This window comes from Dipteris shenzhenensis, chromosome 33, assembly GCF_047967505.1.
Source record: "Dipteris shenzhenensis isolate YYH24624 ecotype China chromosome 33, Dip_SZ_1.0, whole genome shotgun sequence".
Taxonomy (NCBI): Eukaryota; Viridiplantae; Streptophyta; class Polypodiopsida; order Gleicheniales; family Dipteridaceae; genus Dipteris; species Dipteris shenzhenensis.
Genome location: NC_141628.1, coordinates 34,579,483 through 34,723,661, shown reverse-complemented (window position 1 = coordinate 34,723,661; position 144,179 = coordinate 34,579,483). Strand labels below are relative to the sequence as shown.

Here is a 144,179-nt window from a genome sequence, read left to right as displayed (position 1 = left end):
TTGTCACAATACCATGACAAAACATGCATAACTTAGTATCTATCGAGCACCCTAAGGTGGATGGAACCTGTGTGGAAACATGATGAAGAGAATGCTCATGACATGTACCTCAAGTCAATTAGGTTCCAAGATAGATTAGCTTGGACTCATCAACAAAATCTTGAGTGAATGTGCATTTATCTCCTCTATTCAACAATACATGATAGGCCTCTTATATAGAGAGTGCCCTTTGAATAGTCAACATCTGTGGGATCCTCTGATCCTCATCTCTTCTTGTGAATATCCTTGATCCATATCTTCACATCTTGTAGTCCACATCCTAGGGTGGCTACTTTAATACATTCCTTAGCACATACCTTTGCCTCTAATTCATGTGCACATGGCACCATATCTCAACACAACACATCAGAAAGCAGTTGCAGTTGCAAATGCATGCATTCGATCATTGCCCATCAAGGTGAAGAACACGAGCTGTGATCACTGGTGTTATGATTAGTGGGATCATTCAAGGCAGCAACATCAAGCCATTCATGTGAATACCAGTCTTGAGTCTCACAAGCTTTAGACTACATCCTAAAGTTCATAAAGTACAACCCTACCAACATCTCTGGAGATGCATACTTAAGAGGCGATGCTCTCTAACCTGAGAAATGGCCTACATAAAATGAAAGGGGTGCACAGCTTAGATCAACTAGCTGCAAAGAGGGCGACATTAGTTATGTTGGTGTTCCCTGAAAACAAAAAGGAAATGGCTTAGAATGTTGAAGATGTTGTCAATCATAAGGACCAACGTGGCTCCAATACTTAAACGTAGAGCAAAAGCAATGCATGATCATCCCAATTCGAGAAGTCTGTGGGCTTTAACAGAACACAAGGAAAGGAGAGACAATCTAAGTGCGGAAGTCATTGCTACAATGATGACGTTTTGGCACAAAAATACGAGAGTTTCTCCAAATAGAAAGGACATCTGTAAAAAGCAAACGGGATGCAAGATGTTTGAGGAGCACATCATATACATGCTTAATACAATGTAGGTTAGTGGTGCCTAAACCATCCCAGTGGTTGTTTGTGATTGAGCTTTGGGATAGTTTATTTGTTTCATTTCTTAAACCAGGCTTGGACTAAATGTGATTGTCCTAAACCAGCCTAGTGGTTGGAACATCATGCAACCATAGGCTATTTCAGCTCAATCACCAGTTATGTGATTGTCCTAAATTAGTGTGGTTGAACAGACATTAGTTGTTGACCAACCTCGTCACGTGGTTGAGCAAAAATTAAAAGCAATATATTTTGCAACAAAAAAGCAATATATTATTATTTTACTAAACTAGCCCGATGGTTGGAACATCATGCAACCATGGCTGCTTCAGAAGACATGGAAGCAAGTTCAAGTTTTTCCTCTACATTCAGATGGAGTGACAAACAATGGAGAGACAAACAATGACTTGCCATAGTTAGCAGAGAGTTTCGATGACCTCATTGACTGTTTGGAAGAGGAGAATAACTTTGCAATTGCCTCTGGGGAGAACAAGGAAGATGACCCATACTTTCTGTTGCAGAGTGTACAAAACCAAATCACAAGGTTGAGAAAGCATTTAAAGATAATTGGGGAACAACCTATGAGAAGTGGGATGTAGTAGTCGGAGCTTTTTGGTACAAAAAAACATCCAAGAGAGGTTGCAATTACGAACTACTACATAAGAGTTCACAAACATTTGTGTACTCTCATCTAGTAAGAGTTATTAAGTTTCAGATGCAACTTGTGCCACAAGAAAGAAGTGCAAGAGTGTCTTCAAATTGTCTTTAGACATGCATGAGCACATCTTGGGGTGTCTTGGAGCAGGGGACAATGACGACTAAGATAGTACTAAGAAAATGTAGTCTCATTACAAGGAAACAATATTTCACTTATCTTGAAAAATGGAAATTGTATTTGAGACTATGCTTCTTTTAGTAAATCTCAAACTAACGACCGCACTTATTTTTGTAAATCCCAAATGATAAATCCCATGCTTGTTCTTAGTATATCCCAAACAACCTCTACGCTGGTTTTATTAAATCCCATAATGAATTCACAAATCCACAAATCCTAAACGAATGAATTGTATGCCATACATCTTGTAATAATAGAAGCAAACCACTGCACTGGTGGTTGTTAATATCATAGTGCACTGGCGACCACTTATCCTGCACTATCGTCGTGTTATCTTAAACTTCATTGCAAAGTGCTATACTAAAACGTTCCCTTGATTATCTTGAACTGTCAAATTTGAACCACTAGCTACTTAAGACATTTAAGTATTAACATGGAAGTAGGTTAACACAAAATCAGGTATTACGAGCACCATAGATCATGGATGATGGCAGACAATTCCAAGAAACACTTGCAACATTTTTGCTTTTTTTTAAATACGACATTTTGCGGCTTAGGGAAATTCCAAACTCCCAACTATCTTATCAATCTCTCTATAGCATGCATCTCCAAGCTCTTTAGGCTAGTCTAGTGTACTATCATAGACCTCATTACACACTCGGACCACCAATTTCTTTCTTGCCTCTGTCGACTTGTATGCCCATAGTAATTCCTCCTTTTACTCGGGGTCCTCTTTATCCTAGTATTGGTGCTCGATGCAACTTTGTGTGGCCATCATGTCCTGCAAAAAGAAACCTACATCATGAGCTTAACAAGTACCTTAAAGTAGCAGGAAAAACGATAGCCAAGGAAATTAATATTCATCATCTTTATTGATTCCAAGCACCCAATTGCAAAGTATGTTCTCCTTGTAGCTATTATTCTTCCTCTTCTTCGAGTCTAGTTCTATGAGGAGGTCATCCAACATTGTTCTCAAATTGAACATGAGCATTCCAAAGTCTTTTGGGTATGCAAAAGATTTGTAGTAGTGGATCGGTGTATCATAGTTTTAGGCTAGATTTCAAAATGGGCTCGTAGTTGTGTTTGCACTACACTTAAATAGGAAGAGAGTTCCTTGAGCCTAGCCTTCTCATTCTTCTTTCATACAACCTGACATATCGACCTCTCATCATTCTACTGAGGTGGGCAGTCTGTTCTGCTAGCGTGTTGGAACTCTAGCAAAGATATGAAAAGATAATATATAAGCAATGAGTTCCATACATGGAAGTTAAAAAAAGAGTCACAAATACATGGGGTGACGTCACAAGAATCTTTGTGAGGATGTGCAATTACTCACCTACTTAGTTACCACCATCGGGCTTGCATGATCAGTAGAGTGTAGTTAATTACCAATCACCGGGCTTGCATGCTCAGTAGAGTGCAATTAATTACCAGTCATCGGGCTTGCATGCTCAATAGAGTGTAGGTAATTACCACATTTAATTATCAGGACGGTGTCACAATAATCTATGTGAACTCTTAAACGAATGAATTGCAAACGAATCCTAAATCCTAAACAAATGAGTTGTATGGCATTCATGAAGTGCGTAAGAGAGTTCATTGAGCCCGACCTTCTCATTCTTCTTTCATACAACCTGACATGTCTACCTCTCATCATTTGGCTAAGGTGGATAGTCTTCTCTATTAGTGTGTTGAAACTCTAGCAAAGATATGCAAAGATAATGTGCAAGTAGAATAATACTAGTATTTATAGAAGCAAACCATCACGTTGGTGGTAGTTGATATCCTAGTGTGCAACCAATCACCGTGTTGGTGAACACTTATCCTATATTAGAGGAGTGATCAACTCCCAAAAAAGACCCGAGTAATATATCTGTAAGATTTACTCTCATACATTTTCAATTGGTTTTACTCATAATGAAAAAGTGGTTCTATGGTTGAAGTCAAAACAAAAAAAAAGACAGGTGAAAATTAAAAAACAAAGTAGCCAAAGATCTAAGAGATCAAGTGTGCCATCTCTGAAGAACTTATATTCACACAAGGCTTTCAAGACAGTGGCATGACATAGAGCACAGTGGGATCCTTCAACAATGTACTACGCAAATTATGGATCCTTATAATATTGAAGGCCTTTCCACAGTTCCTCCCGCAATCGATCCATCTTTTGAATGACAGTCTCGAGTCAATGTTGTGGAACATTAAATACCTTCTCCAATCGATCAATCTCATGTACGACAATTCTGGGTTGCCGAGGATCCATTGCGAAATGGCCCTCATCTTCTTCAGGACAATAGGCTGAAGAAATGTCGTTGCTACTGTGGCTTTCCATCTATGTTCATTCGTTATTCCTTCACTGGTTTGTATCGAAGAGCATGCGAATTTGAATGATCTTTCTACAATCTATAGACATATAGATGTATATAGGTATTCAAAATCTTTCGTCTGACATTATGGAACTTGTCCTCGCAAAGGATCACTTCAATCACTTTGGAACTTTGTACAACATCACTTCGATCACTTTGGAGCTTTGTACAACATCACTTTGATCACTTCGTCTATAAAATTGGATATATATAAACATATAGATATATGTAGATATTCAGCGTGATATTACGGGTCTTAACACTTTCTAGACTCAGAGTGTTCTCCTACCGTACTAAGTGCTACCATCATCATAGCGACATCTCTTCCTCTCTCATTAGCATTATGCAACCACTTTATTTCAAATCTTCAACTCCATTTAATCGAAATCTTTTTTCTCACATTATGGTGCCAAAGGACACTATCTAGTCATGTAGCTGAGAAACATCACTTCAGTCACTTTGAAAATATTATAATATTGCATATATATACATATACATACATATGTATATATACATATGCATACATATATATATATATATATATATATCCTTAGCATCTCTTTCAGCAATTGGGTTATGCAATAAAGGATTTGATGGTTAGCTTTTGGACTAAGCATACCCGTGTTTCACAAAACAATAAATATATTTATCGAGTTAGTGCAATAGTAGAAAAGAATATATCAAGCATTGATCCATTTTATTGATGACACATAGGCTAAAAATCACATATTCATGTAGTTCTCATCACATATTCATGTGCTTTTCATCTTAAAGGTGCTTCGTGCTCTGTTCAAGATTTCAGTTTGAATAGGATGTACATGTGATAATTGCTCAAAAATTCAACATGGGCCGTTTTCAAGCCTACAGTGGCCTCAGCTTTCTCTTGTGCCTATAAGGGCCACGCTTGTGCCTCCTCTACCTTGGCTTTTGCACCTAAGAATTTTCTCAAGTTGCACTGCCTTTGCATCAATGGCTTTGTCTACTTGTAGAAAAGTCACATTCTGATACATCTTCTTATCATATTGCTCAAAAATCCCCTTGAGGGTAGATGTCATCAGGTGTATTTTTTGCAACTCCAGCAGACTGAGTTAACAATTGAAATCTGCCATCCATGCAATCACACAATTCTTCAGGTTGGTTATCACGCACTTAGAGAACACCCTTGAGAAAGATACATCACGTCCTTTCAGTTGCTCTATTGCTGCTTGAACCTACCAAAACTTCACGGTTCCTCTCGTATCAGGAAAGAAGTGCATTGTCTTCTTCAGCACATCTTGGAGGTCTATTGGCAAGCTAGAAAGCTTGACTCCACCATCTTTACTAATCTGAGCATTGGGGTATGTTGGCAAGCTAGAAAGCTTGACTCCACCATCTTTACTAATCTGAGCATTGGGGTATACATCTATAAGATCATGTTTCTTTCACTCCTTCTCGAAGAAGTGTACTTGCAAATTGCCTCTAGGACTGCCTAGCGCATTTTCAATCATGCTTTTAGTGATGGTAACCTTCTGACCTTGATAGACTATTTGGGTCATTGTTTGCTTGGGTCTTGGGGGATTGACCTAGAAATATGTAAGTATACCATGTGGGTTCAAATGGAGGGATTTCTCAATTAACAAATTTAAGGTAAATTTACATAAATGTATTTACATATGGGGTCTTTTAATTGAATTTTAAAAAAACCCGTAAGTTTGTATTAAAAAAGGGGTCTTTTTATCCAAGGGAAATTTATAGATAAGGGGTTTTTAAAATATCTCCTGAATGCACATTGTATCTAGGGCATCTTAATAATGTACCCCTCGAGTCTTGGGTGTAGCCATTTTTGGTGAGGTTCAGGGAATTTTCTATATATAGGTATCTTGCATGACTATAACTTATGCATTGCTTAACGGAATTTGGAAAACTTTGTTTTCAAGTTGTAGTTACATTCTAGAATTGAACATGAGACCAAAAATTTATGGAATAAGGATTTGGAACGAGACCGTTAAAGCATTACAAGTGCTATGCTGCACGTGAAGCATGCATTCTGAAGACTATACGATATAGCAACTTATTTAAAAACATCAAAATTTTATTCTGTATATACATGCAACCAAGTAATCATTGAAAAGGACACTTTGTGAGCTTCTCCTTAACCCAAGGACATGCCTAAATAAGAACATTAGGCATGGATTAATGGGCCTCCAATGTTGTGATAAAGTGATGCACACCCATTTGATGGCACTTTTCATAGCTATTTTTTGATTTGTCGAAAACCAAAACGGATTGAAAATTTGGAATCCAAACTAATGGGACTACTGCATGGTGGTCTTGAAACATTGATAGTTGCTGGTATTGGTATGTAGATTCACCCTAAAATGGAAGAAGTTGAAAATGTGCAATTTGTGCATGTGCAAAGATCTTTTAATAAATTCAACACTATTTATAAATTTCAATTGTTTATTTTTTCATGCACTTGCTTGCTATATGGCTCATGAGCATGTCAAAGGTCATTGCATTTCATAATACATGGCATCAAACCCGATAGCATGTCCTTTGGCCTATTTGTGCTTTGAAGCATTTTAGGCCTTACTGCACTTGTTTGTAATATCCAATTCTGTTGATGTGTATCAATTAAGGGGAAAAACCGACGGCTAAAAATTTTGCTACTCCTATAAATTTTGAATTTTCACACCTCCCGCCCATCGAATCTTGGAATATTAAGTACTTGCAACCTGCCCATGGCTTGCGAACACCTTGCAACCTGCATACACCTCGACATGACCTTGTATATACTTTGTCTCATGTTTAAGTTTGGAATGTGTACTACAACTTGAAGACAAAGTTTACCGAATTCTGTTGAGCAATGCATAAATTATGGGTCATCCAAAATACCTATATACAAAAAATTTCATGAACCTCACAAAAAATGGCTACACCCAAGCAAACAATGACCCATATACATATATATACATATACATATGTGTGTGTGTGTGTGTGTGATACAATAAAAAATTCCCTTTCATTAACTCGTGTGGTGAGCCTCTCGAGTTGTCACATGATGTAAAGTGTTGTCTCTTTCTTTAAGCTAGCTAGCTTCCCTTATTGTTTCTTTCTTTTAGATAAATTAATGATATAAACATCTTCCACATCTTCCAAGAGCAGTGTGACTCGCAAGCTTATAACTAGATGCTAAAGGTCGCTTGGTCAATAACGTGATATGTTCAATGCATGGCCTTATTTCGAGACTAGATTCATCATTGTTGAGCACCATTGGATATGATCTCTTAGTGATGAGGAAATAGAAAGTTGTTTCAACTCATTTGCTAGTGGATTCCTTGTCAGATTAGCTCATTTTCATGGAGGGCTTCTATCTAAGAACATGAATGGGTCAACATATTAGATTCATTATTGTTGAGCACCATTGGATATGATCTCTTCCGGTGATAAGGAAATAGAGACTTATTTCAACTCATTGGCTAGTGGGTTTGGTCAAGTTAGGTCGTTTTCATGGAGGGCTTCTCTCTAAGAACATGAATGGGTCAACATACTAGATATGATCTCTTCAATGATAAGAAAATAGAAACTTATTTCAACTTATTGGCTAGTGGGTTTGGTCAAGGTAGGTCGTTTTCATGAAGGGCTTCTCTCTAAGAACATGATTGTTTGAGATATGATCTCTTAGGGCTAAGGTAATAGAGACTTGATTCAACTCATTTGCTAGTGGGTTTGTGTGTGAAGTTAGGTCGTTTTCATGGAGGGCTTCTGTCCAACCGTTGTCACTCCATTAAGATACCTTTTACAAGACAAAGGATAGGAGACAAGGATTAGGCGTAAGTAACTGCATGGTGCCAACCCTTGTACGAATTGGGTTGAGTCTTAAAAACTTCGTTAGAAAGTCAACATTAGATGTCAAGAAGACGGTAGGGAAACAGTGGGATCCCGTCTTGGATTGACGATGGATCGAAAACAGGGGTCTTTCTTTCAGATGTATCAGCGCAGCTGAACCGTTGGTATAGCACTTTCCTCGAAACGCGAGGTCTATTCGGGCCTCGGATGGATAAAAAATGTGAATTGAATCTTTCATGTTTATCTGATCGTGGACGGTGGGACTACAGCCAGAAACTCTGTTTTCATAACATCAGAACTCATGGTCTTGAGATTTGGTGTTAGTGCTGTTGATAGTCAGCTATTGTGAGCATGGAAAAGCTTGTAATCCGGAATCATGAGAAGATATTTCAGGGAATGAAGTGGACTGAAGTGTATGCTACCAATGGAGAATCGTGAGACCGTAACATTTCCGGGTGCCCACTGTACGTGTTTTTTGTGTGGATACACAGCCAGATGAACACCGTTGGGTCCATTGAGAGCATGCCAAGAAGTAAAGAGTCTGTATGGCAGATGAGCTACCCGTTTTCCGTATACATTTCCTAAGAACTTGCTTGAGCATTCCAGACCCCAGGGTAAAAAGCGAAAGACAGGTCTCAGACACCGTCGATTATCAAAATACGCGACAGCAACGCATCAAATACGAAAAACAAAGGTCCAGGGCACAGTTGATTAGCAAGATATGCGACAGCAACGCACCAATGACGAAAAACAAAGGTCCAGGGAATAGGGGATTAATAAAATATGCGACAGCAATGCAACAACTGATGCATTTAAGTAGATTGGACGCGCCAAAAGATGGTTTGGAAAGGAGAAAGGTTCAAGCTGAGTAGGAATTTCCTAGGAACATATAGGGTCAAGCTTGCGTGAGAAGTCGGAAGGTCATCTGTACACACGATTCTCATCCCTATTGACTGTGGGTGGTAGTTTGTTCTCGGCTCTTCAAGTCACACGATTCTCATCCCTACGTAACTGCATTACGCATTGGCGATGCACGATGCATACATTATGAGAAGACCTTTTCGAGCTACGCACACGCGCTTGCATTGGCCAAGGATCTCACCTAATAAGCTCCTCCACAAGTGTTAAGCACAGTCCACACTCGATTCAACGCTATACTCAAGCTTTCTTGGCATTAGGCTTTGCTTTCACTGCTTCCTCAGTGAGCAGTTATGTATCAGTTATGTGTATATGCATTCGCGTAACTACAACAATCGTTTTTTAGAGACCATGTAGATCATGTTCAGTTACACGAATGATTTCGCAAAATGTGAGACAGAATTCATTCTCGAATTTCCAAATTAAAGCTTCTAAATATAGCTGGAGGGACATAAATGGCTCTACATTCAAATAACCGCCCAAATTTGTTCTATTTTCTAAGCTAAAATGGACGGACACCTTGGGAATGGCGGCTAAATGTAAGCTCTTAAGTAATCAACTATGGCTAAAGCTTTCCCAACATTGGATTTGCACTAAGCTCTTAAGCAATCAACTATGGGTAAAGCCTTTCCAACATTGGATTTGCACGAGTGGGTTGTATGGTCCTTGGACGATCTATGCAATCAACCATGGGTAAAGTTTTCCCAACATTGGATTTGCACCAGTGGGTTGTATGGTCCTTGGCAGAATCTAGTTCTTTCTATTTTTAGATCAAATTTTCGCAATCTGAAATGCTATCTAGGTTGGTTCACGTACGAAAAACTCAGACTGTCAATTGTTGTTGGGTTGGTTCACAATCTCTATCTTGAGATGGCTCAATGGAAATATCGATTTGGTTATCCAACTTGGCAATTAAGCATGGTCCTCCTCTTGTTAATGCTTGTCATAGATTAGCTAAAAAGCTTTTCAGAAAAGGCATTTGACTATTTAAGGATGTTTGGGATCTTGGAATAGGGAGTTGACTACCTATTGTAGCAATTGCACCCCGTTTCAGCTTTCAGCTAGTGAAAAAAGAGTTATGCACATGCATGTGCATAACTCTTTTAAAGATGATTGGCCAACCAATAAAATTTTAAGAAGTTCGGATGACAATAAAGGATTTATGCTCCTAGATCAGGAAAACTTTTGTAGAGATCTCTTTAAAAGACTTCAAGGATCCCATTTGAGAGTGCTCTCAACGGAAGCAAGAACGGAAGAGGGAGAGAGAGAAACAGAGAGCCACACTAGTTTTTGGTGGGTGCAGAACACCCTAATCTTCTTTTTCATTCATTTATATATGTGTTTGACTATTGTACATAACCAGGGTAAAGGCACAATGACCTTTAACACCCACAACCTCCCACTTAAAGGACAACGTGCCTTTAAGGGAGAACAACCAGTGAGCATACTATCCAATGCCCATCAATACATGACAATACTCAAACCGCTGACTAGGTAGACTCTTCGTGAACATATCTGTAGGGTTATCATCTGTATGAACCTTGACAAGCTCTATGCACTTGTCCTCAAGTACCTCCCTGATGAAATGGTACCTAACCTCAATGTATTTGGTCTTTGCATGAAAGACCAGATTCCGTGCTAGCTGAATAGCACTCATGGAATCACTATGCAATGTCGGTACACCTGTATGAATCCCCAAATCTCCCACTAGCCGATCAAGCCATATAGCCTCCTTGCAACCCTCTGTGGCTGCAACATACTCAGCCTCTGTGGTAGACAAAGCAACGCACTTCTGTGCATGAGACATCCACGACACTGCACCACCTGCAAAGGTGAACACATAACCAGAAGTGGATCTCCTACTATCCACATGCCCTGCGTAGTCTGAATCTGTGTACCCAAGTACACGCATGTCTCCTCTACCAAAGCAGATGCACATCTCCTTGGTACCCTTCATGTACCTCATGATGCACTTAACTGCCTCCCAATGCCTCTTTCCTGGATTAGCCATATATCGGCTAACAACTCCCACTGCAAATGCAATGTCTGGTCTAGTAGCTATCATAGCATACATAAGACTCCCAACTGCTGATGCATAAGGAACCTTGGCCATCATGGCCCTTTCCTCATCTGATTTGGGACTATCTATATGACTCAGTTTCACATATGGAGGCAATGGAGTACTCACTGCCTTCCCCCCCTTCATATTGAAACGCTGCAATACTTTTGTAACATACTCTTTTTATGAAAGCCAAAAGGAGTTTCCTACTCCGATCACGCATGATGCGCATACCAAGAATATGACCTACAAGTCCCAAATCCTTCATATCAAAGGCCTCATGCAAACTTGGCCTTTAATGCATCTAGCTCATAAGTATTCTTGCTAGCCAATAGCATAGCATCCACATATAGTGCCAAGATTATCAGGCTATTATCCTTAGCTCTTTTAGTGTAGAGGCAGTGATCAATTTCACTCCTTCTAAAACCCTGGGACTGAATGAAAGCATCAAACTTCTGATACCATTCTCTAGGCACTTGCTTAAGACCATAGAGACTCTTCTTCAGCTTGCAAACTAAATGCTCTTTGCCCTTTTCTTCAAAGCCTTCTGGCTGCACCATGTAAATTTCCTCATGCAAATCCCCATGCAAGAAAGCTGTCTTGACATCCATCTGCATAAGCTCCATATCCTCTGCTGCCTTAAGTGTGGTCATCGTCACAACCAGAGAGAATATCTCATCAAAGTCCACACCCTTGTCTTGCTTGAACCCTTTAGCGACCAAACGGGCCTTGTACCTAGGGACATCATCACATGTGACCTTCATTTTGTAGACCCATTTACATGGCAATGCTTTCTTTCCATGTGGCAAAGAAACCAAGTCCCAAGTCTTATTCTTCATAAGTGAACTCATCTCTGATTGCGTAGCATAATCCCACTTACGTTGATCCTCGTGCATCATAGCCTCTCTGTAGCAAGAAGGCTCCCCGCAATCAGTAAGCATCACATAGTCTACGCCTGCGGTCTAGACACTCTACATGGTCTTCTCAAGGGCATTTCAGCTTGTTGTCCCACCTGCATATCAGCCACATTTGGCTCATTATTTCCACCAATAGATGATCCATCATTTACCTTTGATTGTATACCTGTGGGAGTACTTGGTGGTACCATTTCTTGCACATTTGGTGCATGGACAACTTGTTGTCTATTAACATATGCAAGTGGATTCACATCTTGGAAAGTGATTCTCCTCATTTCCACATCCCTCATGGGTGCCTTATGCATCTTCTTCTCATTGAAGACTACATCATGGCTGCGTATGATCTTCTTTGCTTCTGGATCCCAGAGACGATAGCCCATCTCTCCACTTTCACCATAACCCAGAAAGATGCATTTCCTAGACTTAGGATCTAGCTTCTTTCGAAGCTCTTTTGGCACATGTGCATATGCCTCACACCCAAATATATGCAAATAAAGGGCTTCTTGCCACTCCATGCCTCTTCAGGAATACCACCATCCAACTCTTACTAGGTGATCTATTGATCACATGCACTGCAATCTTCATTGCCTCAGCCCAAAAACCACCAGAAAGACTTGCATTGGAAAGCATGCATTGCAACTTTTCTTGAATGGTACGGTTCATCTTTTCTGCAACTGGATTTTGCTCTGGAGTACGAGGGGATGTGAGCTCCCTCTTAATCCCACGTGTATCACAGAAATGCTGAAAGTCATGAGAGAGATACTCTCCACCATTGTTAGTCCGTAGGCATTTAAGCGTTCTACCTGACTGATTCTCAACCAAGGCCAGCCATTTCTGAAATACCTAGAACACATCACTCTTCCGAGCTATAGCATAAGCCCACACTTTCCTAGTTGCATCATCAATGAATGTCACATAGTATTCAGCCCCGCCTAATGACCGTGTAGGCATGGGACCACATACATCTGAATGCACCAAATCAAGATTTTCAAACTCTTTCTTTCCCCTTCTTTTATAGGCTAATTTAGTCTGCTTCCCATAGAGATAGTGCTCACAAAATTCAAAATCAGAGAAACTCAAATGTGGTACATAACCCAAACGGCATAAGAGTTTCATTCCATTCTGGCTCATGTGCCCCAACTTGCAATGCCACAAAGAAGTGCTTGGCTGCTCGATTATTGCAACAACATGTTCAAATATCCCTGATACATGTAAGGGATACAAAGTCCCACACTTGTCACCCCTAGCCAAAAGCATAGAGCCCTTCTGAATTTTCCAACTCTGAAAGCCAAAAGAGGTGTGAAAACCAGCATCATCTAGCTGACCCACTGAAATAAGACTCTTGGTTAACTTAGGCACATGTCTCACATGTTTCAAAATAAATGTAGACCCATTTGCAAAAGAAAACTTTATGTCACCTACTCCCACTATGTCACATGCATAGTCATTTCCAAGATGCACACAACCTGTCTTTCCACTATCATAAGTGGAGAACCATTCCCTATGGGGAGTAACATGGAATGAAGCACCATAATCCAAAATCCAATCCTGGGAATATGCATCATTTGAAGTGGTAAGCAACTCTGCAAATAAGCTAGACATGAAGAGAACGTCATTGTCACTATCATGTGTGACTACATTGATCTCCGTCACTTTTCCTTTTTCCTCCCTTGGACTCTCTTCCTTTTGATTTGCACCCCAATTTGCATTCTTTTTCTCATCTGGATTTGCTACGAGACTTCCCTCTTTCTTGGGACTTCCTCCTAAACTGTGATTTGCCCCTTTGCACATTTAAGGCTACATCCTGCTTGTTGCCGTCCATAGACTTCCGTCTAATCTCCTCGGCCAACAAGCTACCCACAACATCATCAAATTTCAGTACTCCACCAGGTGCAGAGTTACTGACAGCTGTACGGAAGGTATCCCATGAGGATGGCAATGAACATAAGAGAAATATTGCCTTAGTCTCCGCATCAAGATTCATCTTCTGAGCCTGAAGCTGGCTGAAAATAATATTGAATTCATTCAAGTGAGAAGCAATCGAGACCCCTTCCTTCATCTGCAGCTCAAACAACCTCTTCATGAGGTAAACTTTATTAGAGGCAGTTTCCTTTTCATAAGTGGCACACAGTTTCTTCCACAAATCTTCCGTAGTCTACTCATTTTACTACTATGAAATAAACTGACTCTACAAGATGAAGTCTAATAGTAGATTTTGCTAATGCATCCAACTCATTCCAATCATCCTCAGACATATTTGCAAGCTTAGCTTCAATCCTTGCCAAGGGTTTAATCTGCTTCTTTTGAATAAGCACATGCCTTATCTGTTCTTTCCACAAAGAAAAGTTTGTCCCATCAAACTTTTTAATGCTTAAAAACTCCTTTTCAAACATGGAAGAGGATGCCATGATGCAAATGAAGCAAAAATCCCAAATGCTAGTGCCTACAAGAGAGAATCACACCAAATACCAGGAGCACCCACATGTGTATGCCACAATAGAGTGAAATATCACCAAAACTCAAAGCTGAAAGCATCAAAAGATGCATCTGACTCATGTGCATATACTATGCATCCATATGAGCAAATCTGGCCCAAAATGCCAATAAGTGCCGAATGACTCAAGCATAAATACCATCCACTGGCATATGCATCAATAATATCTTATCTAAGAGAGCATAGCACTATCAGTGCATCACCTGCAATGTGTCAAAGCTGTCCCTCAGCATAAAATAGCATCCATGTGCAAAGCGTCCATAAAAATAGCATCCCACAAGGCAATTTGGGCCTATCAGCACATCCAATAAGGACCGCAATGCATCCAAATGGCCTATAAATCATCCACTGCAACCCAATGCACACCACGAATGAGCGCACATGGCTTAAACTGCAACCTGTAGAGTGATCTACATAAGGTATGCTCAAGAAATCATAATCCCACGGTTATGACCGCTACTGAAAATAGAACCTCAGATGCCTCAAAACATGGGTGCCATTGCATAATCGGACTCAGCAAGAAAATCTGCAAATATCTCTCTTCTGCCGGAACTCCAAAATCCCAACCGATGAGTGAGAAATGGGAGTTAACACTTATCCACTGCCATGTGGCATAAATCTAAGGTTTCAAAACCTTAGAATGAAAAATGCATAACAGAAAGACGAAATCGAATACATAGAGATCTATAACTCTGAAAATCCTCCACCGAATCATGTAAGTAGTGACAGGTAGGGGTTTTTGGGCGCTTGGAACGCAATGGGACAAACGGTTTTGGAAACTGTGGTCTCAATCACTGGGTCCAACACACAGACTGAAAAGCGCCTTTGAAAACAGAGCTGTTTGTAAACTCCACCGGAGTGTGAATGATGAGCGACATAGAAGTTTTAGGACCTCTTGAGTGCATCGGAACTGAGAGATCTGCAAATGGTTGCTCCAAACTTGAGTTCCAACACCCGGGCAGAAAAACGCAAAAACTGACACAGTGAGTCAGAAATCCAATGAAATGATCCCAGATTCAAGAATGAAGGTGTTTCCAAGCTCCTGAAGTGAAGTGGACACCAAAAGCAAGCAATAGTTGCCTCTACAAGTCAATACGAAGTCTCTGTCATCGAATTGAACAGGGAAAAGCTCAAAAAACGACTTTTTCTTTGAAAACACTTAACAGGCTCTCATCAAAACCACTTTGCAAAACCAAAGTGACTTGTCCAAAGGTTCCTCCAAGGTCTCTACACACTCGGATGCAAGTAAAGTCACCCACAAAGCTTCCCATAGAGCTTCTCCTTCCTCCCACAGAGCTGCTGAGCTTCAAGCATTCACGCACGCTCAGCTAGATCACTCGGGCTCTAATACCAATTGAGAGTGCTCTCAACGGAAGCAAGAACGGAAGAGGGAGAGAGAGAAACAGAGAGCCACACTAGTTTGTGGTGGGTGCAGAACACCCTAATCTTCTTTTTCATTCATTTATATATGTGTTTGAGTATTTATATATGTGTTTGAGTATTGACCATTACCGCAAGGGTTGTATCTATAGCATGTAACCAGTGGCTTGCTTATGCTCCTCATGATAGCTATTCTGTTTGGAGGTGCAGACTATTATGGGTGTGAAAGACCATGCCTTCCTTTAAACTTGATGTCTTGTTGTGGAAAGATGGCTCTACATTCGAATGACCACCCAAATTTGTTCTACTTTCTAATACAGCCCATAGTACAGCTAAAATGGACAAACACCTTGGGAATGGCAGCTAAATGTAAGTCAACCATGGGTAAAGCTTTCCCAACATTGGATTTCCACAAGTGGGTTGTATGGTCCTTGGCATGATCTATGCAATCAACCATGGGTAAAGTTTTCCCAACATTGGATTTGCACCAGTAGGTTGTATGGTCCTTGGCAGAATCTAGTTCTTTCTATTTTTGGATCAAATTTTTGCAATGTGAAGTGCTATCTAGGTTGGTTCAAGTACGAAAAACTGAGACACATTTTCACCTCTTTTGGGATTGTGTGGCTATTTGTACTATGTGGGAAAAAGTATACAAGTGTTTGAGAATGCCTCTATTTGCTTTTGCTCTACATGGAAACAAGCTATCTTTGGAGACAAGGGTAAATTTAATATATCTTGGAAGTTCGGCAGTTGGTCAAAGCATTGATACTTTAGTGCATCTTGAAGCACTGGAATAGTTCAGTTTTTCGAAAATAATGTTATGTTGATTCTCTCTTTGAAGAAGTTCTTGATCTGAGTAGAACTCTCAATTACTTTGGGCGGAAAATATATTATTTCACCAAGTTTAGTTGGCCATTCACCAACTCAAATTTTAGGGGATATGCTTTTTTACAATAGCCTACCTGTCTCAGAGGCTAACTTTTCTCTTTTTGTTGTAATCCTTTTTTGGTTCCTTAATGGAATTTTAACTTCCACTAAAAAAAATTAAAAAATGAATTCCCAAGCCCATAAAAGACTCTTGCTAATGTAGCCTAGCCTAACCTAGTTTATTGTAGCCTAGTTTAACCTAATCTAATGTACCCTAATCTAACCTAGCCTAGCCTAATCTAATCGAGTTTAGCAAGGGAGGAGAGGAGAGGGGGCAGGGTGTAAGGAGTGCAATGGGGTAGGGAGGGTGGGTGCAAAGAGATCAAGGTGGGGAGGGGGAGGGAGAGATGGCAAGAGGGAGCCTCAGGGTGGGGATAGGGCAAGGGGGGTGCAGGAGAGATGGCAAGCAGGAGGGTGGGGATCAGAGGAGAGAGAGATGGCAAGGGAGACGGTGGGGAGTGGAGGGGGAGGAAAAAATGGTGACAAGAGGGTGGGGAGAGGTAGAGGGAGATGACGGGGGGGAGGGTGGGGAGTGAAGGGGAAGGGGGTGGCAAGGGGAATCTGGGGAGTGGAGAGAAGGTGAGGGGGACATGATGAGGGGGAGGGGGAAAGAGTGAGGGATGGATGCATAGGAGGGAGGGACGATGGCGAAAGGGAGGGATGGGGAGATGGCGAGAGGGAGGGGAGGGCACACAAGGAGGGAGGGATAGTGGGGGAGATGGCGAGAGGGAGGAAGGGTAGATATACTAAATTAACCAATTGCTATGTAATTAGCTGAACCAATCCTTGTACAACTTAAAGGTAGCCAAGAGGAGAAAGAATCAGGGCTAGCAATATGTTATAGCTTGGATTGAGAATATGTAAATTGGATAGGGTAACTAACACCTCTACTTATAGCTGCAACAAACTTTCATCGATTCTAAAAAATAAAAACATGGGATTTATTGTGATAAAATAGAACGGGGGATTTCTGGTCATAAAGTAGAACACTAGCTCAAAGAGATTGAAGGGAAGGCTAAGAAACCATCACAACAATGGTACTTGTTCAAGAATGTGATTTGTTCTCAAATTCCCTAAACCTTTCTTGCTCCACCATGGTGAAAATAATTAAAACAAACCTTTTCTTAAAATTAGAATGTCGAATCTATTAAGAAGGGTGGTTAGTCCTAAAAAAATGACCCTTTACGAAAATTGGCCAATCAAATAGGGCCTTTTGCCCTTGGCCAATGTTGCATGCAGTTTAGAAGGGGGACGTTCATCCTACTCAAAAGATAGGGATGCACACACCTCGAGGAGACACTTGCTTACCAGTGGGTCCTTACCACTTATCACCCAACTAAGGTCCCTAAAATTACCTTTGACCCTAGACATGATAGAAGACACCTTGAACCCTACATGAATATTGTGTTGGAAGACACACTTATTCCTACATTCCAAGACATATGCATAACGAAAGCTCAGAGTAATTAGACGGGCCTCCTGAAGTATACCCTGCAAGGGCTATGTGCCATTTATCCCCGAGGTAAAGTTTTGCCGTCAATTTTTCTTTTTTGATGGCTACCTCTATAGATCCATGGGAACCATGCAGCTCCACAACAAGTGGCAAGCAAATTATGTCAATTTCCCACATAATGGACAAACGTACACTACTTCCACCCCGGGTTCTTCTTAATGCCCATTTCCCACTCAGTTTGGGTGATGAAGGTTTGCCCTTTAGTCAAGTAGTGTTAGACTAGCTTGGCAAATAACATATGGAGGGAAGTCTTGCCGAATGCCCATTGGTTCACTCTCCAAGCGGAAGACAACACACAATTTTCTTTTTAGCACCATGTAGAGCAGATTTGCTTCTCCTCACTTATTGAAATCCTATTGCATAACCATTCCATAGACCACCAATCTACACTGCCTTGGTCCCAAATAGCTACCCAATTTCCTCACTCTTTTTCTATAGAGGCTCTAGGCCCTGACTATATCATGCATCGCAAAGGGTTCTCCTTCCTTTCTAAAGGCAAGGCTCCACCAAATGCTCTTTGCAAGACTCGTGTTGCTCATAACTCCGCTTTTTCCTTTCTATGATAATAAAGCCACACAAGTTTCCCATGCCATGACCAAGAAGAGAGCTAGTACGGAATTCAAGAAGATAGGAATTTGTAAGAGCATGTTTCCACCGGTTGTGGATGCACGCATCCAGGTTCAGGATGCACCCCCCCGTTCAGTTCACGTAGCATACAAGTACAAGTGGCATTGCAGGTGTGAGCAAGGTGGGTGTGAGCTTGAGCCCAACAAATTTTGTTGGAGTCCTTTCACCACGTGGTGCTCTTCACATTGCCCATCGAAAATGACAACCTTCCAGCCTCCAAATGGTCACACCTACGATGACATTCTAGAGCTTCCACATTGTTCTCTCGAATAGTGTACCTGAACTATAGTGCAATCTTCCACCACCTCTACCTAGACAGGCACCATGTAAACAGGACCTAAGCTCCCCTCTTGGTCGACATTTTCTCTTCTCGAATCTCTTCCATCGGCTGCATCTTTCTCTTTTCATCCATCAGAATATTTAATATTTGAGCAAGTGTCCTCCTTCAAGAAGCAGTTTGGATGGGGTACGTTCTTATGCTCTCGTCTTGGATTAGAGTGGCAATATAGTGGATAGACGCACTTCCTTGGGTTGCTAATTGATCATCCCCAAAGGAGCGAGTACAGAATAACTTGATTGTCTCAGACACCGACCATAAGATGCACCAACAGATTCTAGAGCAGGAATACGGGCAATTTACAGAGCAACGATGGTAGAAAACCATGTTTCAATGAATGCCATGTAGCAAATAGCTACTGCAAAATGACTCATGTCATGGGAATCGGTTGGGGGGGATGCAGTAGAGCCTCCTCTTGATCAAGCTCCTCTATGAGGGCTAGCTCTATACTGTACTCATAGCAAGCAAGCCGCCTTGCTTGCCTCCACCCTTCTCTTCATCCACCAAAAATTTCAAGAGTCGACGCCTCTTTTCCAACACTTTGTACAAAAGCACAGATGTAGACAACGGGAAGGGCAAGTACCACATTGAAGTAGATATTGTTTTAGTGAGGAGTTGAGCGGAGTGGAGGGGATGAAGATAACAGTGATTGGCACAGTGGAGAAATCATGAGACATCATATCGGCCCTTTGATTTCAAGAATGTAGGCCGAGATACAAATATCACTGGGGGCCACAAGGATTGTTGACAAAGCGAGGATCGATCCACTGCAGGAAAGGTATATTTGTGATGCATTCACTTTTGGTATTTGCATTGCGATCACAGAGGACACGTTATGCCACGGTGATCCGCATAGTCTCAAAATTTTGGGCAAAGTAATGGATGCAATGGTTGGCGATGTCCAAAGAAAACGAAACGACATTTGATTGAAATGTCTTGCATCTGAATGCAACTCCAAAGTCCAAACTTCTCTGTCCAAGCCTTTGCACAACATGTGGCTAGTATCCTCTCCTCGTGTCATACTTTTGTTAGTGGTTAATAAGTAGTAGGGATGAATGAGGGGCGGAGGAGCGATACACTAACTAATTAATTGATTTGGGCAAAGGAGCAATTAGGAGGCATGATAAGTGGTGATTAGGGACCCTGGATTGAAATTGAGGCCCTATCAATTAATTTGTGCTCAAAAGGGGGAGGACAAATGTCCAATTAACGTAAGCCAGTGGCATAGCGCGAATTTTGAAATCCATTAATGTAAGGAATCCAAAGTTGGGTAGCTTTTTGCAAAAGCTTTTGCTCTCTCCAGAAGCTTTTGCGGCCTCTTATAAATACCAAGGCAGGCTGCTCATATAAATACTAGAGCAGGGTAGAGGAGGAGGAAGGCCTGTGAAAAGGAAACAGGAGAAGTGGGAGAGAGGGGAGGGAAAGGGGGAAGGAGGGAGAGGGAGAGGCGAGGGCTAAGTGGAGAGAGAGAGAGAGAGAGAGGGAGAGAGAGAGAGAGAGAGAGAGAGAGAGAGAGAGAGAGAGAATGGAGAGAGGGAGGGAGAGCTAGAGAGAGTGAGCGAGTGTAGGTTGAGGGCGAGATAGAGCGGAGGGAGGGAGGTAGAATTAATAGCACGGATGAATAGGTTAATCAACTCGAATGAATAGGGGTTAATGCGAGTCGAGGAGGGCGAGGGAGCAGAAATTAATTTATAATAGAGATAGCGGAGAAGCGAATAGGGGGGCTATGAGATAAAATTGTATTAGCCCATGGGGAGGGGGTGAAGGGGACTTCGAAGAGGTATAAATTGAGGGAGGTATAAACGCCACGTGTCCCTAGGGGGCTATGAGAGATAAAATTGTATTAGTCGATGGGGAGGGGGTGAAGGGGGACTTTGAAGAGGGATAAATTGAGGGAGGTATAAATGCCACATGAGGTGTAAACGCCACATGTCCCTAGGGCGAGGCTTCTCAAAATTTCTTAACTGCCTTTGAACTAGCATAAAGAGTCTCTCCTTGCTCCATCATCACAACATTTGCACTTGAAGTGATGAGGGATGCATGCTAACTACAGCAGTCGTGTGTAGGATAGTCGTTAGAGATGCAATTCATATAATTCTGCATTAGCTACTAGCTTGACGAAGCTTTGATCGCTGCAGATACAAAAGCCGCTGCCGCCCACTCTGGCTTGCAAAGCATGGCAGAATCATTTGAGGTCGAGGCCAAAGCAACAAGGATACTTCCTTGGACACTTAAGTGGGCGAGATGAAATCAAAACCTACCTTCATAATCGCTCACTCATGGAATACACAGACAAGATGGAGGCCTCTGGAAAAGGCTTACTGGATCTTCTCAATACAAGCCCTTCTATTCTGACCTCACAATACGATATGAAAAGGAGTCACGTTGCTCGGCTCATCGATAAGAGCACTGCTTGCGGCATTGCTTTGCCACCCATTCTAACGTTGCCACAGCAAGGAAAATATTTATTTTGATTGTGCGATTTGTCGATGGCGGCAGTGAAAATGACGCTCCCTCTGCGAAGACAGAAGGCTAGGGTGGAGAGATGCATCGATGAGGCAGAGCGCAATGAGGTGAATGGCGGGTGAGGGGAGGATTAGGTTAATGAAATTAAATAGATTATGTTAGGGTTTAGTTAAATTAATTTAGGCTAAATAGGGACCCCAATTATTGAACTATCACCACTCAATTTTTCCCACTAAATCTTGCAAACTCTTGGAGTTATGCAATTGTTGAATGTAGAAGCAATTGAAACACAAATTTACAAACATGGGGGAACAAATCCTAGGAATATCCGATACTAGAATGCGTTGATAATGAATTTTTGAATTTAGTAGACCCATTATTATTATTAGGCTAGGACTACCTTAAAACAATAATCCCTATGCTAAATATGTGCCCCTGACGAACTGTAACCCATAAGCAAATAGGTTACCACGATTTTGAAAAATAGGCAATTAGTAGAGGAAGTGGGAGAGTTATTGACGGATTAACCTAAGCTTAGTGGCAAATTAATGAAGGGTCGAGATTTGTCTAGAGTGTGTGGATTATGTGGTAGATTAAACATGCTCTCCACATGGGTGACACGTGTAGGGTGGTTGAGTAGCATGGCTGATACATGTAGGGTGTGATGGGATATCTCAAGGTGTATGCCTCAGGCACACCTTATGTTTCTATGTGTGAGTGCTAGAGGCACAATTAGGTGCCCACAAGCACAGTTAGGTGGTGGAAGAGCCACATAGGATGATTGAGAGAATCTAGGAGCAGATTGAGGAGATGATTATGGAGCTCTGAAGTCATCAGTGATGTCAGTGAGCATGTATGAGGTGCCTACTTAAGGACCTCACTCTTCTCCATTCTACAAGCAAGTAATGCAAGTATTCTGAGTTTGTGTCCACTCTTTCCTTTCCTTTCAGTTTACCAACATGGTATCAGAGCCCTTTGATCCCCCTTGAGCCCATTTCTGCCACATCATCTTCTTCTTCTTCATCTTCTTCTTCTCCATTTTTCTCTTTCTTCCCAAAATCTTTGAGAGCTTGGTTCTCCACCTACAAACGACCATTGCCCAAACCCTCTGAGCTAGAAACTCCTCTAGTATAGGCGAACTTCCACCTACAAGCAATTGAAGAAAAAACGTCTGTGGTGGCTGCCATTCCCTAAACAGTGCATTTTTTGCCATTTCTTCTACTGCTCAATACTCCCTGCCTGCTCCGCCATTGCCTGAGCCCTCTTAGGAGTAGATGGGCGACCTTAAGACGAAGATTTTGAGCCATTTTTCAGCTCATTTGGTTTAGTAACGAGGGAGAAATCGTCAAAACTCAGGTTCAGACTGTAGCAACTCTCCTGGGCAAAAGTGCGCACCATTTCGTCCAACCTCTGTGCTGGACCCTCTCTGGTATATGAGCTTTCTTTTGCTTTAGAAAGCCCTCTTTTCCTTGCTTTGAAGAGTGAGCTACAAGCCCTCCAAGTTCAGCCTTTTAGTTTTGACAGTTTTGGACAAGTTTTTGAAGATGATGCTACATAAAATGCTACTCTAGCATTTCTGGTTTTTTGAATCTTTCAATAACTTCAGTACAAGTGTGGCTTCAGTTTTGTTTTCAATTGCTAGACTTGGTTTTGATTGGAAAGTATTCATTTTAGCCACTTCTATGAAGCATGTAAGAAGAAGCATCATTGTTTGAATATTGGTCACTAGTCTTTGCTACATCAAGTGCTCATATTTTGGAAGTCTTTCAGTTATTTTTTGCCTTGTAAGAGAGATAGACACTACCCAATATCTGGGTTAGACCCTCTCATGGCTACCCTATTGAATCTAGAGAAGTTTAATGGAAAGGGCTTCCACACATGGCAGATGAAGGTGAAATTTGCATTGATGAGGGAGAACTTATGGGGACTTGTCAAACCTACTCCTACCGCTTCTTCTATGGCCTCTAATGCTGGAGAATCCTCAACTCCGACACAACCGGCAAGGGATCTAGCTAGAGAAGAAAAAGCATATGGTATCATTGCTCTTGCTTTAGGAGATGATTATATTCACCATATCTCTGACTGGGAGTCTCCTTCAGAAGCTTGGCAGAAGCTTGACATGATTTTTGGTGCTAGCTCTCACATCTCTAAACTATCACTTAAAATCTCTTTCTTTGAATTGAAGATGGCTAGTGGTACTACTTTGGCAGCTCATGTCAACTATATGCCGAGTCTTATGACTCAGCTTGCTTCTATCAACTCTCCTATTACTCCAGATGATGCTATGGCAGTGTTACTTAAGAGTATGCCTGAAGATTATGATCACATAGTTAGCACTTTGAAAAATCTTCCTAATCCTAATCTTGAAGGTATTATCTCTGCTCTCCAAGAAGAAGAAAGGCATATGGAGCTCAGGAAAGGCAATGACACTGTTTATGCTGTAAAAGTCCAGAAGGGCAAGTATACCCCTTGCAATCACTGTGGAAAGACAAATCACCTTTCAAAGGACTGCTTCAAAATTAATCCATGCAAGCACTGTGGCAAGAACAACCATAATGAGAAGTTTTGCAGAGCCAAAGCAAATACAGAAAATGCAAATCTACTTTCAGTTGATAAGCCTCCACAAGATGAGGCATCCTTTGAAGATTATGCATTTTAAAACATCTCTATGTATGCTCCAGATCTCTCTTTTTATGTCAAGGTACTCAGCCTGGATAGTCCTCCAAAATGAATGAAATAAACTATTGTGTTTTGTGTGTTTTGTAAACACCTCTGGTCACCTTATGATGTAGGCCATGTGTATGTTTTGCTTCATGGTACCTCCTGCAGACATTGTGTGCATGTACATGCAGGGGAGATAACCATTGGAAGGTCTTTTTGTATCCCTTTTTGTTTACCTTACACCCATGGGAACCCTTGCTAGCATGAGAACCTAGCCATAGATTTATCCTTGACCACCATGAGATGGCATGAGAAACTATGAGACTAGATGTATCCTTGACATAGCCTGAGGCATTCCCTTGAGGGGGGGTTTGATGGGATATCTCAAGGTGTATGCCTTAGGCACACCTTATGTTTCTATGTGTGAGTGCTAGAGGCACAGTTAGGTGCCCACAAGCACGGTTAGGTGGTGGAAGAGCCACATAGGATGATTGAGAGAATCTAGGAGCAGATTGAGGAGATGATTGTGGAGCTCTGAAGTCATCAGTGATGTCAGTGAGCATGTATGAGGTGCCTACTTTTAAGGACCTCACTCTTCTCCATTCTACAAGCAAGTAATGCAAGTATTCTAAGTTTGTGTCCACTCTTTCCTTTCCTTTCAGTTTACCAATAGGGTGGTAGGAGGAGCGATATGGGGGGTTTTAAGAGGGAGGAATTATTAGATGATGCGCCCACATTCGGAGCGACATGAGAGGTTATTTGAGCAGTTCAGGGAGACGGGAAGATGGTGGCACTCTACGATGAGGCCAAAATGTTTGGCACGTCATGTGCGTGGGTCGAGGGACAATGATGGAGATGATGCAGGCAATGGGAGCCTTGCGTTGGAACCTTGTGGGAATTTGGCGTTGGATCGTGATCTACAAACACATGGGAATGAAGGAGACAATCAGAGGTCTGGGGACAAGGAACGACCAATTGGCAGTGTTATAATGTGTAGGGCACTGAAACAAAAAAAATGCATACATTTCACGGTATGATCGACTACTGCATGAAAATGTAGGATTACCGCACTTCATAACTATGTCCAAGAATGTAACGGAGGAGGATTTGCAATCTGGCATAGAGCTTTATGTCAGATATGGGGCTGATGAAATGAAGAATAGGGTCTGTCTTACTAGTACGAATTTGTTCGATCGGTGTTTTATGTTTTGGAAATATAAATTAGGATGCAGGTTTGGTGTTCCTTTTAACAGATGTGTGCTTAAGATGGTGTAGAGTGGACAATATTATCCATCTGCGTCATGGGTAATCCCCTACCAGGGTCGTGGAATGAATGCTGTTCGAGCTCATACCCTTTGGAAGGCTATGGTTGCACCATTTTCTCTCATTGCAAGTGATGTATCGTCAATCTTTTTCTGCATTGAGTCTACCTCTCCAGAACCGTGAGCTGTTCGTCATATAAAAGGCTTGCTAAAGCCAGCTGCTGAAAGGTACTTTTAGATTACTCCACCTGCGTCTCTTGGCGGTGTGCATACAGTTGGGCCGACCGATGTGGACACGAATGCTTGCCACAGTGCGAACGACGTCCCATCGAGAAGACCTGGCAAGGAGCCGGTCGAAAGTATTTTTGGCAGCGAGTCAACGAGCAACACCATTGGACGTCTCCCACCTCAACTTCCAAATTACATACCCCTCATCACGCCGGGATCCATATCGACTGAAACTATTGCCCTTCAGGATGTGTGCATGTGTTTTCAATGCCTCTAAGTATATATTACCTCACTGTTGCGAGCTTTTGTAATACAAATAGTTGTATATATTACCTCGTTGTCGCTAGCTTTTGAAGTATGTCGAAGCTGTGTGTAACAGCAATATGATGTAACAACGATTCGATGAAATGAATCAATTTTGGACATAGGAATTTTCTTTGTAAAATTAAGAGCATGTTCCAATTTGTCTGACTACGAAATGTTGAGTACATTAGTAGCTACGATATTGAAAAATGGCTATTAGCATTAATCGATGAGAGGTGATGGAGAATGGAAAAAATTAACGTATGCGGATCGCTTATGGTTGTAGCCTCTCGAGTCCTCACTTGCCACCTTGCTCTCTCCTTATATCTCCCTTCTTCTTTCTCACCAAGCTCGCGCGCTCTCTCTCTCTCTCTCTTACAGCCTCCCTTCATCTACCGCACCTCTCTCTCTCTCTCTCTCTCTCACACACACACACACACACACACACACACTCACAACCTCCCTTCATCTACCACCTCTCACTCGGTTGGCCTCCCTTCAGGCTCTCTCTTGTTAAATTACATGGCGCAGTGGAACAAAAACTGAACAAAGAATAGAGAGTACACAGCAAACTAAAGATGAACAAAATTTTCCTTTAATACTGGTGTAGTATAGATGATGGCGCCGTCCACCCGTGCGCTCCCACAGTGGAGCTTAGATGGCGATCTAAACAGATACTAGGTGAAGAGCTACTAGTTGGAAGATCTCTGCTGGAAGATCTGATCTGGTACAATGGACTGGGGAGGTCGCCTCTTTATAGCTATGAGGGCGGTAGTCGGATCAACGTAGTCGGTGGAACCGACCAATCAACCTAGTCGGTGAAGCTGACCAATCAACCTAGTCGATGGAACCGACTAGTCGTCCATGAAATATTCAAGGAATATTTCTTATACCATCGCCTCGAGGGCTCTTGCCCTCGAACCCTTACAAAGGGGGCCGCTGGTCCCCCTGGGACCTCCCAATTGGGGGCCAGCTGGCCCCTAGGCCCCAGCAAGAATAAGGGGCTCCCACACAATCACCTTTCTACCATCAACGGTCTCATTGATAGACCTCATCTGACATGCAAGTCAGGATCCACCATCCAATGTCCCGGGCTCACACATGGCTTCTCCTCATATGGGGGCCTTACAACTTGAGCACCTTGGGTCACTGGTGGTTTCCAGGAGGGTGGGGCATTGAGCATATCTAACATCTCTCTCTCTCCAGACTCCCTCCATCTCGCCTCTCACTCGACCGGTTCTCAACTGCCTCAACTTAGATGATTAATCAAGCACAAACTTAGGTTAATCAAATATACAATGCAAATGCCTAATTGCCATTGGGGGAGCGAGAGAGGCAAGAGTGAGGGAGAGGGAGAAAGGGCAAGAGAGACGTAGGGAGGGGGCCAGAATTTTCTTCCAAAAAATATGATTCCTTTCCAATTGACTCTACTTCGAAAGACTCTGTGGTGAGTGACAGACAAATTTTAGAAGATGAGTGAGCCATTAGGTGAGAATAGCATAACATGACTCGAGTCCGAGTAGGGGTTACTGTTCGTCAGGGGCACATATTCAGCACATTTACGGTGATCAAATCTGGGAGTTGTTGCATTTCTCTACAGAAAACCGCTATCAAAAACTGCCATCGGGAAAACCGCCATTAAAGTTGCTTGGAGCTCTACATTAACACGACGCACTGTGTCTCAAATGTCTCGAGACTCTGGTGAAATGAGAAGCTCGATAGTCGATAGTAGATACCACAAGTTCCTCCTCCGTTTTTAGGTTGGGCGCACGTGAATACCGCCCACAATAACCGCCACCCAGAAACTGCAGTTAATTGGGCCAGCGGTTCCGAAAAATAAGTTCGTAAAACAGCCGAGAAAATCAGCTTGTCAAAGGTAGGACCCAGGTGTGCAAAAGTCCGTCGCTAAGTACGGCGGTGCTTTATAAACGAGATTTAGCAAGCTGTTTTGACGTAGCCAGATGGGGAGTGTAAACCCAAAAGCACTTCAAGTATCCAGATGGGCAGCAAGCGTAAACGCAAAACCACATTTAGCGAGCTGTTTTGACATTGCCAGATGGGCATTGAGCGTAGACCCAAACCTACTCCAGAGTCCACAGTGTGCCAGCGTAGACGGAAAACTACTCCACAGCGCGTGGTACAGTCCAGGGGTGGTGAGAATTGAATGGGGTCTTGAATGAGGGCAGCGTACTCAGCTCCCAATGGCCACGGCGGTTTTCCAATGCTCACCAGATGGCGCCAAATAGTGCCCACAATTTGGCCGGTTTCTGTCTGAAGAACCGCTAAATTTAGTGGCGGTGCCAGGTCACTAAGGTAGTTGGAGCTAGTCAGGGGGGTGTAACTGAGGCCACGTCCACTCCCTGATATATAGGCGTTAAATTAGAGGCTCATTAAAGACTGATTAGAGTGTGAATTAAGCTAATTGAGAAAAATCAAGGCCCAGGGTTTAACAAGCAAAACCTTGGAAAAGCCACACTGCACTGTGCCATCAACCTCCTTGATGCTTCTTTACGGCTCTAAGGAAGTATAGGGCCTTAAAGAGATTCTAGTTGTTCAGTAGCTCTCCCATTGCAGCTTCTCCCTCCTGCTTCTGCTTCTTCTTCGTCTTGCAGCTTCTCTTCGTTGCTGTTGCTGCGTATCCTGCAGCTGGTCACTCCCTTCATCCTTTCCCGTGCGGTTCATCTTTTGGTATATCCATCCCTCTCAAGCTGCAAACCTTCCCCTCTACCTTGGCTGTACCAATTAGCTGTGTGTTCAGCTAGCTCTCTCTCTCGATCCCTTTGTCTCCCCTCCTTCAGTTTCCAGTTGAGCCCATATAGGGTGCTTGGACTCCAATCCATTTCCTTCTCTTTCGCTGTCTCTTGATCTCTCTATCCATCCATCTATCTATTTCATTTCAGACCAACAATTCTCTCTATCTCTCTCGTGCTACATTAGGTGCTCTTGCCTCCCGACGCACCTTACCTGGGCTCTTCTTGCTACCCCCACAGCTGCACTGAGCTCTCCTTCCTATACATACTCCTCTTCAAGCAACGCTTACACCGCCAGCAGGAGTTTTTTGCAACCATGCGTGCTCTTCATGACCTGTGCTAGAGGGCTTCTCCCATGGATATCGTCGTGCAAGCGAGCAGAGCTTGGTCCCTCGACGAAAGGCTCCTCTCCGCCAAGATCCCTGTCGCCCTCGTGCTGCTCATTGTGGTCTTTTGTAGAGTTTTCCAGAGGAAGCGAGCTTCAAGTCTGAGGCTACCACCTGGACCACGTCCATGGCCAGTCGTGGGTAATCTGTTTCAAGTTGGGCCAATTCCACACCATGGCATGGAAAGGTTGACGCAAAAATACGGCTCGCTGGTCTATCTACGGTTGGGTTGGGTGCCTGCTGTTGTGACGGACGAACCCGAGTTGGTTTGCGAGTTCCTTAAGAAGCAGGATCATGTATTTGCTTCACGCCCCAAGAATATTGCTTCGGAGCACTTCACGTATGGTGGACAGGACATTGCCTTCTCGCCATATGGCGCCCATTGGAGGAGTATGCGAAGGCTCTGCTTGTTCGAGTTGCTTACGCCTAAGAGGCTGGAATATTTCCAGCAAGGAAGGATGGAAGAAGTCCAGTGTATGGTGAGGGAGGTCCTCGAGTGTTCTAAGGCTGGGAAAGTTGTTAACTTACGGGATACTTTTGGAGGTCTTTCCAGCAACACACTCACCCGGATGATACTGGGCAAGCGGTATTTTGGTGCAGGCAATGCGGGACCAAAGGAAGCTGCAGAGCATAAGGCTTTAATATATGCTGCCTTCGCTTTGATCAACGCTTTCAACATAGCCGATTACTTACCCTTCCTCAGGCCTTTCGACATACAGGGACATGAGAGAAGAATGAGTGAGATCATGAGAAAGGTTGACGAGATTTACGATGCGATCATTGATGAACACCGGGAAAGGGCCATAGGGAAGGAAGATGAATGCTGCTCCAACTTTGTCGATCAACTGCTGTCTCTTCCAGGAGAGAACGGCGAGAAACAGCTGAAGCAGAGTACCATCAAGGCCATTTTGATTGTAAGTTCTTCTTGCTGAGTCTTCTTTCAATTCACGATTCGCTTAATGCTCTGAAGCGAGGAAGTCGAACGTGACAGGATTGTTTCATGCTTCTGTGTGGGTTTCTCTCCAGGATTTGGTGGCAGCGGGGACAGATACTTCCTCGATAACCAGCGAGTGGACCATGGCAGAGCTGATGCGGCATCCTCACGTCATGCTGAAGGTGAGGGGCGAAATAGACTCCGTTGTAGGAATGGAACGGGTCGTAGAGGAGAGGGATCTACCCAGTCTGCACCACCTTAAAGCCGTAGTCAAGGAGATCTTCCGCCTTCATCCCGTGGGAGCTTTCCTCATACCTCATGTATCCTTGGCAGACGCGGAGGTGGCAGGTTATCATATCCCAAAGAACACCCGAGTGCTGATCAACACATACTCGTTGGGACGCAATCCAAAGGTGTGGGATAGGCCAACGGAGTTCCAACCAGATCGTTTTCTGGGCGAGAACGTGGAATTGAACGATAGTCTATTAAGAATTGTGCCTTTTGGAGCAGGGAGGAGGGGGTGCCCGGGGGCAACTCTGGGATCGAGCGTGGTACTCCTGGGATTAGCAAGGTTGATACAAGGATTCAGCTGGGCACCGCCCCCTCCAACAACAGTGCAGACTATGGATCTGACTGAGGCTCATGGCTTGATGGTCTTATCCCAGCCTCTCCACGCCATAGCCACGCCTCGCTTGAATCCAGATTTCTATATCTGATTTCTTCTGTCTTTCTCTCAATCTGTCACAACAGTAATGGGTTTCTGAGAACCGGACAGTAGGTGATCTACCGAGCAACAGTAGCGGGTTATTGCCTGCAGCGCTGTGTATGCATCTAGGACTACATCGAGCTGGAAGCATTCTCTGTCTCATTAAATTCCTTTAGCATATACGTTGATTATTTCAGGACCTGTGTCTGATTATGTGATGTGATGAAGTGCGGCAGGGGATTATTAATAAGCCCGCAGCTCGAAGTAAAAAGAGGCTGAATAATTATCTCCTTAGATGGAGTCTGGAGCTGCTTCTTTATTCTTTGTAGTACTAGAGTAACACTAATTCTTTATTTGAATGTCGAAGACGTCTCGCTTTGGGACAATCCAAAGTAATGGCAGAACTCAAAGGCAAAGGAGGGTGGTGGAAGGCAAGGATATTAGCTATTTATACCTCCCAACTCTAGCGATCAGTACGTGGAAGGCAAGGATATAAGCTATTTATACCTCCCAACTCTAGCGATCAGTACGCCGATGTCTCACAAATGATCACAGTTACAAAGCTTTTGTATGTTGAGCTCCTCTATATTTAGCATAACTATACACATGTACTGTATCTGTTGGGTTAGTGATTGAGCATGTTCACGTTGGATGTGATGAGTTGGCTGTAGATCATTTGTGGCTAATGCAAATCTTCCAATTTGTGACAGAAGTGAGGGACGAGAAGTGTATGGGCTGATGAAGTGCTCAATATGAAGGCAACAAATCAATAGCACCGTAAAATCTTTCGCTTGGCTGTAGATCATTTGTGGCTAATGCAAATCTTCTAGTTTGCGACAGCAGCGAGGAACTAAAAGTGTTTTGGCTGTTGAAGAGCTCAACTATTTCACTCTGTACGGTTTATAGCGTGCAAGAGCTCCCCCACCCTCGCCCAATTCATTCACCTTCAATGTTTGAAATGGCTCGCTGTAACCACCCACGCCACCCGAATTCATGATCAACTTCAATGTTTGAAATGTCTCACCTCACCCTCTCCCCCCAACAAATTGTCGCGCGAATTCACCATCGTCTTCAAAGTTTGTCGCTTTTACCAAAACCACAAATTGCTACCCAAATTCATGGCCCTTCGACGTTTGAGATGTCTCATTGTCTTGCCTTTTTTCCGTAGCATTGCTTTTTCGGCAATTTGCAAAACTGCTGTATATGTATAGTCAAAATGGCCTTGCACTCATTTTACGGTTTATGGCGCGCAAGAGCTACCCTCTTTGTCGCCCAATTCATTTATACCTTCAATGTTTGAAATGGCTCGCAGTCACCACCCACGCCACCCGAATTCATGACCAACGTCAATGTTTGAAATTTCTCTCACCGCCTCCCAATTCACGATCGTCTTCAAAGTTTGTCGCTTCTACCAAAACCACAAATTGTTACCCAAATTCATGGCCACCTTAGGTGTTTGAAATGTCTCATTGTCTTGACTTGCCTTGTTGTAATAGCATAGTGAACCTTGCTTTTTTGGCAATTTGCAAAACCGCCATATATAGTCAAAATGGCCATATATAGTCAAAATGGACTTGCTCTCACATTTGTAACCTTTTTACAAAGAATTTTCCAAGTCCCATCAATACTTGATTGAGATTATATTAAGTGACCTTATATAGGGGCTCTACGCAGCTAAGGTTACCTTTTTCCTAATTGTCTTATAAATAGAAATCTACATTAATTCACCTTTTTCTAATTGTCCTATAAATAGAAATCTACATGAATTTGCAAACTGGTTCTATGCTTGAAGAACATTGAGGGGAGGATATTTAATTGATTGATTGATTTAACTTAAATTTTTAATGGCAAGGAGACTTGTGGAAGAGACTTAAAAAGTAGAAAATAATCCCAATTAGAATTTGCATGTTTTAACATCATGGGGAAAGTAGACATTAATCAAGTAGAGAATAATAGTAGGGTTTTTTTTGGATCCTCCACCTCTTCATATGACTCTTGTTCAAGAGAGTAGAGAATAATAGGAATTAGAATTTCCATAATTAACATTGTGGGGACGTACAACATAATGGGTATAATCCAATTTTAAAGCACCTTGAGTCCCTAAAGTATTTTCTTTACTTTTTAAAATAGTTAGGCACAAGGTAGTATATTCTATACAACTATGGCAAGTACAAGATATTTGGTCCAATCTTTAGCAGAGTGCTATTAATCCTTACATCTTAGAAAGATATGCAATCCTACTTTTGTAGTATCCTCTCATTCCATGCCACATGCATGAAACATAATTATAGTCATCTCTTAGTCCGAGAGTTTCATGTTTGTACCATGAATGTACAAAGTTGAAGTATATAATACACCTTCCATTTCCTTGAAAAAGGTCTCACTTTTTGATGATAAGGTGAATAATTACTTGAGATTAGGATCATGCCTAAAAGAGTGAACTAGACAAATGATTTTCACAATGGTAAAAGGATGTTATGTCCACTTATAACTAGGGTTAACAAATACGATGGATGTCGATTCATAGAGGGTCATAATGCTTAGAGTATATTAGCACATCTGACAATAGAACTATAATATATGCATACGTCCTAATCCTAAATGGGTTCCTTATATTTAAAAATTCATAACTAGTGAGCCGCACATGATTTTCATGTAGAATCAATTGGAAGTTGTTCGTAATTTGGAAAGAAAATTCCTTATTGCTTCTCAACCCCATCCCCATGTCAACCTGGAGTGAGGGAGGTGAGAGGCCTAGCCAAGGGGAAGACACGTTGGTTGAGTCTGTTGAAGCAAAAGGGAGTGGAGAGATGCTGGCAAAAGCGAGGAGATGAGAAAGGCAAAAGTGAGGAGATGGGAGAGGCAGATGACATCTTAGTAGCTAGTAGAGGGGGGTTTATAGAAGAAGCAAGGCGGTTGGAATCTTCAAGAGGGATTGAGCCGGGTTGCTAGAGATAAGCTTTGAGAAGTCGAAGCTTTTAGTAGAATTAAGGTGTAATTTTTTTGAAAGGGGGTCTTAATACCTTATGTTAATTATTCGGCAGGCGATGGAGCCACGATTACTAATGCCAAGTTGTGAACATCGTGGGGACCTATTTAGCACATGTTACATTCTAGGTAGTCCAAAGAATTAAAGTTTTTTTTTTTGAAGCACTTGAAGTAAAGTCTAAGAGGTATAAAAGGGATTAAGCACCATGTGTAAGCGTCACTTTGATGGCTCATAGATTGGAAATCAAGCTCTGATTTTGTAGTAGATTACAAATTTTCTTGTTTTCCATTATTGTAAAAAAGCCTTTTTAAAAAATGAGTAATGAGCGAATACTTTTCTAGAGGAAGAGTATCTTACTATCATACATCTCATATCAATTAAAAGCAAGCCTTTATAGCATTGTTTAGGAAAATACTCATTTTTAATAGTCACTTATGTAAATATCTAGGAACTTAATAAAGCAAAATCTCGTAACTTGTCCTCTCTTATCTTGTGAAAGGACATCGACCATCGTATCATGTTTCCTACTTGTCACATTGCATTGTCATTCCTGTCGCTATCCATAACTTTGGCAACCTTTCATCTTAGTAAAGAGATGTGACTCCACTAGTTTAAATTGTTTATGATTTTCCTTCTACCACAAATACTTCAACAAAATAAGGTCTTTTTGTGTCTCTCCAACATTACAATTTGTAGCTTAAAAATTTGTACCCATGGCAATACCTATTTGATAAATTTCACCTTGTCCCACACAACATGAGTTTTGTTATGTTGTGTCCATGCTAGTTTTGCATCTTTGATACCTGCAAAGTGATGTATAACTTCATCACCTAACCCTTGGGCTATAATTCCAAGTGCCTTATGATCAGCAACAAATGAGTGAACACTAAGAGATGTTTCTATTGAAAGGAAATGATTGGAAGAAATTCAAATCAGCATCTAGTGTAGCTAGAGTTTGCACAACGAGGTGTTCCATCTCACTTGCAATGCTTGTTATGGAATCCAACTAGAAGAGTGGCAATCTTTGCATGAAAGTCTCAACGCAACGTAGTGCTGAGTGATTGTCCTCTAGAAGCTGAGCCAAACAATCAAAGATAAAATCTATGATTCTGGTGGATCAACATAAGTGGAATATTGTGGATAGAAGTTTGAATAGATGATGGAACGTTTTATTAAACACAAAGTATAGGACTTATTACTAGCAAGGTACTTATAAAATTAAGAAGCTCTTGATACAATAATTCCAAAGCTAGTTTAGGACTTTATGTTAGTTTCTATAAGCAAGATACAATATGAAAGTAAAGAATAACATTGTTGCATTGAAGCAAGATATTTGTTTGTGAGCTGTCCCTTAGTGTAAATTTATCATGCAAGGATTCTGATTGACTTACTATAGCATGCTGTTTACATTCAAAACAATATTTTTTTGACCCTTGCTAACCCACCTTGACACTTTTACAATTGCTGCAAAGAGAACCTTAATACTATTCAACTTTGCTATTTGGAGTCTTCCAAAGACCTAAAAATAGTGAATAAGCAAGTGGTAAGATAAGGATACAACAAAATAAAAAGATATGAAATACCAAGCTCTAGAAAGTTACCTACTTTCCATAACCTAGTTCTAAAACCTGCTTAGAAAATGCTTCCATAAGTTTTTGCTTCAATACAATCTGTTAGGATTGCTCCATCAAATATAGAGAGGGTGCTACTCTTTTCTTTCCATACTCCTATGCAATGAGCCACATAAATTGCTGAGCCTTTTTGCTGGAACTCATTTACCATGCGATGGTACTCATAACATCTCTTTGGGACAAAAGATAGCTGGATGATAACAATAGAAGACCTCAAGCATCCAAAAGAAATATTTCAAGCGAGGTACAACTTCAATAGCAAGGTAGCCAGAGGAAGAAATGTTGCTGCTATTTGTAGAAGAGTGTGGTTGCAGTAGATGAAGATGACGGCCAGTTCCAGCAAACTACAAAAATGTAGCACCAAAAATGATTGCCTCAAAGCTTAAGGAGAGCATAGGCCTCCCCACATTGATGACCTACCTTTCAATCGCTACGTGTCACATAGTATTCTTCTATGAAGCACACTTTGCATGCTGCACATGAACACAGTGTCAAATCACTAAAACTTTGAGATGCTATAGCTCATGATGCATTACAAGTTTGCTTGTGGTTCAAAAGACAAAAGTCCTCAACTTTTTGAGCTCTTTCCATTCTTCATATTTGTAAATGAGGTAGACACTAGCAAGTAGTAACTTGGAAAGACCCCTCATGGAGCACATGGAGGTGACCATAGCAAAATTTAATGGAGATGGATTCTATACATGGCAAATTAAGACCATATTTGCATTGATGAGAAAGGGTTTATGGTACTTAATCGAGCCAAGTGAGGAAAGTGAGAGTGTACCAAGGATTTGATATCAATCTTAGTCTCAAACATAGTTGCAGATATTCATGCTCGAAAGCCATCCACAATATTGGAATTGAAAATGTTTCTTCCGTGGGAATAACGTCACCTTTGATGATGACAATCTAGAGGAAAACATCTCAAAGTTCTTGGAAACAACAATCGATTCCAAAACACTACTGAATTACATTCCTAGCATTGCTGCAAAGACTTTTGATTAGGATTTGGAGATAACGAACTACATAGAGCTTTTAACATGTGAGTGGATATGTCAACATCACCTAAATAGTACTAAGTAGTACCAAATAGTATAAGATAGTGGTACGTAGCATCTGAGAGCATATGGTACTTGAATAGTATCAAATAATACTAAATAGTACTAGCATATGATAGTCATATTTAGCATCTACGAGTGGTACCTAGCAAATGACTCAGCCATGCTATTTCCAAGGATGGCATGAGCTAGGTAAAATTAAAGCTATAGAATAGATGCCTGAGCCATAGAACCTAATTCAAAGATAGGATATGTTGTCGTTGCATGGGTCTATGTGTGATTGCTTATGTAAGGATTGTAGGCCACTAGGAGAAGAAACATGTGTTGCCAACACTAGCACCTACTCTTTTGTGTCTAAAATGTGGAGGTCACTAGTACGTCCAAAGAAAGTGAATGCTGAATGGCATAATCTTGACTTCTTACATTGCAAATACGAGCAATGGCCAAAACCCATCTTTCGCCCACACTAGCTAAATGAGGTAAACAATGCATTGATACGGTGGAAGACCTATAATTATGTCCTTAAGAATCAAAAGAAGAGAATCAAACTTGTATACAAGGAAACAACCCCATCCACCATCATTCCACAATTCTCACACCACGTGCAGGTTTTTATCACCCACAAGTTTTGCAACAGTTAGCAGCACTTTCAATTTAAATGATGCATCAAATTTTTTTCAAAGGATGTGGTGGTGCCATTTGGTTGATTTTGCAGGGGACTATACTTTTAAAGTGTAAAATGAAATCCAATCGATGCATTGGCTAATGAACAATGTACCATCATGGTTCATATTTGCTATTAATGGGAGATGGGAGATGTTGAGATATGGTGCCATGAGCACATAGATGAAAGGCCAAGGTGTGGTATATGAAAGAATTAAAGTAGCCATCCTAGGATGTGGACTACATGATGTGGAGATGTGGATTAAGGATATCCACAAGGAGAGATGTGGATCAGAGGATCCCACAAGTGTTGACTATTCCAAGGGCACTCTCTATATAAGAGGCCTATCATGTATTGTTGAGTAGAGAAATGCACACTCACTCAAGATTCTGTTTATGAGTCCAAGCTAATCTATCTTGGAACCTAATTGACTTGAGGTACATTTCATGAGCATTCTCTTCATCATGTTTATACATAGGTTCCATCCACCTTAGAGCGCTCCATAGATCCCGAGGCACGCATGTTTTGTCATGGTATCAAAGCATGGTTCTACCTTCCACTGAGACACCATCCTTGTGAGAGTGATCGAGAGATTGAGTGTTCATCTTTCATTTTGTTGATGAAAGATTCCCGTTGAGAGAATTTTTGTCCGTATATTGTGAGAGGATTCTTTTGAGAAGGTTTCGTTCATTCCACTTTGAGAGATTGATTGAGAAAGATAGGGAGCGTTTGTGATATTTATGAGAGGAAATCTTGTCTTGAGAGATCCCCAAGAGAGAGAGCAAGCGAACTCTCCAACTACTCTAAGGCCTCGAATTCAACAGTTGCAAAGTGCTCAGCCCAACTACTTTTACAAACTACATCGAAAAGAAACCACTTGCTGCTAAAGCCCAAGAGCTGCCCTGCAACAACCCGATTTGCAAACAGCTCCAATAGTAGCGGCTCCTCCACAAGCAACTCTATAGACTCCAAGATCTCAGCAGCGCCATCTCTCAACGGTTAGCTCCTTCACGGGCAGCAGCAAAGCAAAAAATGAGCTACAGACCCGTAGCTCCAAAGCTCGACTCAACAGCTGTCTTCCATAGCTGTTGTAAGCCTCGCAGCTCTCTTCAACAACGTGACAACCGACTAGCAGCACACGAAGCCTTCTACGACCAGCAACAAACTCTATAGCTCTAGCTATAATGAGCTACAGTCAACCTAGCTCCCGCATGACCTCCACCAATAGCCTCATACGACCTTCAATGCAAGGCGGCTCCCAACGCTACCTTCGCGGCCAGAGGCAGCTTCTCTAATGGGTAGCCATCTCTCTCTTGCAACAAAGCTCACATGCACCTGACCACTGACGAGCCGAGTGGCTCCCAGCCTCCTGCAAGCTTCACAACGCCAAAGCAGCCGCATCAACGTAGCTCCTCAGTCTTCTCTCGAATACTTCAATGCGGCTCCTCCAATAGCCTCCATCAGGGCCTCTCTGCACCAGCCTCTACAATGACCTCGTGCAAGGCGCACCCGCTCTTTGCCAGCGAAATGACCAAAACAATGACTAGCGGCTCCTCCATCTTCCTCTCGGGCATCTCCACCTCTTCACAACACCTCAGCAGCAACACCTGCCTCCACTGCGTTACCGCTTCGACGCCAATCACACAGTTTTCTTCAAAGTCTAAGGTTCTCCACACAAAAAAAAAAGAAGCCATGTGGTAGATAGGGTTAGTCAACTAAACCCTTGGAGGTAAGGTTAGGTAAGATTGACAGATGAGACCAACTCAACCCATAGTTAGGGGTGGTTAAGTTAGTAGGGTTAGGTTCAGTGCTTAGATCATAATTAAGTTTGTTTAACCTCGGGTTAGCTACAATTGGTTAAAAGATTACCATGTGGCATAGTGCCACATAAGCACAATGTGCATGTTAAGCATGGTTTGAAATCTTACATGTGACTCCCTATGCTGCCACATCATCAAAGGCCTCTTCTTCACAAAAACTTCGACGAGGCGTAACTTGCAACCTAGGAAGAATTTGGACACGCTCCAAAAAGAAAAAGTGATTGTCTTTTTGAGCTCTACACATTTGTCAAATCAAAATCATTGTTAGCAATTAGACACTGTCAATATTGAAAGAAATCAATTGGTAAGACCTTTGCAACAAATGATCAAGCAACGCATGAACGCACAAAGCATGCCAAAAGCAGGTGTATGAGATGACCATATCCCAAAACATGGCATTCTCACATAAAGCTGGGATACAAGGAAGAAGATTGCAAATTGAACCAGGAAGTCAACTACGTGGAGTCATCATCAAGCCATGAGCAGAATGACAAGAACATGTATTGAGAAGCAACATCCTTGCCACCTTCGCCCATATGTTTGTAAATCAAACCTGACCACTTGAGAATAGCTATGAAAGCACCTGGGGGAGGATTTGATCTTGTAAAATCCACACTTGACCACCTTATGTAGAAAGGTATGCACTAAGGGGAGGTGATGGAATGTAAACTCACATCTGACCACCTTGTAGTAGCCAAAGGATCATGGCACCAAGGGGAGGTGTTGAGATATGGTGCCATGAGCACATATATTAAAGGCTAAGGTGTGGTATATGAAAGAATTAAAGTAGCCATCCTAGGATGTGGACTACATGATGTGGAGATGCAGATCAAGGATATCCACAGGGAGAGATGTGGATCAGAGGATCCCACAAGTGTTGACTATTCCAAGGGCACTCTCTATATGAGGCCTATCATGTATTGTTGAGTAGAGAAATGCACACTCACTCAAGATTCTATTTATGAGTCCAAGCTAATCTGTCTTGGAACCTAATTGACTTGAGGTACATGTCATGAGCATTCTCTTCATCATGTTTACACATAGGTTCCATTATTACAAAGTTATGTATGAAGTTTACAGAGTTATGTACTAGGTTCCATGTCTGTCCACCTTAGAGCGCTCCATAGATCCCGAGGCACGCATGTTTTGTCAGGAGAGATAAAAAAGCAATCCATATGTTATATTTCAGATGAAAGCAACATGACACACTATTGGTGCAACATTACTTTATGCTCCACAACCAATGGCTATTGTATAAAGATATGAAGTTAAAAAGACAATGGGTTTGGTTAGATGGGGCAACATCTCAGTGCACCCATTTTACTTTGTTACAAGGGCATTCACTACAATTCCTTGTTTTTTCGACATGATTATGAAGGTGATGCATGATTTGAAGTGTTATATAAGAAACTTCTTCCTCTTTTGGCTATGCTAGTTATTGCTCTTTGACTGGCATTCAGATGATGTGGATTATTTGACGTAGTGGTCATGGCAAGGGAGAAGCTAGAGAATGCTCACGAGGTTGTGGACTAGTTAACTTGGAAGATGGGAGATGATGGGAAGTAAATGATAGAGAGAGAGAGAGAGAGAGAGAGAGAGGAGTGCACACAATATAGCTACTTGTACACTATGTTGTATTGAACATAAACATTTCAACCCCTGAGGGTTAGGGTTAGGGTTAGGGTTTGCCCCTAATTCCCTATCTAGATATTGCAATTTACCCTATCCTTAACACCCCTCTTAAATTGCATTGGGTAAGTCTGGGGTGCATGTACAATATCTATTTGGATTTCATTTGGTGCATATGATAGGATCCAAAACTGAAAAAAGAAAACTCGAAAGAATTAGAGTAGTATGTGCATGTGTGAGCACGGTGACTATGTAGTGGAAGCCTACACAATGAGTACAATTTACTAGATCTTGTACATACCGTCAATTTCCCCCTCTTACTTTGTGGGTCATCCGTCACCTTTGGGAATAAAACCCAAAAGATAGGCTGAAGAGAAGAGGAAGGAAATATGCAAAAAGTAAAGTCCACCTGGATCAAAGGCTAGTCGATCGAAAGATGGACTATGTGAATAACGTGTATATGGCTGCATGCCGAACATGTCATAAGTCATCGTGGACTGTGTAGCTGCTCTGAAGAAGAGACATCTAGATGTGAAGCTAGTTGGTGTAGCTGTGAAGATGTGATTTGGTAGGTTGTGACATACAAGGGTGCCACCAACGCAAAAGAACTCCAACAATATCGAAGGTATGTTGTAGTAGAGTAATCTCTGTCGAATGATGCAAGATTGAAGAAGACCGCATAGTCAGTGTGGACAGAGTGATCCAAGGGATAAAATCTAGGGCCGAAGGTGCATGTATGGTACACTGCTTTGTTTATGAAGAGGCCCGTAAAACTGACAAGGCACGGCAACCTGTCAAACCTATACGCTCAACTGTCATGAGCTGAAGGTCGTCGGATATGTCCATTGCTAAACATCCATTGGCATGGAGTGTAGCATCGTCAAGAAGGAGCTGATAGTAAATGCCTAGAAGCCTGAAATACAACTGAGAAAACATAAGATATCCCTAAGGCATATGCAGTGCCACGAATGCTAATGTCGAGGTAGATCTGTAGTCCTAGATCCAACCACTAATCTACATCAAGTATGGACTGTACACGACAACTATCAGTGCATACTGAAATACTAAGTCATGGATTGTACACGACAACTATCAGTGCATACTGAAATACTAAGTCTCCCCAGGTTGCACTATGGATGAACCTGATGATTTCCACTGCACTGGGGCAGGACCGCATTGATGCATAAATATCCTCATGTTAAGGAATGGTTTGCTGATCAAAACAGGTGGTGATCATCATTGGGGATCCAAGGGTGGTGCAATGCGGCATGACTAAGATGATGCTGGAATGTCCTGAGGACTGATTTGTTGATATTCAATTTCTTGTGGAACCCATGTCCAAGGATGTGATATGCTCCATGTAAGAGGTGAAAGCATAAGTGATGGATGCAGGAATGGAATCACCTGAAGAGTTGTATGCACCATGGCATATATCTCTGCATGCTATAGAAGATGTGACTGCCTCCTACTGAGGACTTACCTACTCAAAAATTACATGATCATAACTGCTGAACTCTTGCTCTATGTCTGCATCATTTGTGGTGGCAATAGATGGAGTTAGATCCATGCATGAAAACGATGGCTGTGCATCATAAGAATCAGACTGTGCTACTAAGCCTTTACAAAACCATGATAAACCCCCTTTTTGCATGCTCTTTATTCTATCAAATGGATACCTCTTCAATACAAAGGATGCTTCTTTGTGGTGGAAGCCATGAGAATGAAGACTATGCTAAACCTATATAAACTTCTTTTTGCATGCTCTTTATTCTTTCATGGTAGAATTTCCAAGCCCCTCTAGGAGCTATTTCTAACAAATGGAAACCATGAACTATGTTAAACCTTCATTAGCCCCCTATTTTCCTCCTTTTTGCATGCTTTTCACCTTTCACAATAGAGTTTCCTAGCCCCTCTAGTAGCTATATCTCATGAATGGAAGCCCCATCAATGCAAAGGCTATGACCTTGTGGTAGAAACCATGAGCATTGACCCTATGCTATTTATAAGCTCCCATTTTGCATGCTCTTTATTCTTTCATGAGAATTTAGAAGCCCCTTTAGGAACTATTTTTTATGAATGGAAACCCCTTCACAACATTGCATGAGCTATGAAACCCTTCTACCATAGTACTCACTATGAACCTTTGCAACCTTCTAATGGCATATTGAACCCCTTGTACACCTTACATTCCAACATGAATTCAAGATGCTTTGCCACCATTATGAACAAATTTCTTTCCTCCTCTTAATTTCTTAATCCTTCATAGAGCTTCTTGCCCTTGGTCACTTTATAATGCTTATTCCTTACATGCTCGATCATTGCACTTCATTGTTCAACTAATGTATCTACTTACAACCATAATCTATTAGCAACACTGAATAGAGGACCAAGATATGAACCTAGCTAGGTTACCTACTATGACATAGCATACAGTGATTAGAAGAAAAGTATTATTTAGATTGAATGACTTACATGATGTATATATGCTTGAGGGGATTAGATAAATACTCCCCCACCTTTACCACGACCCTACCTTAGCCCTAGTCTCTTCTTGCACCCTCTCCTACCTCCTCACTCCTCATTAGTTTTGGTATCCAACCTCTCTCTCCTTAACCAAGGTCCCATGTCCACCACCTCAATGTAACTAAGTTTCCATCTCTTCTTAACAAAGGATCCATCTCCAATACCTCAATCACCTTAAGTCAATATTTGTGTGCACTGAGTTGGATGAGAGCCAAACTTATATTTTGTTTTTCATGCCTAATACCCCCTCTCAAACCCCAAAGTACCCCCTAATACCCCCTCTCAAACCCCAAAATTTGGGAGTCTATAACCACTTGAGAGGGAGATTATAGGACAAAAGTACACGTATGTATGGGTGCAAGCAAAAGGGGGTGTTTGTTTGAAGATTTAAGAGAAAAGAATCCCTAACTTCCACCCTTTCAAACTGGCTTAGATGTAAGGCCATTTTTAAAATGCACGGGTTATGTTCAAATACTTAAGAGAAAACAAACCATATTTTTCAATTAGGTTATACTAGAATTCCATTGTATTTTGCTGATTTTGTACATATTACTTAGATGCTTAGTCCCTTAGGAAGTGAGGTCCTTAACACTTAAAGCATGCCACCGATTGGTTGGCTAGTGTCTTGTAGGGACACTCACTAGCTCGATGCGGTCCTTGACATGTGTAACATTGTATCACTAATTTGCATGTTACGGTATTTATGTCTCGGGCTCTTTGTGTGGCAGGAGCCATTTTGGTACACCGGGAGATATTGTTCATCCTGCAAGATGTAATGACTTATCTGGATGGATTGGTATAGGGAACTCTCATATAATGGAGGGTGGTTTGTGGAAGGGGCATAATTTGGATCCTCCCACTCACACTGGGTCTCCTCAGTGATCACTTGGTTCATAGGAGTGATCCGAGGTGGTGGAGGTTTGGGGCCTAAAATTGGTGGTGGCAATGGGAGGTTTTGATCCCTATATTGCCCTTGATTGGCAAAGGGGGCTCCTTGAATGGCCAATTATCCCTGATTGAACTGATTAGGCAGTGGGGGCAAAGTCAGGGGCTGCCTCTATTAGTTCATTGGCTAGGGGATGACCTTAGGATAGCAACACTAAGATGTCTCATGGTTTCCCCATCTAGCACAATGGGCATAGTAGACCGGCCTAGCCCTAAGGCAGGGGCACTCATTGTGGTTGCTTGTACAAGAACACACCATAGGTTATCTCTTCTAGGGAAGAGGTGAGAATTGCTTGGGCCTTCCCTTGTCAATCCCCACTTGAGTTGTTGGGCCACTCAATTCAAGAGATCGGTGCCCACCTCATCTATATTAGTGCCCTTGGCAAGAGGAATTGCCTCCTTGGTTTCATCGCACTAATGGTTTTATTAGTGTGGGATACATTGGATGAAGCCACTTGTGACTTTTTTGTTTGGGCCTTGTCTTTCACATTGTCATCTAAGAGTACAACAGTCTTGTGCACAACTCAAATGATGTGGGGATCAGGTTGAGAAGATGATCATGTAGCTTCACATGCCTTAACCCAATGAGGAAGCATGGCAATAGTCACTCATTGCTCATCCTCTTGTGAGGCTCACACCGGGAGTTCAAATGTTTGATCCTTGCAATAGATTCTTGTAAGGACTCATTGTCCTTTTGCTTTATCTCATACGGTTGGTTAATAGGGCTTCATCTGGGACCGGTGGGCGAACCCCACTATAAATGATTTTCCTGAGCTATTTCCAATTGATTTTCTTTTCACCACTCAGAGCGCAGTTGATTTTCTAAGCGTTTCTTAGTTGATTTTCTCTTTAGCACTCAGAGCCCTATATCATTGGCCTACCTTACCATTGAGGATCAATCCGAATGCATTGACCTTATCCAAGTCACCTATAAAGCTCTCACAAATTTGCTCAAACCTCTCTACATGGGACACTGGATCTCCCTCTCCAAGGAAATCAAACATCTCACATACACACTCATACATCTCCACACCACACACATATATAAACACTTATTATTTGATCGAATAATCATGCAATGGATTTTGTCCCCATAACATGCAATGTGTTGAAAGATTTTGTTATGGGTTGAAAGATTTACATAGAGTGGATTCTGTCCCCATAACATGCAATGTGTTGAAAGATTTTGTTATGGGTTGAAAGATTTCATTATGGTAGTATGCTCTAATAGAGGCACTTGCCGTCAAACATTTGTTAGCACTGCCTTCAGGCAGCGCTTTAGGTATACTTTTGTTAAAAAAGTGTCCCACACACTTTGTTGCCATGTGGCCCCTTCTATTTTGGTTATTTCTCTCTCCCACACACACTCACTCACACCCACTCCCTTTTTTAAAGAACTCACTCTCTCTCTCTCTCTCTCTCTTTCTCTCTCTCACACACACACACACACACTCGGAGTTTGCAAATCATTCGAACTTTCCCATAGAGTGCTTCCATCACATGTATTGCAAATTAATCATTTATTCATCTTCACAATTGTTTTCCTTGGAAAGAACCAACTTGAAGGGAGTGCTCACAAGTACTTGTACTCACTTGTTCTTAAAGTTCTTGTAATCTGCTTCTGCTAAGGATTGGAAGAGCTTCAACATGAGAGAAGCATGGTATGGACCGCTCGTGCAGCTAGGAGATGCTGGTGCTCATGTCGATTGCCATGTACAGCTGGTCGTCTTTATTCTTCAGCGCCACCCACCAGAGGCAAAATCCTTTACTAATTGCTCTTATCGGATTTGAGCTTTTCGATGTATTACGAGCTTTGTACGCAGTAGTACACTACTGCATTGCATCTGGATAAGATATACTTATCTCTCTTTGGAAGACTATTGGTTACCTGCAACATATTCGGACAATGACCCCGGATTGTTAATAAAATATTAGTATCTCTTAATCACTGTTCAAAACGCATAGTACTTTTCTCTTAGTTGACGTAATATCATAGCTGGAAATTGATCTTGTGTTGTATGCAGAAAGTGACAACTTTGAAAGGGACTGAAGTTATGAAGAGCATTCTATATGTGGGTGACAACAGTTGCATGAACCTCAAAGTGTCGCTATGGAAGGATAATGCCTGCCATGAAGTTTCTGCTGGTGACATCATCTTTTTGCAAAGTACAATCTCTTGTTAAGATGCGTGTTCAATTTCCTGAAGAATCACGTCATTCCTTTATTATGGTTATATTCCTCTTAGGTGCTACAACTTTGTTTCAGTCATGCACGTCATTCTCCTACAGAATGCGAGAAAGGGCTGCCAAAATGGAAGTATGTCTAAAAGATTATTGGTTGATTGCCTAAAGTATCAGAGAATGACAACCCTAAGGCTACATTGCTAAATCAAACACTCTCCAGACTCGCAACAAACAACTGAACAGACAAGCTCAGATCTGTCCAAATGCAGCAGAAAGTACAGCAAGCATGATCCTCAGTCACACACCACCAAACGTGGGCTGACGGTACATTTGACTATCATAACTATCACCGAAAGTGGTGATCCAAGGTCTCAGCCAAGGGGCTGGAAAATTTAAGGCAAAACCGTTACTGCTGTTCCCTCTCCTTTTCCTGCATGCCTGTAGAGGTTTGGAAGAGGCAGCAAAAGCATGCTTATGGATCTAGCTTTTGTCCTGTTTCCTGCATGCCTGTAGAGGTTTGGAAGAGGCAGCAAAAGCATGCTTATGGATCTAGCTTTTGTCCTGACACATGCAACTCTATTTCATCCCTATGCTTCTTCAAAGCACTGATTGAAAGGACATTCTTGCAAGGTCTGGAACGTAAATGATGTCGGAGTGTATATTTTTGCACCTTAGTTGGTCGTGTTTGCTTGAAGCTCTCATCTTCACCATCGTAAAGCTTCTTTGCTACTTCTTGAAATAGCATGGGGCCCATCTTCTTTAAAAGGATAGGCCTGAATAACTCTGTTAGAAAACAGAGGTGGAGGTTGCTTGCTACAGCCATCGCTCCCCACAGTCCCACCACAAACTGAATAAGAAGAATTGTTGGCACATGTCACCCTTTTTCCAACGGGTGGTGAATGCAGAGAGGCAAAAAGACACTTCCTGGAAGTGATGTGCTTGGAGGCACCACTATCAAAATACCATGTGTTCAGTGTCTCATTGACATTGGAAGCGGATGCATCCTCTGAAGGGTCATAGCTGCAAGTCAAGAAAGCATAAGAGTCATCCTCAAATGTGCTGTCGTATTCGGAGCAGCCACCTGAAAATCAGAAATGCAAGTTAAAAAGGCGTAGTCTTCTTCCACTAAGTTGATTGAAGCATCACCACCATCATGTGCATTAGGAGCTGAATCTGAGACAGCCATGCTTGAATTTTTTTCCTTTTCCTTTGCAATTCTTTTCTTGCCTTCTCCTATGTAGTGACCCGCTTCTTGCAACAATGACAAATGCCCTTTTTCTTAGGCTTCTCTACATCACTCTTAGCCTTGTGAGAAGGCTGTCCAGAATCAGCTTTATGATGATGTGTAGGCTGATTTGCATGCTGCTTATGCTGCCCCTTTCCTTTGAGCTTGAATTTCGAAAGCATGGCATGCTCACCAGCGTGTGAAGCCATGTTCTTCCTGGTTTGCTCTTCTTGCAACAGAAGTCCTATCAGCTTGTGAAAAGTGAGAGCGTTGCCACCCCCCCTCAATGACAAATTTAGCGAGGGGTGAAATCCGAGATATGACTTAGGAAGAGAATTCAAAGTAGTGGTTATCATCTCTGAATCAGGAATAATCTCATCTATATTCAACAATTTCTCTCTCAAGTCCTGAAGCTTGATTAGGTGATTAGACATTGAGTCACCCCTCATCCATATGAGTATGTGATAACTCTCTTCAAGAAAGAGACCCTGGCATCATTGTGGGCTGCAAACATACTCTCCAAAATATCCCATGTTGCCTTTGAGGTCTTGCATGACCGAATGTGCGGGATAATAAATCTTTTGACAAAAAGAGAGATTACTGAAAGTTGTGCATCACGTGAATCCCACCTTTTCTGTTCCTGTGTGGGAGGCACAACTGCAGTAGCCAGTGTACCTAGCACTTGTCCTGCACCCTGAGCTTGTCCTTTATCTTTTCCTCCTCCTTGTGGGGAGGAGGGGCAGGTGTCACATTTTTTCGGTCGTGTGTCATCCCCATTCACATAGTCCCATAAGTTTTTGGCAACTAATAGATTGTGAACCATAAAACTCCATAAGGAGTAGTTGGTTCCATCCAACTTATCCTCTTGTGTGAGGACGCCAAACACTTCATTGGGATTGTTTGAGCCAAAAATGCCAAAGAAAACATAATGCAGCAAATTTGACAAGAAATATCCCTTCCTAGAATTTCAGATGCACAACCCAATCTACAAAAAATGTCCACAATGACAGCTTGCTTTTACTGCCAATCTGTATTTCCTTCATTTGGTATCAGAGCAAGGTCAGCTCCTGGCTCCCGGACTAGCTCCCGCGCCGTACATCCCGACGCTGTCTCCGTCTATATAACTGTACGGTTTCATACCGTACAACTCCCGTCGCCATCCGTACAGCTTTCATCGTCCGTGCATTTTGCAATCGTCTAACAACACGCTTGTCACCAACAGCATGGACGTTGAATCCGTTCGTCCGTACAAGTGCGCCGAATAGCTTGCGATGTACTTGTCCATACAAGCGTACGGTTCTGTACCATACAGCCGTACAGTCTGTATTGTATGGACTATCTTACCACGTTCAGCTACCGCGTGCCTCGACCTCCGTAACTGCAGCTATCCCGTTCAGTTCCGTGCGTGCACTTAGGTGCTCTCGGTTTTCGTGCCATTTGCAAGTGACCTTTGCAGGTAACATTTATAGGTGACAGTTGCAGATTGCATTTGGGGCTTTTGGTTTTGCTTGCAATTTTTTCATAGAAATTTGGGGCTTTTGCAAACAATTGTAAAATTTCGGACTTTCAGTCAATTTGCCCTCTTTCAGTTGCAATTTCTCTTAAGAATTCGGGGCTTTTGGCATTCGGATGCAATTTTGGTGTGAACAAGCTTTTTGGCATCTTTGCATGAAGTTTTGGACTCAGATTGAGTGACATTGTAGACAATTGCCATTTTTGCAGTGTTATTTTGGCACATTTTGGGCTTTGAGTGAGAGTGTACAACTTACAAAGGAGAGAAGGTTACGCAGCCCCAATTCACTAAGCCTTCGCAAGGCTTTCAAGCATATAACACCATCACATAAGTGCACTTAACCCGTAGGCTCAACCCAAAGGCATTCTCTTTTCCGAGTGCAATTCCATTGGCTGTCCAGATGCAATCACACTGCACCCCGGCTGCACTCTCTTTGAGTGGTTTCCAGATGGCATTCACAAAGCTTTTCAAAGCTCCAAAATAAAATCAGCAAAGTACCCAACCAAAGAATGACTCATGTAGCTCTGCCTGGGCACCTGCGAGCCAAGAAAGAGGCGGCACACGAGGCCAACCAATAGCTTATGGCAAAAAGAAATTGTAGTAGCAAATTCACAACTCACCAAGCCCTGAAAACTCGAACCAAGTCCTCAATCGCCAAGAGGACATAGTAGCCAATGCCCAATTGCATTCTCAGCCAAAGAGGAGTGCAAAGGCATGAAGAAAGAGCATTTACAAGAGCCGACCAGCAAGAATTCCACTGAAAAATGCGAAAAGAAGCACTTCTGTCGCGAAGAAGTGGGAGTTCTTGGGCTCAAAAGAAGCGTGCTTCAGAGAGGAATGCATTGAGAAGGTTTTGGAGAAGTTTCATCGCCGGAAAGTCCTCCAAAACTGAGAAAAACCAGTCAACCAGCGCGTGGGACCACTCGAAATTCAACAGAAAGATGTAGCTTTGCAAGAGGAGAGGCCCAGGAGGCGGTAGAAGAAAAAAGGTCTAGAAAAAGCCACTTTTGCAAATTCGACCAGCAAAAGAAGTGCTCAGCTCTGCCCGTTCTACCAAACGCACGGAGGGAAAAGCATATCACTACGAAGGGGAGGCAGAGGGGAAGCCATCGGGCCAAACGGAAGTCGAGGAATCCAAACGGGTGAGGAGTTATGAAGAAAAACGGAATTCAGCTGAAGGAGGCTGAAAAACCAGTCCAAAATCTCAACAAAGGGAGAAGATGAGAGAGAAAACCACACATGAGAAGTTTAGAAGGCCCAGGAAGGTCCAGGAATGGCAAAGGAGCATGTAGAAGGCACTAGAGCCACCTGGAACTCTAGGGGGGCCACTGAAGGTACATGGCCCTCTAGGGGGCCCATTAAAAATGCCACATCATCATTTCCCAACAACCACTCTTTTAATTCCTTGGAATGCCTTTGGGCCTAGGGATTAATTACGCTTATGTGCTAGGCACCATGCCGCGTTTAATTACACATTATTAAGCCCACGCTTGGACTTTTAAAACCAAAGTTGTCACGGTCTTGTAGTACATTAAAGTACCTAGAATTTCACGCCCCCGTGACATACTCCTCTCTTGAAACAACAAACCACAGTTTGCTGCCCCAAAACACAGGAGCGAGCATGAAATATAACATAAAAGAGTATACAAGAAAGCCGCAGCTATAGTATACAGAGACAGTGAAAATATGGCTAGGAGAGGCATGCATCCATCCATATATACTGCTCAAAATCTATGTGATTCTCGACGATCAATAGTCAAGATGCATCAATATCATGAAGTCTCACAGCAGAAATACTGTCAGCTCAGTATCTCGGATGAAACATACAGTGTCATCAAGCGACCTCATGAAATCACAGTGAGCCCGTCTGTACTGAGGGAGTGGAGGTGCTACCCCCCTCTCGAACATCAGGTAATGCTCCAGACGCTCGCTCTGCTGAACTACCTGTAGGAGCCCGGACCGTAGTCGGCTCTAATTGGAAAGCATCAAGGTAAAGCTGCAATATCCGAGGTGAATCTGCCAGTTCACCTTCCTCCATCCATTTCGCATCAAGTGATGGGTAATTTTGAAATTTTACCAAGTAGCGACGGATAACTTTACCCTTGAGCTTTCTATCTCTGTGTGCCAGAATCTGCTCTGGGACCAGAAGTTCATCCTGTTCTTCCACTTCAGGCTGCACCTCATCAGGTACATCCTCGGGAATATCTCCATGATATTGCTTCAATAAACTCACATGAAAGGCATTATGTATCTTCCAATGCGGAGGCAACTTCAGCCTGTAAGCTACCTCGTTTATCTTTTCAGAAACCTGGAAAGGACCATAGTAACGCATGTTCAGCTTTGTGTACAACCTTTCCTTGCCTTTCTTATTTTTCAGCCTTGCCTTCTGAAAACGCAGCAAAACCCAATCACCTTCTGTGAATACCAATTCCCTGCGGTGCTTATCTGCTGCTCTTTTCTGCTTGTCTTGACTTCTTTGCAAGGCATATTTGATCTTCTTGTAAGCCTCTTCAAGGCTTTCCACAAAACGATCAGCTTCGAAGATTTTCTCTTTTGTATGCAAAATGGGAGGTATCTTCCTGGCACCTTCCACTATTTCAAAAGGTGCTTTACCTGTGGATGTGTGCACCGTATTATTGTAAGCATATTCCAGCAAAGGCAAATAATGCTCCCATTTGCTTTTGTGGTCTGAGACATAGCATTTAAACATATCCAAGATGGTAGAGTTTTCCTGCTCCGATTGTCCATCAGACTGAGGGTGAAAAGATGACGAAAAATTCAGCATAGTGCCCATATTTTCAAACAGTCCTCTCCAAAAGAGGCTGGTCATCCTCGGATCTCTATCACTGATTATGGATTCAGGCATCCCATGATACTTGAAGACATGTTGCAAAAACAATTTGGCCATTTGATCTGCTGTAATTTTCTTTCTTACTGGCACAAAGTGGGCTTGTTTGCTAAACCTGCAAATTATTGTCCACAATCCATCATGTCCAGTAGGAGTACATGGAAGATCAAACACAAAATCCATAGCTATGCTTTGCCATGGTCTATCCGGAATTGGCAAAGGGTGTAACAACCCAGGTGCCTTCTGCCTGCTGTCAAACTTTACTTTCTGACAAACCATGCATGTTCTCACATATTCTTCCACATCTTTCCTCAAAGATGGCCAATAAAAGTATTGCTCCACTGCTGTAATTGTTGCTGTAATTCCCCTATGTCCTGCATATGGAGGAGCATGACTTTCCATTATGACTTTCTGTCGCATTTGATCAGTGACACAGAGTCGTCCATGCATCAAAATGAAACCCTCTTTCAACATATAGTGATCATGCCTTTGACCATCAGAAAGCTGTTCATAAATAGTTGAAAAATCAGCATCATTAACATACTGATCTTTCATCACATCTAACACATTGTTATAAGCAATGCTCACTGCTGAAACACTGGGTTTCTTGGAGACTGCTTCAAGCTGTGGTTTCCTGGAAAGTGCATCAGCCACGACATTTTTGTTACCCGGCACATGTACAATTTGAAAATGAAACATTGAGAGGAAGTTAGCCCATCTCATGTGCTTTTCAGATAATTTTCTCTGCGTGAGAAAATATCTAAGTGACTGATGATCTGTCTGCACATTAAAATTAGCTCCAAGAAGGTAATGTTTCCATGTGGTCAAAGCATGTATCACTGCTAACATTTCCTTCTCGTATATCTGCAAGTACAATTCAGCATCTTTGAGAACTCTACTCTCATATGCAACCACTCTGCCATCCTGCATCAAAGTGCCTCCTATGCTGTTTCCACATGCATCACAAGTTACAGCAAAGGGTTTTGCAAGATCGGGCAAGATAATAACGGGTTCAGAACACAATTTTTGCTTCAGCTCTTCAAAAGCTGCATTTTCCTTTGGTCCCCACCGAAACGGTACAGCTTTCTTTTGTAAAGCATGCAAGGGAGAAGCAATTTCTGCAAAGTACTTTATAAACCTCCGATAGTATGAACACAACCCAAGAAAGCTTCTGACTTCATGCAGATTTTTCAAAATTGGCCAACTCCTTATGGCCTCAACTTTTGCAGGATCCATCTTGACTCCATCCTTTGACACTATATGACCGAGAAAATGAATCTCATGCATAAAGAACTCACTTTTCTTGGTGTTTATTAATAGCTTGTGTCTTTTCAACTCTTGAAACACAATAGTGAGGTGTTTCCTGTGCTCCTGCTCATTTTTAGAGAACACAATGATGTCATCGAAGAAAGTGCCCACAAACTTTCTGTGTGCTCTAAAAATTCTGTCCATCATTCTATTGAAAGTGGCAGGTGCATTAGTCAAACCAAAAGGCATCACAAGGAACTCATATAAGCCAAATGAAGTGCGGAAGGCAGTCTTGTAGACATCTTCAGGCCGTATCCTTATATCTGATGGTATCCACTTTTAAGGTCAATACGACTGAACATTGAGGAACCTTCCAACCGATCCAATATATCATCAATGCGTGGAATTGGAAAACGGTTCTTAATTGTGACTTTATTCAAAGCCCTATAATCAATACACATTCTCCAACTGCCATCCTTCTTTTGCACAAGCAACACAGGGGAACAGTAAGGAGAATTACTTGGTTGTATTAATTCCTTTTCCAAGAGTTCCTTCACTTGTGACATTATCTCTTCCTGTTGTGCCTTACTGACACGATAGGGAGGTATATTAGGCGGTGAGCTTCCTGGAATTATATCAATTTGATGATCCTCGGGCCTCTTGGGAGGTAATTCTTGAGGAAGTGAATCTGAGAAACAATCCTGAAAATCTGAAATAAAAGCAGCCCTTTCTCTATCTAAAGCAGAAAGAGTAGAGCCTTCCTGAACTGGTTGGCTGTCCTCTTTGACAAAAATCAAGTACGCTGAAATATGACGCTTTATTACATTGGAAATACAAGAAGCTGAAACTATTGGGATGGACTCCCCTTTCAACTTTACATCAAGTAGATGGTATCCCGGCAATGGAACCAATGAAACCGGCCTCTAATCACTCAGAGGGCAGTGGAACTAAACCTTTAATCACTTCAGCACTTATTTACAGCTCACAAAGCATATATCACAACCATTAACCATTGCATGATCACCATTTGGCATTTACCCATTTGTTCACAAACAAAACCACTGAAAAAGGGATGGAGGCTAGAATGCCCCTGCTCAACAGACATAGACAAGTGCACCCGATTGGCCCCAAACACCGTGGCGCCCCTTTCGGTATTTCTTTATATTTCACAGTGAAATGATTACAAGTTGCATCTGGGAGACCTTCCCTGCAACTGAGCACGCAGCCCCAATTCACTAAGCCTTCGCAAGGCTTTCAAGCATATAACACCATCACATAAGTGCACTTAACCCGTAGGCTCAACCCAAAGGCATTCTCTTTTCCGAGTGCAATTCCATTGGCTGTCCAGATGCAATCACACTGCACCCCGGCTGCACTCTCTTTGAGTGGTTTTCAGATGGCATTCACAAAGCTTTTCAAAGCTCCAAAATAAAATCAGCAAAGTACCCAACCAAAGAATGACTCATGTAGCTCTGCCTGGGCACCTGCGAGCCAAGAAAGAGGCGGCACACGAGGCTAACCAATAGCTTATGGCAAAAAGAAATTGCAGTAGCAAATTCACAACTCACCAAGCCCTGAAAACTCGAACCAAGTCCTCAATCGCCAAGAGGACATAGTAGCCAATGCCCAATTGCATTCTCAGCCAAAGAGGAGTGCAAAGGCATGAAGAAAGAGCATTTACAAGAGCCGACCAGCAAGAATTCCACTGAAAAATGCGAAAAGAAGCACTTCTGTCGCGAAGAAGTGGGAGTTCTTGGGCTCAAAAGAAGCGTGCTTCAGAGAGGAATGCATTGAGAAGGTTTTGGAGAAGTTTCATCGCCGGAAAGTCCTCCAAAACTGAGAAAAACCAGTCAACCAGCGCGTGGGACCACTCGAAATTCAACAGAAAGCTGTAGCTTTGCAAGAGGAGAGGCCCAGGAGGCGGTAGAAGAAAAAAGGTCTAGAAAAAGCCACTTTTGCAAATTCGACCAGCAAAAGAAGTGCTCAGCTCTGCCCGTTCTACCAAACGCACGGAGGGAAAAGCATATCACTACGAAGGGGAGGCAGAGGGGAAGCCATCGGGCCAAACGGAAGTCGAGGAATCCAAACGGGTGAGGAGTTATGAAGAAAAACGGAATTCAGTTGAAGGAGGCTGAAAAACCAGTCCAAAATCTCAACAAAGGGAGAAGATGAGAGAGAAAACCACACATGTGAAGTTTAGAAGGCCCAGGAAGGTCCAGGAATGGCAAAGGAGCATGTAGAAGGCACTAGAGCCACCTGGAACTCTAGGGGGGCCACTGAAGGTACATGGCCCTCTAGGGGGCCCATTAAAAATGCCACATCATCATTTCCCAACAACCACTCTTTTAATTCCTTGGAATGCCTTTGGGCCTAGGGATTAATTACGCTTATGTGCTAGGCACCATGCTGCGTTTAATTACACATTATTAAGCCCACGCTTGGACTTTTAAAACCAAAGTTGTCACGGTCTTGTAGTACATTAAAGTACCTAGAATTTCACGCCCCCGTGACATCATCTATCAGTCTTCCGTTGTTGCAGGGTGGGATTTTCAATTTCTAACAATAAGTCTAATGGTACGGATAAGGATGACAAGGCCTTAATCTCAAGACAGGAGCAAAGGCAAGGGCAAGGGTAGGCTGGCAGAGGCAAAGACCAAATTTGATGACGGAGTGAACTCTTCAGATGAAGAAAGTGAAGAAGTGCTTCTACTGCAGTGAGCTAGGACATTTTGTGAAGGATTGCAAAAACAAGACGGCTGATCAGAACAAGACAGAATCATAGGATTGAGCTCAATTGGTGGTGACAGAGGACCTTTTCTTGGTGGCAACTCCGAGTGATGCTGAGATTAGGCATATGGATCATGGTGTTACTGTCAGGATGTAAGACATTGAGGATTACTCAGGAGAGGAGCCTGAGATCTTTGTGAAGGTGATGGATAGTGATGAGTGCCTGGAGTCATCTAGGTGCTTGGCTAGTGTTACTGAAGTAGAGGGGGATTCTTCGACAAGACTTGAGGACTCGGGGTCAGACGGAGGCTGTGACTTAGAGGGGGACAACAGTATAGAACCAGAGTTGGAGCTTCACGGTCCAGGTAATCTAGATTTATGCCTGGGATATGATTTCTCGGGGATGTTGTTTGGTTGCTGACCTAGCTAGACGAAGGACGGATTGGAACAAACCCTGAGAGCTTGGTGCTTGGAGGACTTCCGGCTGTTCACCCATCATGAGGGGTCAGTTTAAGGATGTTGGTACTTGGAGTGCTCGAGTTCGAAGGCGGGTTTGTGACTAAAGGTGGTGGTACCACTAGGTGCTGCCAAGGATGGACCTGTGTACCAGACTGGTGTGCGATAGCGGAACCGGACCTGGCAGAGGAGGAGCCATTGGTTGAAAAGCTAGGAAAAGGCTATGACAACACTAGAGTGTTCCAAAGGGCTACAATACGGGAGCTACTGGAGCATCTTCATCAACGGAGTTGGATCTAGCCAATGTGGGCTGGTGAGAGGGGGGTGTTGGAATAGGGTTGGTCACCTCCCCACTTGTGAGCCCCTATATGAGGAGTGTATCCGGGGGCTGGACCATAGATTGATAAGAGTAGGCATGGGGATGCCACATGGGCTGGGCTGCCATGTGGGCAGTAGAGAGAGAGGAGGTACCTAGCAGATCAGGGCCACCATGGTGGGCAGAAGTGGTGCAAGAGTGCCACAGAACTGTCCATGGATGAAAAGGACAAGCATGTGCAAGGAAACCTGAGTATGGACTGGTTGGAAGCTTTCCAGGGCCAGGATTAGGGTTGAAAAGAGACAAAACAGATGCATCAAGTTTTGGAGGACCTATGGGCCTAGAAATAAGGCTGGATATGGGTCGGCCTGCCTGGGCCAGTGGCAGCCTACCACTTGACTAGGCAGGGCCACCAAAAGACCTGCCAGTGTGCCCACGGGGGGGTTTTATAGGCTGCACAAAAGAGTTGGATGGAGTGTCTGTTTGAGTCGGCTACAGTCTGTTTCAGTTGGCTATTTTGGGGGGGGCAAACAGCCCCTATAAAAGGAGGCATCTGGCCCCCCATTCATCATCACTTGGAGCAGTTAGTTCAGGAGCAAGAAGGAGGAGCAGGAGGGCATCCTTGGCCTACATCCATGAGGTGAAGGAGACCTATACTTGCTGCAGACTTAGCTCAGAGTGGCAGCTCTCCTAGGCTGGCTTTCCAGACAGCAAGGTGAAAGGGATCTTTGGACAAGCTCAGTGGAGCACGTGGGCTCCAAGCATATAGCATGATAATATTTTGGTATTTAATGTCCAAGTTGTGGACAGACGGAAATATATAAGTGTTGCTTCTATATTTGTCTTGATGCACAATCTATTTGTTGGCTTGTACTCACAGTTGGTTGTGAAGGAACACACGTTTATGAAGCTTGATTCCATATTGAAACATTTGCGCGTGTGATTCATGGGCTCATCTGTCAATCTTCCATGCGGGATACCCCTTGGTGGGATTTCCAATTTCCAACAATCTAAACTTCCAAAGAGGCCCTCTTCATCGGAGAGGTCATTCTATACAAGGATGCTAAATGCTCCTAGATGCTTTTGGGGCCACCATGATATGCTTCACATGATTTATCACGTGAGGAGTATAGTTTAGGAAAATAAAAGACTACCCTTGCGTTGACCCTGTCCTAGAGTTGAGACATGTTCTCTACCTCCTGCTGCTACAAGATCCCTAGGTTTAGTGCAAGGAGATCAGGCCTGTCGACTCACTAATATGAAGTCTAACAAATTGTACGATTGCAATAGGGACTCCATCATGGCACGCCAAAGGCCGTAATTGAGTTCATCCAATTGACAGTTGATCGGGAAGGTGGGCAAAACCAAAATTTTTGTCTTGCTCTCCACCATCTCAGTTTTTTTTTGGGCAAAGAAATATTTGATTATATTATCATCGTATGATTTGTACAATGAAGTCCCAACTAAACAAAATGTTCTCCTCTAAAGAGGAATATCAAGTATGAAGACAAAAAATCCCCTGATCAGAGGAGAGAAAGAAAAACTGATCAGTTGTGCTTTGATAACAGCCTCTGCTCCATTTAGTGACAGAAAAGGTTTCTTGCATCCCTTGGATAGAAAGAGACAGGCTCAGTGTACAGCAGTCAGTTTTCAGGTTCATCCTTAACTGGAAAAAGAGAAGGTATGATCTGATTTTGCAGGTCCTGGCTGGAATTGGTACAGCTCCCAACATCTTTGATGTGCTCCTCCAGTTCACATGGCCCATTCTGAGGCCTCCCAAAATGAGAAAATATTATCGAAAATACTTCTGCATGCACAAACCCTATCTGTGTGTCGTGAATCAAATCTGGAAGAAAAACCTGTAGCCGCTGACTGATGGCTTTCACCAGAATCTTGTAAAAAGTGCCCAATAGAGTGATGGGTTTCCATTGTGACACTAGATTCCTATTACCCCCCTTTGGGATAAGATGAATGAGACCATCTATAAGTGAGTCAGGCATCTCACCAGAGTTCCACATGCCCTGCAGGGCTGATGTAATGTGATCACCAATCTGCTCCCAAAAAGCAATAAAAAAAGAAGGGGTAAGTCCATCCGAACCTGGGCACTTGCCCTTGTGAAGGGCAAGTAATCCAGTCTTGAATTCTGCATTGGTGAAAGGTGCATCAAGAGAAACATACATCTCATCCTTTACCAATACAGGGATACACTGCCAAATAACCTCTCTGGCATCATCTATGGCCTGTGTGCCCGGATCTGCAGTAAAAAGGGATGCAAAAAAATCTGAAGCTACATGCATGACGGCATCAGGATCTGACTGTAACACCCGTCCGAGTCAACAAGCTGCGAGACACTATCTCTACTGTCAAAGAAGGCGCGTAATCTTGGAGGGTGTTTTCAGATCTAAAAGGAAGAGTTTTCCAGGGATGGGACAGCGAAGGTGTGAAGGTACATAGGTCCCAAGCCTCTTCATCATCTTCTCCAGCCCTCTCCTCTCTTTCTCCATCAATCCCCTTCTCTACTTTCTTTTCCATTCACTCTCTCTTTCAGTTCCACTCTCTCTTCACTCCGACATGTCTACCCTAACTGAGATGGTGGCCAGAACATCACTTGGAAATCACTTTTACTAGGAGATGCACTCAAGTTACCTTATGCCACATGGGTCAGCATCAGAGCACATGCACTTTGGTTCATTTGGATTGCCAGAAATGCATTCAGTTTAATGATGAGTACATTTGTGCCGAACAGTTATTCATAAATTGGTATGGAAAGAATGCAGTTGTACTTGCTAATTGATTCCCATTTTCTGTGAACCAGACTAAATACTTGTTGGATCAAGACATACATAACTTTAATGAGCAGATTTCTCAGTTACAGGAGAGCCGCCATAGGTTGGCCATTCTACTCTTGGACTTTGAGAAAGCTTACGACAGAGTAGACTCAGATTTTTTAGAGGGTACTCTATCTCGCTTTGGTTTTTCAGATGCATGGATTAGAGGAGTATCCTCTCTCTACAGATCAGCCCATAGCCAAGTGCTTATTGGGGGGGGTAAGAGGGGACAGATTTCAGATCGGTAGATCAATCCGCCGGGGATGTCCTCTTGCCCCTTTTCTTTTTCTGTTTGTGGCGGAAGCTATGAGTATCTACCTTAGATCTCAAGCTGATATTTATGGGTTGAGGCTTCCTCTCCAACGGGAAGAAGAGCTCCTGGATAGTGAGTTAGCAGATGGCACGGCTGTTTTTTTGGATGCCTCCCTAGGACACTCACTTCCTTCCGGACAGCCTTGGATTTATTTTTCACGGCTGCAGGTGCACACATTAATTGGCATAAATCCAATGGTTTTTGGATTTGCGATGATGACACCTTGGATTGGGGTAATGATATTGGTTTCACTTGGGTACAGAGAGGTGTCTCCGTCAGATATTTGGGCTGCTAGGTTGGGGTGGGCATCTCTCCTTCACAACAGTTTGCTCCGGTGTTGGAGAGCATCAGAAGAAAGCTCCTATTCTGGAGCTCAACCAAACTTCACTTGGCATCCAGGGTGGTGGTGGTTAACTGGGTTCTTCTAGCCACAGCATGGTTTGTATGCTCTTGTTGGTGCCACTCCAGGGATTGTATCACTCAGCTCAAGAGGCCCGTACGAGACTTTTTATGGAGTGGTCTAGATGGCACAACTGATGTTACAGCTAGGGTGGCTTGGGAGACCTTGATTCTTCCTACAAGAGAAGGGGGTTTGAATATCATCGACCCGGATCTTTAGTGCAGAGCCTTACTCTGCAAGGTCGTTGTGAGAGGACTTATGCCAGGGCAAGAGCCTTGAAAGGACTTTTTTACCGGATGCATACAGTCTCGCACGCCCACTCCGGGAGATGATTGGATACACAGTACCAGATGGGTTTTCACCACAGCCCACCTCGGATCTCCTTCTTCCCCTCTTATGATTGCTATCCTGAAAGCATAGGCCAGCTTCAAGAGTACTCTTCGCAGGATTCCCCCATCCACCCGTGAAGAGATTGAAAGGTAGCCTATCATGTGGAACGACAATATTTTGGATGAGCATGGCAGACCACTTGGAGCTTCTCTTTACATCCAGTGGCCCAGATGGGAGAGGGGCCCTGCATCTACTGTGGGAGCATGGAAAGTCTTTAGGAGGCTTCCTACAGACCAACAGGCCCAGGTGGTTCATAATCTTAGAGGGAGTGCAGGGAGAGTTCAACAGATTGATGCAGCCTTGCCCTTGGATTGGGTGGACACAGATGACATGCCTATTACTTGTTCCACTTGGATAGGGGCATTTTCCAGATTGGGTATTTCTTTGCAGGTGATTGCTTTACGTAACACACATGAGGATGCCCTACTCTTTGATGTTTCTTCGGGGGGCAGGCTGTCCAAGTCCACAGACGATATTTTGTTGGAGGTACCGTTTCAGCTAGTCAGGATAGTGGGCTTCATGGAGCATGGCTCTCTTTCACAGTGGTACTTGGATCCTGACCCGCTACTCATTGCCCTGGGCTCATGGAGGCTGTGGCTCTATGGAGGTGTCCCAATTAAGTTTTTATAGTGGGACCCTGGGAATGGGAGTGGATAGATGCAGGGCACCGAGAGAAGGGCATCCCCTTCTTTCGTTGCACGGTCGATAATGCCAGGAAATTCCAGCTCAGCTGTAGGGGTTGGAGGCCCACCAGAGCTCCTTATTGGGAGAATTTTCAGATTTTTGCAGACTTGCAGAAAATTTTTTGGCAGAGGCTTTGGAAATCCCACCGGAATAGAAAAATCACTCTCTTCTTTTGGCTTTCAATTCATGGTGGGATAGCAGTGAACCATTGGAGATCCAGGTTCGGGGCTGATCCTACTTGCCCTCGTTGCCTTTCTGCTTCGGAGAGAGTACAGCACTGCCTTTGGGATTGCAAACAGGCGAGAATCATATGGAAGGGGATTGCAAGACTTTTCAGCACTTTTGTTCGCCTCCCCTTCTATATGACCTGGGGATCAGTGGCTTGGCTCACTCTTTCAGGGGGGCCCCAGGTTTTCTTTGAGAGACATAACTCGTCTTGGGCTCTTCACATCCGACGACACCTTGTATAATCGTGCTCTTTAGAGGATGTTCCGGCCACTCTCTTCAGGGCTGCTCATTCCTCGGTTGACTCTCCATGGGAGGTTTTAGCTAGCATTGCAGCATGGCACATTTGGAGAGCCAGATGCACTGAGGCTATGGAGGGTTCTCAGGTTCACCCTTCTCAGACCTTGGCCAGTACTTGGACAGATACGGTACACACTCTGATGGCCATATGGGCGACCATGCAAGGATCCTCTCGAGTAGCCTCCTCCAGGAGAGTTATTTTTCTCAGGGATTGGAGAGACTCTCCCTTCCTTGTTGAGACTTCTATAGGGTTGACTTGGCATTTTCAGCCTGAGCCTTGGTTTCTTTCTACCTCATTCTTCTGAGGTGTTTTTATTACATGCTTAGCATGGTGTATTTTCGCACAGAGCTTGCTCTAGCGAGTTTCTTTCTTACTTAATAGAAGTCTCTTTTTTGCAAAAAGAAAGAAAAAGAAACTTTAAAGCATCAACTAAAACGATTTTGTAGCATCAAGTTTGAATTTTGTGCAACTTTTGAGAGATGTGATGCATTTACGTTTCTTCTCATCAACTTTTATCTAGACTAGAGGCCATAAGTGCACTGTGCCTTTGCCCCAAGAATGTCATGGCATAGTTTGATACAAAGAACACATAACTTACACCCAATGAGAGAGATTGAGCTACTGTTGTTATGGACACGTGTTGTCATAGTAGCTAGTCCCTGCAATGCATGGAGTTTATGGATCTTAACCTTGTAGGTAACTATCATGAGATTAAAACCACACTTATTGTTTTTTTTTAGAGAGGATGAGTTTGGGCATGTTTTGGACTCGTCTAGAAGTGCTGTCCAAGTCCAAAGGGCACCTTCTCCTCATGGGTTACCGCGGCAAAGATGCTTCACAACCTCATCTATGATGTCAGTTACCTTTAAAATACTAGTAAATGATGGTCCGTAGAGACACATACCCTTGAGGAGATTTGCACTAGAGTGCAGAGCAAGATGGCACCATTTATTGTTTCAGTTGACAACCTCTGTGCCTCTTTGTAAGTATCTTCCTCTATGTGTATGTAGACAAGGTTTTATATTTTGGTTTCTTTTATTGATAAAAGTGCCTTGTTGCCTCTATAAAGACTTCAAGGGAGCCCACACCAATGCTTCTTTTTAAAGCTACCTGCTCTCTAGTGAGTAGATAGAGAACTTTGTAGAAGAACCTTAAACTTACAAATGATAGCATCTCAGGATAGCTGGACTTATTGCTTTGTTTTATGTTACAATTATTATATATTTGCTATTTCAGTTTATTTTGGATTACTATTCAGCTCTCTTGTGAAGTTTTTGGTCTGGTTTTTTTGGTTCCTTTATTTGTTTATTTCTCTCCATTGTCTATGAGGAAGTTATTTTGGATCCATTTTATTTCTTAGTTTACACAGATATTGCTTGTTTAGAGATCACATATTCTGTGAATCTTTTCAAACAAAGATGCATTTTGTAGAAGCTGACATGACCTTTTGGGGTGTAGATGTGAAAATTGCAAGGTTTGGTGGCCGAATAGAGGTGACCAGTGCGCAATCCTCAAAAGTTTTCAGATTACTGCAAAGACGTGATCTGCTGTCTAGTCAAGGTTCATCTTTAATTCCTTTTTTTGCAGTATGACACCACATATCTTTTCTTTTTACTCCACATGAGATTTCATACAATACATATGCTAATGTGATTCTTGTATCAGTCCATTATTTTATTTTAATTTTTTTGATTGCAGGATGGGAGAGTGCAATGAAAGCATGCCAGCAAGGACCACTAGTGACGGAGAAACTGAATCTTGTCATCCGTTGGGCTCAGCAAACACAGGGGGTTCTGGTTTCTTTTCTCAATCGCGTGTCCGGCAGTAGTATCGTTCAAGTATGATTTCTATATATGTCATTAGGCAAGTATGACTTCTATATAAGTCATTAGGCAAGTTCAAAGGAAGTCATGCAGCAGATCTATGAAATGTTCGTCCTTCCTAGTGGATTCCTGCTTCTCTTTTCTTGTCCAAGTGCATGAATTCAATGGGATAAGTGGCATTTTGGTGGTGTTTGCACTGTACAAGGTTCGGGATGCTTACATCTTCAGTAAATCTTATGGGATTGTCCGACTCTTTTCTGTGTGATATAGGATAAACAGCATGATCACATTGCCAATGCCAAACCCTGCAAAGATTTTTGCTTAAAAGGACATGCAGGTTGGCCATCAGTATTGGAAGACCATGTCCGAAAATGTTCCTCAGTTGCAGAAGTTGCCAGCATTGAAGCACCTTGCATAGTTGAGTTCTCTGCCAAGGTTGAAGAGATATGCTTGCCATGCGCAGCAAACACCATGGGTTCATGTTTGGGTGTCCAGGATTGCATTTTACTCAGTAAACATCTCCATGGAAATAGTGCTCAAGAAATCCTGAGACAGCTTTTGTGTATTGGATGTGAAACATGTGGTTGTCCTTTAGAGCCGGATCATAATGGGTAATGTTATATCTGCAGTCCTTGTCAAATAATTGCTCATTGTTGTCACCAAGTTGGATGTAGGCGATTTTCCTTGGATGTTTTTTTTTCTGTAATGGGAGCATATTTGTAGTGTTGTGTGAATGCCCATACTAAAGATAAGAATGATTTAAGTGCTGGACATTTAGTATCATGAACTTTGAACTACAAATTAGATTTAAACTTGTAATGTAGTAAAAAATTAACTAGAAAGAATCTTCCTGAGTGGCTAGAAGGAGGTTCTGTTATAGTGATAAGCATTTTTCCTGCTTTCATGTCAAGAGACCTTTGGGGATACAAGATTGGGTTAACTAGCTCTTTAACAGTACGGCCTGGCCTTTGCTTTGATCCACAGAGGACTGCTTGCATTTGAACTAAGAGCTCCACAGTGAAGGCGAAAATTTTTGTGTGAAGTTTCTTTAATTGGTGCACAGATGCCAATATGAGGAAGTCTCAAGTATGAAGAATCTCCACTCGTGACTACATTTAGAAACACGAGCACCATGGGGAAACAAGTAAACATCACATGGAGCAATGCATGCAAGCGGATGGAGAAAGAAAGAAAGTTTATTAAAGTTTTCGGAATACCGATGGGTCTATGAGACTATGAGAAACCTGATACAAACAAGCTGAAAGGGTGGAGCTACTAAACACAAGCATCAACACCCATACTACATGCTACATGCTACATAGCCATAAGTACATCAATATAAAGCCATAGCATATCATCAATATGACCCTCCCCATCATCACTATCAGCATGTCATGAAAGTACAACGCAAGATCTGGCCCAATGTCATGGAGGACCAAGCGACCGATGAGGCAGTGGTAGCATAAAGTCAGAAATAGCAGCTATCTACGGGCGCTACTCGGCGTGATCTCATGACAGAGGCTCTGCCTTAGGGATACAATAACCCCCATTGGTTGTGTCTCATCCCTGAACATGGAGGGGATGTCTCCAAGTGTAATCTGTGTGTCTGTCCTCTGCCGGATGTGTTGCGGCACTAGCTCCGGGTCTTGCCCGTGTGTCGGATGCTCGCAAGATGATAACCTGCGTGGTCCGGCTGGAAAAACTTTGTGATCATGCTCTGAGAAGAGTCTGTCAGTGTGTCCTGTCCCCGTCTCTGTGAATGAGTAGGCGCTCTCGATGTCTAATTGCCTCATGGATGAAGGCAGCCAGGCATCTCTGGTCTGCGAAGGCGAGGAAGCGGGAGAGCATCCGGAAGCTATCTCTGAAGAGACAATAAAAGCGGTCTCGGATTTCGTAGTACACTGGGAATCTGAACATGAAATGCTCCTATGACTTGATCTCATGTAGCTCACACAAGGTACATAGGCGCCTCTCCTTGGGTACTCCCTCAGCTCGTCCAGGATCAATGCAGAGTTGATGTCAAGAGACTCGGAATTGCCCAATAGGGATCCTCAGTGAATGGGGGAGGTGAATCCAAGTATATCTAGGAGGATCAATAAAACCCTTGTCAAAGATACGTAGGCAAGGATCTCTATAGAAGCCAAGCTTTATCGGGAGCTCACTTGGTTTCAACCAGGTCTTGAATGTGTGAAGTTGTAGTAGGTCGCGTATGACCTAGTTGACCTCGTGGTACCTTGGGAGGAACGACACGTCAATGCTATATTGGAAGGGGGGAAGTCTATCCATGTGGAGCCCCAATCTCTTAAACCACTTGCATGTGTGGGTGTTCCAACATCTCTAGTCACCCTTAGCTGAGAGGGCCATAGAGGAGAACGATGCTAGCCATGGTAGTCTGCGACGTCTTGAAGTGTAGTCCCCGTACCCTCTAACACGATATAAATACATGATGAAGTGGAATGCTACATCAATCTGTATAGTGGAGGCGATCTAAACTTGGACTGAATGATCTGATGGGGAACCAACGGCTTATCGCGAATCATCCGTGATGACATGAGAACCTGGAGCCACTCCACCCGAGCCCACTTTGCATCTGAGAGATCCGGCCCCCAACAAGGGCTGCCATACATCCCAGCTGGCCGGACCAAGGAGCCGAATAAGAGGGCCTTGGTCCGGGTGTCCTGAAAGTGTGAGTGGAAGCATTGCCTCTCTAGCCTGGCCAGAGAGGCTGAGAGGGGCCTACATCGCTGGTCTCATCGTAAAAATAGGGCCCGAAAAGAAAACCCTAAATATGTGTAAGACAAGACAATTTCAATCGACGATCCATCAAAGGTAAACTGATCTCTATGCATGGTTGCTCGAGAGCTATTGAAGATCATAACCTTGGTTTCAAATCATGTGACTCACAAAAGGACTGCAATGCATCTAAATGCCTTTGAAGGCCCTTTATAAAAGAGGAGCACCACATCATCTATGTACTGTAAGATATGAATCAAAGTACCAGCAAGGGAACAACTAGCCCCTTCCAAAGTCTGCATAAAAATCTCAAGCTCATCTCTGTAGAGGCCAAATAGGGTGGGTGAAGAGGACACCCTTGTTTGACCCCAATGGTATTCATGATCTCATCTGTCCATCTAGCGCCTGTCTAGACTCTGCCTGAGACTCATAAAGTCCCATGATAGCCCCAAATGATCTTTTGGTCATATCCCAACTCCTGCAATTATCTAATGAGGCAGGCCCTTGGTACCATTTCAAAGGCTTTGCAGAATTCCACAAAGCAGCAATAAACCCTCTGCTTCTGTGCCCTCGCCTCCTCGATGATACACCTTAATGTGAGTATATGGTCCATGGTCTCGTGATCATGCCAGAACCTGTCCCGCCCCTCTGCTCTAAGCCCTTGCATCTTTGTGAAACGGCTAACCTTGGTGTCAAGTAGTAGCTAATGCACATGTGTGCACATCCCACTAATGCATAGATCTTGGACATGACATGTCCAATAATGATGGGTTCATGGGATCCCCTGTCTTGTGTATAGGTGAAATTGTGTTAAGGATCTAGGTATGTAGAAAGCCAAGGCAAACAACTTCATTAAAGAGCTTCGCTAGGATTGGGGCAAGGATATTAATCCCATATGCAATAAATTCAGTGCATAAACCCTCATAATCCTTTGCTCGGCCATTATGAAGCTTCATTACAACATCCTTAACAACACCCTCAGTAAAGAGAGTGCAAGAGGTGGGGCAAGGTAATTGAGAGAGGTCAAGGGTGGCCAATGTGGGATGCCATATAATGTGCGTACATAGGCGTGCCAAACCTAAGTATCTACAAGAGGGGAGAGGACCGCCGCTCAAGGAATTTCCGCCAGAAGTCTTTGGTTTTGCTACTAAACAGGACGTTTAGAAGCTCCTCCTCCTTCCGGCGGCGAACACTTCTAGTGGACCAATCGGCGATACTCATGTCTCGTCTCCAGTTCGTTCGGAAGGTTATGTTGGGTTTCGAATATGAGTTGGCGGCGTAGAGCCTTACACTCATCATCGTACCAACTATTGCAGGGGACAGTCCGAAGAGGTGGTAGATGCGTGGGGCAAGTATTGTAGGAAAAGACATAAATGGAGCCTTGTGAAGTGATTAAGTGATCAAAGCGGTGCGATCCTCTAGAAGAGGTATGAAATCTATATATATGAGCAATGTAGTAAAGTAGGTAAAGACTGCGGTCAAGGTGTATGTCGTGATAAAGTGGTATGAATGATCAATGGTGTATGTGGAACTATAAGACGGGGAGTAGAGTTGGGGAAGAAGAGGTACATGCGGTCTTGGAGGAGGTGGCGCAACATTGAAGTCAATGGTATGAGAAGCGAAGGTAGGGGATGTTAGAAACATGGTGAAGAGAGAGAGAGAGAGAGAGAGAGAGAGAGAGAGAGAGAGAGAGAGAGTTAGGGTGTGAGGAAATAATGCTCAAATAAAGACATGAAGAAGGCTCTCATTCATTCATCAAGTATGACAAGACAAGTGAAGTACAAGCCTTATATAGGCTACTCACTCACACACTAGCACCTAGTGCATATGGGATAAGTCCCATGATGACACGTGGCACTCACACATGACTCACACACATAGACTAGTACTAGATCACCTAGCACTACACACCAACACTTCACACCAACACACTCTTTGACTATGATATCTCCAACACCCCCCTTCAGAGCAAAGAGTGTGAGACCTAACACGCAAAGAGTAGACCGATCCCCCCTCCACTGCAATACTGCAAAGAGCAAGTCCAACTATCCAACACCTCCCATGTGATAGTGACTTCTCAGTCAGCTTGCGACCGGCAAGGACAAACCATCACTTGTCATCCCCCCTTACTCTAAACTGGGTGGTCAATACCATCAACCAAAGTTAAAGACAATACATTCATTTTTGGGGGACAACCTAGGGCAGAGTACCTCTTATAATACATTCAATTTAGAGGGACAACTCAAGGCTGAAACCTTTATTTAACTCAACACAAACACTGATAGCATAGGGGGCCTAGAAAGCCCAACCCTGGTCAAATGGATCCTCATTGTCAAGAAAGAGGCCATGAACCTCTACTGTAGCTGCATGCATCTCCTCCGGGGCTCTTCAGGTTCAGCTTCGTCTTCAGCGAGAAGATTGGCATGATGCTTCTCTTGTTCCTGTGCTTTCTTCTTGAAGCAATGGGCTTCAATGTGTCGTTTTCTTTTGCAAAACCTGCAAATAATGTTCTTGTTGGTCTTCCATTTGCTTGTGGAAGCAAATGCATGATCAATAGGAGAGGCAAGAGCGGCTTCCTTATTGCAATGATCCTTCTCAATGAGGAGGGCCACCATATCATCAAACGTGGTAGTGGCAAGACGAAGGATCTCAAGAGTGTGCTCAAAGCGAGAAATGCCATGCATACTCTTCATAAGGACGGCCATCTTATCTTCATCATCAGGGACACATTTCAAACTTGAGAGTTGTTGAACAAGAGATTGAAACTGGGCTAGATGATCACTCAACTCATCACTCTCTTCCATTTTCAGATCATAAAATTTGAGCATCAAAAAGACTTTAGAGTTGGTGATTTTATTACCAAAGAAGGTCTCGAGGCGACTCCAAATCTGCTTAGCTGTTGACTTGAAATCCACATGATGGATGAGAGAGTCAGCTAAGCAAAGACCAATGAGGGCAATAGCCTTAGCATTCTGTTGCTTCCAAATCTTTTGATGTTGTTGATCAAGTAACTCAACCTGGTCATCCTCTACAAAATCCCAAACTACTTCACGCATACGCAGCAATTGCATCTTGGTTCGCCACGTGGGAAAACCTCCTGAAATGTGTAAAGCAGCTCAGCAGAATAGCTCCAAAGTACACCAAAGTGTTTCAGCAGATGTGTGGTTGTACGAAATGAAAGTCGGCTCAGCAAGGCACTCCGAAATGATGATAGCACTATTTGACATGCTGCAGCAGGTGTTCAAGGAAAGAATCGGCTGATTTGGATGTGCTGGAAGTCATGAAACACCTCGAAAATGCCTCTATTGATGGCGGTTATGCAGCAGCAGCTTTAGAACAGGTCAGAAATGCAGCAGCTGCCTCAGAATAGCTCGAAAAAGCCTTCAAAGACCTCGAACTTTTGCCAAAAATGTGCACAGGTGGTTGGCTCTACTGCAGCAACTCAGTAAAGCTGATTTTTGACGATGAAAACCTCCACACGTGCTTACAGGTGTTGAAAACTGTGCCGACCAGCTAGGTGACAGGCCATCAAGAGCGCCTAGAGCTCTGAAATGGCTCAAATGAAGGCGTCAAAACGGGTGCAAATAGCTGAAGGGAAGAGGCGAATAGAGGCAGCAAGCTGTGGTGGCAAAAGGAGAAGCAATGGGTGCAAGGAGGTGAATAGAGGCGGAAATGAGGCGGCTGAGAGAAGGAGGCAGCATAGACAAAATTAGGGTTAGGGCTGAAAGGATGACGTGGCAGGGCGCCTATGTAAGGTGGCTTTGATACCATGTTAGAAACATGGTGAAGGGAGAGAGAGAAAGAAAGAAAGAAAGAAAGTCTATTAACGTCCACGGGCGACCAAGCAGCTCCATTTATTTAGAGAGTACCTATATTGTAGCCTAGATAAAACATACACACATATATATAGTTGGCCTTACATCAGTTTAAGACTGAGAGTCTTTTGGTTTAGATTTAAACTCTCTAATGAGTGTTATCCCGTCCCGGTAGACTGCCCATTTACCATCCTTCCTAGCAGCCCGAACCTTTGCTAATTCCTTTGCCTTATCCTTCAGTTGAGCCTTGGTGAGTTCCTCGGCTATCCATATCTTCGTCCCTTTCAGCTTGTGAGATTGTCGCATAACTTTTATACGTATGTCTCGTGAGTTGAACGTCATGATAGCATGGCCATTACGTTGACCGATATGAACTACTCGAGCTTCACCATCATCATCTGGGTTGTCAGGAATCTGCTGTCCAGTCAACAGTAGGCATGGCTGTTTGGACATGTGCTAAGGTATCACTAAAAGATTCATCTTCTTTATACCATCCATCTGGAAGCCCCCCAATTCTGATTTTCAAAGCATTATCCTTTCTAGCTGCATGTTCTTTAATCTCTTCCTGAATATCAGCTTTGTTGGCCTTTGCATCAAACTCCACAGTCACTTCTTGCTTGGCTGTCTGCATTTCAGTATGAACTAGATTCTTGACTGCAGAGACTAGTTGGGGGGTAGGGGGGGAAGCATTGCATGACTTTATAACCTCGTCAATGACTTCCTTCTTACCAGGTCCTTCCAAGACTTGAATTCTAGCTATGGCATCCGTTAGCTGCATCCTCAGCTCTCTCACTTGATCCTGTAGGAAGTAAATTTGTTCATGATATCCAAGAATTGGTCGGTCAAAAAGACCACCTCGTTCATATATATGTGCATACGGGGAAGGTGTCCTGGCTGCCACTGTGGAGTATCTGGCTTTGTTACTGGAGGCTGCTGGAGTGGAAGGGGTTTTTGAAGAGGAGGAAGGTAGGCTGGGCCATGCTTTGCTGGCCATATCTCCTGTTACCCCCTGGCTGAGCTAACCCCCTAGTTGGGCTGGGGGTTCAGCCCAGCTAGGAGAGGTTACGGGAGGAGGGGCGGAGAGGCTACGGGAGGGGGGGCGGAGAGGCTACAGGAAAGGGGGCGGAGAGGCTACGGGAGGGGGGGCGGAGAGGCTACGGGAGAGAGAGAGAGAGAGAGAGAGAGAGAGAGAGAGAGAGTTAGGGTGTGAGGAAATAATGCTCAAATGAAGACAAGAAGAAGGCTCTCATCCATTCATCAAGTATGACAAGACAAGTGAAGTACAAGCCTTATATAGGCTACTCACTCACACACTAGCACCGAGTGCATATGGGATAAGTCCCATGATGACATGTGGCACTCACACATGACTCACACATAGACTAGTACTAGATCACCTAGTACTACACACCAACACTTCACACCAACACACTCTTTGACTATGATATCTCCAACAGGGGATCCCATATGATGTAATTGACTACGCTGGAGCCCCTCCCATGTGGAAAACAGGTGAAACCACCTGAGGTGGGCATCGGTTGAGACCATTGTAGATAATGAGATCATGCATCCTACCCAAATCCGACAGTGCCTGCCTATAAGATGTGACTGGGGCCCACCTGTTAGCTGAGACTCATGACATACTTGCATCATCTAAGTCGATGTCTGGCAGCAAGATAGAATCCTATCTGAAATCAAGAAGTGGCACCTGATGCATCCCTGTCCTCGCGTTGAAGTTTCCAACAGGAAGGACTTCTCTGCGATTTGAGAGAGGAGGGGAGGAGGATGAAAGAGGGAGAGGAGGGGGCAGGGATGAAGAAGTGAGCACTTATCAATGCTCCGCCCTCTAGGTAACCATCTAAATCTAGATGCTCCGCATGTAAGTGCCAGCGAGAGAGCAATAGGATAGGTGAAAAAAACAGCGTGGCTGAGTTTTGTACATGTCAAATGGCCATGCCATGCTTGGGTGATTGATGACTAGTACAATAGGGGATTTAGCTAGGCAATCCTAAGACTAGAGTAGAAGTACCACTGAGAGTCAACGAATACTAGATAAATGCAAAATAGTAAACAAAGTGTACGTTTTGACCAGGGGAGAATGAGCCATGGGATGGATGGCATAGGGTCATGAGATCACACAAATGCTGTGATACTAGTGCTTTCAAAGTGTTGTCTGGTTTAATTAAAGAAATTTGGAAAAACTCTGAAAGCTCAAGAAATGCAAAACAAAAACTCGATTTTGTGAACAAGTCCTTGTGCATAGCAAAATTTAGCAAATAGAATATAAAATTATAAATATGCTCCAAGACATTTTTGGAAGCATTTATATTATATAAATGAATGCTTTATGTAGGAGCCAATTCTCTTCCCTCGCTTGCACTCATACAATAGCATTCTTGTACAAACACTTAAAAAACATTTTTCAAATCGTCTTAGGAATTGTAAAGAGTGTCTAACCTTTTCCAAGTTCTTTGAACTCGGCTTGAGTCCATTTCTTTCTAAACTATTGAACTATGCATGAGGTTTTCATCTTTCAAATGTAGTCTTTCTTGTTGTGCACATCTATTGAGGACAAGACCACATGGTTAGATAGAAATATACATCGTGAGATATGCTAAACAAACAACTGTAGACCTATGAAAATGATAGCAAATGGCTCCTCGAATTGATGCTAGATGCCAACAATAAGGCTAGTCTTCATGGTTTCTCCAAACCTAAGGGAAGAAATCTGGATGGGTTAAGAACTAAAAACTTTGCTATTATTATCCAAGTAACATCTATTTGATAGCTCTTAGCTTCATGCTCTCTAGGGTTCTCCTAGTACTTTGTGTTATGGATGCCATGCAACACTATTCGTTACCATTATACTAGTGCAAACTCAGAGACTAGACCTCAAGGAAAAACTATATGCAGGAATAAGCTAGCTCCTTGATTTTTAGTTCAATACCACACTTGAATTTACTGCAAGCTAGCTGTATGTGAACTTACCATATAAGCTAATGCTAACCAAGCATGATAACTGATGCTTCCTATTGGAATGTGGGGCCTTTGTGTGGTCCTAACCCCCCTCGTGGCACCTAGGAAACTATGGTGATTAGTAGGTGAAAAGAGCCCTTGGCGCAGGAATTGACACGTGGAAGATACAAAAATGTGGTGGAAAACACCTTGGATATCAAGAAGTGATGAAGCCCTCTAGAGTCATCCCCTCTTGGGACTTTGTGGTGACTTTGGAGGCATGCAAGGCTATGGAGCAGGGATTGGGGACCCCCACACTAGGTGCACCCGGTGGCAACATGTGGTGGTTCTTTCACATTTCCAACATGGTATCAGTGCAGGGGCTGGCCCTGTGGACTGTGACTCACCACTTATACCTGTGGCAGACTGTGTGAGAACTCTATATGTACATCGACTATTGTTCGTGCGGTTGCTATTGTTGGACCTTGGTTTGACAAGTGAACTACGCAAGCCCCCAAATGTGACGACCCGCGCCTGCACCCTAACGGTAGTCGTGTCGAGTTGGCAGCAATCGGCCGCTTTGTGGACTGGTGGGCAGGTACTTCGCACTCCCCTGTGTGCTCCATCTGGAGTGAATTGTCACATCAACAAACTGCAACATGTCATGCCATCTCAGCATGCTGCCACATGTCATGCCATTTTTGACATGTGCTTTAAGATGAGTGTTTTGAATGCCTCTGTTTGTCAATCACTAATGTTTGTTTTAAGGCGTCAATACCACTCCGATTTGACTTCCTTTTTTACCATGAGATTCTTGGTGATTAGCTCTTCCCAATGATCCCTGATAAAGCTTTGCTATAAATTTTGTAAATGTCATTTATATTTTCTAGCAAATTTTCTTTGTTCAAGGAGGTGATAGCAAGAGGTTTTTGCATCTGCCAATTCTTTTTGCATATGCTTGATCATGTTCTTGCATTCTTTCACACTTAGTTGACGTGCTTTGGCTGCATCCCTTAGCTCTTCGTTGTTTCATCTCAATAATCCATTTCTTGCATGTCACATCTTATCCGTGCATTGGAGAACAACTTTTTTGAAGAAAAATATTCTTCTTAGGTGTCAGTCCATTTGGTGGTTGAAATTCACTTAAGGGCATTTTCTAGACCCTATGAGTGCTTTCCCATTTGCTTCCTCTTGTATATAGCATCTTTTGTTGTTTTGTTTTGTCTTGCATGGGCTGTGGCATAATCTGAATATGTTGATTTTCTTGTGTCTCTATAACCTGAAGGTGATCTGCAGGTTGCCAAATACAGATCTGAGCAGATGCCTCTATGACTTGTGGATCTGCATGTCATCGTCTTGTTTTTGCATTTTTTGTGTGTTCCAAGGCCTTTTGTATGTATTATCTCTTTCGGCATGCAAAATCACCCTTTTGTATATGTTACTTTCAATTGCCTTATCTATAGAGCAGTACTAGCAACAATTCTATGTACAAAGTCACATTCTTACAACCCAATTGCACATGACCTTATTGTAGCCATGGCCCTGCATTGGACAAGTGTCACTATCACACCTATTAGTCATGCCTCCGGTGGTCTGGTAAACATGGAGAGGAGATCCCCAAGTCTGATCTGTGCATTGACACGCTAACGGGTTTGTCGTGTCTCTCACTCTAGGCCTCGGCTATGCTGTCTCCCTGGGACGTGCTGGTCTGCGCTACATGATTGGAATAACTCAGTGATTACACTTTGAGTGGGATCTAAATGGGCACTAGCCTAAGACGCTCTCTATGTCATAGGACCTCATGAATGGAAGTCCCCAAACTCTTGGTAGAGACAGGTTTTGGTGTATGGGACTGCGGCAGCATAAAACCCATCATAGAGTGCTTGCGGCAGCAGTCACTAGGTATGGTCCATTGTGGTCTCCTAGCTGTGGTCCTGCAATAGATACTAAGGCCCTTGTTGGGTGCTATGCCAATAATCTCAAAACTCAATTTTTCAAAACTAGTGCTCAAAAAATACATATCCAGGTACCATGGTGGCTCTCCGATGGGATGCAAAGGTGTCTTGTATTTGTCAAGTCGTCTCTCACTGTGGCGAGGGGCGTGGTATCCGTGATCTCTATATCCATTGGGCCATATCAAGAGTGACACCTCGACTTGGACTGTCCCCTCTGAGGGGTGCTGAGATGGGCTAAACCTCCACCATTGTGCATGCTTTGGTCACTCTCTGCATCGTGCGGGGTCTCTGTGTCTTTGGCTCAGCCACTCCGCATCGTCTATTTACGCCGGTCCGCTATGCTCTCATGTCAGCTATCCGTTCCTCCTTTGCTCCACTATGTCTGGGGGCTGACTCAAATGCATAGTCTGTGACATGTCGCTGTTTCTAATCTATCTCAGTCTCCTGTGGTAGTGTCACCTCCTACTGTCTGATCTATTTGTCTCTGTGGCATCGCATCTCCATTAGATAGAAGCCAACGCAAACTTGGCCATGAAAGTGGATCATCCGAGAAAGTGGCCCGAAACCCCCTCCTAAAGGAGATATCGGTACTATCATCAAATCTCATAGTAGACTGGGCAAGTACTCCTCTGTCTCTGCCTTTGCTAATGTGCATAACATGCAATTTCGCTACTCTCTAGGCGTGCTTGTGGATCTCCCTGCCTCGAAACTCAGCTCATGGGACAAGACTCGCATCCGTTCGATGGCGATCCTCAATGCGTGTGAGACCCATCTGTCCTCCAAATATACGGGGTCTAATAATCACCCCATCCTCTGATACCCTCAAGAAGTCATATAGAACTAGATCTTCATGGGGAACTCCTGGTCCCCCTCCCAAGTCCGTGATGTATAGAGCTAGAGTAGATCTAATCGTATGGTACAAATAATCTCATCTCGTAGGATCGGGAGAGACGAGGCATCCAATCTATACTAGAAGGGGTGGGGGTCCATCTGAATACCTTGACTGGCAAACCGTCTTGATATGCTTGCGTACCAAGGTGTGCTAACTCCTCCCTTTGCTAGTCGTCTGGATGATTCTATTGCCAATCTCGATAGTCTCCAGCTAGGCAAGGCCCAAACCTTGTGAAGATATGTCACCCTTTGGAAGATGGCATCAATTTTGAGTGGTGTCACAGCGAACTCTGCCTGTACAATCTGATGATGGACTGAATGCTTACTCCGAGTCATCTGGGCCTCCATAATCACCTGTAGCCTCTCGAATCTCCGCCGATCAGTCGTCGATACATCACTCCCCTAGAAGGGTGCTGCATACATGGCTGTCGGCCTCCTCACAAGTGTATCGAATAGCTCTGCCTTCGTTAGAGGGTTCTGGAAGTGTGTGTGAAAGTTGTCACTCTAGTGGCTCTCGTGTAAGTTGTGCTTTGGCTGCGTGAGTCATCGGACCCGTGAAGACTGCCCCTAGATAGGTGTATGACTACATGATCTCAACCAGCTCCCCTTGGTAAGGGAAGCTATGTCAATGAAGTAGTGCCGTGAGGTGTGAAGCTCATAACCTTGGTCTTGAGGGGGGGGGGAGGGGGCGGGGGGGGAGAGAGAGAGAGAGACTATATGTAGGTTTGCAAGGAAGTTGGGAGAGCTGAGTGTGAGAGTGCCAGATCAAAACTTCAGTAGTCGTTCCCCACTTCCTCCTTGTTAGCCCTCTTGCTAGAAAGGTTTCTAGCGCTAATCCACTGATTTAGCTTATTTCCTTTTTTATTTACATGTATAAAGCTATATTTAGATAGTTTTATTGTGCAAGTCAGACTAACTTTCTATCTATTTTGTTTTTATTGCTTCACCTGTAAGTTATATTCAGTTTACCTTTCTGTTTTTAACAGAGTATATGCAGCATGTGATTGTCGATCATGTTTTGGAGATTCAAATGGTAAACGAAGAAAGGGACAACAAATCAAGAGAATTTTCCGTCCTTTCATGGTATGGCTAGAGCTGGGGTGGAATCATCTTAGTAGTATGGAAGGATTATAATTCAAGAAATGTAATGAAAAGTCCAATCTTCAGTTGAAGTCAGAGTGCCTTAATCTGCTGTTGTAGTCATTGCCCCTTTGGGATTTTGGATTTTGGACGTTTAGGATCATCAAACACAAAATTAAAAACCAAAGGAGGGAGCGTCAAAGCCCAATTCTTTCTTGTTATGTTTGTATTTATTATTGAATGTAAAGACATGTTATGAATGCTCCATGCATGCTCATGTGTGCTATCATGCAGAAATTGACATAGTATTGGCCCTCCAATGGGGAAGGGGTGCCCTCATGAGAGAATTTGTTTGTATTTAACCTCATGCAAAAAGTTACGCCTGAGTGCATGTTGACACCTGAAGAGGGTTATTCCTTCATTAATGCCCCTTGAGATGGATTATTCCTTCATTAGTGCCCCTTGAGATCACTCAAGGACCATCTTCCCATTTGAACCGACCCTTAGCCTAAGACTCTTAGACCTAGTGTTTAATGCATCCCGATGCACCCTTTTCCCTTTCCTAACCGCCTAGGACCCAGACACATGAGTGCATTTATTTATTAATAAATATTGGCCAATATACATGGTTTGTTGGTACAATCCGTACCATGCACTCCCATCACGCTTGGGGACCCCCAACTTGAGATCTAAGCCTCAACATAAGGCCATCCCAATAATCATAATGTCAATAATAACACTTTATCACATAGCCATGGCAATACTAATTAAATGTAATACCATTATGGCACCATTAATGCCCAGACAGCAATACGACTATATTTGTAGATGTCATCCATCATTACATTCTCTCCTGCCTCTATCGCAGTTGCCTTCGACTGCATGGCTTCCTGGTATAGCTTTAATATATTTGGGTACTCCTCAGAGAAACACTCTTCCATCTAGTGTGCATATGACGCCAGATGGTTCTTAAACTTCTGTAAGTACTGGATTCTCATTGGTTTACAGGGACCCTCTTTTTTTTTTCCAAGAAAACTACTTCATTAAGTATGAATGAAAACCGCGAGAGCAAGCTCAAATACGGGGATCCTTTTTTTTTTTCAAGAAAATTACTTCATTAAGTATGAATGAAAACCGCGAGAGCAAGCTCAAATGCGGGAGTACATCATGCAATGCATGAGGAAAAAACAGCTCAAAGTGAGCTAATAAAGAACCAAGGCGGAGGCTGAAAATGCCATCTCAACCCTAAAGGAAACTCAAAGAAGAAAGGAGATCCCCTCCAAACTCTTAAAAAAGTAACTCTCCTGGCAATGGCTGCTCTGGAGGATCCCTACATGCTCGCCCAAATGGCCATCAGAGTGTGTACTGTGTCAGTCCAAATACTAGCCATAGTCTGGGAAGGGTGAACCTAGATACCCTCCATCACCTCTGTACTCCTGGCTCTCCAAATATGTCAAGCTGCAATGCTAGCCAAAATCTCCCAAGACGTGTCTACTGAGGCATGAGCAGCTCTGAAAGGAGTGAGGGGAACATCCTAGAGGGAACAAGACTCCACTGAGTGTCGCCGTACAATGAGAGCTGGATCTGGATCATGTCCCTCGAAAAACACCTGTGGGCCAGTAAGAGATAACCAAGCCACTGAACCCCAAGTCATATAGAAAGGTGCTGTATGAAAGATGCTGAAAATCCTAGCAACACCTTTTTAGATCGTCCTCGCCTATCTGCACTCCCAAAGGCAATGTTGTAGTGACTCAACTGCCATGTGACAACGAGGACAAGTAGGGTCAGCCCCGAACCTGGATCTCCACAGGTTCACTGCAATCCCTCCATGAATAGAAAGCCAAAAGAAAAGAGTGATCTTTCTATTCCTGAGGGATTTCCAGAGCCTACGCCCAAAGTTCTTCCTTACAACTATGGAAATTTGAAAACTATCCCAATGTGGCGCTCTGAAGGGCCTCCAACCTCTACTGCTGAGCTGAAACCTCCGGGCATTTCTAACTGTGTAGCGAAAGAAGGGAAAGCTCTTCTCTCGGTGCCTCTCATCAATCCATTCCCACTCCCCTGGGTCCCACTGCAAAAACCTAATAGGGGAGGAACCACCATATAGCCATAGTCTCCAAGACCAGTGCAGGGAGAATAGGATCAGGGTCAAGATACCACTGTGAATCCCTGCCCCACTCCATGAATCCTGCAATCCTGACAGGCTGAAATGCAACCTCTAAAAGAATATCATCAGAAGATCAGATAAGTCTGCCTACTGAGTGAACATCAAAGACAAGGGTGTGCATCCTGCAATGCAATGATCTGTAACGGAATGCCCATCCCTGAGAACGCTCCCCACCAAGTGGACTCTGGCGGCATGCCATCTGTGTCAATCCACTCTGGCGGAATGGCTGCCTGTATCTGATGTATCCTGAGTGCACTCCCTTTGAGGTGGCCAACTGCTAAAAGTCTCCGATCCTATGGAAGTCTCATAAAAGGCCTGCCAAGCATCTACAGTAGAGGCAGGTCCTCTCTCCCATCTAGAACACTGCATATAATGTGACACTCCAAGTGGCCTGCCATGATGATTCATTCCACATGACTGGCTGCCTTTGAATCTCTTCACGAGAAGTGGGTGGAACTCTGCGAAGTCCCAAGCTTTCAAAATAGCAGCCATGAGAGGGGAAGGGGGGGATTTGAGATGGGCTGAAGTAAATATCCATCTGCTGCTGTATGCATGGATCAAAGGGGTGTCAGCCCTCTATAGATCAGCCCACAGCCACGTTCTTATTGGTGGAGTCAGGGGAGACAGGTTTGAGAACCAGATCAGCCCGTTAGGGATGTCCCCTAGCCCCCTTTTTATTCCTTTTTGTGGCTGAGGCTATGAGCTATTACATTAGAGCTCAAATTGCAATCGTAGGGCTCAAGCTTCCTTTGAGGCAGGAGGATGAGCTCTTAGACAGTGAGTTGGCACGTGACACAGCTGTATTTTTGGATTGTACTCCACAGACACTGAATTCTTTCAGGACAACATTAGATTTGTTTTGCATTGCGGCAGGTGCACACATTAATTGGAACAAATCCAATGGCTTTTGGATCAGTGATGAGGAGAGTAAGCCAGACTTGACCTTGCATCCAGACTTGTGGTTGTGAACCAAGTATTGTTGGCCACTGCTTGGTTTGTTTGCTCATGTTGGTGCAGATCTAGAGGTTGTGTCGCTCAGCTCATGAGACCTATCAGGAACTTCCTATGGAGCGGTTTAGATGGCACCTCAAATGTTGTAGTCAAGGTGGCTTGGGAGACCCTCATTCTCCGCACAGGAGAAGGGGGTCTCAATATTATTGACCCGAGCTTGTAGTGTATGGCCTTGCTCTGCAAGTTTGTAGTACGTGGATTGATGCCTGGACAGGAGCCCTGGAAGGATTTTTTCTCACGCAGCATTAAGTCTTGCACCCCTTCTCCAAAACGAGTAAGTGTGCCCTCCAGAAAGCCCCAGTCTACCCTGTCATAAGCTTTCTCAAAGTCCAAGAGTAGAATGGCCAGCCTGTGGCCATTATGCATGGCCCAATCCGAAGGCTCCCAAAATGAGAAGATGTTATCAAAGATGCTCCTGCCATGTACAAAACCCGTTTGCGTATCATGGATAAGATTTGGTAGAAAGGGCTGCAGACGAAGGCTGATAGCTTTAGCTAGGATTTTGTACAAGGTACCCAGCAAGGTAATCGGTCTCCACTGAGACACTCAATTCCTACAACCCCCTTTTGGAATCAAATGAATGAGGCCCTCTGTAAGTGAGTCTAGCATCTCACCCGAGTCCCATACACCCTACAAGGCTGAGGTAATGTGATCCCCAATCTGATCCCTAAAAGTAATAAAAAATTAGGGGTAAGTCCATCTGAACCAGGACACTTGTCCCTTGTGAAGGGCAGAGAGAGCAACTCTACGTTAGTGAAGGGTGCATCAAGTGAAACAGTTATCCCCTGTCACCAACCCAAGTAAGTGTGAGGGAAAGAGAGAGGGGTGGAACGTTAGGAGACAGAGAGAGAGAGAGACACAAGGGAGTGTGGGTGTGTAAAATGTGTTGAGCCACACCACAAACTCAAAGGTTTTATTAGGATTAGGGATTCACCCTATGACTGTCTTAAGACAGTCATAGGGGTCATAACTTTTAAAGGGTGGCAATGTGCCTTTACCCCAACAACCTCCCACCTAAAGGCCAATGTGCCTAAAGGGGAGAAAAGAATAAAAATTACAGCAATATACAGTTACCTTATACAAGACCATAAAATAAGAATGGTCTCATCCTAATCCCATGATGTGGCGACAATGTGTAAACCGCTCTGTAGGCAAGCTCTTAGTGAGCAAATCTGCAGGATTATCATCAGTATGCACCTTCACAAGCTCAAGCCGCTTGTCTTCCAGTATCTCCCTGATGAAATGGTATTTCACATCTATGTGCTTGGTCTTCTGATGAAAGACTGGATTCTTTGCCAGCATGATAGCACTCTAACTATCACAATGCAAAACTGGCATATCTCCTGTAATGCCCAAATCTCCCACCAGCCGAGTAAGCCATATTGCTTCCTTGCAAGCCTCAATGGCTGCAACATATTCAGCTTCAGTGGTTGACAGTGCAATGCATTTCTGCAACCGAGACACCCATGATATAGCACCTCCTGCAAATGTGAAAATATAACCGGTAGTAGACTTCCGGTTATCTGCATTCCCTGCATAGTCTGAATCTGTAAAACCATGCACCAATGCATCCTGCCTACCATAGCATATGCACAAGTCTTTGGTACCCTTGAGATACCTCAAGACACCTTTCACTGCTTCCCAGTGCCGCTTGCCTGGATTTGCCATATACCTGCTGATGACTCCCACCGCAAAAGCAATATCCGGACGAGTGGCAACCATGGCATTGTGACATGAAGTCGGGGGTAATAAACTTCACGCACCTCTTCACTTCCTGCAGCATTCGAACTGACTGCCAAAGATACTTATCATTGAGAATGAGACATCAGAAAAAAAGATTTTATGCCAAGATACCACACCATACTTTCCTCCCTTAGATGAGAATGAAGATGGTAACATCCCAAGTGATGTTGTAGTCAAGCATAGGGAGAAGGAAAGGATCAGCAGAGGCCATAATCTCAGCAAGCCGGTCTGCACCAAAGAGAAGAGCGATACGTTGTTGAAAGAAGATCTTGCGGCTCAACATGACATGAAGTGATATATATCGAGGAGTTTGAAGGGGCTGATTAGGTCGGATGGGTAGATTCCGAGAAAACATTGCACCTCCTTCATAGACACCTTTATACTTAGCTCAAAACACTCTACAAACTGTCATTAGACACAGAGGCCTATAACTTTCAGTAGAGACATGATATCAAAGATTCAAGTACACAAAGAGATGCGCCTTGAGATGGGCTTCGCGCTGATATAAGTTTCATTGAAAACAGACAGACGTTGAAGAGATATGGACAGTTTACTAGAAGGGGGTAAAAACTGTCATGAAAACAGACTATCAAACACAGAGACTCATAACTTTTTGCAGCAGTATCTGATTCAAGATCTGATTATATAGGAACATGCGCCTTGAAGAGAGCTTCGCGCTGATATAAATTTCATTACAATCGGACTACCGAGCAGAAAGTTATGAGCAAAACACTAACAGGGGGTCAAACTGTCATGAAAACTACCCTCCACCCAGGCTAATTTCGCCTGAGCAGGATGCTCCCTCAAGACTCCACCTTCATCAACGATCCACCCCTCATAGATTTCGCCTAGAAGAAGGGAAGAAGTTTGCATACTGGCTCGGGAAACAAATGGACCATGTGTGCACAGTGAGCAGCCGAATAGAAAGAACTTTTAAGGCTTTGAAAGAAAGAAAAAGAAAGAGACACTCAAGAGAGAGAGAACCTGAAGTGACCTTCATTACAAATAGAGTGAGAATCCACCTCAACACTACAAACCCAAGGGAGAAGAAGAGGTTTCATACATACAAGAGGGAGCGGAAGCTCCAAGACTACTCATAGAGAGAGAATAAACTAGAGAGAGAAGGACTCAAGAGTCTACATAAGAGAATATCTACAAGAGGAAGAGAAGGCTCATGGAAGAGGCTTGGGGAGACTAGAACTACAGCAACATAAGGCCCAATGGTGGAAGAGATCCTGCTGAACAAGGGAGAGGAGGGCTCCTTTTATAGAGATTTTGTTACCCTGCTTCACCCATTTACAATTGCTGCGTGTAGATTCCTTCCCCCATCAATCACATAAGCACGTATGTCACCATCCATGTCCTTTTTGGCTACTCTTGCCATGTGTCCCATCACAAGATGCTCAAGACTCTTAAAATATTGAGAAAGTCAAGAGTCTCCTCACATGGAGCCCATAGGGACTCTCTTTTCCACATGTCCACATCCTCCTTATTCCACATAGGAATTCTAGAAGGATTCCTCTTGACTTCATACTCCTCCACATGCCTTCCACACGCTTGGCATGTGGCCTCTCTTATATTATTGGAACACATGGACATGAGCCCACCTCTTTATGTGACTCACTCTTTCTATCTTCTAAAAAACTCATAATATCCCATACACAAATAACTCTCACCCCATACCAAGGTATTTATAATTCATACCTATGGTATTTACAATGAGCCATTCCACTCATCCTCTCAATCCCATACAATATCATAGAAAATAGAAATAAGTGAGAGCCGCTAGGCTATCACTTTATACTCAAACCTTTATCAAACATAGAGAAAAACAATATCAATGCCGAGTTAAAAATATCAATTTTTGGCGTCACATCTTTCCCCCCCCAGCAGATCCTCTCTAGTTTAGAGAGGGTCTGCTGGCCCTCAAGGTGGTCGAGCATAGAAGAATTTAAGGCGATACTCATTGGTGCGTCCGGGTATCACCATGCCATCAACATCCTCAAGCTGATAGGTTCCATTCGTGACATTCATATACATCCTTATGAAGGCGTGGCCAAAAGTAACCAATCTCTGCTTCTGTTGTGGAGTTAACCCTCGAGGCAACATGTCTTCTTCCACATATTCCTGAACATCTTGTAGTTTTGGCCATCCAGTGTCTACCCAAAAAACCTCCCCCCGGTCTGGCACTACAGTGGCTTTAGCTAACTCATCTGCCCTTTGATTTTCTTTTCTGTTTATATGAACAAACCTGCAAAAATCAAACCGACTACATTGTGCCATAGCCTTTTGATTAGGCTCCTTCAAATGAGGACTTCTTATCTTGTAATGCCCTTGCATTTGCTTAAGCTGAGAATCTCCTCTTACTTCCAATTCTTTAACTTGACTTTGAAGACAACCCTCCAAACCAAGAATCAAAGCATTATACTCAGCTGCATTGTTAGTTGTGATACCTGGAAGCTCTTGTCCTCTTGCCCATACCTCTTGACCTTCAGGATTCATCAAGACTATCCCCCCGGCTCCTTGTTGGCATGAAGGACTAAAAGCCCCATCAAAATACAAAACAAAAGCTGTTGGTGGTGTATCCCTTTCATCTTTAATGTTCTCCTTACATTTCTTTTCTTCTCTTAGATCCTCCTGCCCTGTGAGCAAATCTGCCATAGTGGACCTAGTGGTATTTTCAGTGACAAAAGAGAAAGAGAACTCTTGAAGCTCTGACAACAATTTTGCAAATCTCCCCCCAGGATTAGGCTTGCGAACTAGATAGGCTAATACAGACTGAGAGGTAAGGAAGAAAAATGGTCGAGGTAATAAATAGGAGCGAAACTTTCTGACAGAAAACACCAAAGAGAGAGCTTGCTGCTCCATTTCTTCATACCTTGTTTCCACATCTGTAAGCTGTCGGCTGGCATAATAGATGGGTTGCATTCTACCTGCCTCTTCTTTTTGTAGCAATACAGCACCAACTGAATGCAAAGATACACTTGGATTTACATAAAAGTCTTGAGACCAATCAGGGGGCTTCAATATTGGGCCCTTACTCATGGCCTCCTTAAGTTGCTGGAAAGACTCTTGTTGCTCCATACCCCACTGGAAAGAAACTCCTTTTCTTGTCAACAAGTCTATGGGATGCACTATCTCTGTGAAATCATCACAAAAGCGTTGATAATACTTGATCTTTCCTAGAATTCTGCGAACACCAGTGACACTCTCAGGACTTGGCAATGCCATGATTGCTTGAACCTTGTCAGGATCCATTTGCAAGCCTTCTTGAGACACAATATGCCCCAACAAGACTACTTTTGTTTGAGCCAAATGACACTTGCTAGGATTTAGACACCCTTTTGCTTCATCAATCCTAGCTAAGGCCATCTTTAACTTCTCCATGTGATCTATGCGCCGAGAATAAATGCAAAAATCATCCAAAAACACCCGTATGAACTTTCCCAAGTAAGGCTCCAGGACTTGACTCATGAACCTTTGAAATGTAGCTGGTGCATTGGTCAACCCAAAAGGCATCACTCTGTAAGCAAAAACTCCCCAAGGTGTGACAAATGATGTTTTCTTTTGATCTTCCTCCCGAATACGAATTTGAAAGTACCCAGAATACCCATCACATACAGAATACATCTCATGCCCTGCTACTTGGTCTAGTATTTCATCTTGGAATGGCAAAGGAAAATGATCCCTCTTAGTGCATGCATTCAAAGGACGAAAGTCCACACAAACTCGCCACTTATTTCCTTTCTTTGGTGTGACAACTACAGGAGATATCCATTCTGAATCATCAACAGGAAAGATGAATCCCACCTCAAGTAGTTGTGTTACCTCTTTCTTTAGTGCCTCAGCTTGGATCACTCCCAATCGCCTTAAGCGTTGCACAACTGGCTTGCTTTCTGGCTTCAACTCAATCTTGTGCTCCACAAGAGAGACTTGCCGAACCTGTGAATAGCTTGTTGCAAAGAGACATGGAAAATCATCTAGCATATCTAAGTACTGGAGCTTCTCACTACCTGATAGAGAATCACCAAGAAGCTCTTCATTGCGTTGGCGTCGTTTAATGTGCTCCACATCCTCCACATGAAGTGTCTCTACAGGATCTTCTTGCACCACCACCTTGTTCCTTACTGACTCATCCCGATCAGCACCAAGACAAAGACCAAAGGCCACTCCTTCCACCTCACCCTCTGAGTTGGACTCCTCGGAGCTACACCCTGTCTCTTCTTCTTCATCGGTTAAGTCAGAGCTTGAACACTCTGATGTTGAAGACTCCTCCTTGACAACTTCCTTTTTGCGGCTTCTGATGTTGTAGCGCACCTTCTTATCATTTCCCTGCAAAATCAATTCTCCAGTATTCCACTTTTGAACAGCCTTCACCTTGCGTAGCCAAGGCCTTCCCAAAATCAATGGATAGGCACGTGCATCTGGCTTGGTAGGGATCACCTGAAAAGTAGTTGGCACAGAAATTCCACATACATCCACTTCTAGATTCTTCACAACTCCCAAGGTCTTAACCCTAGTGTTGTCAGCCAATTTGATGCGATAAGGAGAGGTAGTACTAGAGTATTTTAAATCAGCATCAATCATGGTCTTCTCACTCATGACATTAATCGATGCACCTCCATCAATGTACACATTAGAAATCACTTGACCATCAATGATCACATCAACCACAGGTACATCATCACCAACATCTATATCTACCTTTTGAACAACAGGATTGGCACTTTTCTTCTTTTTCTTCTTTGACACCCTTGTGCTTGCTAGTTTTCCCCATTCCTTTTGTAGTTTTGGAGACAAAGCAAATAATTGACCAAAGGTGATATGAGCTTCCTTTTCTTTAAGGTCGGACAATAAGTCATAGCTTCCAATTCCTTGTCCTAAAGGAAAGTCTGACTGGCTAATTCTCCTTCTAGATGCCTTCTTTTTCTTACTACGGTGTTCCTCTTCCTGATGTTCCTCATCTACTTCTTCCTTGCTTTCTTCTTCTTCTTTTGCTTTACCACGCCCCCATTTAGCCATCATTACCTCTCTTTCCTCATCCCCTGAAGAAGCTTCTAACAAGGATACTTGTTTTTCTTCTTTCTTTCTCAATCTAGGACACTCGGGGCGATAGTGACCTTTTTCATTACATTCATAGCAAGTGACCCCACTCCTATCTCGAGGCCTATCTTCATTCTTTGGTGCTCTAGGTTGTCAAGCATTAACCAAATGCAATTTCAAATCAGCAAACTCTGCCATCAATTGGGAGATATTATGATCTCACTCAGAGGATTTTGGTACCTGAGGAGTGCCCATTACCTCCACCTTAGAAGTTGAAGCTGTTGAAGACACAAAAGAGGATTCGATCTTTAGAGAAGCTTCTTTCTTAGTTGCAATGCGAAGCGCCTCCACATATGTTGTTGGATCTTTACTCATTACTTTTGAGCGAAGATGAGGCTCCAAAGCCATAACAAATTTGCTCATCTTTAAGTGCTCCATCCCTGAGAGACTTTGAGGGGCCGATGATGCAGATGCCACAGCTCGCAAAGCTGCCCTTTCATACCTTGTCCATATCGGATTGCCAACGCAGAGACCAACTCACCCTCTCCTTGACAGAACCGGTCCAACTGCAACATCAAAGCATTTGGCGACTCCACTGCCCCAAATCTCTGCTTCATTGCTGCCACCACTTGGTCCCAGTCCTCCTTGGAAGAGTCCGGCAAGGTCTCATGCCAACTCAAGGCTACACCTTCAAGAAAATCAGGCAAAATCTCCGCCCGATCCTTCATGGACCATCTAGAAAGCCGGCATCCTCGAACAAAATCCCGAAGATAAGACTCCGGGTCTTCCCCTTGGGTCCCTCGAAACACTGGAATCTTCACCATGATGAAACACAAAAAGGAAACACCAAGATTTAAATAATATCCCAAACAAGATCCGAACAAGATCCCACAGAGCCTTAGTATACCAAGACCAACTGATTATGCATAACCACTTGTTGAAAACCCTCCACAATGTGATCCTCAACAAAATCTTCAAAAATAAGTGACCAACCAACACCATGAAAACATTGTGTATACATGCATTCTAGAATCACCCTTCTCACAATAGGAAGTGCACCTAAAAGCTTCAAGATATTGTAATCTTCATCATTTGCATAGCAAAAGAAGTCAACAGCATTAAGAATCACCACTCCACTGTTATAGTCCAAAACTACCCAAAGACTCAACTCTTCTTCACACCAAGCTGCCAGTGCATGGAACAATCCCCAATCTATCATTGTGCCTGCTGCCGGCGTTGTCGATTCACCAACATATTCAACAATGCAAACATAAAGGATATGATCATGGTGACTGTGCAAATAGCTTGAGCATCACCTTCACAATCTTCAAGTTCTCTTAAACGGGTTGCAATCTCTTCTAACGGAGTTCTTCCAGGCATCTTCTTTATCTCATACAAACACATGCCTCTTCTAGGCATAGCATGCAATCAAGTAGTCCCGAGACCGTTTAGTAAGGTGGGATGAATCCAATACCAAACATACCCGGCGTCTCCACCAAAAGATGTGACATGAAGTCGGGGGTAATAAACTTCACGCACCTCTTCACTTCCTGCAGCATTCGAACTGACTGCCAAAGATACTTATCATTGAGAATGAGACATTAGAAAAAAAGATTTTATGCCAAGATACCACACCATACTTTCCTCCCTTAGATGAGAATGAAGATGGTAACATCCCAAGTGATGTTGTAGTCAAGCATAGGGAGAAGGAAAGGATCAGCAGAGGCCATAATCTTAGCAAGCCGGTCTGCACCAAAGAGAAGAGCGATACGTTGTTGAAAGAAGATCTTGCGGCTCAACATGACATGAAGTGATATATAGCGAGGAGTTTGAAGGGGCTGATTAGGTCGGATGGGTAGATTCCGAGGAAACATTGCACCTCCTTCATAGACACCTTTATACTTAGCTCAAAACACTCTACAAACTGTCATTAGACACAAAGGCCTATAACTTTCAGTAGAGACATGATATCAAAGATTCAAGTACACAAAGAGATGCGCCTTGAGATGGGCTTCGCGCTGATATAAGTTTCATTGAAAACAGACAGACATTGAAGAGATATGGAGAGTTTACTAGAAGGGGGTAAAAACTGTCATAAAAACAGACTATCAAACACAGAGACTCATAACTTTTTGCAGCAGTATCTGATTCAAGATCTGATTATATAGGAACATGCGCCTTGAAGAGAGCTTCGCGCTGATATAAATTTCATTACAATCGGACTACCGAGCAGAAAGTTATGAGCAAAACACTAACAGGGGGTCAAACTGTCATGAAAACTACCCTCCACCCAGGCTAATTTCGCCTGAGCAGGATGCTCCCTCAAGACTCCACCTTCATCAACGATCCACCCCTCATAGATTTCGCCTAGAAGAAGGGAAGAAGTTTGCATACTGGCTCGGGAAACAAATGGACCATGTGTGCACAGTGAGCAGCCGAATAGAAAGAACTTTTAAGGCTTTGAAAGAAAGAAAAAGGAAGAGACACTTAAGAGAGAGAGAACCTGAAGTGACCTTCATTACAAATAGAGTGAGAATCCACCTCAACACTACAAACCCAAGGGAGAAGAAGAGGTTTCATACATACAAGAGGGAGCGGAAGCTCCAAGACTACTCATAGAGAGAGAATAAACTAGAGAGAGAAGGACTCAAGAGTCTACATAAGAGAATATCTACAAGAGGAAGAGAAGGCTCATGGAAGAGGCTTGGGGAGACTAGAACTACAGCAACATAAGGCCCAATGGTGGAAGAGATCCTGCTGAACAAGGGAGAGGAGGGCTCCTTTTATAGAGATTTTGTTACCCTGCTTCACCCATTTACAATTGCTGCGTGTAGATTCCTTTTCCCATCAATCACATAAGCACGTATGTCACCATCCATGTCCTTTTTGGCTACTCTTGCCATGTGTCCCATCACAAGATGCTCAAGACTCTTAAAATATTGAGAAAGTCAAGAGTCTCCTCACATGGAGCCCATAGGGACCCTCTCTTTTCCACATGTCCACATCCTCCTTATTCCACATAGGAATTCTAGAAGGATTCCTCTTGACTTCACACTCCTCCACATGCCTTCCACACGCTTGGCATGTGGCCTCTCTTATATTATTGGAACACATGGACATGAGCCCACCTCTTTATGTGACTCACTCTTTCTATCTTCTAAAAAACTCATAATATCCCATACACAAATAACTCTCACCCCATACCAAGGTATTTATAATTCATACCTATGGTATTTACAATGAGCCATTCCACTCATCCTCTCAATCCCATACAATATCATAGAAAATAGAAATAAGTGAGAGCCGCTAGGCTATCACTTGATACTCAAACCCTTATCAAACATAGAGAAAAACAATATCAATGCCAAGTTAAAAATATCAATTTTTGGCGTCACAGCATACATCAAAGAACCAACTGCAGATGCATACGGAACCTTGGCCATCTCAGCCTTATCATCATCTGATCTGGGGCTGTCCTTATGGCTGAGTTTTAAATGAGGAGGCAATGGGTTACTAATAGACTTCCCCCCCTCCATTGTAAACCTCTGCAGTACTTTGTTAATGTACTCCTCCTGTGACAGAAACAAAAGTCCCTTGGACTTGTCACGAATAATCCGCATACCAAGAATATGGTTTGCATCACCCAAGTCTTTCATGTCAAAGGACTTATGCAGTTGCTTCTTCAAAGTACTAATCTCCTGCTGAGATTTGCTGGCAATTAGCATGTCATCCACATATAGAATGAGTAGCATCAAACTGCCATCCTTTGCCCGTTTGGTGTACAAGCAGTGATCGGTCTCACACCTATGATATCCTTGGGACTGCATGAAGGCATCAAACTTCTTGTACCATTCCCTTGGCGCCTGCTTGAGTCCATACAAGCTCCTCTTGAGCTTACACACAAGCTGCGCTTTCCCTTTAACAGCATATCCCTCTGGCTGACTCATGTAGATCTCATCATGGAGATCTCCGTGAAGAAAAGCAGTCTTCACATCCATCTGACATAAATCCATGTCCTCATGAGCGACAAGAGCTAACACTGCTCTCAAAGTAGTCATCTTGACTACAGGAGAAAAGATCTCATCAAAGTCAATGCCCTTCTCCTGCTTAAATCCCTTGGCAACCAATCTGGCCTTATACCTCGGTAAAGCATTTGAATCCACTTTGACTTTGTAAACCCACTTGCACGGCAAAACCTTTCTGCCTACAGGTAGCTGCACCAAGTCCCATGTATCATTTTGAAGTAGGGAGTCCATTTCTGATTGCATGGCTTTCTCCCACTTCCTTTTCTCTGTTCTTCCCATAGCTTCCCTGAAGCTGGAAGGCTCACCACAATCTGTCAGCATGATAAAATCAGCCACATTATTGGCTCCTGGAACAAACCTGTCAGGAGGCCGTTGTACACGGGTGCTCCTCCTAACAAAATGTTCCGTATTAGGCTGCTGTCTAGCCTGTTCGTCATGCATGACGGGTGGCTGTACCACCATATTTGGCTGTTCTACAGCGCCATTTGCTGGCATATCCAGTGGTGCATCATTGGCAAAATTGTCTGGCTGATTTTCAGCCTGTATACCCTCTTGAGCAGGGTTATTTACAGCAGCCTGCTGCTGCATATTAGTGGGCATTCTTTGCTGTCCGACATCATCATAAACAACCCTCCTGTATTCCACAGGTTGCACGGGTTCTTTGTGTACACTATCCTCTTTAAAGATGACGTCATTGCTGCGTATAATCTTCCCATAACCTGTACCCATAACCTGTCCCATAACCTGTACTCCATTTCACCTTCGTCACCGTAACCCATGAAGATGCATCTGAAAGACTTTGGCTTCAGTTTGGTGCGCAGTTCTTTGCGTACATGAGCAAAGCACTCGCAGCCAAACACACGTAAGTGCTTATATGAAGGTGGCTTGCCAGACCACACCTCCTCTGGCACTTTCAACTCCAAAGCCTTGTTCGGCGACCTGTTAATTAGGTGAACTGCTGTTTGCACGGCTTCTGCCCAAAAGCCATGGGGCAATGCAGCATAAGACAACATACATCCAACTTTCTCCTGAATAGTTTGATTCATCCGCTCACTCACACCATTTTGAGATGCATTATGAGGGGCTGTGAGTTCCTGTTTAATGCCCTTAGCTTCGCATAACTGTACAAAAGCATGTGACGCATACTCACCCCCATTATCGGATCTGAGGCATTTCAACCTGCGTCCTGTCCGATTCTCAACCTGAGCGACAAACTTCTTGAAAGCATCTAAGGCATCGCTCTTATGCTTCAAGAAATAGACCCACACTTTGCGTGTGGCATCATCAATAAAAGTAAAGAAATACATTGCACCCCCTAGTGATAGCTGTGGCATCTCACACAAATCAGTGTGCACTAGATCAAGCGGTGCTCTATTTTGGGGAGTTCTCCTCTTATGAGGAGTCATAGAATGCTTTCCAAAAATGCAATGATCACAAGTAGGCAAATCTGAAAATGAAAGAGACGGCAGATAACCCAAACGTGACAATTCTTGCATTCCTTTAACGGACATGTGTCCCAACCGGCTATGCCACAATGAAACCTTCGGCAGCTCGGTTATGGCAACAACATGATTACCTACACTGGAAACATAAAGAGGGTACAAGGTATCACTCTTATAACCCTCAGCCACTACAACCTGGCCATCAGTAATCACCCATTTGGAATCCCCAAATGTGGTGTGGTACCACTGTCATCCAACAAGCCAGTGCTAATCAGATTTTTCTTGATTTGCGGCACATGGCGAACACCATCAAGCATATCTGTATACTGCCAATCCCTGCAATGTGACATGCATAGTTGTTCCCAAGGTGAACAACTCCATGAGTACCTGTGTAGGAAGTAAACCACTCCCTATGAGGCGTAACATGAAAAGAAGCACCTGAATCCAAGAGCCAGGTGTGCATGTCATGGCCATCAACAACCAATGTATGTGCAATTACAGCAGAAGAACATAATGCATCATGTCTGTCACTGTCACTGTCCTCTGCTGCAACATTCACTGCATCCAAGTCATCTGCCTTGGCCTTGCCTTTGCCTTTGCTTCCACTGCCTGCATCCTTTGTCTCAGCCTTCTTGGCTTTCTGATCCCGTATAAACTTGAAGCACTTAGACTTCACATGTCCCTTCTTGCCACAGTAAAAGCATTCAATATCCTTTTTGCCACGGGAATGACTGCGGGATTTGGACTTGCCAGCAGATCTCCCCTTCTGCTAAGTCCTACCTCTTTCCTGTATCTGCAAAGCATTGGAAGACTTGCTGCCCATATTGTTCTTCCTGCTCATCTCCTCCATAAGGAGAGAGCTCTCCACATCAGCATACATAAGAGTGACATTTGAATTTGACAAAGTGGTCTTGAAAGTGTCCCAACTCTCAGGGAGGGTACACAACAAGAAAGTAGCCTTGAACTCCTCATCAAGGTTCAATCCCTGTGCAATAAGCTGTGTAAAGATGGCATTGAACTCACTCAAGTGTGAGGTCATAGCTGTACCTTCCTTCATGCGAAGGTCGACAAGCTTCTTCAACCAATAAACCTTACTGGCTGAGCTCTTTTGGGCATACAATTCTTCTAGCCTCTGCCATAAGCCATAAGAGGTCTTTTCTGTCTGAACATTGAACACAAGAGAATCAGTGAGAGTATTCATGATAGCTGCCCTTGCGGACAAATCAAGCTCCTCCCACTCATCATCTGCCATCCCAGATGGCTTAACACCCTTCACCCTTATGGGCTTAGAAACCTTCTTTAGCAGAAGTACATTCAAACACTGTTCTGCCCATAATGCATAATTGTGTGCCCCTTCCAATTTCTTTATGTTCAATATTGAGGATTCACTTCCCCCTGATGCCATATCAGACAAGGAAAGTGACTGACTCCCTGTAAGTCAAAAAATGACTAAATAAAATTCTGATTTCTCAGAAAACCTGCTCTATCAAGAGCCAGGAGCACTCACAATAGTGCTGTTTTTTACTGTAAAAAATCTTGCAGCAAAACAGAAAATTTTCCCTCCAGTCACTATACCTTCTGACACTGTACCGTGCTCAAATAGGCATAAAACAGTAACTACAGAATGCTGCAGCTGTTCCACAAGTGCTTTACAAGTGCATCATCATCTGACGAAACACAAAACACTGATGTCCTGATCACTTCTCCCACCTCAGATGAGGTATTGCACTGATTTTATATGCATAAACCACTTGTCATACACTGTTTTGTCCACTGAAAAAGGCTCCAAACACCTCAGCCTGTCACAAACCTGCAACAAAGTATGGGACAAATCCCAAACAATCACCCTTCTGCCAAGGGGATAAAAGGCATCTGAAGTTCTCAAACAGTAACTCAAGTGCTCACAAGCAAAATCTGGGCAAAAGCCCCTTGATTTGACACCTGTACCAAGTGATAAACACCCTCAACACTGAGGTAGCATACAAAATACAGCGCTCTCCTGGCACTTTCACCTGACAATGTAATGCATAAACGGCCCTGTGTACACAGTAACAACACAGATCCCAACGTACAAACACTGAAGAAAAAATCTTTTGAGCACTGTCAACGATGGACAGTTAGGGACCGAGTAAACTCGATGCGCCCTGGCCAAGCGTGGCTCAACTGAGATTTTCTAAGTGCTGTACACAAAATGTGACGTGCAAAGAAATGTCACTGATACACTGCAGAAAACAAGACCAATGTGGGCACCCTGGCTCCACACTGCCTCAAGGCATACACTGCATACACTTCCAGGCAAAAGCCCTATGAAATTGTCACCCGAAAACTGAGATTTGCACTCAGCAAAAGCATAAAAGCCCTCTGCAAATTAAGGCATCTGACCTTCCCGAAAAATAACTGTGTAACTACCACACACTGTGGCACTAGTCACCTCAAGCACGAGGGACACGAGTGTACTTGATGTACCTCAAACACAGTTTTAGAACTGAAAAAAAAATTCCGGGAATGCATCAAGAAAAAAAACCTCGTTGTACTTCTGTACGTACGTGTACTTGCAAGTACCACGCAAAAAGAGCAGAGTGCTCTCACTCTTTTCCTTCTTTCCCAAAAAACAAATCTGTGCCTGTTGTACCTTCTATACCTGCGCAGGGTACCTGCTGTACCCTGTACCTGCGAGGGCACGGATTCCCAAAAAAAAAGTCGAAGGTCTTGCACGCGTCCTCGCTCGCTGATGGAGGTCGGCTGCCCTGTGTGCAGCCGGTTGCTGCTGGTCACGCGACCCAGCAGCTAACAGCTGCACGGCCGGCTGTACCTGTTGCGGCGTCCGTACAGCCGGTACGGCTGGTCGCGGCTGCTGCCTTGCAGCCGGTCGACTGGCTGCGCCCGCCTGGTAGGCTGCGGCCGCCGGTAGGCGGGTAGCAGCTAGCTGCTGCTCCAGCTATAACTGCTCGCGCAAATGCTGCGCGCGGTTGCTCCTGCGCGCTGCTGCGCTGCTCGCGCGCTGCTCGCACGCTACTGCCCTGCTCGCTGCTGAGGGCACGAGGCCCGAGGGGAGAGGAAGGGATAGAGGGAGGGGTAGACTGGAATGAGAGGGAGAGAGTGGCTCTGATACCACTTGTGAGGGAAAGAGAGAGGGTGGAACGTTAGGAGACAGAGAGAGAGAGAGACACAAGGGAGTGTGGGTGTGTAAAATGTGTTGAGCCACACCACAAACTCAAAGGTTTTATTAGGATTAGGGATTCACCCTATGACTGTCTTAAGACAGTCATAGGGGTCATAACTTTTAAAGGGTGGCAATGTGCCTTTACCCCAACAGTAAGTGTCGCCAAATAACCACTCTAGCATCATCTGTGGCCTAAGTGTTTGGATCTGCTGTAAGAAGGGAGGCATAGAAATCAGTGGCAACCTGCAAGACGGCATCTAGATGTGTCTGAAGAACTCCGCCCGAGTCAACAAGCTGTGAGATGATCTCCCTACTATGTCTGGGGCCAAGAGTAGAGAAGAACTGCTTGTTGACCCTACCTCCCTTCTGTGTCCAAAATGACTCTGGCATGAAAGGCATACTCTGCTCTCTGATCTAAAAGTGACTGCTGCTGAGTCCTTGCTGCAGCAAGGCGCTCGTGAATCCAAGCATCTGTAGGCCTCTTTTGCTCCTCCCTCTGGCGGGCAGGCAACCACTGGCCATAGTTACTATCAAACGTTTGAAGGTTCCAAACGTTTGGACTTTCCAAACGTTTGATAAGTTTGAAAAAATTAGGCGGAGTTTTAAAACGTGGTTTTTTTTAAAAGTCATAATTTCAATAAAAAATATGCTATATTGCATATTTTGACATACTATAGTCTATCATTACAAGTAATAGCACACAACTTACACAACTTACACAACTTACAAACAAGCTTCAAATTTCATGAAAATTTAGACTTTCAAACCAAAAACTAGTTACTAGTTAGTAGTTACAACTTACATGTTACCAGTGACCACAGTCCACTATTGAATCAGTCACATTCTCATTTTTTACTTTCAAATAGTTGAAACTTGAACCATAAATTGAAACAAAATTGCAAAACTTTTTTTCTCAAAAAACAGCTTACAAGTTAGAACTTATAAGTTGCAAAATATGAAACTTGAAATTGATTATGTCCCTACTCATCAATGTCAAGGCTAGTAACCACTAGCTAGCTACTAAATAGCTACTAGGTAGCATCTAAAAACTCCAAACAATGAAATCTAGGGCCTATCATGGCATTGAGCCTTGGGGACTGCGCTGTCAACTATCTACAGTGCAATAGCTAGTACAAGGCTTGAGCCTTGTACTATGTAGGGCCTTGAGGCTTGGAGAGCAGCAAAGAACAGGTAACACCGTAGTACGTACAGCTTGAGGACAAGTCAAGGAGCATAGGTGTGTAGGAGGTACGGACACAGGTATGGCGTCCAAAATGGCGGAAGTACAGGCGCACCCAAAAAACACAAAAATCAATGCAATTTTTGACTTTAGGGCTTTTTCAAATACGGTTTTTTTCAAACGTCCAAAATTTCAAACGTTTGAAACTTTTCAAACATGGGCTTGCAAAGCAGGGTTTGTTTGGAGACGCCCCTTTTTCAAACGTTTCCAAACGTTTGGTAACCCAACCAAACGCGTTTGATAGTAACTATGCTGCTGGCGGATACCTATCTCACACCTGAGGATCTCACCCCTTCTGATACGAGCAACTAAAAGATAAAAGTCACTGATATCAGAGAGGGCTGCGGCTAAGTCTGAAGGAGAAAGCTGCCCATCCTGCAAATGAGATACCCAGGTCCTCAACACTGTCTCTGTATGGCCCTCCTCTGCATAGAAAGAATCTGGAATCCTATCACTGGCAGAGCAGCACCTCACATGGGGATTTGAAACCATCAAAACCACTAGAAAATGATATGAGGTGGACACCCCAGCTACAATGCAAATAGTACCACCTCTGTCAAGAGCCCAATCATCCACATAAAATCTGTCAATCCGTGCATGTATAGGCATCTGCAATCTCCTGTTCGACCAAGAAAACAGGAGAGAATGTGGCTGAGTGTGAAGCATCATCATGCCAAGCATCCGTGCCACTGTACTAAAAAAGGAAGGCATCCCTCGTTGCTCTCTCTAGGGAGTGAATGCCACCTTCCCTAGCACCCCTTTTGTCTGAGGGCATTTCAACCATGTTGAAATCGGCCCCTATAATCCAAGCATCTGCAATATGTGACCAAGAGAGCAGTTCCTTCCAAAAAAGAACATGATCCCCTCTAGAATTGGGTGCATAAAGGTTTAAGAGACCAATGTTATGCCCATCAATCAAAAGTATAATCCACTGAGCTCTGGAAGGGACTATGATTCCGTGTCCAATCACCAAGGGGAGTATAGAAGAAGAAACAGAAATGCAAGTATTTCCCATGGTGCCCAAGGCGGGTGACCAAAAAGTGTGGCCTAAAAGAAGCTTACCTGACTTGGAACAATCCCTGGCATCCAATTTGTGTTCCCGAATCATCAGAATGTCCATGGGACCCCCAGTAACACCTGGATGAAGTTGGTAACGAATCAGCTGCCACGGCGGCGGTGAGGTACACCCCCCAAGCCCTGAACGTTCCAACTGACAATCCTCATCTGCGAGAGGAGGAGGCCGGATGGAAGATCCTACTCGACCTGGTAGCGGAGAAAGCCCTCTCCTGCGAAAAATTCCTCCTATCAAGAGGAGGGAAGTCAACTAGGGAAAGCACACCCCCCCTGCTGAGAGGAAAACTCTGTCTTGGAAGATGTGCTCCCCAAGCGTGGAGAGTACAAACTCCTCTGCCTCAAACTCAGCCAATTTTGCCAGAACTGAAAATGAATTTTTGCGAAGTACCTCTGGCGTAGGAGTGCGAAGGAGCCCTATGGAAGGAGGAGTGGAACCAATAACCCCCTTACCTCTGTCAGGAGTAGACAGATGTGGCCACAATTGCATGACCTCAGCCACAATTTTGTCATTGTTTTCAAGTAAAGCACGGGTCTCTGTAGAAAGGTTCTCCCTAGCTGAGGGCTCCTGTATCTGAACAGGGTCAGGAGCAGTCTCATTTGCACATGGAACTAGGACAGGGATGTCTCTTGCTTGAAGAGACGGGTCCGCGGTCCTGTCAGTGGTAGCCTGAGGTACTGGCTCACCAACTCTGACAGGCACCCAACGGGGGACGATCGAAGCAGGACGTGCTGACTGTCCTGTCCGCGTTGTAGAAGTACCAAGACGAGAGGCTGATGGTCCTAGCTGTGAAGTCGAAGGTCTAGCAGTGCGTGAGGTGGTAGGAAGTGGTCGTGAAGAAGGTCCAGGCCAGATGAAGCTATGAGGTGCACCTGCGGATCTTTTTGGTCTTTTCTTTTTCCTCGGGCAATCTCTGGAAAAGTGCCCAAGGGCCTTGCAAATCCTACACTGATCCTGTCTCCCTGCAATCTCGACTCTCTGTCTGAAGGAGCCATCTGGACGCTGAAGCATATGTGGTCATCCGAGATGTTAGGATCAGAGACAATGACCCTAACACGCGGTACCCCATCGGACCTGACTGCCTCTGCTGCTGAAGTAGGCATCTCAGGGAGAGGGGGGATCTCAGTAACAAGTCCAAAGGCAGATCCAATGGAATGTAGCAATCGATGGTACACCTGAGGAAGGCCTGGAAATCTGATGAAGAGTGACGTCGTCCGGATGTCTTCCTCGACAAGATCAAACCCCAATGAAAAAGGGGTTAGAAAAATCCTCCTGGAGCCCCGTGCTAATGGACTAGCCTAAAGCATTGTACTGCTACCTTCGAGGAGTCAAAAACAATCTGGAAGAAACCTCGCTTAAGCAGACGAACATCTGAGAAGTGCCCTGCGAGGTCTCCAGATAGAGCGGCAAGCATCCAGTCCCTGGCTTGTGTAACTTGGAAGGATGGGACCCATGGATGCGAGCAAAGAGTGAAGTCGAGTTCTCCTGCTCTGTATCTTTTTTGAGTTGCTGCAACTTGTCTTTTGAGAAAATGATGGTTTTTGCGGCCGGTGGAAGCAGGCGAGGATTGGCTGAAGGCTGAGCCATTGTCAATTAGGGTGGAAAGGCCGACGCGAACACAGTCAAACTCTGTCCGACTAAAATGCTGCAAGGAAGGAGAAGGAGAAGGCTGAAGGGAGGAGACATGAAGGGGAGAGAGATGAGGCAGGCAGGGAGAAGCTGAGGGGAGGAGAAGGGCTGAAAGAGGGTGGGGGGGTGAGGATAGGGGCAGGGGAAAGGAGGTGGAAGAGGGGCTGAAGGGGGCGGGGGTAGAGGAGAGGAGAAGAGGCTGAGGGTAGAGGAGAGGGTAGGCGGAGGTATAGGCTGAGAGAGGGGGCTGTAGAGGGCAGAGTAGAGGCGGGGTAGGGGCGGGGGTAGGGGCTGAGAGTAGAGGCGGAAGTAGGAGCAGGGTAGGGGTGGGGGTAGGGAATGAGAGAAGGGGGGCTGGGGGAGCGGAGCAGAGGCGGGGGTAGGGGCGGAGGAAGGGGCGGGGGGGGGGTGGAAGAAGGGGCGGGGAAAGGTGGGGAGGAGGTGGGGAAAGGGGATAGGGAAGCGAGGGTAGGGAGGGGGCTAAGGGGAGGGAGGAGAGAGGGGCGGGGAAGGGAGGCAGAGGGCAGCACCGAAGGCGGGGAGCAGCAGCAGCCCGGAACACATTTTTGTGATAGTAAAGAATTTGTTGTAGTAGCTAGACCTCTTTTCTAGCTTAGAATAGGCTACTTTTTACAAAAGCTGGCTTTTACTGCTTTGATCCAAGTAGGGCACCTTTTTTTTGGGCTTTTCAACCTTGTGGGCCCACCATAATGTGGGATGCCATTGATTCTTGGGATTTGGCTCTTTGGGGCGCACTTGCTCCTTGAATTTTGGGTCTTTTTGCTCTCATGAACATTATCTAATACTTCAAGCCATTAGAGGTTAGTCAAATGCATGCATTCTAGTTCCTGGACTAATCCTAGTCTGTCCCCACAACTCTTTTTTACCAATGCAAAGCAAAGTAAATAAAACTTATTCTAGTTAACCAAAGTCAGCTTTCTTTGACATAAGTCTATCTAATAAAGATTCTCTTTATTTCTTGGGAGAAGCACCAACTAGTGACATCGCCTTGGTTGCCTTCAACTAAAAAGCTTCTTTATACAATTGTAAAACTCGAGGATACTCTGAAAAGAACTCCTCATTTATCCACTTGGCATCGAGTGCCGTGTTGGGGTTAAGGCCTTGTGCCACCTCATGTACTCCTTTTTGTTACAGGTTACAGTGTGAACACGGTTCACTCCGAACCGGTTCCACCCAAGTGTCTATCCTAATATATTCTTGAGGGTTGTGGTGTGCCCTCGCTTCTCGATTCACACCCACCACTCTTGTGGTCTTGGTCTTGCTCTCCTCCACTCGCTTTCCCTTCAACTGGTATCAGAGCTTTGGCTCATCATCTCTATCCTGCGTCCTCACCCTCAGCCGAGAAGTTCCCCGTCTGCTTCCCGTGTCAGACTGGTGGCTTCGTCCGTACAGCGTCAAGGCCCGTACAGCGTCAAGGTCCGTACGTTCCGTACAACGTGCACGACGAGGAAGTTCTGATACGGAGGCGTTTTATTCTGACTGCCCTACGCGTCCTTTTTTTTCGTTGGGTCGCGTTCCGCTGCTGTTCTACGCCCTTCGTGGGTCGTGACCTCGCTAATCTCTTGCGTGGGAACATCCTTCTTCGAGGTATTTAAGACGTGGTTCGCAGGTACACTTGACATTAGTCAAGTGGGCAGTTGGATTGTGTGACATTTGGTCACATTGGGCAGAAATTTGAGGATTTGGTGCACATTGTGGTGCATTCTCGAAAATTGCAGAAATTGCATGCAAGAAATTTGGGGCTTTTGACGCTAGAGTGCTTGTGTGCACTTGTGGATGCCTATTCGACGAAATTTCTCTTCAATAGACGCCAAAACAAGGGGCTTTTGCTCAAATTGGTGTCATTGGCTGTTGTAGACAGTTTTGGAAGGGGATTCACATGTCTATGTGTCAAATGCATTGACAAAAGAGGAGATTTAGCAATCAGGTCAGTTTTGGGTAAATGCTTCTTGTTATGGACAGCGCATCTGTACACTCTTGGAGAGTGTGAAAACTCAGTTCAGTTCTGAGTTTAGCCTTGTGACAGTGTTCATATGCCTATTTGAGGTGGGAGAGTTTGCCCAAACACCTGCTAAACAATCTGGGATATTTGTGTCACTTGATCATTCATTCTACAGTTACATTTGGTCACTTGTCAAGGCTCGGGGACCTTTGTGACAGTTTTTGTACAAGTGCAGGCCAATTTTGGAAGAGATTTGGGGACTTTTAGAGTTTTTTCTTTTACTGTTTTTTTTACAGTTTTGGAGAGTGGACAACATTGCATTTAGTCACAGCACGTGACTTTGAGGCTCTCTGTGCCTTAGGTGTATTTATTTGCTTCTATTTGGGCTTATCATCATGTCTTCAAGCAACGAAGGCAACTATCGGAACATCGAGAAGTTGGAGGGGAATGCAAATTTCTTTTATTGGAAGAAGCAAATATACAATGTGTTGGTCCAGAAAGATCAAAATATGCTTATCAAGTATAAAGGGATCAAGCCCGATGAAGTTAGTGACCTTCAGTGGGAAACCATGAATGAGAAGGCCAAGAGTACCATTCTTTTGACCATCTCTAAGAAGATCTACTTCAATGTAGAGAATGAAGCCACTGCTTACAGCATATGGAAAAAACTTGAGTCCCTTTTCGAGAGTCAGAGTGCAGCTAGTAAAGTGTTTTGGTTGAAGAGGCTCATGAAACTAAGCATGAAAGAGGGGACAGCCCTCTCACTTCACCTCAATGAGTTTCACTCTATATTCAGCCAACTCACAAATCAGAAAATGAATTTTGATGATGAGGTGAAGGCGAGTTTTCTCTTGAGTACCCTCCCTGGCAGTTGGGATACTTTTGCTACAGCCATAAGCAATTCAGCCCCTGCCTTCACAGGATTGTCATGCCAAGATGTGGAAAGCGCTCTTCTGCAGGAAGAGGTGAGGCGTAAGAATAGCAGTGAAAATAAGAATGCAAGTGCATTGGCTGTGGGCAGAGGTAGGCAGCAAAATAGAGGGGAAAACCAAAATAAAGGGAAATCTCGCAGTCAGTCCCGTCCTAGGAAGGACCTTGAATGCCACTACTGCCATAAGAAGGGGCATATTAAAAGGGACTGTTTTCAGCTGAAAAACAAAGGCAAGGATAAGGAAAGAAAAGAAGAGGACAAAGATGCGAAAAGAGATGCCAAAGACACCAAGGGCAAGGCTAAACTTGAGGAGCTCAATGCAGTGATTAGCAGTGATGAAGATAATGATGATGTCATACTTGTTGCCTCCTCTGGTGATAGTTCTTTTCTTGTGGCCAATGATGCCTCGTATGCACAGGATTGGCTATTAGACTAAGGTGCATCCTATCATGTTACTCCTCATGAGCAGTGGTTTGCTTCGTATGATGCAGGGAAGAAAGGATGCATGAAACTTGGGAATGATTATGCCTATGACGTTGTTGGCATTGGGGATGTGCATCTAAAATTCCCAAATGGTTCTGAATTTGTATTGCACAATGTGAGACATGTGCCACAGCTCAGGAAGAGCTTGATATCCACTGGGCAGCTTAATGATGCAGGGTATCTCACCCAATTTGGTCATTCTATGTGGAAGGTGCTTAAGGGATATATGGTTGTGGCCAAGGGCTGCAAATCAGGCACCTTGTATCCATTGTATGTTGAGGGTGTTGATGCTAATGTAATCCATGTGACCGAGCAGCCACACACTTCATTGTGGCATAGCCGGTTGGGCCATATAAGCCAGAAAGGAATGAAAGTATTGTCTTCTTTGGGTTACCTGCTAAGACTTAACTTTTCTGATTTTTCAGCATGTGATCATTGTATTTATGGCAAACATAAGCAATTAGCCCATAAAAAGGCTGGAAATGTTAAGCAAGAAGTCCTAACTTTGGTACATACAGATGTATGTGAAATGCCCAACCTTTCTTTGGGCGGTGCGTGAAATGCCCAACCTTTCTTTGGGCGGTGCCAAGTATTTTGTCACTTTTATTGATGATGCATCCAGGAAGATATGGGTCTATCCCATTAAGCATAAGAGTGATGTGTTCAAAGTCTTCAAGACTTGGTTGGCACTTGTTGAGAATCAGACAGGAAAGAAGCTTAAATGCCTCAGGTTTGATAATGGAGGGGAATACCTCTCAAGGGAATTTACTACATTTTGTGATGAGAAGGGGATAAAGAGGGAGTTGCCCGCTCCCTACAATCCTCCACAAAATGGCGTGGCTGAAAGGGCAAATAGGACCATTCAAGAGAGGACTCTTAGCATGCTCTCACAAGCAGGATTAACCCATGGTTTTTGGGCAGAAGCTGTTAAGACAGCAGTACATCTCATCAATAGGTCACCCAATAGGGCCTTGGATTTGAAGGTACCTGAGGAGGTGTGGTCAAGAAAGCCACCCTCTTACAAACATCTCAGGGTGTTTGGCTGCCAGGCCTTTATGCATGTCAGAAGGGAAATACGCAGCAAATTAGACCCAAAGTCACGCAAGTGTATCTTTCTTGGGTATGGTGACAATGGAGAGATGGGTTACAGGTTGTGGGACCCTGAATCTCACAAGATTGTGAGGAGCAATGATGTGATTTTTCGAGAAGATAGGATGCAAAAACAGCCTATCAATACCATTGGAGTGAGAAGAGTCATTTTTGAGGAGGAAGGACCTCCAGGACAACCACAAAATGCCAATCAAAATGCTGTCCAAAATGGTCAAAATCAGCAGCCACCTCCGGCTTTTAATGCTCCATATTATCCTCCACAGGAAGAGCCACAAATGCAGCCTGAGATTCAGCAAGATGTGCTTCTAGAGCAGGCTGTACAGCCCTAAAATATGCAGGAACAGCAAGCAAATCAGCCACCTAATCAAGATGGTTGGGTTAGGCGGAGCACCAGGGTGTCCCGGATGCCTGACAGGTTTGTTCCAGGGGTGAATGCACTTGATGATTACATCATGGTGATAGATTGTGGTGAACCCTCGTGCTTTAAAGAAGCCATGAAGAGGGAGGACGCAAAGAATTGGCAGAAAGCCATGGTTTCAGAGATGCAATCTCTTGAGAAGAATCAGACATGGAATCTAGTGCAGTTGCCTGCAGGCCAGAAAGTCCTACCATGCAAGTGGGTTTATAGGTTGAAGATCACTCCAGGGGATGCTAAGCCCAAGTACAAAGCAAGATTAGTTGCTAAGGGGTTCAAGCAGGAAAAGGGAGTTGATTTTGATGAAATCTTTTCTCCTGTAGTCAAGATGACTACATTGAGGACTGTTTTAGCTTTGGTTGCTTGTCAGGACATGGATCTTGCCCAAATGGACGTGAAGACGGCCTTCCTTCATGGAGACCTTCACGAGGATATTTATATGCAGCAACCAGAGGGATATCAAGTCAAGGGAAAAGAAGGGCTTGTATGCAAATTGCAGAAGAGTCTTTATGGGCTCAAGCAGGCACCCAGAGAGTGGTATCACAAGTTTGATGCTTTCATGAAAGCACAAGGATTCAGACGGTCTGATCATGATTATTGTCTCTACACTAAGAAGGCAAGAGATGGTAGTCTTCTTACACTCATTCTTTATGTGGATGATATGCTTATTGCTGGGAAGTCATCTATTGATATGAATGCTTTGAAGGCAAAACTGCACAAAACCTTCGATATGAAGGATCTTGATATGACATTCTTGGTATGCGGATTGTGAGGAACGGGTCAAAGGGTTTACTTTATCTTTCTCAAAAAGAGTACATTGGCAAAGTCCTGGAGAGGTTCAACATGGATAAGGGGAAGGCTTTGAGCACACCGTGGCCACCATATTTGAAACTCAGCCAAAAGGACAGTCCTCAGTCAAATGATGAAAGAGCTCAGATGGCCAAGGTTCCTTATGCTTCTGCATGTGGCAGTCTAATGTATGCCATGGTTGCTACTAGACCAGATATTGCTTTTGCAGTGGGAGTGGTCAGTAGATATATGGCTAACCCCGGTAAGGGCATTGGGAGGCAATTAAGGGTATATTGAGATACCTTAAGGGGTCTCAAGATGTGTGCATATGTTTTGGCAAGCAAGATGCAGAAGTGCATGGATACACAGATTCAGATTATGCAGGGCATGCAGACAACCGTAAGTCCACCACGGGCTACGTGTTTACTTTCACAGGTGGTGCTATTTCATGGATATCCAGGTTACAGAGATGCACAACATTGTTTACCACGGAGGAAGAATATATTGCAGCCACTGAGGCTTGCAAGGAGGCCATATGGCTTTCACGTCTGGTGGGAGACTTGGGTTTTTTAGGGGATATTCCTTCTTTGCATTGTGATAGCCAGAGTGCTATTATGTTGGCAAAGAATCCGGTCTTTCATCAGAAGACCAAGCACATTGATGTTAAGTACCACTTTATTCGTGAGGTATTGCATGACAAGTTGTTAGAACTTGTCAAAATCCATACTGATGATAACCCTGCGGATCTTTTCACCAAGATCTTGCCAGCAGAGCGGTTTGCACATTGCAGGGCACTGATGAAGGTTGGATAAACCATATCTCATGTTTTGGCCTTGTACATTCTATATGTACTTGCTGTAATTTCTGATTTTTTGAGGCACATTGCCTTCAGGTGGGAGGTTGTTGGGGTTAAGGCCCTGTGCCACCTCATGTACTCCTTTTTGTTACAGGTTACAGTGTGAACATGGTTCACTCCGAACCGGTTCCACCCAAGTGTCTATCCTAATATATTCTTGAGGGTTGTGGTGTGCCCTCGCTTCTTGATTCACACCCACCACTCTTGTGGTCTTGGTCTTGCTCTCCTCCACTCGCTTTCGCGAACCGGTTCCACCCAAGTGTCTATCCTAATATATTCTTGAGGGTTGTGGTGTGCCCTGGCTTCTCGATTCACACCCACCACTCTTGTGGTCTTGGTCTTGCTCTCCTCCACTCGCTTTCGCTTCATGCCGAATACTTCTTGAACTTGACAAGGTACTTGTTGGTAACCTTGCCTCTGAGTACCTTTTTCTCCGTGTGATATACAATTTATCTTGGTTGGAGGATCTCCTACATTTCTTCCACTTCTGGTGGTTCTTCTTGAACTAGTTCTGTGGATAGTCCTTGGCACTTCTTTAAAGACTCACGTGAAAAGCATTGTGAATCTTCCTAGTCTCTAGTCGATATGCAACTTTATTTATGGGCTCACTAACCCGGAATGGCCCACAGTATCTAGGAGACAACTTTGGGTATACCTTTTTCTTTCCTTTCATTTTTCGAAGTCTAGCTTTCTCGAACTTGAGGAGTACCCCATCTCCTTCTTGGAGGTTCAACTGCCTCCTATGCTTATCTGCATCTTTCTTTTGCTTTTGCTGTGACCTTTCAATTGCTGTCAGAACCTGAGACAAAGCTGTATCGAGGTCTCGAACATATTGATCAGCTGCAAATATCTCATCGTTTCACAGCACCACCACCAAAAAAAAGCAAACGACACAACTGAAATTGGAGGATGTGAACACACGTTACAACCGAAGTGGACTCGGGGTAGACACCAGGGCAAAGGCAAGACCCGCCTCAGCTTCTTCAACCTCTATCTCTACCTCAACCTCAGCTCCTGCTACAGTTTCAGTTTCAGTTTCAGCTCCAGCCTCAGCTCCCTCTATCTCTATCTCTACTTCGACTTCAACCCCCGCTTCAGGCTTAGCTCCAGTTCCAGTCTCAGCTCCCTCTACATCTACGTTTAGTGACATACTCATGCCCATGGCGCCAGTTGTTGTTCCCTTCCCCTCCTCTCCTGTTACAGCTCTCGCACCGCTTATGACCACTTCGGAGGTGTCATACACTGTTCCGCATTACGCTTCACTCTCCCCTCTCCCTCTCAGTCAGCCCACGCTACCACACCCCATTGGGACTACCTCATCCATTCCACTGTCATCTCCGTTCCTCACCCAGTTCACCCAGTCACCGTCTAGTTTCCAAACTCAGTCCCACACTTTCATGCCACAGTCACCACAGTTTCAGCATGGACATTGGTGGGCCAATACACCAGAGGCCCGTGAGACCTTGCTCATGGAGATGCATAATTTCCGTGAGTGTGAGATGGAGCTGACTCGCTTCGCACGAGAGCAGGTCCGCTTCCAAAGCCGCATCATACAGGAGCAGACTAGGGCCATTCAGGAGCAGGCGGGTCTTATTCAGGGACTCAGACAGGATATCATAAAGCTCCGACAAGAGGTCACAGCCATACACACTGTCCCAGGGAGTACCCCGGTGGTCGAGGCACAGATTGCGAGCATGCAATCTGCTATTGAGGAGACTTCCAAATGGGTTTACGTGGTCAAATGGAAACCCGCAAGGGAAACCGTTTCGGCTACCCTCATGGAGCAGCAGTAGAGATCCAATAAGGCTCTCAACATCAGAGTACGCGAAATCCCACGCACTGAGGCTACACCAATGGTAGATGCGATTGCATTCGTGGCCGCTACCTTGGGTATGGCTGAGCACAGGATAGATCGGGCATGGCGGGTGGGGAGAGATCCCAACCGAGAGCAACCCCTGATCATACGGTTCCATGACACTCAGGCACGACTTTCAGCTCTACGACGCAGGTCAGTCCTTCGAGATCAGCCATCGATCTCTATGGATGAGGACCTCACACCTCTACAGGTTGAGGAGAGGCACTCTTTGCTACAGCAGCGGGATCAGGCCCGGAAGGAGGGAAAGTGGGCAATGGTACGAGAGGGACGACTTCTTACAGGCCCCCGTACCCCTACATAGGGAAGCAGGGTCTATGAGACTTAGATATCCGAGACCCTGTCCTGCACCATTTGAAACTGTAATGGTACCTTATGGCCAGAACCAGGGAACTTCTCGGAATCCTATACAGGCCACGACATAGTCTTTTATACAGAGACACATCAGAGTCCAAAGCGCCCTCTTCTAATAGTCAGTGGATATACATGGGAGTCTGCCTACAGAGATGAGACAAGGGGTACAGGAGGAGTTCGAGGTTCAGGTGGAGTTGCAATCCTTTTCAGATCCACACTTCGGGAGACCATTTCAGTAGAGCAGAGAGATACACATTCCAGATTTCTTTGGATCCAGATTCTTGTGGAAACGACTACTTGAAGGCGAAAGTCTGCTGGGCTTGATTGAACTCCAGTGCTTCCAGAGCAAGAAGATTCCTCGACATTAATTAAAAGATACACGCCATACAATTAAAGCAAAAGGATGAATAAGAAGAAAATGCTACTTCAGAGAGCAAACTCAAAAAACAGTTTCCTAATATTGTTGCCAGCACATCGTATGCACACATGATGGCATCCAACCAAAATCAGTTGGGCAAAGACTTACCCATTAACATAACCTAGCCATTTTCATTAGAGTCACGTTCTTCCGCTGAGAGCAACTCCATTCTGCTCCAGTGTGTATGGAGTGATGCACTTATACCTAGATGAATCCAGGAACATTCCCAAACTCATCCTCTAAAAACACAACATAGTGCAGTTTCAATCTCACGAGAGTCACTCATAAGATTGAAAACCATAAACTCCATCACGCATAGCAGGGACTAGCTACTATGACATCCCCACTGATGTCAACAGCACCCAACAGTGGGTGTAGACCGTAGTATAAAAGTATGCTCTCACACATACAAATCCACACACCCACACATACTTGAGCATCCATTTATACAAAGTCTTCGTACTGAGTTTCTGTCGGCACTCTGGAGGTGAAGGGCAAACTCAGCCATGATGAAGGCTAGCACTAAAGGAGATGGAGCGATGCACTAATGTATGAAGCCATGAGCTGCTAAAAAATCAGCAAACTAACGGGACATGTATTCACCTCCCCGTCAGTATGAAGTCTAACCACCTTGTGGCCACTCTCATCTTCAATCATGGCAAGTATTCTCTTTAAGCAAGCAAAGACAGATCCAAGTACAGTGGGTGAAGTCATCCACAAATGTGACAAAATAATAAGATCCCCCAATAGATGCTATTCTCATGGGACCACACATATTACACATGGACAGCCGGGATCTGTTTGTCACAGTTTGCTACTTTCCCCCTGAGACCTCCCACTTTGCCAGAGATATCCGAGGTGATGATGAGACATTCCCATTTGCTGCCCTTTATCAGTCCATCATTGACTTCTCTAGGCGCGGAGAAGTCCTCCTAGTGGGGGACTTCAACGTGAGGACAAGGGCCCATCAGGTACCACTTCTTGACTTCAGAGATGATTCCACTCTACTGCCAGATATTGACCTTGAGGAGGCAGGTATGCTATGGGTTTCGGCTGACAGGCGAGGTCCATTCTCATCTTATGGGCAGGCCCTATTAGACCTCGGCAGGATACATGATCTCATTATCTATAATGGTCTTGACAGATGGCCCACTTCAGGTGGTTTCACATGCTTTCCACATGGGGGGGCTCCAGTGTTGTTGATTACATCATGGGATCCCCTGTCTTCACATCTCGCATTATTGACTTCACTGTAGCACCTCTCCCCCCAGGGACTGATCATACATAGCTTCTCTTTAGCATCTCCACCTCCCTTCGCACAGCACCTTCCACCCCACTCAGTGCTTACTCCACCTACCATGATATACGTGTTGATCGAGATCACTCACCTTCTTACTCTGGCCGTCTGTACATACTTCTCGCTTATATTGACTTCATACCCCTTTTAGAGGATCGTGCTGCCCTTGTCACCCGCTCACTACACGAGGTTGCTATTCACGCTTTCCCCCACACCACCCGCTCCACCCGTCCACCACCCCCTGGAACCGTAATAGTTGGTACGATGATGAGTGTAAGGCTTTACGCCATCAACTCAGATTGGAAACCAAAACCAGCAGTCTTCCGAGCGCACCAGATACGCTACGCGAATACCGTAGATTGGTATGGAGGAAGAAACTAGACTTCGTTCGTTGGAACGAGGAGGAGCTACTGAACATTTTGTTTAGTAACAACTCTAAGGACTTCTGGTGGAGATTTCTAGAAGGACGGTCCCCTATGACACTCCTTGATACTCAGATTTGGTTTGATTATGCACGCACACTTTATGACATCCCAAATCAGCCAATCCCTAACCTCTCACACATGCCTCGTCCCACATCTTGCACCCTCTTCACTAGAGGAGAGGTAAAGGATGCTGTAATGAAACTTCATAATGGCCGAGCAAAGGATCATGAGGGGCTATGCACTGAGTTCATTGCATATGGGATTAACCTCCTAGCCCCAATCTCAACAAAGCTTTTTAATGAAGCTGTTTGTTTGGGATTTCCACACACTTGGACCATTAACACTATCTCACCCATCCACAAGGCAGGGGATCCCATGAGCCCGGAGAACTACAGGACCATTATGATTGGACATGTCATGTCCAAGATTTATGCATCAGTACTTGACTCCGAGGTTAGCAGACTTGTAGAGTGTCGAGGACTTAGAGCAGCAGGACAGGCCGGATTCCGGCGTGATCATGGAACCATGGACCATATTTTCACGCTTTGAGCCTCTCCACTTGAGCCCAATCCATCTCTGACAGATCAGGCCCCTAGCATGGGCTGCCACCATACATGCCCGCTGGGCGGGCCAAAGAATCAAAGAAGAGAGACTTGGTTCGGGGATTCCAGAAGTGAGAACGAAACCACTGTCGCTCAAGCTTGACAACTATGGCGTACCCCCTGCTTAGTTAGTCTTGCATTGCTAGTCTCATCGTGAAAATCAGGCTAGAAAAAAGAATTCCCAAATATGTCTAGGATGTGATGACCTCCCACATTAATTTCTCAAGGGTGGACTGCTCTCTGTGCAAGACTTCCTTGGATGTGTTGAAGATCGTGATCTTGGTTTTTCCAAGATTGACCTTCAGGTCACGTGTCTCGCAGAAATTATGGAGCTTAACTGTTGGTGGAGGCTCACAGCTGAAAAGGAGAGTAAGACCACATCATCTGCATAGAGGAGAATCTGAATCAAGGAGCGCCTTCAGTATAGGTAATATTTTGTATGCCATAGGAGAACACTTGCATAAAGTTGGCTTTGAGTGTGGTGTCCTTGTTCCTGCCGTCTTGATGCATTGTCCTGCATAGTTGCATCTCAACAAGTAGCTGCTTGTGTGGTTGGTATTACTGTCACATAGGCCTAGGTTGCTGTCGCCTACATGGCAGAGATCTGTGCAATCAGGAATGATTTGCTTTTGTTCAGTTTTCCTCCTAAAAATTTGGCTTACACAGCCAAGGTTTGTACAACCCAGGTAGGAGTTTGCTTGTCTATTATTTTTCCACTTAGTAGAAGGATCTTTTTCTGAAATAGAATGAGTAAAAAAAGCTATCCTACCTCCCCAATTCCATATGGAGGACGCACAGCTAGCTGCAAACTTTTCAGAGTTTCTCCTATGGAAAATTGTTTTTAACCTCGGAGTTTTGGGCACATTATCCATAGTTGTAATGTATTGGTGTTCTCCGCCTCTGTCAATGTGCAGGCATGAGATGATATGTTTGGAGCTTTCATTAAATCTAAGTGGACTTTTGGAAATGTTTGCAGCTTCATGTTGGGGATCATTTAGGACAGACAACTGTACTAGTAAGGCATTTTGCAGCTGTACGTATGTTTGCAAACATAACGGCAGAACAGGTGTTTCAAAGCCTACATGGGGATTGTACTTCTGATGCTTCTCAACAAGACAAGCAGTGCATGAATGATGCAACTGGTGACATACATTTCTCCACAGAAAACTTTTGCAAAGGCAGGTTGAGTTACAGTTCAATTTTGATATTTCTTATGCAAAGGTTGCTGAGTAGAAAGAACAGTCAGTTCCAATTTAGAGCTAAATGTTGTGATACTAGGAAAGCGCATTTGGATAACTTGAAATGCACAGTAGATCTTGTTTGTCTCAGCTTACCTATGATATCTGAATCAATAAAGTAGCATCTGCTGTTATACCTTGCTGATTTCTTTTCCATCTTGAACTGTTCTATGTTGCCTTGACTGTTTTTTCTTTAGAGGTGGTCTCAAATTTTTAATGCATGCTAAGTTGACTTTTAGAGATAGTTTGTCTCCTACCAGAATTTTAGAGTTGAGGCTTCTAATATACAGATTGTTTATAGTCAATTCGTTTTGAAGCAAAATAAGCCAGGAACCATACAGTTGATCTGTCAAGGACAAAGTATGCCTTAAATATGAGGTTTAACCTGTTATTTGAAGAAACTTACGTCCCAATAGCCAAAATGTTGAGAATGGTGCAATTTTCACCATTGCAATAGGATTCATGGGACAATCCTAACCCTAACCCTTACAGGATATGTGTATATTTTGATTTCTTTGGAACGAACTTAATGTAAGTTGTCTCTTGTGCATCTCTCTCTCTCTCTCTCTCTCTCTCTCTCTCTCTCCAATACTTCACATGGTATTAGAGCCACTAGCTCTATCCTTTGCAGAGAGAGCATAATCCCTTACTTTGCCGAGGCAAAGCCCTTGCTTCCATCAAGGCACAATCCCTCATTCTGAGGCATCTTCTTTCTTTGTCAAGCTCAAATTGTTGTAGAGCTCCATCTCCTCTCTATTTTGAAACACGATGCTCCTCATTCCAACATTTAGAGCTCTAGATTTTGCATTTTCAAGTTTTGGGTATGTTGAGATTGTTATGTGATTTTTTAGAGGCATAAGGTAGAGGGAAATGTTGATTTCTTTGAGCAGCTTCAACTCAACTAATGATAGCAAGGTGATGCACAACACGAAGCAGTATGAACACATAGGCAAAGGAAAGACTAACACACAATGGCATAGCAACCCCACATAGCAAAAGCAACAACAACAATTACTATTATAGATGCAAGACATTGCAAGCAAGCAAACTACATGGCAACAATGAGTGACAACGATAACAACAAGCTCAACAAAGTAGCAACACACACAGAAAATCAATGCAACGTATAGCAATACAAAAATAGTAGTAGAAATTGCAATGCAATTACAACAGTAGAGAAGTAAGATATGAATGACACAACCAGCACACTACATTTAGCATACCAGAGACATGAACCAACCTATAAGGCCTATAGCAAGCAACATAGTAAGGTGGCAATAACAATAGCAACATGGACCATAATAGTAACACATGAGCAACAAGTGGATGCAAACTCAAAGGAGAAACAAGCAAAAGCCTATAGAGCTATAAATAGCAAAAGCTTTAAAAGGTAGCGGATGACAAGTGAACTAGCAGCACCAGCTCTATTTTTAGCATATGCCAAGATAGATACACAACACAAGCTAAAGTGGCCATAGCCATACATGACTCTTGTGACCAATAACCAATGGTTTGAGACACTTTTGTAGAGGATTTTCCATGTAAAGAAGAACAATTGTCTTTGAAATCTTTTGTATTCCCAAAGGAAGTCCCTTGTAGTCCATATCTCCTTCAACCACTATAGCATTGCATCCTACCATAGCTCACAATAGACCACAAATTGGTTTTTGTAACCATAGTGACACATGGCAAAATTGGCACATCAACCTTATTGTGCCACATGGTAGATAGATAGGCCTCTCATGTGCTACTCAAACTATTAGCCCTATGCCTTCAATCTTTTAGTGAATATGAACAATCATAGGATCGGAAGAGTCTTGATTCTTGTGTTTCCAAGGAGTTCTTCAGGAAGTCAAGTCTTTCAAAGCTACATGTAAGAACAATGTATGACTGTTCATTGAATCGGAAAATTACTCTTTCGGTTATGAGAATTCTTCCTCTATTGTGAGAATCCTAAATTTGAGTTATTCGAAGTCTTGGGTGTTATTCTTTGATTGATTATTTTCCATTTTTGCATCTCTGTAGTCTTTTATTGTTAGATTATTTTGTAATCAATTGTTTGCTATGTACTCTGAGGTACTGAAGTTAAGAATTTTGATTAGAATTCGTGTTCTTTAAATACATTATGTTATCTATTGGAGTTCCATTCAAAGGCTCTAGTTTCCCTTTAGCATGTGGAGATCTTGCAAGTTGGTTCAAGCTTCGAAAAGCTAGAGAAGTGCAACTATTTATCAGATCAACATTGAGGAGGAGTAGAATCCGATTAGCATGCAAATGTGTTGATCACAATGCATGAATAGACAAAATCAGTCTAAAGATGCCCAAGGCTATTGGACATGATCATGAGCATGAAGAGAGTGTGGGTTGATAGCAACAAGCATGATAATACTATAAGTACATCTTGCAACGAAAGAATGCAACAAAAGCTTGAACTAACACCAAAAGAACATCTGTTTGGGACTTTATAGGGCACTGTAGTATTGCTACGTGTGGTTTATCAAATCAAGAGGCAAATTTAGTTTACCATTTACCACCTATACTAGCAAAAAAGAAAGTAAGATCCGTGCAACGACAAGTTCAAGATATGGCTTTACAATCACAGTCTATGCGAAATCCCAAACTAAACGCAGCCAACTTTAATGACAAACCCAAAGAGGATGTGGATAGCCACACATAGGTCAATTTTCTCAAAGATAGGCTGGAGGCTTTCATGTTTTGTATAATGATGCTATGAAAAAGCAACAATTTTCTACCACACTTAATGGGTAAAGCTACGAATTGGTTTACTCATATGCTATTGCCCATTTTGTAAGTTATGATGCCTTTAGATTAGTCTTCTTGGGGAGACAGAAAGAGAAAACACATAAAAAAGTATTTAATAAAAAAAGAAGCATGAAACAAGAGGATCTGTTGGTGGATGACTATGCTTAGAAATTCAACAATCTGAATTAGAGGCTGACTCTCACACAGGGACCAACTCGAACAGTGGGGTGATTATTTCTGCAACCATTCAAACAAAATTCATGAAGGGATGTAGCTAGCAAGGCATGGTGGCTGATATAGATGATGTCAACAACATGGTGGGAAGCAACGACTATAGCACAAAGACACTTTGGCATTAGCAAAAAGAAAGATAAGAAAAAGGACAAAGCACATAGCTCTGACAATGAGTCTGAATCTGCTAAAAGACAGTGATGAAGAGTATGATGCTGAAGATTCACGTGTAGATTCAGATTTCCACTTTAACGAGATGAGTATGAGTATGAGGATGAGGATGATGAGAAAGAAAGCAAAAAGAAGAAGAAGAAGAAGAAAAAGCAGAGGCTAACTTACAAAGAAAAAAGGAAATCAATAGATAAGGATTCTACTAAAAAAACAAATTTGGCCAAAACTATGTTCAAATAGTAAATAACTCTCCGTATTATTGGGATAGCAAGCAAAGAACATATATTCTATCAAATCTGCAATAGACATGATAATCACACAATTAAGAATATGCAACAGACATGATAATCACACGATTAAGAATTGTTCATATGATCCCACCTATTAAGGAAGTCTACCTCCTCGTTTGGCAAATGCAAGTGCACAAACCTCAACAACAAGAGTCAATCATATCGTAGTTTAGGAACATCAAGACTGATGATTTAGTGGCTCACTAAGAAAATTTCCCAATTAGAACAACCACCAAACAAAAATCCAAACTGTGACTATTGCGATGTAGAAGGACTTAGGTAAGGGCTTGTTTTGTGAATTGTGGTCCAAACACAAAATAGAAAGGGACATACCCAGAGCTCCCTTGACCCAGCAATTATTTAGGAACTTGAGGATATGGACATAAATCCGACATCTCCAAATTAGGTATGAGGTATGACTACAATATTGCAACAGTCAGTATGTAATCTAAATGATCAAAACTCTCAGCACACACATAGAACGTGATTGTTCTATATGTATGCAAATAGAAGATGTAGCAGATGAGGGTTAGAATCCTCAGCTCATGGTCATTACCAAACCAACTGAACGAGATTCAAATAGGAGTAATGCATGAAAGTCAAAAATTTTAAAAACAATCGGGAAAAGGAAAGTTCTCATATTCAATCTTTCACGTGTGGGGAATCCCTGCATTTTAAACCATTTCTAGGAATTAGAAAGGATGTATCCAAATCAAGAAATCAGAAGAAAGCATGTGTTGGTCTATTAGATGATCTTTCAAGCCTTTTTCCAAGCACAATTGTAGATCAAATTCAAATGTAATTCTAACATCTTGTGATTAGTTAATTGCTAAGTTGATGGAACAAAGATCAGGTTACATGTAGACAGAGGAACAGACGATAAATATGGTACCAAAATATGAAGATTTGCATGTCTATCATTCTCAAGTTGAAGATATGGATGATAAAGTTCTAACAATTATTGTTCATCTCAAAGATCAACATATCAGAGGAGTTCTTGGTGAAGGATCAAGGGTAAATATTGTACATGAATCTTTGTACGAACAACTTAATTTCTCTAACTTAGATACTGCAACATTTCAAGTGAAAAATGGCAGATCAGAAAACAATTCAACCATTGGGAATTATGAAGTTCACATCAGACTATTTCTAGTCTTATATTTTTAATCAATTTTATCATTATTTGTTGGCTTGAAGGAGGTGAAAGTCCATATTCCATGCTATTAGGTAGACCATGGTCCATGGTTCAAAATGAATAAAATTAAGCAAGCTTGGGATGGTGAAAAAGTCCTACTAGAGAAGTCAAAAAGAGGTAAAGTTAGATATGATTTCGAAAAAACTACCTAATTCTGTCAGACCTCTGAATGCAAAGGGAATAATATATGGTCTCTAAGTTTTAAAAGAGGAACAAGGCAGGTTTCTCTACAGTAAACCATCTTTGGTTCCAATCTTTGAAATCAATGTAGAATAGATTGAGAATAGATTGTGCAACAATATCAAAGAAATGATAGTATTGATGCATATACATCCCATCATGGTACCAAAACGATAGCAAATAATTTGAAGTCAGATGCAGAACAAGCGACAAAAATAAACATTGTGCAGATAAAGACAAACAAAATTTTGAATACAAATAAAAAATTCAGGTAATCATTCAAGAAGAAAAAGCTTATGCAAAACACACGAGAAAGAGTTCTAGAATCACGGAAGATGAACTTTCGAATTTGAATTTCAGATCAAAACAATGTGCTCAAGTGGAGAAGTGACTTTAAAGGGTATTTGAAAGCTTTGTTACTAGAGTACAAAGATATTTTTGCACTGCACTACATCGACATGAAGGGAGTTGATCCTACATTCTACCAGCATAACATCAATCTAAAATCAGATGATGTCTCAATCGTTCGACAAAGATATAGGATAAATCCAAAGTATGCCAAACACATCAAAGAAGAGCTTGAATCTTGATAAGAATCTGAGGGTTGGATCTATCTGTCCATTGGATGAGGTAACATGGTAGTTCCCAAAAAGAATTGTAAACTTTAGATCATAGACCCATTTCCAATTCATGTTGGATACTATGTTAGATGCAGTAGTAGCAGGTCATGCAATGTATAATTGTCTTGATGGATTCAGTGGCTATAACCACATTTTAATGGCTCCAACGGAAGATAGAAACAAGACAGTCTTCGTCACCAAATGGGAAGTCTTTGCTAGTAATGTGATGACATTTGGTCTTAAAAATCTCCTCAAACTTTAAAAAAATGCATATAGCAAGTTTTTGCACCTTTTTCTTACTCACTTTATGAGGGTATTTCTAGATGATTTTAGTGTATTTGGCAAGAAGTCATATCATATCCAAAGCTTAAAGCTTTGTTTCGACAAATGCCGGTTGGCCATGTTAAGCCTGAATTCTAATAAATGTGCTTTTGAAGTCAAAAGAGGAGTCTTGTTGGGGCATATTATTTCATAAGAAGGTATGACCATAGATCCACAAAAAGTTGAAGCAAAATTCGAAAAGCATAGAAAGTAATTTTTTGGCAGTTGTTGACCATGATATTCATTAATTCAACCTCTTGTTGATTTAAGCACATGTTATTATGAGAACCAAAGTTGGTGCTTCTATGATACTAAACCAGGTCAACATCTTGAGATAGGAGTTTTACACTCTAAACTAGATTTCAAAGGTGGCTTTGTGAATTCATGCTTTTGTGGTTGGTTTGTCAAAATGAGAGTTTTTTGTGCTCAAAACTAGGTCACAAATATAAGTTTTGTTTTGCTTCATGTCAATGATCTTTATTTCACATCTTAATCTACAACTATGCAAGCAAGAAAGAAAGGAAACATACAAGATTTAAGACGAATACGTTATTATGATTGGATATCTAAGTTGAAAATTTCAATCCGACAAAGTTGTAAGAACTCAGCTAGAAAAAAATACCTTGGTAGTGCAACTATTTTCTTTGGTGTAGAGACATTTTTATTGATGAAGATTTATAAACAAACAACTAGTAGAACCACATACTATAACCAAGAACTTTAGAGGCCCTCTTCAAGAGCACATGTTCTCTAATGTAACACATTAGAGGACTAAGAGCATGTAATAGCTCACTTCCAAGAGACTTTATTCCAATTGCAATTTTCAACATTTGGTGTAGATACTGAGGCCCGGTTCAGACCTACAGGCGGACATTTGACCCCTTCAGCCTACCTTTCCACCCGAACATCTGGAGGCAGGGGCTGGCCACCAAGGTCTCTGTTCAGACTGAAGGCGGAAGACCCCATTTTTGTGGCTCCCACCTCTTTCCTGCGTTGCACTTTCTATCATCTGCAGGCTGCGTTGCACTTTCCTTGGAAGAGTGACAAACGGTTACTCCATCAGCAACTCCCTCCTAGTGCTGCAGCACCAGCAGACTCTTCTTTTCTTGCCATTTCGTACTACCCCAGTCCGTAGATTGCTTTCTGCCACTCATGGCCTCTTCTTCCACTGCTTCAATTCCCTCCAAGCATGATACCCCTGCGCTGCCCCTCCCTGCAAAAGAGGATATTTCTTCCAAGCGCCCACTTTGTAAGTGCAACAATCAAAGGACAGTTTAACGATCAAAAGCCAATTACCCGCCCAATCTACTGAAAGACAAAACCAGTCCACACTGTGTGGGGAGCTTGGTACCCTCGCAACAATAGCCAAACATGCTGGTGAAGTTTTTTCATTAAAAAATGAGCCTGCTGGTTTTCATGCGTATGTTATCAAACCTGTAGTTTTAGTTGCATACTTGAATCATGCTCAGTTCAATCATGATATGCAAACAAAGGAAGAGGAGACGTACATGCTTAGTCATGGTATGCCAAACAAAGAAAGAGCAGACCCGTGCATTACCATATTGACAGAAAGTCAGTTGCAATTGCCTGCATTAGCACGACTTAGAAATAGTAATAATGGAGTTGTTCAACATTACCATATTGACAATTTCATCTATTCCATGCCATTAATCGACTCTTAACTCATTGCTTACCTCTCCTGTCGGAAAGTATATCGTTGTGCAATTCAATCTTACTCCATTCATTGCATTAATAGAAAGCAACTCCATCTTACATTGCTACATCATAGAAATAGTAATGGAATACAATGCAACTACTACAACAATCTATGCTACAACTGACTACGCCATGCTTGATGAAGAGGAGCTATCATCCTTGTCTTCCTCGCCAAACACTTTCCGTATGATCCTTTTTGAATGCTCTCTGTACATTGTCTTTGCTAAATTGTTGCGACGAGCATCACCCGACCCTAATTCAGTAGCCGCTGCTGCCTCCCCACCCAGTCGCATGTAAAACATGATCATCAACTGTGTAACAACTAAAATATCAAGGTCACATGCCCAGCAAACAAAGCTGTGACATGTAAACATGACATTGATATATCAACATGATTTGGAGAAGCCTTGGAAAGCTTTCAGCCTGTTAAAGTATCAGCATATAAACTTTCATGCTATTAACTTCCAGCCCATCAATTTCATGCTATTAACTTCTAGTCCATCGACTTTCATGCTACTCACTTTCAACCTGTAAACTTTTAGCCCATTAAGTTGCATGCTATTCGCTTGTAGCCTATAAACTTTCAGCCCATAAAACATTCAGCGCATTCAACCTTCAGCCAGTAAACTTCAGCCCATTAAACATTCAGCGCATTCAACCTTCAGCCAGTAAACTTCAGCCCATTAAACATTCAGTGCATTCAACTTTCAGGCAGTAAACTTCAGCCCATTATCTTTCACACTATGCACTTTCAGCTTATAAACTTTCAGCCATTTAACTTTCTACCCGTGAACTTTCAGCCCAGTAACTTGCAGCCTATTCACTTACAGCCAATACACTTTCAGCCCATTCGAATTTCAGCCTATCATCACCATATTATTAATTCTGAGCATGTAAAAGAACCATCAAATATCACTTTGCTTTACAACATTAATGAGCCAACAAATACATGAAATGATTGAGCATTGTTTGAACATTCAATTGAAGAAACAAAAATGACATCTGAACATAAAGGAGCCAGCAAATATCCTTCCTTGTAAGACGAGAGTGAATGAGCCATCGAAGACATGAAAGGATTCAGCATTTTATGAGAAAAAAGACTCCTATCCACGTTTTGCAATGTCCAAAAATGCAGCCATGCTAGAGTGCATGGCCTCAAAAATGTCCAGTCTCCTAGCCTCCAATGCTTCTTGTTGGGCGGAGGAGTCTTTCAAGTGGTCTAAAAGAGCAGAACCGGTGTCTGCCATTTGTCCCAAGCTCTCATCCAAGCTTCGGTTATTTCGGCCTGTACGAGTTGTCCCCCTCGTGTAGTGGAGGATGGATGAGTAGCAAATGCCGCCAGGTCTTTTTCAACATCTCCATTGGGTTGTGTCTCGCCACCATCAAGAGCCGAACTGTCCATAATAGATGAAGCATGGCTGACACACACAACATGAGCCCCATCATGCATGTACTCGTCAACCACATCATACCACTTGCAAGTATGTTTCCTGTCATTTCCTGAAATGGAATTGTGTGCCTTGTCTACCTTGTATTGTTGATAGACCCGTGCCCACTTCTTTCTAAAGTTTTCACTGTCCTTATTGAAGTCATGATAGGTGGAAGCCAACTGGGTTGCAACCTTGCTCCAGAGGTCAATGCCTTGTTTCTATTGTTGAATTTCCTCATGCATACCTCCCCTTATATGTATGAGCTGGTCTACCCAATAGTCCTTCCAAAATCCAGAGCCTTTACCGTCCTTGTTTGCACCATCATCATCCAAATCCACTTTTGACACCACCTTTTTTGAGACTCTCGATTTCTTTACTGCTTTTCCACCATTTCCTTCAACCTCCACAACTTCATCCCCTGCAATAGCCTTCTTCTTTGAGGCCCTTCACCCTTTCGAGGGTTGAGTCCCAGCTGAATCAATGCCACTATCAGTTTCATGGCTCTTTGGGGTAAGGGGGCATGGACTTGGGGACTTATGTCCCCAAGTGGGCATTGGTGGATGGAACATTAAGGATGATCCTGCTGCTGAAGGAGATGTCAACAATGCAGTAAATCCATGAGTTGGTAAAGAAATGGGCATATGGGCCTGCGGTGGAGTGAAGGGAAAATTGTAAGGCGGGTGGGAAAACATGTTGAGAGATCCATGGAAATCGGCTTGGCAATCCTCTTGCATTTGTGAGTCTTAGTATCGAGACAGGTTTGGATCCATATCACAAATGAAAACCTACGTGCAGAAAAATATCCAATTTCAATGTGAAGACATGCGAACAAAAACTCTTGCCCACAAACATCTATATCAAGGTGCATCACAATGTAATAAACACAGAATTTTCACTCCAAAAAGCAATGACAGTAGCATTTTACAGGAGCTGAGCTGTAGATTGGAACATAACATGTAATAAACACAGAATTTTCACTCAAAAAAGCAATGACAGTAGCATTTTACAGGAGCTGAGCTGTAGCTTGGAATATATCTTGCTTGACAAGGAAAAGATCAAATATGATGCAAATACAAGAATTTGTCAGCGTAGGAAAAGCTGCCTAAAATGCCTATTAACGATAGAGTTAACGTGTGGACTTTTCCAGAATACTCACCACACTTTGCCATAGTACTCAAAGTGTTATTGGTAAACATGAGTTTACAATCTTTGTAACGACATTTTCTATGGAAAGAGAGCCTGTGCTAGCAGCAAATCGATCAACGTGTATAACAACAAAAAATCCATCGCAGCATTTCACAGGAGTTTTGAATGGGCATTTCGTATTCTCTTCTGGACAGCATGTCGTCGGTGAAGTTGAATCCTACACATCTGATGAAATGATTGTCAACACTACGCTCAGTACCTGCGTGAGCTCCATGAGACTATGGGTTGCAATGTACCTGGGATGAAAGCAACGAGCGACCAATGCAGGTACCAGCAGAGCGCAGGACAGAGAATGCTCAAAGGAAGGAACAGAGATCAAAGTGCAGAAGAGGGTGATGGAGGGAGGTGGGTGAGGGAATAACGCGAGAGTATCTGGCAGGTACAAAATGATTGGTCTTTTGCAAAGCGCCAGGGAGTTGGGCGTGGGTGCCAAGCCGGAAGGATCTCCATGAACCATGGCCGTGAGCTGGACGACCAGCTCAGCAATTGAGCATCCTTGCCGTCGGACAGTGTGAACTCTACCAAAGCGGCACCCATTTCCATTGGTTCCTTCCTTTGCAATTAGGCTGCCGCTGGGGTAGTGTGAACCCTGCCCGAGTGAGTGCAGCCAGAGTGTTCTCCCCAATGTTCACAGGAAACATTTTCCGCAACAAATCTCAAAACTTGGGGTTTCAATTTTGGAAGGTTTATCGTGACAATTTGCAGATATCTGAGCTAAAAACATAAATGAATTGCCTAAAATTTTGTAGATGTTACAAAAATTGAAAAAATATTTGAACACTGGTTCTCCCTGAGAATGCATGCAATAAACCGACGATGAGAGCCACTCAAGAAGATTAGAGGCTGGACTGTAAAACCTTTGAAGTTTGATGGACTACTCTTTGCAAGCATCGATGGTAAAAGCTTGGATCGACTGCCCTTTGCAAACAGTCTTGAACATCGAGAAACGGAAATTTTTGACGGATCAAAACTTTCAGAAGGAAGCATGATTTCGCAGCAAACCATTTTTCGTCTTTCAGAACAGCGTTCTTGCTTGCATCCTTCGGATTCGATGCTGGAAAGGTTTGCCGAGGCTTCTCAACAGCTTTGGCTTGTACATTTCGGGTTTTCCGAGGCTTCCGAAGCTTGTTCAGAAGCTCTGGCTTGCACAAAATGTGCAGCGCTTTGAATCTAGCATAAGCAGGAAGACGTCGTTGCCCGAACAATTGACAATCAAAATACCGCGAGAGGACGAACAGGTCTCACTTCATCCATCAACAGCTTTGATCGACGATTAAACGACAGTAAGAAGACGACCACAGAAGGAAGAGGGAGGTCTTGCAAGGTGAGGCGGGACGACAGGCCGTGCTGAGCCAAGAAAGCAAGAGAGCTCTCAGACGCACACAGACAGTATAGAAAGCGAGCAAGGGAGAACTGGTTTCCTCTTGCGATACGAGCGAGATAAAAACGAACAAAAAGGAGGGAGCTCTCAGTGGAAAGTAGCTCTGCAAAGCCGAGAGAGGCTGATAAGCATAGCGTATACATGTTCAGAGAACAAGATGCATCATTGAGCTCGGAAAAAGACTTGTGGAAGACGCAAAGAAGAGTTCACAGCAATAAAGCAACGCTAGAATAGAGTGTCTGGATTGGAAACGAAAAGAAATCCGAAAGCAGAAAGCTTGATTGGAAAATGATGAAGCTGCGTGAAGATGAAAGGCTGGTTGTGGCTTTACCTTGGAGGATTCATCCGCCATAGCCAGGAACTGTTAGGGAAGCATCTTGAGAAAGCTACAAGATGTTTGCTTGCGGCCGGCATATTTCATTGGCCTTAACCCTAAATCTCAAAGACCTATTCACCGTCCGATTACCGTATTACCGGATCTTACGGCGAGAAATCCGGTCGCCACACTTGCATTCGTAAAGTTGATCCTTCTTGCATGCAATCTCTCCCTTCCTTCCCATTCCGCATCGAATTTGCGATTATAAGCAGTATTCCCATGAGCTTCACCTTTGCCGAAGAGCAGCATTATGGATCCCTCTGCGCTTGTCGATCAAGAGTGGGGTACGTAATTGCCGCTCTGTTGATCTCCACACAGAATTTTATTGGTGCTTCACATCTCTTTCGTTCTTAAGGATCCTTCTCAGACCTAATAAATTGGTAGTCTTTTTTGGCGGTCTTGCCTCCTACGCTCTCGTTTTGCTTTCTGTCGTGGTTTTCAGACGCAGATGATTTCGAGATTCCCAGTTTAAAATCACATAAAGAAGAATCCGCAAAGGGAGAAGTAAACTTGGAGAAAAAAGGAACATTTCGAAAGGTATGCAAATCGTTGTGAGTGCATTTGGTCGTGGTAAGTCTTCAATTCAACATGAGGTGGGAAGCTTTTGTGCGAATGATGTTTAGAAGCTTTCCTGTCTGTGCAGGGCAAACCTGAAACAGAGATTATATACCTGGGGCCTCATGGGGCTCGGAGACCTTCTCAATTAAAGCAGCAAGAGCTAAACGCCCCAAGGAATAAGAATCGGTATAAGCAGAAGCGGAAGGAAGCCGAAAGAACGGGAATTCTGGCAGGTCGTGACAACAAGTTGGATACTCTCCGGGATCCTATGGGAAGCAAGGGGATTGTTCCAAGCCCTAAGGCAGCTCAAAGTAAGTGGATTGATCCCCGTTCTCAGCAAAGTCAGGTCAAGCGATTTCCCTGAATCTTAGCTTGGAGATGAAAGTTTCATTTGACAAGTCTCGATTGGAAGCATCTGCTAACGACCCCAAGGAAGACTGTCTAACAATTGTACATGTGTTACATGGTTTGATAGTGAGTTGGTTCTGTCTCGCTAGCATTGCCCTTAAGACTTTGGTAAGGGAAACCTTTGCAAGGATTCTAGTTTTGCTACTCCTTCTGCACTCCAGTTCTACTGCCACATGGTTGTCTTTCTAGTTGGTTGCTTTCTGCATTGTTTGCTCTCTGTGCCCAGCTTTTGATTGTAGTCTCTTTTTTTTTTAACTTCTAGCCTTTTTGCCTTTCATCGTTTGACAAGGGGAAAAGGCAGTGCCTTTGTCACCTTATGCCCCCTGTCGCTGGAACTTGGTTTTGAAAGGCTAGAACTAAGGTTCGATGTTGAGTCTTTCAGCAAGAATTTGATTCTCCTGCTGTTCAGCACTCTACTCCTCTCTCTCCCCTCTTCCTTCAAGATTTTCATAGATTTCTGTGTCCATTTGCTTTCGAGACTATAATCTAGTAGTGTCTCAGGGTCTTTCCGTGCCTGTCCAGAAATATAAATAGTGCCATTTCAGCGTTCTTGTATTGTGCGGGTCATCTGCAGAGAGGTCTGAAAATATAGAGGCCAACTAAAGTGAATCCTGAAAAAGAATTAAACTCTTTCCAAGTGTTGGTCCTAAAGAGAGATGTAATGGGATATGTGCGCTATCTATACACGAGTTGCACAGTTTCAACATTTCATATTTCCAAAGTTATGCTCATAAATTTTAGATGACTGCATGGAGATATTACTAATGTCTGTGAGGATGGTTTCATTAGATGTAATGAGCATAGCTCACTTCTGCATGCATACAGCATCCTGGGATCGTGTGTATGCATGCAGGCTCATACGCTTGGTGGTTCTCTTTTCAAGATGGGGCTTCCCAATTTTCTATCTTCCTTCGAGATTCAATACTCTGATATCAGCAAGCTCTGACAAAAGGCTTCTTTTCATTGGCTTTGTTTTACTGCTTGCACCCATATACAGCCAAGGAGCATGTCAACAGGCAATTGGACATGCAGTCTGCTGTATATTTTGACTGAGTTGTAGCAGCTGGGTTAGTAGTAGTGCTGTCTACCCTTAGTAGTTGTGCATCACCTAAAGTCTCTTCGGAGTCCTCATTAGTACTGCTGCCAAAAAAGAATAAATTTCTCTCTACAAACACTTGTTCAGTAGGATCATAATGACCTGAATTGATTGGCACTGCTTGTTGGTACTAGTCTCTTGAATCTTCAGTCTTGATCATGTTGGTCGTGTACGAAGGCATGAATGTTAAAGCAATAACTCAATTCACTTGTGGCCTAGGGGAGCAGTAGCTGTGCTTGTCAAAATATTGGAGTGCAACTAGGTCATTTACAAAAGTATGAACGTTAAAGCAGGTGTGTATTCATCTGTATGAATGGCTCACATTTTTGGGCCAGGAAAACCACTTACAAGGGAATGCACACACAACTAAAATGTGGTAATTCAAAGTACCCGCAAAGAGACACGGTGCCACTTACAAGGACACAACCAACACCTGTTTCAAGGTTCCCAACATCTTCAATTTGTAGCCAAGCTCAAATGTTTGGGCTAGGAAAACATGGCGCCAGTTACAAGGGAATACACACACAAAGATCATGTGGTCACATGTGAGTAATTCAAAGTAGATTACAAAGAGACATGGTGCAAGCCCACAAAGAGACATTGCACCACTTACAAGGACACAACCAACACATGGTGGAAGGTTCCCAATATTTGCATTGGAAGCCAAATTCAAAATGCTTAGTTTATCCTAGTTGTTTGACTTGAAGGTTGATTCATTTACCTCGGTGCTTCATCATGCTCGATTGCAAGGAAGCTTTACATAAGGTAAAAGAAGAACGACCAGCTCTAATAAAATGCAACCCATTCCACATTGATCTGCTTAATGCCATCATATGTTTGGATCGATTATCTACAACCAAACATGGTGGTTAATTGTTAGAGGTTACTTGTTACTATCATTCTTTCATGTGTCTCATGAGTTAAGAGGGTAGCATAGGAGTCAATTAACTTTGAATTTTAAACATATATTTCACGATAACTCCACAGTAATAACCATGTAAAACATAAAGGAAGCAATAGGGAGGGTTGAGAGAGACTCTAAACAAGGCCCACGCCAATAAGGAGCTACAAAGGGAACCTAACTCCCTCAATATTTATTATTGGAGATGGACAATTCCTTGCACAATGTAGATTATTTGCTTGGACTAAAGTTGATGATCGAAAGCATCTTCAAAACTCATTTGTACTATTATCACTAAAATAGATTGGATCATATTAATTTCTACACATGGTATTGTTTGCTGGCCATTGGGTTGCACATCACTTCATTCCTTTTTGAAGAACTTTGTCTCCCAAAATTATCATTCTCAAGGGAGTCTTGATTGCCCATAAGCATATTTGAATTGCATATGTTGTTGCATTCAGAACTTCATGATCTATAGTGACAATTCTAATTGCATGTATGCAAAATTATCATGTTTTTGAACAACTCTATCTCCAAAATTATCATTCTCTAGGGAGTCTTGATTGAGCATAAGCATACTTGAATTGTACAAGTTGTTGCATTAAGCAGTTGTAGTGACAGTTCTAATTGCACATTGCATACTAATGATTGATTTTGCATTATCTACATTGAACTAGAATTTGTTTTCGAAATGAATTCATAAACTATGAGGAAAAGTAATTTTGTTTCTTCTTAATAATCTTCACCTATGTTAAACTTTAATTATGGGTTGAAACTTGAAAATTCTTATTGTTCCAATATTTGATGTTGATAATGTTGGCAATGGCATATCACATGTGCTTCTTGACTATCAATGACTATCAATGGCAATGGCATATCAATGACTAGAAGGTGGAGCCTATACATGCAAGCATGTGATGGTTGTAAGTCACAACAATCAAGCATCTCATAATGAGGGCTTACTACAAATCTACATGAGAACTCTGATCATTCAAGCATATAATGAATCTTTTGCATTTGAACTAGTTTTATGTGAGATAGTAGGATTTATTCCCTTTTTCTCAAGAACTATGAGCTCTAAATTGGAATTCCATATACTGGTACATACCCTTTATCACAAAAAGGATGAAGTAGTTGGAATATCATCAAAATGTGAATGATGGGGCATGCTAGAGATTGTTTGGGTAGATGCTTACCCTTCTTGCGTCGAAAGTATCTACCTATGAGAGCACTAAGATGCTTCACTATGGAATGCTATTGAAATGTAGGAAGAATGTTGATCTGTGAGCATTCATAAACCTAAGAGCTGAAATATAAGAAATCTAAGTTGCCTCTGTGGGGCTTATGCTCAACCTTCTCAATGTGTGACAATTCCTCCCAAAAAAACCTCTTTTGTAAAGCATGATATGAGGGGGGTCCTTTACTAATATTTGATCCAAGTCACGATTAGACAACCGAATGTGAAAGATCAAAGCATATAATAATAATAATGGCAACAACGTGACAAAAATAGCCAAGAGGCTTTACAAGGTTGATATCTGTGCAAGAACCAATGTTACAAGGGTGGCATATGCAATGCAAATAAGTACACCTCTCCTTAATCAAAAAGAGATTGCTTTGCAAGTGAATCACTAATGTGATGAACTGGCCACTCCCAAACATACTTAGGTAATGTCAGATGTATGAATGTGAAAATCAATGATAGATGCAAGCGAATTGATGCCAATAGAAATACTTGAGTGTTTCAGGCAAGGGCTCATCTAGCTTGGGGATTTTGATCTTCTCTAGAGTTATGCTAGTCTATAACTAGACTACATATATATACAAGAAATGCTAGTTTGAAGAGGTTGCAATGAATTAGGAGGTGGTTCTAATGATGAGGCTGAATAAAACTATACTATCGGTAGATCAAAACTCAGATATGAGATTATCAATTTGTAGAGCATGGCATACTATGCATTCTCCCTTTTAACAACACCTCAAATTCTTTATGGATCAAAAGGTAGTGTAATTTGGACCAAGCTTTGTCCAAAATGAGTGCTCATAATGATGATGTGGTACTGTGTACATGTGCTACAATAAAAGTGTGCTTGTGTAGCACAATGTGCTTAGGTACCACAAGCTACAATATCGATAGGTCAAAACTTAGATCTAAGATGATCAACTTGTAGAGCGTGAGTACTATGCATAATTCCCTTTTATAGCATCTCAAAATTCTTTATGGAAGAAAAGTTATGGTACTTTGAAGATTTGTGGAAATTTGTCCAAAAACTGTGCACAAAATGATGATGTGGCATGTAGAGTAATGTGGCACTATGTGTGTACGTGTTATAGTAAAAGTGTAGCTATGTAGCACAGTATGCTTAGGTGGCATAAGATGAGATCGCAATGTGCCACGTGGCTATTGATGCTAAGTGTTAGGCTTATGTGGACTATGAGGTGGCAATTTTTACGGTAGCACTTCCTAAGGTAACATTACATACATGGCAATGATGACATGGCCTAATACGTGGTACTATTGACTATACCCATAGATGTGGCCTACTGTTGACTCAACTACTACTGACATGGTTGGCTACCACAAGGCCTATTTGCCACATGGCTTTGTGGAAGACTTGATCTACCACATGGCTTGCTGTGAGGCTAAGGCCTATATGCCCATGTGGCAAACGGTGGCATCCCTAACCCTAAGTCCCCCTCCCCCCCCATGTTCTTCTCATACGGGGGCTTACAGATGGGGAGATGACTTTTCCAACATCTTTTGCAAGCCACATGGCGCTCTCCTTTTGCAAGCCTTCTCCGACTGAGCTGAGTTGAGCCTTCTCCTACAAGCCATTTGGCACTCCCTTTTAGAGGGGGAAAAAAATACGAAGCTCCTTGCGTGTGTTGCCACTTACGCAATTGCATGTGTTTTATTGGCAACCTCAAATCCCCTTCAATCATATGCCCCCTCCAGGCAGAGTGAATTGCTTCAATGTTTTTGGCTAAACTTTTTGCACCTAATTGATGGCCCGAGTGTGAAATTTCTTATGCAATTGCATGTGTTTAGTGGAAAAGGGTACCCAAGGATATGAGGAGGTCTTCATTCAAGGCCTTTATATGCAAGGCCACCACTAGTGCACATAGGATTATGGGATTTCTCCCTTGTAGTACATGTATCACGCTGTGCCACGAGCTCTTCATACTCCATTATCCACACAAGCCACAAGGGGGCACCTAAGGGGGTTAGCCCATTTCCAACACATACCTCGCTAGAAGGGGGTGAAGAAGGAGTAGAGTCAAAGTGAAGAGGGTGAAGGAGTGAAGTCAAAGTGAAGGGTAAGTAGAGGCTCATGAAGAAGAGGTAGAAGAGAAAAAATGGAGGTTTACGAGCCTATTGGATGAAAGGAGCAAAGAGGGACGAGCCTGCAATCAGGGAGCTCAAAAAGACGACTTGCTCAAAGAAATGTGGAACTAGCCCCATGAAGGAAAGAGTCCTTGAAATGTAATCTAAAGGAACGGAGGCTTTGAGATGCAATCTATGTAATTTGTGTGTAATCTATTGAATTATTAATCTTCTATAGAGTTTACTTAGGCAATGTTTTCTCAACTATGTGACTAGATAGTATCGTTTGACAAGCCAAGGACCATAATGTGAGACGAAAGATTTCGATTAGACAACTAATATGGATTTCATTAGACAACTAATCTGAGACGAAAGATTTCGATTAGACAACTAATGTGAAACGAAAGATTTATTAGACAACTAATGTGAGACAAACTATTTCGATTTAACAACTAATGTGAGACTAAAAGATTTAGATTAGTCAGTTGTATGAAAGAAGAATGAGAAGGTCGATCGAGAAGGTCATGCTCAATGAACTCTCTCCCTATTTAAGTGTAGTGCAGACACAACTAAGAGCCCATAATGAAATCTAGCCCCAAAACTCTCTACATCGATCCACATATTACAAATCTATGGCATACCCAAAAGACTTTGGAATGCTTTTTTTCTATCTAGGAATGATGTTGGATGACCTCCTCGAAGAAAAAATCTTGGAGAAGAAGGTGGAAAATAGCTACAAGGAGGACATGCTTCGCAATTGGGTGTATGACTTGGAGTCGGTAAAGACGGTGAATATTAATTTTCCTGGCTATTGTTTTTCTTGCTCCTTTAAGGTATTTGTCAAGCTCAAGGTTTCTTTTGGTAAGACATGGTGGATGCGTAAAGTTGTATAGAGCGCAAATACTAGGATGAAGAGGACCCCGAGCGAAAGGAGAAGTTACTATGGGCGTACAAGTCGATAGAGGCAAGCAAGCAATTGGTGGTCTGATGTCTATGATAGTTTATCAGACTGGCCTAAAAAGTTGGGAGATGCTTGATATAGAGAGGTTGATAAGATAGTTGGGAGTTTGGAATTTCCTTGAGCCGCAAAATGTCGTCGTATTTTTGAAAAAGTAAAAATCTTGCAAGCATTTCTTGGACTTGTGGACTTTCTCGGACTGCCATCATCCATAATCTATGGTCCTCGTAATACCTGATTTTGTGTTGACTTGCTTTCATGTTAGCACTTAAATGTTTTAAGTAGCCCAGTGGTTGAAATATGATAGTTAAAGATAACCAGTTTAAAGGGGAGTGTTTTAGTATAGCACTGTGCAATAAATTTTAGGATAGCATGATGGTAGTGTAGGATGAGTGGTCGCCAATGTGGTGGTTGGTTGCACTAGGATTTAATTTTCTTTCAATAGAATGTGAATAAATGATTCACAATTTACTTAGAATACTTAGAGCTTTTTTTTAAATGAAACTTCATAAGTTCTTATGTGTATCAAATTTGTTGTTTGTTTAAATAATTTGAAAATTTCAACATTCTTACACTTTCCTTTGAATTAATATTTTGTATTCTTTCAATAGAATATGAATGAATGATTTATAATTTTACATTCACTCATTCTTACACTTTCTTTTGAATGAATATATGTGTTCTTTTAATTGAATGTGAATGAATGATTCACAATTTACATGCACTCATTCTTTTAATAGAATATGAATGGATGATTTATAATTTTACATTAACTCATTCTTACACTTTCTTTTGAATGAATATATGTGTTCTTTTAATTGAATGTGAATGAATGATTCATAATTTACATGCACTCATTCTTACACTTTCTTTTGAATGAATATTTAATATTGTTTCAATAGAATATGAATGAATGATTCACGATTCACAATTTACATTCACTCATTCTTACATTTTCTTTTGAATGAATATCTAATATTCTTTCAATAGAATGTGAATAAATGATTCACAATTTTGAGTATTCTCATTCTTACATTTTCTTTTGATTGAATGTAGTTTATTCTTTCAATAGAATGTGAATTAATTATTCACAATTTACATTCACTCATTCTTACACTTTCTGTTGAATGAATATTTAATATTCTTTCAATAGAATGTGAATGAATGATTCACGATTTGAGTATTATCATTCTTACACTTTCTTTTGATTGAATATAGTTTATTCTTTCAATAGAATGTGAATGAATGATTCACAAGTTACATTGACTCATTCTTACACTTTCTTTTGAATGAATACTTAATATTCTATCAATAGAATGTGAATGCATGTCTTGCAATTTGCATCACTCATTCTTACACTTTCTTTTGAATGAATACTTTATAATCTTTTAGAATAATGTGAATGAATGACTTTTTCTCTACTCTTGGCCCTAGAAATAGTAGAGAGAGTGTATCCTAGCTTATTGACTCACATGGAGTTTTACAGACAGATACAAATGATGTCATGCGCATAGCTTCAAATTTTATGCCGCCCTTCTTATTGCAAATCCTAACACATGGGACAGAAAGGATGCTAGACAGGTTATTTGGCAGAGCATCCCCTTGTTGGTGAAACCAGATATGCATGTTTTGCTTGATGCACCTTTCACCAACACAGAGCTCAAGACTACACTTTCAACCCTTCACAAGGGCAAGTGCCCAGGTTCGGATGGCCTCACCCCTTCTTTTTTCATTGCATTGTGGGATATGATTGGAGACTACATTACATCAGCCCTGTAGGGCATTTGGGACTCTGGCGAGATGCCCGGGACGCTCACAGAGGGTCTCATCCACCTTATCCCAAAAGGAGGTTGCAGAAATTTAGTGTCCCAGTGGAGACCGGAGGCCCGGAAACGGCCAAAAAAGGCCGAAAAGTGGGATTTGCAGCAAAATGCGATCTGGCACCTTTTGAAATTATCCCACTTTTCGGCCTTTTTTGGCCGTTTCCGGGCCTCCGGATGTCCGATTCCAGCGTTTCCAGTGCCGTTTTTGGGGTTTTGGGCCGTTTCGGACGCGTCTGCGGTGTCAGAATCACCAAATTCTACACAGAAAAGTGTTGCTCTTATATGAACATTGAATGTAAATCATGTGAAAGAATATATTTATTCCTTTTCACACTGACATTTCTCACGCAAGTATCCATATTTTCTTGCTTTTGTAGAGAGAGAAAAGAGAAAATAGTGAATTTCTTACAGGGCCCCAAAATGAGCTCCCTTTTTTCCTAATGCTTTTACGAGAGGCGGTGTTCCTCTTCAGGTTTTGGCCTTTCGAGGTGCACATGAGGATGCTTTAGTCTTTAGTGTGCATGATGGTGGTAGATTGCTCAGGTCCATAGAGGACATCTTGCTTGAGTTTGCTTTTCAGCCTATCAGGGCTGTAGGTCTTTTGGTGCAGGGATCAGATTCAGAGTGGTCCCTCAACCCAGATGCCCGGCTACTCTCCACAAGATCTTGGAGGCTTTGGCTTTATGGGGGAGTTCCCATTAGGTATTTGCAGTGGGACCTTGGAGAGTGGTAGTGGATTGACGCAAGGCATCAAGAGAAGAGCATCCCCTTCTTTTGTTACATAGTCAGTAATGCCAGGAGATTCCAACTCAGTAGTAGAGGTTGGAGACCTTCCAAAGTTCCTCATTGGGAGACATTTGATATCATTGCAGATTTGTAGAGGTGCTTCTGGAAGAGACTCTGGAAATCCCATAGGAATAGAAAGATCACTCTCTTCTTTTGGCTTTCTATCCATGGTGGGATTGTAGTGAACCTTTGGAGATCCAGGTTCGGAGCCGACCCTACTTGCCCTCATTGCCTCTTTGATTTGGAGACTATTCAGCATTGCTTATGGGATTATAGAGACAGGCAAGGATGATTTGGATGGGGGTAGCCAGGATTTTCAGTCACTTTGCCCACTCCCCATTCTTTATGACATGGGGCTCAGTGGCTTGGCTTTCTCTTACGAGGCTTGAGGTATTCTATGAGAGACTTGACTCCTCTCGGGCCATCTCGATTCGATGTCACCAAGTTGAGTCCTATTCGTTGGATGTGATACCACACCTTCCTTTTGCAGCTATACATGCCTCTGTGGATACTCCTTAGGAGATTCTAGCGAGCATAGCATCCTGGCATATCTGGAGAGCCAGATGCATAGAGGCATTGGAGGGAACTCAGGTTCATCCTTCGCACACATTGGCTAGTATCTAGATAGACAGACACTGTACATACCTTGATGGTCGTATGGACGAGTATGCAGGGAGACTCCCGTGCAGCCTCAGCTAGGAGGGCTTCTTTCTTCAGGGAATGGAAGGATTCTCCTTTCTTCTCTGAGACTCCTACAGGGTTGAGGTGGCACTTTTAGCCTCAACCTTGGTTGTTTTCCACCTCACTTTGAGGGGGTTTATTTATCCTCATGATTTCATGATGTATTCCACTTAGAGCTTGCTCTCGCGGGTTTTTTCTCTTACTTAATAGAAGTCTATTTCTTGGGGGAAAAAAAAAAGATCGAGAGAGAGAAAGACTAAAAGTACAAATAGAAAGATTAAAAGTTTTCACTCTTTGAGGTCCTATACAAAAAGTGTAGAGACCCCAAGAGGTCCCTTACAAAAAGTGTAGGGACCCCAAGAATTCCTCTTCAAAAAGTAGAGAGACCCCCAAGAGGTCCCCTATAAAAAGTGTAGAGATCCCAAAGAGGTCTCCTACAAAAGGGGTCCCACTCTTGAGGTTCCCATGTCTAGGAACCCCCAAGATGTCTCCTAGAAAAGAAGTCCCTCCCTTGACGTTCCCTATGAAAGTATAGAGATTCCTACCCTTGAGCTCTCTTACAAAAGAGGCCCCACCAAGAAGTCCCCTATAAATTGTGTAGAAACCCAAGAGGCCCCCTACAAATTGTGAAGAGACTGACATGTACTAAACTCTCTCAATGGAAAGAAGCTTCAACTCTATGAGGCTCAATGTTCATTTCACTTTTTGTTCATATGCTTGATCTCCCACTATCATGTTCTAGCATGCTCTAACCCTTGCAATCATTACCCTTGCATCCCTCCTCCCTTCATCTCCACCTCCTCCCCCTCTCTCCTCTCTTCCTCCTCCTCCTCCTTCTCCTCCTTTTTGCCTTCTCCTTTCTCCTCCTCCTTCCTCCCCCTCACCTTCTTCACTCCTTCTCAACCCTATGCCCCTTGAAACCCTAAAGGAGACTAGCTCTCCACTCCTCAATTTTGAACTCTTTCCAAACCCTATGGCTCTTTCTAAACCTTGAAATATTTCTAAATCTACCCTTAGTTAGTTTTTTCAACCCCACCCTCCTTCTATACTCTGCAACCCTTTCCTAGACCCTTGAAGTTGTATGGAGATCAGAACCTCTATCATTCTTTGTGACCACTGCTTCTTTCTCACCTATTTGCATTTGCACACTAGAATTTCTTTCTATGCTTTAGCCTACATCTCTCACCAAAATACAACCCAAGGACCTATGCTACATTTATAAACACCTATGCTAAAACAAGAAATGACATAACTTTAGATGACCAACACCATTAGACTTAGAACTGAGAGAAAAAGTGACAACTAAGCTTGTGACTCATGTGTGCATCCAACAAGCATGAGTTCCTGGCTTGGTGTAACCCTTTTGAGCATATTGGACTCTTTCCCTTTGTCTCGCATAGTATCATTCTTTTTTACGGTGATAGAATTGAACTCATTGCTTTGGATATATAGTGCAATGTGACATTGGCGGCATGAAAGTGTGTGGTTTTTTGTGATTGTCACATAGCTTCATGCATAATGACCCTTCTTAAGAGGACAATCAAGCAAATTAGATAATTTGTAGGGCCAGAGAACTTGCAATTCATATTCTGATATTTCGACTACTTGCACGTAGTAATATGCTACCAAGGAGTGCACTCATATTCTGATCTTCAGACTACTTGCATGTAGTAATATGCTACCAAGGAATGCACTCATGACTAGCAATTGTAATGCTCACTCCAAATCACTTTTTCTACTCATTTTTGTAGCCCTATCCCATTGTGGTTGATGATAGCATGGTGTTTGGCGTAATCTTGGATCCTAGTGCTTGTAGTGGTGCTCATCCTTGGAAGATGCCCTCATTTTCATCCCTCAAGTTGCCTTGCCTTTTACATCCTACCAATGGTGGTCATAGGAGAACAAGCATTTTGTCTACCCAAGTTTGCTCTATAAGAGTGCATAGAACTATATGGAGATGAGGGAACGAGCAATCAAATAGATCTTTTCCCCTCTCTCGTTGATTGACAAATGATAGCATGGTGCTTGGTGTGTGCTTGGCTCCTGATGCTACAATGATTCTCATCCTTGGCAGATTCCCTCTCCTACACTCCTTGGGTTGCCTTGCACTAAACATCCTATCGGTCTTGGTCGTGGGAGAATGAACTCATGTATCAAATATCACTATAAGCATGGATACAACTGTATAGACATGGGGGAATGAGAAATCCAATATTGCAAGAGGAGAGGTGTGACGCAAAGAGAACAGTGCATTTACTAAAAAATAAGGGCTCGTTGCCTATTACAAATAGGCTCAATTGTAAACATGTGCTCATGCAACAATGTTGTTGGTGCATCAAAGCTTCACAACTTACACCAGTAGCATCACAAACTCTAAGAACCTCCTTTGCTTCAAGTCTTGCATCACGTCGAGCAACTTGCACACAAAATCCTTTGTGTGTTAAGTCCTTTAGCGTTCCAATATGACTTGGTTTCAATAAATTAGGTAGAGCATATGAATAGACAATATCATATGTGTCTCTTATTCCCATCATAGCCTCTACGGAGTTCGTAAAGAAGAGTACAGTTGAATCGAAATAGAAACAATGCATAATGATGGTAAGAATTCATTCACAAACTAGAGAACCAAACTTATAGCCTAGATTCTCCTTTTTCATGCATGCATCCATAGATTGTAATCATCTTTTTGTATCCTTCAATACCAAAGGTGTTTCCTTCATCTTTTGGATGCATTCTATTGTCCTCTGTCATTCTTCTCTATGACCCATTAAACTTGGTAATAGATAGATCTTCCAAAAATTGTTCTATCTCAGCTAGCTTATGGAGTGATTCTTGCAATTTCTATCACTCTAAGTCCAATGCATTGGCTTTTTCATGAAGGTCCTTGTTCTAGATTTGAAGACCTTGTATGTAGTTGTGCATTGCAACAATGGTACTATTCACAAATCCACAAGTTGTTTGACTTGGGCTTATGCACCTTCTTTTCTGTGATGGGTCATATTTATTATCTCATTTTTAACCATGCATAGTACAGGTGTCTAAAAATTCTACATCTTGGTGGTAAGTCTCAAGTATTTCAAATCTTTCATAATGATCGTGTATTGTTTGTATGGTGGGTCATGCAGATTTTCTCATTTTTGGCCATGCATGGTGCATCGGTCTAAAATTAGTGCCTTGATATGCTTATACAATACATGTATGTGTCTAATGGTAATGAAAATTTACAAGGACCGTTTTTTGAGTAATTCCCATATAAGGTCATTTTTTATTATGCACAGTGCATAAGTGTCTTAAAATTGCATATTGGGAGGTGCGCATCAGTAGGCTTCTACACTACACCTTTTTGTCCGATAATCATGAAACTTTGCACCATATAGTTGCAAATTTTTATAATGATTTAGAATACACCATTTATATGTTGGGGCATGCACATTTATATTGCAAAGTTTTGCAATAATGGTACACCATTTATATGCTTTGGCATGACATTTTCTCATTTTCAACCATGCATAGTGCACAAGTATCTAAAATTTGTGCATTAGTAGGCCTATATTACACAATATATTTTGAGAAGGGAAAATAACCTATTGCTAGAAACTTCAATATACGATCATGTTATGTTATTGATGCAAGAAATGAACATTTTTGTGTGTATTTGATGGTCATGAAACTTTGCGATACTGTTGCTTAAGTAATTCCCATGTATGCTCAATGTTACATAAGGTTTGGACATTGTATGCATTGTTGGGCATGTGAATTTTCTCATTTTGGACCATGAAGAGAGTAGGTGTCTAAAAATTATGCATTGATGGGCTTCTATCTGACATTTTTTTATTCGATGTGGTCATAAAATGTTGCAGAGGAATTACTTTGAGTAGGCCCCATCCATGTATCATACATGGATGTGTCTGAAGGTCATGAAATTTTGGAAGGATCTTGAATTGAGTAAGTACCATCATGTACATACAACGTCTAATAGGGTTGAACATCTTTTGTATGTGTGTCTGGATGGTGCATAGGAAAATTGTGCATTGGTAGCATTGATAGGATCCTCAGTTACCTATTTATATTGATGATCATGGAGCTTTTTAAAGACCTTTGTTTCAATAAGTCCCATGCACTTGAAAGTTTTCATAACCATAGGACACTGTTTGTATGGTGGGGCATGCAAGTTTTCTCATTTTTAACCATATATATTGCATGTGTCTAAGAATTGTGCATCAACAAGATTCCACCATATGCGTATGTATCTGATGATCATGAAACTTTGAAAGTCGCTTTATTTTAGGACCATACACCCACAAATTTTCATGCGGGTCTCCAGTGGGGCATGCACATTTTCTTGTTTTTGATCATGCATAGTGCTTAAGTGTCTAATAATTATGTGGCAGTATGCTCATACCATACTTGTTTGTCTTAAATGATCATGAAAATCTATAGTGAATTCTCTTGTGTAATACCATGTCCTTGCAAATTTTCATATCGATTGACATTGTTTGTATGGCAAAGCATGCATGTTTTCTCATTTTTAACCATGCATGGTAATTTGTCAAGAAATTATGCACCAATATGCCTATACCAAACATGTATGCATCCAATGGTCTGCATAATTTCTCATTTATACTAGACATGTATGATTCCAATGGTCATCAAACTTTTGAAAGATATTTTTTTGAGTAAGTTTCATGTACTCTCGATTTTCATAAGGGTGGACATTATTATAGGGTGAGATATATAAAATTTCTCATTTTTAGAACACATAGTACATCTCTCTCTGTGCTCCAGCTCCACACCTGGCGGACATGGTTTCTTCACTCCGAGCTTCCTGTGAAGCTCGACTTCTACCGCCGACACTGCCTCCAGATCTCACAGGAGGGCTTCATCACACCTCCGGGTTACACACAACTTCATCTACCACATGCGCTCCGGATCTCCCTCGGTCAGTTTAGGCTCTCGTCACACCGATTACGGATCGAGAGTGGACGCGCAGAGGGTATTCCACAAGAGGACCGCCTTTGCCCACTTTGTGACTTATAGGAGATCGAGTCGGAGGAGCATTTTGGTTTCAGATGTCCTATCTATTATGCCATTCGAGGCCGATACCACTGCCTCTTCCACAATGGATTCGGCTCCCTCCCACACATGCTGCGATTCCCGAATCAGCGGTGCCTAGCCGCTTTCTTACATGAGATGACCCGCCATCGAGATACTTCTCTCCGAGCATGGTGACATGAGCAGCACACACAACGTGAGGACACCCAGCAGCCTATCACTGACTTCTTTCAGTCACAGGATACCTCTTCTTAGTCTAGCCAACGATGCGGACGTGAGCGAGAGCCAGAGCCACGACAGCTGCATCAGCGGACAGACTCACACATCCAGGTCCATGACATCTCGTCTCTGCTCTCGACCCGCCCCACTGGGGTTACCGTTGCCCTCATCCACAGGGCCACCCGCCGCCCCCGACGACCGAGCTCGACTAGGTCGCGTGACGTCAGAGGCCAATCATCTATCGCAGGGTTTTTTCCGACTTCCCATTTGACGGCCCCTCTATGATTGGTCTCTGACGATCACCACCTGCACATGTATACTGTATCTCCCCCCTCTGCCCCATTTTTGGTGCCCCCCCCTCCTTCTTCTTTGTATCATCTGGAGGTAGACACATATTTTTTGTATCAGGACTAGACACAGTCCTTCATAACCTCTTTTTTGTAGAAACGGTTGGTTGGCCCGTTTTGAGACCACCACCGTTATGCTCATTGTATCAGTTATCTTTAGTCTCATAGACCTTCACGGTCTCCTGAAGACTTTAATAAACTTTCTTTCTTTCTTTCTCTCTCTCTCTCTCTCTCTCTCTCTCTCTCTCTCTCTCTAATTTCTCATTCATACTAGACATGTATGATTCAATGGTAATGAAACTTTTGAAAGATATTTTTTTGAGTAAGTTTCATGTACTCTCAATTTTTCATAAGGGTGGACATTATTATAGGGTGAATTATATAAAATTCCTCATTTTTAGAACACATAGTACATCTCTCTCTCTCTCTCTCTCTCTCTCTCTCACTCACACACACACACACACACACACACACAACACAGAGGTGCAGTCTTCCTCCTACCTGCTCCATCACCAACCCTCTCTCTCATAGTGGTGCATTCTTCCTCCTACTTGTTCCATCTCCATTAATTTTTACCCTCCCTCTCACTCACTCTATTGTTGTTGTAGGCGACATTGCAATGCCTAAACTGTCTCTATCTCACACACACTCACACATAGGCACAGGCTTCCTCCTACTTGCTCCATCATCAATAATCCTTGTTGAGGTGTAGCATTCTCTACATGTAATCACTCTTGCTCCAACAACACATATCGTTGTAGACTACATTAAAGGGGTGCCACAATCTTGTCAGATATCCTTGCCAATCAAGCTTTCTTGAAGCTTTGGTAAGTATGCTCACCACAGTCATCATGAGATCTTGATGTTTCCAAATACATCTATGTGTCCAATGGACATGAAACTTTATAAGGATAGTTTTTTGAAATATTTCCATGTATTCACAAAGTTTAATAAGGATGGAGATATTTTGTACATGAGACACGAGCATTTCAACCATGCATAGTGCATAAACTATTAAAAAATTAGGCACCACTAGGCTTCTATCTTACGTGTTTCTATCCAATGCTCTTAAAATTTCTAAGGGACTTATTTTGAGTAAGATCATGCATTTTTAAACGTTCATGATAATTGAACATTGTTTCTATGCTTTTGCATGCACATTTTAAATTTTTCAGCCATGCATATTGTCCAAGTGTCAAGAAGTGCATCGATATACTTGCACCATACATGTATGTATTTAATGGTCAGGAAACTTTGTAGGAACTTTTTTGGGTAAGTTTCACCAAGTTTTATAAGAGCCAAACATCATTTATATGGTCAGAAATAAACATTGCTTATTTTTAACCATGAATTTTAGAGAGTATTAAAACGTGCACATCTTTATACATGTGTGTATTCCATGGCCATAAGTACTTTTAAGGACATATTTTAAGTCCCCAAGGTAGTAATAGGTAACATAGTGGCTTCATTAATGGAAGGGGGATTTTTAAGCTGGGGATTTTAGGCTATTTATGGATAGGAGGGGACTTGAAAATACCTATCTAATATATTTATGTCATGTATGTGTATCTAGAGGGGACTTTTAAATTAAAATTTTCAACATATATACATACAGAAGAGCAATAAACAATTATGAGAAAAAAAATACAAGTTTGAATATAGGGGTGTATAAATGCATACTTGCTTGCACATGTTATGCAGTTTACGATAGTGATCATCCCAAGCATATATCCATAAATCTACATATGGGGCTAACATTGTTTCTATGGTGGTTCATGCATATCTGCTAATTCTTTACCATGCATGGTACATAATTGTCAAAAAAATTTACATTGGTATGCTTATACTATATATGTAAGCGTCTAATCATCATGAAACCTTGCAAGGGCCTATTTCTAAGTAATTCACATGAATTTACAAGGTTTCATAAGGTTTGGACATCATTTGTCTGGTGGGGCATGTGCATTTACTAATTTTTAACCATGCTAGTACAAAAGTATCTAAAAATTGTGCGGTAGTAGGCTTCTACCTTCACTTTTATGTCTAATGGTCATAAAACTTTGTAAGGGACTTTATTTGATTAAATCCCAAGTACTTCAATTTTTTCTTAATATAGTGGGGCATACACAGTTCCTCATTTTTAACCATGCATGGTGCATGCACATTTTCTATTTTCAATCATGCATGGTGCATGTCTCAAAACCATTTGCATCAATATGCTTCTACTATATGCCTATGTGTATAATGGTCATGAAACACTGTAAGGACCTTTTTATTTGCAAAGTTGCATGAGGTTTGGACATCGTTTCTTACCCTTAGGCCTTTCATTACTTCCCTCTTTCAAAGGAAGAATTGTTGTCTAGTTTCTCTCGATCATAACATGCTAATTTTACTCATACCAATTGGCTACTTTCTTCCCTTTGGCCTTTTTGGCTTGCTAAAGCCTTTCCTCTATTGATTAACATAGTCTACTGATAAGTCTTCTCAATAGTAGCCATCTCTAAATTTCCTTGTATGGTCAAGGAGATTTGGATTTAAGAATGGCACCTTAGCTACTTAAGGGATTTGAAGAAAGCCTCAACCAAGGGATTAGGAAGCCATCAAATAGGAAGGATTGGGAATCTAAATCAAGATCCCTCCCACATGATTCTTAGCCTATTTCGTTGTTTAAGTAGATCTACCTAGATGCTTCCTCTTCATGTGTTTGTATGTTTGTTTTGGTTCCTCATCCATATCATTCTTTGTATTTGTTATTTCTTCTCCCTCATAGTCTTTTTCACATTCATGGTACGCCATGACTTACCCTATCTGCCTCCTTGTCCATACCCACTTCCCATAGAATTTAATCTAATGGTAGGTCTTCTAATTTGCTTTTGTTAGCTCTGCTTACTACCATTCTCTCTTGGTGGATAGCTAATCTCACATATAATTTTGTCTCCCAAAATAAAACATTTTTCAAAGTCCTAAAAACAACCCAAAGTCCCTTTTAAATCATTAACATATGACCAAATCCTCTTCCAAGCTAGAATTTGTTCTAGTTGAGCTATGAGAACACAAGAGATTTTTTTAATCTTGATTCAATAGCTCAAAATAAAGTGCAAGATAATTATTTTTTACTAGTCTAATGGGAAGCCTACTTTTTTTAGATTAAATCTATCCCTCCAATATTTTGTATGCGATGATGTGAAGGGTACACATGATTTTTGGATTTCACAAGAGTTTTGGCTAATATATTAGGCTACAATGCAACCCTCTACAACTAGTCAATGCAAACTTTTCTAGAAAAGATAGACAAAACAAGGAGAACCATTGGAAAGGCCATATTTTTTGTATACATCAAGGAAAAAAATTTCTCTAAAGATTATGGTTGAGCATATGTTCAAAAGAAGTGTCCATAATACTCAAGATATGGCCTTGAATTTAATAGACCAAACTAAGATTTCTTCACAATCTAAGTTTTATGTACATTTTAACACTATCATTTTATCAGATACAAGCTTTTATTATTCTTACTTTAATGACATTTTTTAGGTATCATGCTTGACTATTTTTTGTAAACATAAGTCCCTTGAATAAATTTTAAACTAACCCATTTAAACACTTCACAAGAACATTACAATATTTCCATGCAAATATTAGGGAATCTATATCTCAAGTCCAAACTCCCAGTTCCTTAGTAAAGTTTGTGATCTATTTTAGCAATACAGGCTACCAAGTTCCCTAAAGGGAAGCTCAATGAGGAAGTAGAATGGC

At 42.8% G+C, this 144,179-nt stretch overlaps 3 protein-coding genes and 1 long non-coding RNA gene across 4 annotated transcripts; 3 read left to right on the top strand and 1 right to left on the bottom strand.

Annotated features, from left to right (window-relative positions):
* Nucleotides 1-28,726: 28,726 nt before the first annotated feature.
* On the top strand, nt 28,727-31,398 carry LOC147880029 (cytochrome P450 703A2-like). The gene is made up of 2 exons (XM_087371872.1): nt 28,727-30,206; nt 30,319-31,398. The coding sequence occupies exons 1-2, from the start codon at nt 29,262-29,264 to the stop codon at nt 30,940-30,942; spliced, it is 1,569 nt and encodes a 522-aa protein (XP_087227998.1). The 5' UTR covers nt 28,727-29,261; the 3' UTR covers nt 30,943-31,398.
* A 14,206-nt stretch (nt 31,399-45,604) lies between these two features.
* On the top strand, nt 45,605-112,511 carry LOC147880028 (uncharacterized). Its single transcript, XM_087371643.1, has 7 exons — nt 45,605-45,946; nt 46,216-46,336; nt 63,307-63,408; nt 63,547-63,686; nt 63,942-64,282; nt 77,007-77,103; nt 112,128-112,511. The coding sequence occupies exons 1-7, from the start codon at nt 45,839-45,841 to the stop codon at nt 112,509-112,511; spliced, it is 1,293 nt and encodes a 430-aa protein (XP_087227769.1). The 5' UTR covers nt 45,605-45,838.
* Nucleotides 112,512-119,228: 6,717 nt separating this feature from the next.
* On the bottom strand, nt 119,229-124,230 carry LOC147880027 (uncharacterized). Its single transcript, XR_015540630.1, has 3 exons — nt 122,749-124,230; nt 120,536-122,091; nt 119,229-120,489 (listed from the first exon to the last, which is right to left on the bottom strand). It is a non-coding gene; the product is annotated as an uncharacterized LOC147880027 (long non-coding RNA).
* Nucleotides 124,231-124,344: 114 nt separating this feature from the next.
* On the top strand, nt 124,345-126,448 carry LOC147880026 (uncharacterized). Its single transcript, XM_087371445.1, has 3 exons — nt 124,345-124,553; nt 124,712-124,806; nt 124,913-126,448. The coding sequence occupies exons 1-3, from the start codon at nt 124,520-124,522 to the stop codon at nt 125,189-125,191; spliced, it is 408 nt and encodes a 135-aa protein (XP_087227571.1). The 5' UTR covers nt 124,345-124,519; the 3' UTR covers nt 125,192-126,448.
* Nucleotides 126,449-144,179: the final 17,731 nt, after the last annotated feature.

What these genes read in the sequence shown, in the direction of transcription:
- LOC147880029 (XM_087371872.1), top strand. Translation starts at nt 29,262, where the DNA reads ATGGATATCGTCGTGCAAGCGAGCAGAGCTTGGTCCCTCGACGAAAGG. An exon ending in CCATCAAGGCCATTTTGATT is followed by an intron (nt 30,207 to 30,318) that starts GTAAGTTCTTCT and finishes GTTTCTCTCCAG; the next exon opens with GATTTGGTGGCAGCGGGGAC.
- LOC147880028 (XM_087371643.1), top strand. Translation starts at nt 45,839, where the DNA reads ATGAGAGAAGCATGGTATGGACCGCTCGTGCAGCTAGGAGATGCTGGT. An exon ending in TGATCTGCTGTCTAGTCAAG is followed by an intron (nt 63,409 to 63,546) that starts GTTCATCTTTAA and finishes TTTTGATTGCAG; the next exon opens with GATGGGAGAGTGCAATGAAA. An exon ending in GAATTTTCCGTCCTTTCATG is followed by an intron (nt 77,104 to 112,127) that starts GTATGGCTAGAG and finishes AAATGTTTGCAG; the next exon opens with CTTCATGTTGGGGATCATTT.
- LOC147880026 (XM_087371445.1), top strand. Translation starts at nt 124,520, where the DNA reads ATGGATCCCTCTGCGCTTGTCGATCAAGAGTGGG. An exon ending in GCTTGTCGATCAAGAGTGGG is followed by an intron (nt 124,554 to 124,711) that starts GTACGTAATTGC and finishes CGTGGTTTTCAG; the next exon opens with ACGCAGATGATTTCGAGATT. An exon ending in AAAAAGGAACATTTCGAAAG is followed by an intron (nt 124,807 to 124,912) that starts GTATGCAAATCG and finishes CTGTCTGTGCAG; the next exon opens with GGCAAACCTGAAACAGAGAT.